The sequence below is a fragment of the Prionailurus viverrinus genome, unplaced genomic scaffold (assembly GCF_022837055.1).
Source record: "Prionailurus viverrinus isolate Anna unplaced genomic scaffold, UM_Priviv_1.0 scaffold_49, whole genome shotgun sequence".
In the NCBI taxonomy this organism is placed as follows: domain Eukaryota; kingdom Metazoa; phylum Chordata; class Mammalia; order Carnivora; family Felidae; genus Prionailurus; species Prionailurus viverrinus.
This window is the reverse complement of record NW_025927612.1, coordinates 2,219,414-2,363,592: the sequence shown is the minus strand read 5'-3', so window position 1 is coordinate 2,363,592 and position 144,179 is coordinate 2,219,414. Positions and strand designations below refer to the sequence as shown.

At 39.1% G+C, this 144,179-nt stretch overlaps 5 protein-coding genes and 1 pseudogene across 15 annotated transcripts in view; 2 read left to right on the top strand and 4 right to left on the bottom strand.

Moving 5' to 3' along the window:
- VBP1 (VHL binding protein 1) overlaps positions 1-6,566 on the bottom strand; it is a 20,858-nt gene extending 14,292 nt beyond the window's left edge. The window contains exons 1-2 of the mRNA XM_047847643.1: positions 6,434-6,566; positions 2,786-2,910 (exon numbers count right to left, since the gene is read on the bottom strand). Of these exons, the coding sequence (XP_047703599.1) occupies positions 2,786-2,910; positions 6,434-6,526 (218 nt within the window). The 5' untranslated portion in view covers positions 6,527-6,566. The remainder of the gene's footprint in view (positions 1-2,785; positions 2,911-6,433) is intronic.
- Positions 6,567-25,698: 19,132 nt separating this feature from the next.
- Positions 25,699-58,171, bottom strand: LOC125159411 (phosphatidylinositol-binding clathrin assembly protein-like). Its single transcript, XM_047847746.1, has 12 exons — positions 58,093-58,171; positions 55,573-55,715; positions 53,772-53,847; positions 53,208-53,310; positions 52,954-53,047; positions 52,722-52,833; positions 51,755-51,861; positions 50,949-50,990; positions 39,759-39,838; positions 38,852-38,928; positions 34,390-34,473; positions 25,699-25,826 (listed from the first exon to the last, which is right to left on the bottom strand). Exons 1-12 carry the CDS (start codon positions 58,169-58,171, stop codon positions 25,699-25,701), a joined length of 1,125 nt encoding a protein of 374 aa, XP_047703702.1.
- Positions 58,172-59,999: 1,828 nt separating this feature from the next.
- LOC125159410 (small nuclear ribonucleoprotein-associated protein B-like) lies at positions 60,000-60,879 on the bottom strand (annotated as a pseudogene).
- Positions 60,880-70,220: 9,341 nt separating this feature from the next.
- On the bottom strand, positions 70,221-133,167 carry BRCC3 (BRCA1/BRCA2-containing complex subunit 3). 6 transcript variants are annotated; one of them, XM_047847506.1, is made up of 12 exons: positions 132,975-133,165; positions 132,302-132,318; positions 131,457-131,511; positions 127,647-127,766; positions 123,572-123,659; positions 120,528-120,616; positions 118,961-119,016; positions 95,455-95,529; positions 76,341-76,472; positions 75,872-75,915; positions 73,153-73,321; positions 70,221-71,760 (listed from the first exon to the last, which is right to left on the bottom strand). In XM_047847506.1, exons 1-11 carry the CDS (start codon positions 133,095-133,097, stop codon positions 73,170-73,172), a joined length of 951 nt encoding a protein of 316 aa, XP_047703462.1. In that variant the 5' UTR covers positions 133,098-133,165; the 3' UTR covers positions 70,221-71,760; positions 73,153-73,169. The 6 variants fall into 6 exon arrangements, with proteins under 6 accessions (XP_047703462.1, XP_047703464.1, XP_047703463.1 ...); XM_047847508.1 differs by having other exon boundaries at positions 133,038-133,131; XM_047847507.1 differs by lacking the exon at positions 131,457-131,511 and having other exon boundaries at positions 123,572-123,657; positions 132,975-133,167.
- Positions 133,168-133,714: 547 nt separating this feature from the next.
- CMC4 (C-X9-C motif containing 4) lies at positions 133,715-143,069 on the top strand. Of its 4 annotated transcripts, none has more exons than XM_047847709.1 (3): positions 133,715-133,854; positions 140,331-140,398; positions 142,702-143,069. In XM_047847709.1, exons 2-3 carry the CDS (start codon positions 140,341-140,343, stop codon positions 142,848-142,850), a joined length of 207 nt encoding a protein of 68 aa, XP_047703665.1. In that variant the 5' UTR covers positions 133,715-133,854; positions 140,331-140,340; the 3' UTR covers positions 142,851-143,069. The 4 variants fall into 4 exon arrangements, with proteins under 4 accessions (XP_047703665.1, XP_047703667.1, XP_047703666.1 ...); XM_047847711.1 differs by lacking the exon at positions 133,715-133,854 and adding an exon at positions 139,190-139,327; XM_047847710.1 differs by lacking the exon at positions 133,715-133,854 and adding an exon at positions 139,296-139,428.
- MTCP1 (mature T cell proliferation 1) lies at positions 133,718-139,122 on the top strand. 3 transcript variants are annotated; one of them, XM_047847705.1, is made up of 5 exons: positions 133,718-133,854; positions 133,947-138,476; positions 138,594-138,764; positions 138,846-138,897; positions 138,983-139,122. In XM_047847705.1, the coding sequence occupies exons 2-4, from the start codon at positions 138,372-138,374 to the stop codon at positions 138,891-138,893; spliced, it is 324 nt and encodes a 107-aa protein (XP_047703661.1). In that variant the 5' UTR covers positions 133,718-133,854; positions 133,947-138,371; the 3' UTR covers positions 138,894-138,897; positions 138,983-139,122. The 3 variants fall into 3 exon arrangements, with proteins under 3 accessions (XP_047703661.1, XP_047703662.1, XP_047703660.1); XM_047847706.1 differs by having other exon boundaries at positions 133,738-133,854; positions 138,325-138,476; XM_047847704.1 differs by lacking the exon at positions 133,718-133,854 and having other exon boundaries at positions 133,862-138,476.
- Positions 143,070-144,179: the final 1,110 nt, after the last annotated feature.

The following is a 144,179-nucleotide window of genomic DNA, read 5'->3' as shown; positions in this document are numbered from 1 at the left end:
ATATTTGTGTACATACACAATTTTTTTCCAAAATGAGAGCATACCATAGTGTTTTCTATCCTGCCTTTTTCTGCTAACATTCTCTATCTGTTCATGTCAATAACTTCTCATCTTATTTAATACACAGCCCATATTCAAATTACCCTGTCACCAAAATCAAATGAGAAAATATGTCTAAAGAAACTTTTGCACTTTAACATAAATGGCACCTTATGCCCAGGTGACCCTCCTTCCTTTAGTCTGCCTCCAAAACTCATACCCAGCCTTCAGAATTCTACAGAGCCGTATGCTCTTCTTGGAAGCTTCCCCTGAACCTCCTTGCCCCCCTCCAGATCACACCTCTCCTTTGCTAACTCATTCCTTTGCACCGAAGTATCTTGACTGTTATACTTTATGTACTTATCTTATTTACATATCTATCATGCCACTAGACTGTGTCCCTGTTGAGAGCAGATACTGGACCTGATTTCACCCAAACAGGATCTGGCACCTAGTCGGAATTCCATAAATATTTAACTGACAGAAGAATGCTGCGTTTGTGCACAGCAGATATCCGCAAATATTTACTACAGTGAACTGACTTTATAAGCTACTATAAAAATACAGGGAAATAAACAAGTAAAAGCAAGGATCCATTTGTCCTATGCCTATTAGTTATGAAATTTCAGGAAAATCATAACCTCTATGCATCTCTCATCTCATCAGCAAAATAAGGATGAACTAGAGATTTAAGATGTTATGACCCTAGGTGCTTTGGAATAAGGTCTTCAATATTCATTCTATTATGTTTTCAAAACCATCTTTAGACTAATAACACCAAGTACTGGCAAGGATGTGAAACAATTGGAACTCCCATACATTGCTGGTGGGAGTGAAATGTGGTATAGCCACCTTGGAGAACTTTTGGCAGTTTCCTCACAAAATTGAACATTATACTTACAGGTCAGCAATTCTAACCTTAGGTAATTACTCAGAAGAAGAAAACATACACATGCACAAAGACTTCAAACGCAATGGGGAAACAACCTAAATGTCCATTGGCAGGCAAATAGATAAAAATAGATACAAACTGGATGGAACTAGAGGGTATCATGCTAAGCTAAATTAGTCAGAGAAAGACAAATATCATATGACTTCACTCATATGAGGATTTTACGATACAAAACACATTAACATAAGGGACTCTTAAATATGGAGAACAAACTGAGGGTTGCTGGAGGGGCTGTGGGTTGGGGGTGGGCTAAATGGGCAAGGGGCATGAAGGAAGACCCTTGGGATGAGCACTGGGTGTTATACATAGGGGATGAATCACTGGAATGTACTTCTGAAATCATTATTGCACTATATGCTAACTAACTTGGATGTAAACTTAAAAGATAGATAGATAAATAGATAGATAGATAGATAGATAGATACATACATACATACATACATACATACAACTCAGGCAACAACAGATGTTGGTGAGGATGCAGAGAAAGAGCATCTCTTTTGCAATGCTGGTGGGAATGCAAACTGGTACAGCCCCTCTGGAAACAGTATGGAGGTTCCTCAAACAATTAAAAATAGAACTACCCTACAACCCAGCAACTGTACTACTAGGTATTTATCCAAGGGATCCAAGTATGCTGTTTTGAAGGGACACATGCACCCCCATGTTTATAGCAGCACTATGAACAATAGCCAAAGTATGGAAAGAGCCCAAATGTCCATTGATGGATGAATGGATAAAGAACATGTGGTATATAGATACAATGGAGTATTACTCAGCCATCAAAAAGAATGGAATCTTGCCATTTGCAACTACGTGGATGGAACTGGAGGGTATGATGCTAAGTGAAATTAGAGAAAGACAAATATCATATGACTTCACTCATATGAGGACTTTAAGATACAAAACAGATGAACATAAGGGACGAGAAGCAAATTTAACATAAAAACAGGGAGGAGGGCAAAGCATAAGAGACTCTTAAATATGGAGAATAAACAGAGGGTTGCCTGAGGGGCTGCGGGGGGGATGGGCTAAATGGGTAAGGGCCATTAAGGAATCTACTCCTGAAATCACTGTTGCACTATATACTAACTTGGATATAAATTAAAAAATAAATAGCACATCACATAGAAAAAAAATAGATAAAAATTGTGGTACATACATACAATGGAACAAGATTCAGCAGTAAAAAGAAATTAACCCACTGACACACACAAAACCATGGATGACTCTTAAAAGCATTATACGAAGTGTAAAAATCCTGACATAAAATAGTAGTTACTACATGCTTTCGTTTATATGAAGCTCACAAACAGACAAAACAAATTTATGGTGAAAACAATCAGAACAGTGGTCAGCTCTGGGAGTGGGCAGGACTGGCCAGAAAGGGGCAGGAGGGAACTTCCTACAGTGATAGGAATGTTCTACATATTGATCTGGGCAATGGTTACAGAAGTGGATCCATCTGTGAAAATTCATCAAACTAAAATTCAAGATCTGACCTTTTTTTTGGAGAGAGAGAGGGAGAGCGCGCGCGCATGTGAGCAGTAGAGGGAGAAAGAGAAAATCTTGAGCAGGCTCCACACCCAGTGCGGAGCCCGAGTGGGGCTTGATCTCACAACCTAAGATCATGACCTGAGCTGAAATCAAGAGTCAGATGCTTAACTGACTGAGCCATCCAGGCACCCCTGGACATTTCATTATGTGTAAATTATGCCTTAATTCTTAAAAAGTTTAAGCCATACAAGATTAACCAAAAAGAAAAAAAAACCTCTTGTAAATTTTTACACTTACCTCCTTTTCTTTTGAGCAAGATTGAGCTCCATAAACTTATACTTCTGGTACTGTTCATCCAGCTTCTTCAGTACTATATCTGCAGTCTCATTCCCAGGCTGTTTCATGAAGGAATCCACATCTTCCTTTATTATCAAAAATAACACATGACAAATTTTAGAATTTATACCTCCTAGCTGATTTTTGAGTGCTTCAACTTTATCTTTAAAACAGAAAAGAAAAGAAGCTTGTATTTCCTTTCTCCAAAGGCTTGTTTTTAACTAAAAAGTAGTTATAAAAAGCATTTCAGACATTGCACATACATTATGTATCCAATGTATTCTTCCTCCGCCTTCCTCTTTTTATTTATATATAGGGAAAGAAAGATGACCTTACCTGCTTTATGCACCCCCAGGTGGCCCTAGTAATGAAATGAAAATGGTAATGAAAATTACCAACAAACACATTGCCTAGTCACATGCCCCAGCCACAAAACAACTCAGATTGTATGCCAAAATTATCGACTAAGTTTTTTTTTAATGTAGGCTCCATGTCCAACATGGGGCTTGAACTCATGACCCTGAGACCAAGACTCACATGCTCTACCAGCTGAGCCAGCCAGGTGCCCCTCGACTAAAATTTTTAATTCAACAAGTTCTGCCACTGAAATCATGTTAAATATGGTCATTTGGTTCCCAAGGCAAGCCACAAACACCTCCTTAAGTATCAACTGGTCAAAATAAAATAAACCTGAAAGGCAAACGGAACAATCTTTTGTAACAGGAATAATTACGCAAAAAAAAGTAGTCAAACTGAATAGCATTTTTTAAAACGTATACTACATCCTGGTCCTTAAAGAAAAGCTAGTTAATTAAATAAGGATCAAGAACTAGATGAAAATATATGGAAGCTTTAAGCCAATCCTACTGGAGCTTTCCAGCACTTAAAAGAACGTTTTTCCTTCACTGTACGTTAAATTCAACTACCTTATGGTTTCTGCAATCTCTAGATCATTACTCTTATCCATGCTTACTAGCTATAAGGGAATATTTCAGCTAAAGCAAGACAAGAAGCAAATGAAAAAGAAACACAGCAAGGGAGTGAACCATGAGGCCATCAAAATTATCGGTCTAACACAGCAAAAGAAACTGAAAAGGTGAGGCTGGGGGCAATGGCTGAACTGTGCATGTAAAATGGAGACACATCTTCCTAGAAGGGTCACTGCAGGAAAGAGATCTAAATTAAAGTTTCTAGCACATGGTAAACGTTACTAGGAGCTTAGAGTCTAGCAAGGAGAATTAACTGTAGCAGCACAGCATTGTGGCTACAACACAGGGCCTGCCTGGTTTGAATCCTGGCTTCACCACACACTAGATGTGTTCACTTCGGGGAAGCTACTGAACCTCTCTCTTTGCCTCAACTTTCTCATCTGTAAAATGAGAATACCTTTTCCTCACAGGGGATTAAATGAGTTAGCATATGTCAAATGCTTAGAAGAATACATGACAGGTAATAAGTGCTCAACAAACATTAGCTATGTGTATAATACAATCAGCTGAGGGAACTGATGAAAGTGCCAAGCATTCTGTCTTGGGGTAGTGGTAGTGCTCAAGCAAAACTACAGAGAGGTCCTATCTGAACTAGATGTTGAGAGATTAAGAGGTCAGCCACTAGGCAAAGGGGAAAGAGACAATTCCAGCAAAGAAAACAAACTACTGCACCAGTGGGAATGGAGAAAAGGATGAGGTCTTTTAACCAATACAGTATACTACCTCCTATCATCAAAGAAACTAATACATATTCAGCATCTACTTGGAATACTGAAAGTACATATTGCTTCCCACGGCAACTAAGCATTGTTATCCCTATTACACTTAAAGCCACTGGGGCTCAAAGCGGTAAAATAATATGCTCAACATGAGGCAGTAATTGGGAAGTCCAGGCAGGATTCAAACCCTGGTCTGTTTAGAAGCCAATGTTCTTTCTACAGTACATGTTATTCAAATAATACATAAAAATTAGGCTGCTTATATATTATATTAGATTGCATATATATTATGTCATACTGGTAGAAAGTTAAAGGTCTAGAAAAAATAACCCATAGCAGTTTTAGGGGGAAATGGCATTTTAAGATAAGACTTTATAAAGTGTCAGATAAAGTGTATCCTCTGGAATTAGATTTTTGAAGTCACCTCTCGCTGAGGACCAAGAATGCAGTGTTCAAGGCACTGTGGAAATTGAATTCAACGTCTAGTTATGAGATTATACTACGTGTCAGGCTCTGTGCTAGGACTAGGAGAAATGACACTGAGCCAAGATGACCACCTCACTTTCCTCCCACTGGCAGAGCAGAATGTATAAATAGTGGCTCTGGTGCTCCACAGACTGCCCAAGTTCAAATCCTCAGTCACCTGCTTACGCACTATGACTTGGGGCAAGTTACTTAAGTACCCCAGTTTCATCATCTACAAAATGGAAATGATAATCATACTCGCCCCCCCAGAGTTCTGTAAAAGCATCAGGAAAGCGCCTGGCAGTCAACAAATTTTGTCTCTTGTCACCATTAGTTGGGAAATGAATGGAAAGAAATAAATGGTACAAAATAATAACAAAAGAAAACAACTACAAAATTGAATCACCAAATGCAACTATGCAATAGAGTGTATATAAAAGTGGTCTAAATAAAGAATAAATTGGGTCCATCGAACGATGTACGATATCATTAACAAAGAGGTGGAGATACGGCAATATAGGTACAACCCAAAAGGTCGAGAACACTTCATTAAGACTTTACAGCAGCTCAGTCAGAAGTGAGTGAGGAAAGACGGAGGATACTGGGCTGAAGGCCAGTCGGGTTCTCTCTCACTCAGTTTTCAAAAACCATTTCTAGAGCAGCCTGATGGAAGAACAGTGTTGAAAGCATCTAGTTGCTTCTCTCTGGTTGGACTTCCGTTGAACTCCCTGTTCTGTGAAGCCTCCAAATTGCATTCCCTGCCTCCTCTCTCAACTCCACACCGTTAATTCTCTTCCAGCGTTAGAATGACGTACCTAAAACCAAATATGACCACATCGTGCCTTTCCGTAGACACTTTCTAACGACAGCCCGGTGCCTACTGCACACAGCCTCGATTCCTTAGGACACACGAGGCCTTCGCACTCGGCCTCCACGCTACTTTCCCATCGGTGTCTCCTTCCACTCCGGCCAGGCGGCAGGCCACTGCGCCCCTTCAACGCACCGGTAAATTTCCTACTGTCACACCTGGGCACCAGCTGTTCTGCCTACTCATTGTACCCTAAGTCACCAAAACCGCCGGTCGCTCCAGCCTGCAGGCTGAGTCTCTCTCCGGCTTCTCGCCGCCTCCCCCTTTCCCTTTCCCAGCAGCAGAGGGTGAACACCGGCACCCGGGGGGGGGCGGCCCCTCAGACCGCCCCGCCCCGCCCCACAGGCCTCACGCCCGGCGCCCCCTTCCCTTCACCGACCGCGTTTCCCCGGGCGGGTCCCGGCACAGTTCAGCGCGTCTAGGCGCCGAGGGGACAGCGGACGAAGGGCTCCCCCAGGTCCATCACCTCCACTCCTCCCCCCGTAGTCAAAGCCGGACTGGAGGCGAGAAAGGAAGGGGTTGCCCGCGGGGCCTACGCCAAGATCCTGAGGACCAGCGTGCCTCTTACCACAAACACGGCCTCAGGAATCCCCAGGTGGAGCCGCCGGCCGTTCCCTGCGGCCACTTCTCCTAATCCACAACCGTCCTTAGCGGCCGCCATCTTGGGAAAGCGAGCGCGCGACTAGCCGCCTCTCAAGCCGCCAACCGCCGGTGGCCCCTGATTGGCTCGCTCACAGCTGCAGGCCCGCCCCACTCTTGTGAATCTGCGCGTTCATAGGCGCGCAGGAAGTAGCTCCGCCTTCTCTCGGAGGAGGAGGTGCCCAACCTATGGGTACCGATTGGCTGCGAGCAGGTGAGTGACAAGTGACGAAGTGTCGCGAGGGCGATGCCGGCTTTGCGGGAAGAACCAATGCGGACTCCGGGAAAGAGGGGTACAGGGGATTTTTGTGGGTGGGAGGACTCGAGGGCCCTTGGAATCAGAGGTCCAACTGGAACGCCAGTACCGCGCCAAAACGGGCAGCACCCTCCAGAATGGTCTTTGAAGCGACTCGATCCCCCTCTCAGCTTCAAGGTGAACCAGGGACTAGACGCCATCGGGGAGCCTTGGTCTCGGTGACTTTCTGGTCCCACCATCCCAGCGAGCTTCCTGGCCCTCAGAGGGGACTGGTTTTGTGCCTGCTTCGGTATGGAGCCGTTGGCCCGCTTTTAATAAATACCCAGCCCATTGCACCAACCTTTCCCAAAAGCCACCTTTGATCACAATCTTGCCACCCCAACTCAAACGTTTTCAAAACTTCATGTTCTACATACAAAATCCTAAACTCTTCCGAGGCTTCCAGTCCTAAGGCCTTCCCCAATGTCGTCCGCCACTACAACCCTTTGAAAGCAAGTGCGCTATACAGACCTAAGTAATTATTCTTTGGTCTCCTTTCTAACAACTAACCACCCTGCTCCTTCCTGCCTTTGCTTACATCGGAGTGCTTTCCAGTGAAGCGATGCTCCATCCATTCACACAAACCCTACCATGAGCCAGCTCGTTGACGAATAAAGGATGTTAGTTTCTCTTACTCAGTGGGGATACATATGTAATGATAATACTGATTAACATTTATCAAAGGCTAATTATGTGCCAGTCACTGAGTATGTGATTTAATCACAGCAAGACCAGTGTGACAGGGAATATTTTCACCCACAGTTTACAGACAAACTAAAGAACCTTAAAAATGAACTGATAAAGCTTTGGGGTGATTGTGGGGTGGTCTGGAGCTGACAGCCAAGAAAGAATTCTTGAAGATGTCTTTGGTGCAAAAAGGTGATTTTATTAAAGCATGGGGACAGGACCTGTGGGCAGGAAGAGGTGCACTGGGGTCGTGATGGGTAACTGTTTATATACCCACAGGTTGGGGGGGGGGGGACTTAGGGACAGGGTAAGTCTCTAAGGAATCTTGGAAGCAAGGTTTCCAGGACCTTGGGGAACTATCTGTTGCTAGGAAAATGCCATTTATTACCATTTAGTAAAACCTCAGTCATGAGACCCTTCAGATGTATATTAGGGAGCCGTAAGCTTGAAGTATGATTGCCAGCATATATCCTGGGGCAGTTGAGATAAGGAAGTTTCCAAAAAGTTTTATACATTAAAGTAGACTTACAGGTTCCTGGGGGGTGGGTCAGGATAATGTTAAGCCAAGATTCTCTTTTGCCCCCAGCAAAGTGTCATCATAGAGGCAGCTGAGCTCCTAGAGGGACGTCACTCTGCTGGTTTCAAGGACTTGTCAATAAGCGGCTGTAGGCAGTAAGGGAACTTAATTTTTCATTTGCCTTAGTTTCCCACATCACCATGGCATGCACTTAAACCCCTTTCCTTTGTTTTTGGGTAGCCAGGAGTGTCTAAGGAATGTCACACATACCCCACCTGGGGGTGGGGTGCTGTTAGCCTGTACTTTGCCCTCAGCTTGCCCCACGCTCCCTCATCATGGGGTGAGGGATGGCTCATTTGTGGATGGATCATTTGTGGGGTGCCTGGATGGCTCAGTTGGTTAACCATCCAACTTTGGCTCAGGTAACGATCTCGTGTTCATGGGTTAGAGCCCAAGTGGGGCTCTGTGCTGACACCTCAGAGCCTGGAGCCTGCTTTGGGTTCTGTGTGTGTGTGTGTGTGTGTGTGTGTCTCTCTCAAAAACAAATAAACAAAAAAAATTTTTTTTAATGTTGACAGCAGTAATTTCTGGCTACAATTTGAAGTCCCTGGGTTTCTCCATACATTGGCAGCAGGAAGAAGTGGAACAGTTGTTTTTGGAAAACTTTTGGCAGTTTTGGGGCACCTGGGTGGCTCAGTCAGTTGAGCATCCAACTTTGGCTCAGATCATGATCTCATGGCTCGTGAGTTTGAGCCTCACATCGGGCTCTGTGCTGACAGCTCAGAGCCTGGAGCCTGCTTCAGATTTTGTGTATGTCTCTCTCCCTCTCTCTGCCCCTCCTCACTTGCACTCTGTCTCTCTCAAAAATAAAATAAACATTAAAAATTAAAAAAAAAAAACCTTTTGGCAGTTTTAATTTTAGACAAACACCTATTCTATGACTCACCCATTCCACTCCTATATATTTACCCAGGAGATATATCCATGTTTGCAAAAAGATTCATACAAGCATGCTTGTAGAACTTGTATGTGTACATTAGTTTAAAATTTGGCTTAGGGGAGCACCTGCGCGGCTCCGTCGGTTAAGGGTCTGACACTTGGTTTTGGCTCAGGTCATGACCTCACAGTTCATAAGATCAAGCCCTGCATCAGAATCTGCGCTGACAGCACGGGGCCTGCTTGAAAGTCTCTCTCTCTCCCTCTCTCTTCCCCTCCCCCATGCTCTGTCTCTCTCTCAAAATAAATAAATAAACATTTAAAGATATTTTTTAAAATACAATTTTGTTTAGGGGCACCTGGGTACCTCAGTTGGTTAAGCATCCGACACTTGGCTTGGCCTCAGGTCATGATCTCACGGTTCGTGGGATTGAGCCCCACCTGTGCAGAACCTGCTTGGGATTCTCTTTCTCCCTCTCCCTCTCCCTCTGCCCCTCCCTTGCTTGCACTCTCTTTCTCTGTCTCTCTCAAAATAAATAAATATACTTAAAAATAATGAAATTTAGTTTAAAAACAATGAGTAAGAAGAAAGATTTTCAGATAAACAAAACTGAGTTTATCACAAGCATAACTAAACTAAATGAACTTCTAAAAGATGTACTTCAAAAAAATGAAAATAATTACAATAATTACAAGAAAGAATAGCGAACAAAGAATTTGTAAACACATGGCTAAATCTAAGCAAAAACTGTTTCTGTAAATACTAATCCCTTTTTTTTAAATTATGCTCAACATAGGGCTCAAATTCATGACCCCAAGATCGAGTTGCGTGTACTACCAGCTGAGCCAGCCAGATGCCTCATATAAATACAAATACTTTTTATCTGGGGGGCTAACAAAACGGGACAGGTCTAAAATATTGGACCACCATAGTATGTAAGTTGGGAGGAAATGGCCTTACAGTTTAAAAGTGTTCTATGGTCCTTGTGTTATTAGGGAGGGAAAATTAAGATATTAACTTTAGTTTTTGATAATTTTGCAGGATACAGTTTCAAGAATAACTATTAAAACAAGAGAAGTAGAGTGCGTCAGCTCTAAAACATTGAATTGAGTCTCAAAAGTACTGATGGTTCAAATGAATGTTTACTTTACTTGGCAGATGTGGATGGTTCAGTTCAGGCTTTAGAGAGATCATCACCTTTTTTTTCACCTCTGAATATGAATCTTTGTGCTTTGATGCTTCTACATGGATTGTGTCTGCATGAAAGAAAGATAGATATGTAAGTCTTTTATCATTTCTACATATTTTTCCCTGTGGTTATAAAATAAATTACAAATTTTTTACACCAACCTCTGGTCCATCTTAGTATCTAATACTCGAAGGTTTGTCAGGCCTCCTAAGACAAATATTCAGGAACTAGGGGACCCAATACATCACCTAAAGACTGAAGGAAGAAAATTCTAGAAAATAATACTCTGAAGCAATGACAGTCTCCCATATGCTTCAGCTACATGCATCCACATTTCCACACTTGCATGCACTTCTATGCTGAAGCTGTTTTCTCTAGCTGTGATACAAAACTTATATTATCTATACATCTACTAGTTGAAATCCTCCCTGTCATTTGATACTCATTACCCTGGAACATTTGATCCCTGACTGAATCATCCCCTCCTTTGATTTCCCATGGTGCTTTGTGCTTTCCTATCTGTTTATCTGTTTATCTGGAATATCCTTTCCCCACTCCCTTGACAGGCTATCTATTTTTAAATCTTAGCAATCAACTTAGAGAACACTTCTCTGGGAAGTTGTTCCTGAAATCTCCAGGCTGAGTTATTTATCCACCTGTCCAGGACTGATCCAGTTGGTCTTACTGAATGAAAGAATAAAAGGACTGCTGGGTAAGTATCAGAACCCAGCTGAGGTTTAACAACACAAGTTTGTAGAGGACGAGGTCTGCACAGTTTGGTGTCTTTTTATAATGCTGAAAATGTTAGAATTCATTTTTCTTCTATGAGACAAACAGTACACAAAAGATGTGTAGATTGTAAAACTCGCTTCTGACACTGGCCAAGCCTCCAGTGATTGTACATCTCTGCCAAGGCCCTAAGCAACAACAGTTCAAACATACATTATTTCTTGTGGATGGAGTAGAAGGGTTACTTGCTGGTCTCTGAGCCTGGTTGCGTATAACTCGTGGGTTGAGGTACCATTTGGTAAGGAGCTCCCACTGGAGTTTGAACCTATGAATTTAAATGGAAAAGAAAACAAAAAATGAAAACTTAATTACCATTTAATTGCTCTCCCAATACGATAGTACCAGGAGCACAAGTAGCCCCTCCAGAGTAAATACGACACTTAATGAACATCAACTGAAAGGAATGCTAACTGCCAGAGAGAAAAGTAGATGTGAAGGAACTGCTGGTGAGATGGTGTGAAGGAATAAGACCTCAAGAATAGTTCTAGAAAAGGAGGCATGAATGAACTACCGATAAGGCCTACAGAGGACTCTTTATGAGAATAAGATCTCCTACATTGCAGGGCCAATAATCCTCATGGGAAAGAGAAGGGAAATCTGTAAGGTGGACATGGGACATGTTAGATATACAACAATATGTATGGATCTTTGATGAAATACTTTAGTACAGGCATGTGATTTGATTTGATGATTTCAAGGTCAAACGTGAAGGATATGTAGAACTTTTCCTGGTGAAAGGAATGAGGGAAGAACAGGCAGGCACACCAGGTAATGGCGGTGAGTGGAGCTAGGTAGGCATTCGGGGCTAAGAATTGATAGCACATCAGTTGTTTTGACATCTCTCTAGTTTGTGTTACCTTTCTGGTGACCTGATAAGCTCAGATTTTTTCCCCCAGCTTTGTTGAGGTATAACTGACAAATAAAGTTGTATATATTTAAAATGTACAACATTATGATTTGGCATTTGTATACAGATTTTAAAATATATTCAAAAGATGAAAGAAGGACATTTAATGAAAGACAAATATGAGGAGGTTTCACAGGCCCATTAAGATAAGACTCTGGCCATTTTCCTTCCCTGTTTAAACCTCTTAAATGGATCCTCACTAACTACAGATAGTGTGAAACTCTTCAGCAAGTCTTTCCAAGCCTACTGCTTCTCTATCTTTATCTATTGCACTTTTTCCTCACAAGTTGAGGCAATGTGGGCTGTAGTTAAGGACAACTGGGTAAATTAGAGACTTGAAATGACTAATATCTAAAGACTAATGATTAATGTGTTGACCTGCTGAGAGGTTTCTGGTGATATGCACAGGACTGTGTCCTTGGTCTTCCAGATTATCTGTATCTAAGGTATCAATGAAAATGTAGATGCCATGCTCATTGAACATGTGGATAGCATATATACTGGAAGGGATAATAAACATATTAAATAGACTCAGAAACATTAGTGTACTTTCCAAGCTAGAGATAGGATCCCAAATGAATAAGCTGAAGTTTAACAGAGAAAATTGTGAAGTTTTGCTCTTGGATCTTAAAAAATCCCCAGGGGGATATTGGGAGAAGTGAATAGGGGAGAAGTAAAAATGACTAATAGAATTTTAGTTGGTAATAAGGTTAAGTTTTAAGGTTACGGTTAAGTTTTCCTGTCTTTCTTGTTGTCTTAACCCCATGGCAGCAATTGAGAAGCAGCCCCCACCTCTCTGCAGGGTACAGGGCTGTCGCCTCTGCAGGACCAAACAGAGGGCTTGCTATGACTTCCCGTCTTACAAACAGTGCTGCTTAGAAATCATCAAGATTGCTCTTGCTCAAGGACTGAGACCTTGGTCCACTTCCATGATTCTATCAGATATTGCACCCTGGAATAGCCCCATGCAGTGACCAGATGGGGCACCTAATCCTTCTAGGGAACCTAGGTGTGTATGCCTCCTTCAGTTCACCTGGGTCTGTAGTTACTCATGCCTGAGGGGTGAGATCCCCATTCCACAGTCCAGCCAATGCTAGGGACAGCTTTGTACTCATTCACGCAAACTCCCTAGGAAATGGGCCCTATTATGTTCACTTTTGGGGGGAAAAATTTTGTGATCTAACCTGGCTCTTTTTGTAGCCTTTTAGTTTTTACTTTGCGATCCACACATTTTGCTTCAGTCTCTGTTATACACTAACAACACATGCCATCTGGTTACCGATTCCTAACCTGGAGTCTACCTTTTAGTGGTTGGACCCTAACTGCCTATCCTTTCCTGTGGAGTATCCCAGCTCTACCCCCATTCCCTTATATTCCTATTAAGTCTACTTTCTCCAGGCTTGGGCCCATACTTACTTCTAGCATATATAGACATACCTAGCATCATATGATACTCCTCTAATCCTCTTTTGGAGCTTAACTGGCAAATATAGTGAATTATAGAAGTTGCACAGAGAAGTCCAAATGAAGACTTAAAAGAGCTGTGAAGTCAGCAAAGGAAAGCATTAACAAAACAAAATGACAACCAACTGAATGCGAGAAGATATTTGTAAATGACATATCTGATAAGGGGTTAATATTCAAAATATACAAAGAACTTATAAATGTCAACACCAAAAAACCCCGAACAATCCAATTAAAAAATGAGAAGACCTGCAAAAGACATTTTTCCAAGGGAGACATCCAGGTGGCCAACAGACACATGAAAAGATGCTCAACACCACTCACCATCAGGGAAGTGCAAATCAAAACCACAATGTGATATCACCTCACAGCTGTCAGAATGGCTAAAATAAAAAACACAAGAAACAACAAGTGTTGGCAAGGATGCAGAGGAAAAGGAACGCTCGTGCACTGTTGGTGGGAATGCAAACTGGTGCAGCCACTGTGGAAAACAGTGTGGAGATTCCTCAAAAAGTTAAATATAGAACCAGAATATGATTCAGTAATTCCACTACTGGGTATTTACCCAGATAAAATGAAAACACTAATTCAAACAGATAGATGCACCCCTGTGTCTACTGCAGCATTATTGACAATAACCAGGATGTGAAAGCAGCCCACGTGTCCATCGATAGACAAGCAGAGAAGGAAGATTGAATATTATGCAATCATAAAAAAAAAAAAGATGAGACTGTGCCATTTGCAACGACATGAATGGACCTAGAGGGCATTATGCTAAGTGAAATAGGTCAGACAGAGAAAGACGAATACCATGTGATTTCACTCATATGTGGAATCTAAAACAAAACAAAACAACAAATAAAAAGCAGAATCAGATCTGCAAATACAGAAAACAAACTGACAGTTGCCATAGGGGAGGGGGGGAGGGAGGGACAGAATGGGTGAAGGGGAATGGGAGATAGAGGCTTCTAGCAATGGAATGAATAAGTCATGGGAATAAAAGGTCGACATAAAAGTGCACAGAGAATATAGTCAATGATATTGTAATAGTGTTGTGTGATGACAGATGGCAGCATAACGTATACACTTGTCAGATCACTAAGTTGTACACCTGAAACTAAAGTAACATTGTGTGTCAACTGTACTCAAATAAAAACAATATTTTAAGAACCTAGAATTAAAAGAAAAGAAAACAGGTATGAGGTAGGAGGAAAACTAAGAGAGTATGGTGTTTCCAAATCTAAGAGTGTTTCAAGAAGCATTCCTCTTCCCTCACTGGCCACCCCTTTTTTTTGAAAATGTTTTTAATGTTTATTTTATTGTTAACAGAGACAGAGAGAGAGACAGAGTGTGAGTGTGGGAGGGGCAGAGAGAGAGAGGGAGACACAGAATCTGAAGCAGTTTCCAGGCTCTGAGCTGTCACCACAGAGCCCAACGTGGGGCTCAAACTCACGAACCGTGAGATCATGACCTGAGCTGAAGTCAGATGCTTCACCAACTGAGACACCCAGGCGCCCACAGCCACTCCTTTTCTACCTCCTTTGCAAGTTCCTCTGCATCTCCCTGCTCCGTGAATGACAGGCCATCCCAGGGCTCACTGTTTGGATCTGTGTTACTAAAGATCTACACTGACTCCTAGGTGATCTTATCTACTCTCTCATGACACTCTTCAGGGCTTTTGCACCGACGATTCCCTCTCCCTGGAATTGATCTTCCATGTGGCCTATTCCCTCTGCTCTTTCAGTTTTCTACTCAAGACTGAGTCATACTCTCAATAAAGTGTTCGCTGACCAGCCTATTTAAAATGGAAACCTACCCCAATACTCTTACTCTTCCCTGCTTTAAATTTCTTCATAGAATGTGAAGAAACTCACCTTATTTATTTATTGTGTGTACTCCCTTCCATTAGAATGTACATACCACAAGGACATGGATTTTTGTTCCTTTTGATTATTGCTATATCCCCTTTCCTAAAACAGTACCTAGAACATAGTAGATGCTTAATGAGTACATGCTGGCTGAGTGATAGAAGTGTTGAGTAAGATAAGGACAGAAAAGTAACTCATTGGGTAATAGTGGGGTGCTATTTATATAGGGTAGTCAAGAATGGACTCATTTGGTCAGATCCCTGAAGGAAGTAAGGTAGTGGGCAAAATGAGTATCTAGGAAAATAGTGCTGTGAGCACTTTTTTGCATAAAAAGTTGCAAATACCCTGAGCTGGGAGGGTGCCTGGTGTGCTCCAAGAATAGCAGGGAAGTCCTGTGCCTAGAATGAACTAAGCAAGGCAAAAGTGCCAGGATATGAAGACAGAGAGACCATGGGGAACCGTGGCTTTTACTCCCAGGGAAACGGGAGCAGGGGCAGTTGCACCTGAGTGGCTTGATCTAACTTATTCTGTAAGCCAATCATTTATGGAGCAAAAGAAAGAAAGGCATCAAGGAGGACTCCAACGTGTTTGGCCTGAGCACCTAGAAAGACAAAGTTGCCATCAGCTATGATTAGGGTGGCTGTGAGTAGAACAGCTTTGGGGAGATCAGGAGTTCAGTGTTGCATCTGTACAGTTTGAGATGCCAATTGCACATCCAGGTGAAGGTGTCAATTAAGCAGTTGGATATATACATTGGTAACAGGGAAGAGCTCTACACTGGTGATACAAGTTTGGGAATCATCAGCGTATGAATGTACGTCTAAAGTCATGATGTAGATGGGGTCACCGAGGGAATGAATGTTGATAGAGAAGGTGCTCAGAGATTGACTCTGGGGCACTCAAGTATTCGGTGATGGGAAAGACAAAACTGAAAAGGAACAATGGGTTGAGAGTATGATGTCCTAGAAGTCAAGTGAAAAGAGCAGTTCGAGGAGTGGGGAGTGGTCAGCTGTATCAAATACCACTGGTAAGACATGATGTGGACTGAAACATAGCCATGGTTATGGTAATACTGAGGTCACACATGACTGAAAGAAGAACGATGGGGGCAGGCAGAGTCCTTACTGTAATAAGTTCAAGAGAGAATGAGAGGAAAAGAAGTAGTAACATAGCATATACAGAATTCTTTTGAGAAAATTTTCGGTGGGGCACCTGGGTGGCTCAGTCGGTTAAGCATCTGACTTCGGCTCAGGTCATGAACTCACATATCGTGAGTTCAAGCCCCATGTCAGGCTCTGTGCTGACAGCTCAGAGCCTGGAGCCTGCTTTGGATCCTGCGTCTCCTTCTCTCTCTGTTGCTCCCTTGCTTTCTCTCTCTCATAAAGATTAAAAACAAAATTTATGGGAATGCAAGCTGGTGCAGCTACTCTGGAAAACAGTATGGAGGTTTCTCAAAAAATTAAAAATAGAACTAGCCTACGACCCAGCAATTGCACTACCAGGCATTTATCCACGGGATACAGGTGTGCTGTTTCAAAGGGACACATGCACCCCCATGTTTATAGCAGCACTATCAGCAATAGCCAAAGTATGGAAAGAGCCCAAATGTCCCTCGATGGATGAATGGATAAAGAAGATGTGGTATATAGAGACAATGGAGTATTACTCGGCAATCAAAAAGAATGAAATCTTGCCATTTGCAACTACATGGATGGAACTGGAGGGTATTATGCTAAGTGAAATTAGTCAGTCAGAGAAAGACAAAAATCATATGACTTCACTCATATGAGGTCTTTTTTTTTTTTTCAACGTTTATTTATTTTTGGGACAGAGAGAGACAGAGCATGAATGGGGGAGGGGCAGAGAGAGAGGGAGACACAGAATCGGAAACAGGCTCCAAGCTCTGAGCCATCAGCCCAGAGCCCGACGCGGGGCTCGAACTCACGGACCGCGAGATCGTGACCTGGCTGAAGTCGGACGCTTAACCGACTGCGCCACCCAGGCGCCCCATCATATGAGGTCTTTAAGAGACAAAACACATGAACATAAGGGAAGGGAAGCAAAAATAATACAAAAACAGGGAGGGGGACAAAACAGAAGAGACTCATAAATATGGAGAACAAATGGAAGGTTGCTGGAGGGGTTGGGGGAGGGGGGATGGGACAAATGGGTAAGGGGCACTAAGGAATCTACTCCTGAAATCATTGTTGCACTATATGCTAACTAATTTGGATATAAATTTTAAAAAATTCAATTAAAAAAATTTTTTTAAAAGCAAAAAGAAAAAAAATTTCGGTAATAAGTACAAAATGATACTGATCATAATCAATTTTTAAAAATCATATAAAATAATAGTATATATTTTTCCATAGCAAAAGAATGGAAATGTTCTGGAAGGCCACACATAAAATTCATCACAGTCATTGTCTCTGGAGGGGTGGAAGGTGACTAGCACTGGAGGTGTGCCAAGATTATTTTGCTGTTATTTGTAAAATAACATCATTATCATTAAAAATTATCTGAAAAAATTATGACAAAATACTAACATTTAGTAATTCAGGACTTTGAGGTATGGATGGCTATTATCTTATGTACTTTCCTGTATTTTTAATGTTTTTCCAAATTAACACCACCAACAAAAAAACATGAGTTAATTGGTGGTGAGGCTATGTAGACTGAATGACCTCACAGTTTCAATTAACTGTATTATATCACATGACATTTATGGAGTGCACTGAAGCTATAAAAAGGGGAACTGCTGATTGCAAACAATTTTTAACCAAGTAAAGAAAAAATTTAAATCATGAAAACATTGCCAAATAGGCAGAACAGAAATAATGGACTAAAATGAGTTAGAAACAGGTTGGATGAAAAACCTGAAATCAGAAAATCTCCAGACATTCTGCTCATCTTAACAATTTCTCCCATTGCAAGTCTTGAACAACAACAACAAATTCAGCCTTATTACATTTCACTTTTCTTTTACCTGCTTAATGAAGAGTGGAAATGATCCCAGAGAGCAAAATGGCAAATAAAACAAAACAAAATGAAATAACAACAAAAATCCCTGCTGTAAAGGAGAAAAACCAGCAGCAAACAGTAGCTCATAACTCAAACCAAGAATGTAAAGTAAGTTATACTTATATCTCCATTATGTGCATATTGATTATTCCTATTTTGGATTATCTATTAATTCTGGAACAGCTTTCTCTAAATTATTGCACTGCCACAAATCCCATCTCTTCCCCATTTCTAGGGTTCCTTTCTCATAAAGCCTTTGCGATATCATATCTCAAAGGGCTGCCATTTCTTTTTCCAATGCAAGGAAAGGATGTGGATCAATTACCTTCCATTTTTAATTATCTGTATCATGTTTTTTTTTCTGTTAGTGCAAGCCATGGAGAATTTTAAATATATTTCCCACTCTTGGGCACCTGGGTGGCTCAGTCGGTTGGGCATCTGACTTCGGCTCAAGTCATGATCTCACAGTTTGTGGGTTCAAGTCCCACACTGGGCTCTGTGCTGACAGCTCAGAGCCTGGAGCCTGCTTCGGATTCTGTGTCACCCTCTCTCTCTGCCCCTCTCCCACTCACATTCTGTCTCTCTCTCTCTCTCTCTCTCTCTCTCTCAAGAATAAACATTTTTAAAAGTTGTTTAAATATATCTCCCACTCTTGATATCCTAAAAGGGTTTTTTCTTACCATTCTATATAGGCACTTGCTGTGAAGTCACTGGATAGGCCCCTGGAGGTAGTACTTTGAAGAAAAGTGTCAGTTACTACATAGTATGTTTTCTACTAATATTTAATAAGAAATATTATACAGAAGAAATTCTGCTACATATTTAATATTGAGAGCAAATATAGTAAACCATTTATACCCAGGGCAATGATCTTTCTTTGAACATGAAAAATTTAGGACTAGACAGGCATATAAACCAATGAAATAGGAGACAGTACAGAAAAAACCCTCACATATCTAGTCAATTGATTTTTGACAAGGGTTCCAAGACCATTCAATAAGGAAAGGACAGTCTTCGACAGATACTGCAGAGACAACTGGATAGTCACATGAAAAACAGTAAGTTTGGACCTTGACCTCACAGTATATACAAAAATTAACTCCAAATTGATCAAACACCTAAACTTACGAGGTAAAACTATAAAAAATCTTTGAAGAAAGCATAGGGAGTAACTTTCATACCATCAGATTTGGCAATGAAATCTTCAACATGACACCAAAAGTCCAAGCAACAAAAGAAAAAAATAGATAAATTGGACCTCATGAAAACTAAAAATTTTGTACATTTAAGGACACTATCAAGGGAATGAAAAGAATGGGAGAAAATATTTGCTATTCATATATCTCATATATCTATATAAGAACACCTACAACTTAACAACAACAAAGCAAATAACCAAATTCAAAAATGGCAAAAGGTTGGGGCACCTGGGTGGCTCAGTCTGTTAAGCATAGGACTCTTGATTTAGGCTCAGGTCATGATCTCACGGTTCGGGGGTTTGGTGGGTTCGGTCCTTGTATCAGGCTCTGCACTGGCAGTGTGGAGCCTGCTTGGGATTCTCTCTCTTCCTCTCTCCCTGCCCCTCCCTCACTTGTGCTCTCTCTTTCTCTCAAAATAAATAAATAAACTTTTTAAAAAATGGCAAAAAGTTTTGAATAGACATTTCTCCAAAGAAAATATACAGAAGGCAAAAAAGCACATGAAAAGATGCTCAACATCACTAATCATTCGGGAAATGAAAATCAAAATTACAATGAGATATTAGTTCACACCCATTAGGATGGCTATAATATATATTTTTTTAATCCAGAAAACAAGTGTTGGTGAGTTAGTTGGGAAGTTGAACACTCATGCACTGCTGGGGGAATAGAAAGTGGTTTAGCCACTGGGGTAAATGGTATGACAATTCCTCAAAAAATTAAGCATAGAATTATCATATGATCCAGCAATCCTACGTCTGGGTATATACCCAAAGAACTGAAAGCAGAAACTCAAATAGATACTTACACACCAATGTTCACTGCAGCATTATTCATAATAACCAAAAGATGGAAACAACCAATGTGTCCATCAATGGATGAATGAACAAAGAAAATGTAAATATATACAATGGAAAATTATTTAGCCTTAAAAGAGAATGAAATTCTGAGACATGCTACAATATGGATGAATCTTTTTTTTCAGTATGGGTGAATCTTGAAGACATTACACTAAGTGAAATAAGACACACACAAAAGGACAAATAATGTATGACTCCACTTAGAATGAAGTACCTAGAATAGTCAACTTGATAGGCACAGAAAACAGAAAAGTAGTCACCACTCAACATTCTGAATGCATTTAATGCCACTGAATTGTACAGTTAAAATTGTTAGGATGGTAAATTTTATGTTATATGTATCTTACCACAATAAAAAAGTTTTTTTTTTTTAATTTAAAAAAAAATTTTTTTTCCACGTTTTTATTTATTTTTGGGACAGAGAGAGACAGAGCATGAACGGGGGAGGGGCAGAGAGAGAGGGAGACACAGAATCGGAAACAGGCTCCAGGCTCCGAGCCATCAGCCCAGAGCCCGACGCGGGGCTCGAACTCACGGAGCGCGAGATCGTGACCTGGCTGAAGTCGGACGCTTAACCGACTGCGCCACCCAGGCGCCCCCACAATAAAAAAGTTTTAAGAAGATAATAGTAAAATACCTTACAAAAATAACATATTAAGTCAGCAGGGAGTATGATCAAAATTCAAGTTTCCTAAGTCCTTATGTCGTTTCAGAAGAAATTACTAACTTTAGACTTCCATAGTTTAACTATGCATGCTGTAGTCTCTAGGGAAACAGAAGGATAGCAGAATAGTGTATAACTTCAGAAGTTGACAGGGGAAAAAGTGAAAGGAGGAAAAAAAGAATGTAATTATTGCAAAAGAAGGCCAAAACTGAGGGGGGGGGGAAACAAAAATAGGAGGGAAGATATCCTATAATAGGAATATCCAAATATACCCATAGTTACATAAAATATACTTACTAAACTCAAGGTAAAAGCCAAGGATTGGGCTTTAGTTGCAGTTAAAATCTAGTCAGCACAGGCAACCTGCCTTTCCTACTGAGCACCTAAGTATAAAAGCTGGGTCGCATGCCTGAGCAGCTATTAGAACACTGGAAAGTAAGTATCAGCAGGTGGATCAGGAAAAAAAAATCCCAAATCAGAAGTACCACTGAACTGGCAGTGGATTCATCATTTTTCCCTTCCACTATCCCCACACTGGACTCAAAGCAGCCTAAAACCTGGAAGATATCACTGTTGTACAGATGAGAGGAAACTCCAGAAGTCTAGCTCCGGTCTGCGTGAGAACTTCTAAAGCTCAGAGAAAGTCAGAAAGTCCCCCATACTGTATTCTCTCACACCCCAGATCCCAGGCAATCCTACTTGCTATCTTGGCAGCAAAAGTGGCTTGCAGGGAAAACTGGAAGAGCCAAATATCTGAGGGAGAGAAATGTTCTTCTCCATTAGGGGGAGCTGTGGCTCTGTGAGGGGAGGGATAAAAACTTTTTTTTTTTTTTTTTAATTCTGTCCTACCACCACCACTTGGAACCCTGACTTGTCTCAGTCACAGAAGTGAGGGGTTTTGGGGCCAGAGGAAAAAGAATGAGAGTCCCAGGAAACTGGAAAATACTGGAGAGAGAGCAGAGATACAAAAGCACAGGGAAGCTGTTTATGAACTACTGGGGTCATGGTCCGCTTCTCCTCACCCCTGCAGGGGTAGATCTGATCTTTATTTATTAAGTTTTTTTTTTTTAATCTTAATTCCAGTATAGTTAACATACAATGTAATACTAGTTTAAGGAGTAGAATTCAAAGATTCATCACTTACATACAACACCCAGTGCTCATCACAACATGTGCCCTTCTTAATACCCATCACCCCTCCAGCCCATGTCCCACCCACTTCCCCTCTAATGACCATCAGTTTGTTTTCTATCAGTAAGAGTCTGTTTCTTGGTTTGCCTCTCTTTTTTCCCCTTTGCTTGTTTATTTTCTTTCTTAAACTCAACATATGAGTGAGGTATATGGTATGGTATTTGTTTTTCTCTTACTTATTTTGATTAGAATAATACTCTCTAGCTCCATCCATGTTGGTGCAAGGGCAAGATTTCATTCTTTTTTATAGCTGAGTAATATGGATCTTTTCTTTCCTCATATTTTGGAGTAGGGTTCAGAAGAGGAATAAGGGATAGGGCTAGGGTAAGGGCTGGAGTGAGGGTATGGGCCTATTGTCCCTCAGTTCAGAAACCTCTCCAGAGGGATAAGTAAGGCGAGAGTCACGGTCAGGGTGAGGGCTTAGGGTTAGTGGTTAGGGGCTAGGGGTTAGGGTTTGGGTTAAGATGACATGACAAGATTTCCTTCTTCTTTATGGCTGAATAATATTTCGTTGTATATACACATCAAATGTTTTATTTTTTCAGATCATGGGTTTAGTTTATGCCTGGAATAAGAGTCAGGGATAGGGCCATGGTGGTGGTATGGGCCTACTGTCCTGCAGTTCAAAGACCTCTACAGAAGGATGAGTTTAGGTAGAGGGTTATGGCCAAGGTGAGAGCTTAGGGTTAAGGGTTATTGGTTAGCAGTTAGGGATTAGAGTAAGGGTCTGATTTAGGATTAGGTTTTCAATTAGAATACTCTCTAACTCATCCATGTCACTGCAAGCGGGAAGACTTCATTCTTTTCATGGCTGAATAATATTCCATGGTAGATATATACCACATCTTCTTTATCCATTTGTATAGAGGGACACTTGGGCTGCTTCCATAATTTGCATATTGTAAATAATGCTGTAATATACCTAGTAGTGCATGTATCCCTTTGCATTAGTGTTTTTGTATTTTGGGGGTAAATAACTAGTAGTGCGATTGCTGGATCATAGGGAAGCTCTATTTTAACTTTTTGAGAACTCTCCACACTGTTTTCCAGACTAGCTGTACCACTTTGCATTCCCATGAACAGTGTAAGAGGGTTCCCCTTTCTCTACATCCTAGCCAACATCTGTTATTTCCTGTGTTGCTAATTTTAGCCATTCTGACAGTTGTGAGGTGATATCTCATTGTAGTTTTGATTATGCATTTCCCTGATTGTGAGTGATGATGAACATCTTTTCATCTGTTGGCCAGCTGTATGTCTTCTTAGAGAAGTGTGTGTTCATGTCTTCTGGCCATTTTTTAACTGAATTATTCAGTTTTAGGTGTTGATTTTTATAACTTCTTTATAGATTTTGGATACTAGCCCTTTATTGGATCTGTCATTTGCAAATATCTTTTCCCATTCTGTAGGTTGCTGATTACTTTGTTGATTGTTTTCTTTACTGTGCAGAAGCTTTTTATTTTGATGTAGTCCCAATAGTTTATTTTTGCTTTTATTTCCCTTGCCTCAAGAAAGTAATGTCAAAAGGAAGTCAGGGTAGCTATACTTACATCATACAAAATTGACTTTAAAACAAAGACTGTAATAAGAAACAAAAAAAGAAATTATATAATCATAAAGGGGATGATCCAAGAAGATATAACAATTGTAAATATTTATGCATACAACATGGGAGCACCCAAATATATAAAATGGTTAATAACAAACATAAAGAAACTGAGTGATAGTAATACAAATAATATTAGAGAATTTTAACATCTCACTTACATCAATGGAAAGATCATCCAAACAGAAGATCAACAAGGAAACAGTGGCTTTGAATGACACTTTGGAACAGATTTTTGGTTTTTTTAGAGGAAGAGTGTGTCTAAGCAGGGGAGAGTGGCAGAGGGAGGGAGGGAGAGAGAGAGAGAGAGAGACAGAGGGAGGGAGGGAGGGAGAGAGAGAGAGAGAGAGAGAGAGAGAGAGAGAGAGAATCCCAAGTAGGCTCCACGCTCAGTGTGGAGCCAACGTGGTGCCCAATACCATGACCCTGGGATCATGACTCGAGCTGAAATCAAGAGTCAGACGCTCAACCAACTGAGCCACCCAGGAACCCTGGAACAGATGGATTTAACAGATATATTCAGAACATTCCACCCCAAAAGAAACATTCTTTTCAAGGGCACATGGGAACATTCTCCAGAATAGATATTAGTTCTCAAAAGAGGTCTCAACAAATTCAAAAAGATTGAAGTCATAAAATGCAACTCTTCTGACGACAACACTATGAAAGTAGAAGTCAACCACAAGAAAAAGTCTGGAAAGCCCACAAATACATAGAGGTTAAATAACATGCTACTAAACAATGAATAGGTCAAAGAAGAAATCAAAGAAGAAATAAAAACTTACTACATCTTACTCGACACGTCTCTGAAGGCAAAGGAAATAAAAGTAAAATTGAACTACTGGGACTCATCAAGATAAAAAGCTTCTGCACTACAAAGGAAACAATCAACAAAACTAAAAGGTAACCTATGGAATGGAAGAAGACATTTGCAAATGATATATCAGATAAAGGGTTAGTATCCAAAATCTATAAAGAACTTACCAAACTCAACACCCAAGAAACAAATAATCAAGTTAAGAAATGGGCAGAAGACATGAATAGATACTTTTTCCAAAGAAGACATCCAGATGGCCAACAGACACATGAAGAGATGTTCAACATCACTCATCATCAGGGAAATACAAATCAAAACCACAGTGAGATACCACTTCACACTGGTCAGAATGGCTAAAATTAACAACTCAGGAAACAACAGATGTTGGCCAGGATGTGGAGAAATGGGCATCCTCCTGGGCTGTTGGTGGGAATGGAAACTGGTGCAGCTGCTCTGGAAAACAGTGTGGAGGTTCCTCAAAAAATTAAAAATAGAACTACCCTATGACCCAGCAATAGCACTGCTAGGAATTTATCCAAATGATATAGGAGTGCTAATTCATAGGGGCACCTATACTCCAATATTTATAGCAGCGCTTTCAACAATAGCCAAATCATGGAAAGAGCCTGAATGTCCATCAGCTGATGAATGGATAAAGAAGATGTGGTTTATATATACAATGGAATACTACTTGGCAATGAGAAAGAATAAAATCTTGCCATTTGCAACAACATGGATGGAACTGGAGGTGTTATGCTGAGTTATATAAGTCAGTCAGAGAAAGACAGATATCATGTGTTTTCACTCCTATGTGGAACCTGAGAAACTTAACAAAAGACCATGGGGGAAGGGAAGGGGAAAAATAGTTTCAAAAGAGGGAGGCAAACCCATAAGAGACTCTTGAATACAGAGAACAAACTGAGAGTTGATGGGGAGTGGGGGAGAGGGGAAAGTGGATAATGGGCATTGAGGAGGGCAGTTCTTGGGATGAACACTGGGTGTTGTATGTAAGCAATGAATCATGGGAATCTACCCCCGAAAACAAGAGCACACTATATACACTGTATGTTAGCTAACTTGACAATAAATTATACTAAAACATTTTTTTAAATAAAGTTTTGGTTAAGAATATAAAAAAAATTACATGCAAACAAATGAAAGTTAAAACACACTGGTAGATCTGATCTCAATGAGCATACCGAAGAATGATCACAGGGGAGAGACCAACACCCAGATCCCAGGCTGACTGTTGGGCGGTGCACATGCAGGAAGGGCCAGAACAGTAGCGCAAAGGCTGTGGAAAGTGGGCTGACCCTGGAAGCACAGGCCAGAGAAGGAGGCAGAATGTGCAGCTTATGCCTGACCAGGTCATATGCCTGCTACAACACAAGTATTAACATTCTTCGTAAAACTTAACAAGACCTGGAGTCAAAGTCATAGGCAAAATGTCCAGGATGCAATGCAAAATTACTTGGTACGTGAAGAAAACCATGAATGTGTCAATTTGCATGACAAAAAGGTAATCAACATACACTAATGATAAGATGACACAGATGGCGAAATTACCTGACAAAGACTTTAAAGTGGCTATTATATGAGAAAGAATGAAATATGGCCCTTTGTAGCAATGTGGATGGAACTGGAGCATGTGATGCTAAGTGAAATAAGCCATACAGAGAAAGACAGATACCATATGTTTTCACTCTTATGTGGATCCTGAGAAACTTAACAGAAACCCATGGGGGAGGGGAAGGAAAAAAAAATGAGGTCAGAGTGGGAGAGAGCCAAAGCATAAGAGACTCTTAAAAACTGAGAACAAACTGAGGGTTGATGGGGGGTGGGAGGGAGGGGAGGGTGGGTGATGGGTATTGAGGAGGGCACCTTTTGGGATGAGCACTGGGTGTTGTATGGAAACCAATTTGACAATAAATTTCATATATTAAAAAAAAAAACAGAACAAACTGAGGGTTGATGGGGGGGTGGGAGGGAGGGAAGGGTAGGTGATGGGCATTGAAGAGGGCATCTTTTGGGATGAGCACTGGGTGTTGTATGGAAACCAATTTGACAATAAATTTCATATATTAAAAAAATAAATAAAGTGGCTATTATAAAAATATCTGACAAAGACTTTAAAGTGGCTATTATAAAAATGCTTGAATGAGTAATCATGAACACCCCTGAAATAAAAGTTAAAATACAAAGCATCAGCAAAGAGACAGAAGAAACAGGAAAAAGCCAAATGGAAACTTCAGAACTGAAAAATGCAATAATTGATATAAAAATGCCCAATCAACGGACTCAATATCAGAATGCAGATGACAGAAGAAAGATTCACTGAACTTGAAGACAGACCAATAGAATTATTCATTCTGGAGAACGGAAAAAAAAGACTCAAAAGAACCAAAAAGAGCCTCAGGGACTAGTGGAACAACCATCTAAAGGTCTAATATTTGTGTTCTTAGAGTCTCAGAAGGGGAAGAGAACGACTGGAGTGCTGAAAAGATATACAAATGCATATTTAAGAAGCTGTACAAACTAGAACAGAACAAATCCCCCAAATCCATGCCATCACATTAAAACTTCTGAAAATGAAAGACAAAATATATTGAAAGAAAAATTTTACAATATCTATAGGGGAACAAATGATTCAGATGACTGTGGAGTTTTCATCAGAAACCATGGGGCCAGAAGGAAGTGGCCCATTTTTTCAAATGCTGAAAGAAAAGAACTGTTACTCCAGAATTATGTATCCAGTAAAAGCTGTTTTAGTAATAAAGGTGAAATGAAGCCATTCTCAAATGAAGGAAAAATAAGAGAACTCATAGCCAGAATTGCCAGAATTGCTAATCGATGTTCTTCATATAAAAGGGAAATTATACTAGCAGGAAACTTGGAATATCAGGAATGAGGGAAGAGCAACGGAAATGGCAAATATATGAGTAGATATTATATAGGCTATCCTCCCATTCTTGAGTTCTACAAAAGGTGTAAGATTGATCGGTCTTCTGAGTGTAACGTATGTACAGACAACTCTAACGTAAAAAAGAGGAAGGTAAGGGACCTATATGGTGCTAATGTTTCTACATTCCAATTGAAATGGTAAAATTTTGAATCTAATGGACTGTGAAAAGTATGTGTTTTGTACCTGCTAGAGCAAACACTAAAAAACCATACAGAGAGATATAGTCCAAATCACAACATATAAATTAAAATGAAATACTATTCTAAAATATATTCAAAGAACCCAAAAGAAGGCAAGAAAGAAGAAACAGTGGAACAACAACAATGACAATGAATAGGGGGAACAAACAGAAAATAAAAATGTCAAACCTAAATATAAACACATCAGGATCTAACTGACATTTATAGAACATTCCACCTAACAACAGTAGAATACACATCATCAAGTGTTCATGGAGTGTCACTAAGATAGACCATATCCTGTGTTATAAATCAAAAGTTAATAAATTTAAAAGAATTTAAAGCATACAACATACTTTCTCTGACCATAAAGGAATTAAACTAGAACTCAATACTAAAAGCATAACAAGAGAATCTTCCAACACTTAGAAATTAAACAACATACCTGTAAGTAATCTATGAGTCAAAGAGAAATTAAAAATATATTGAACTGGAAAAAAATGAAAGTAAAACATCTAAATCGGGGCCTAGCAGGAGTTTTATACCATTAAACAATATATTACAAGGAAGAAAGGTATTAATCAATAATCTAAACTTCTATCTTAAGAAACTCAGAGAGGGGCGCCTGGGTGGCGCAGTCGGTTAAGCGTCCGACTTCAGCCAGGTCACGATCTCACGGTCCGTGAGCTCGAGCCCCGCGTCAGGCTCTGGGCTGATGGCTCGGAGCCTGGAGCCTGCTTCCGATTCTGTGTCTCCCTCTCTCTCTGCCCCTCCCCCGTTCATGCTCTGTCTCTCTCTGTCCCAAAAATAAATAAACGTTGAAAAAAAAATTAAAAAAAAAAAAGAAACTCAGAGGAGAAGAGCAAAATAAGCTCAAATCAAACAGAAAGAAGGAAATAACAAATATAAAAGCAGAAATCAGGAGGCGTCTGGGTGGCTCAGTCGGTTAAGCATCCAACTCAATTTTGGCTCAGGTCATGCACGATCTCACAATTCAGGAGTTCGAGCCTTGCATCGGGTTCTGTGCTGAGTGTGAAGTCTACTTGGGATTCTCTCCCTCCCTCCCTGTCTGCCCCTCCCCCAGTAGCACACACATGCATGCACACTCTCTCTAAAAAATAAAAAATAAATTTAGAAAGCAGAAATCAATACAATTAAAAAGAGAAAACCAGTAGAGAAAATGCAATGAAACTGAAAGTTGGTTGTTTGATATAAGTGTAACAAGCTTGATGAAACAGAAGATACAACTCACCAATATCAAGAATGAATGGAAATCACCAGACTTTGTAGCCATTTAAAGGAAAATAAGGGAATACTATTAATAGCTTTATGAACCTAAAGTTGACCCAAACTGTTAATGTTTCTTCATTTTTTCCTTATTAATCCGAGCCCAAAACCTCCTTGCTGTGACCTTTCTAGGTCCTTAGCCATCTGTGTCCTCCAGGAAGCAGTGCAGCCACGCCTTTCCTCAGCACATTTTGAAATTACTTCTTCCTGTTTCCCCAAACCTCTCAAAATTCTCACTCCTAGAACACACCTCAGCTGCATATTAGGAAAACCGAAGTCACTAGGTGCTCAAGAGTTAACATACAGTTTGTTATATCATTGGACCAATATTAAAGCAAAATCATATAAAAATAGCATAGGTCCACATCCTTAAGCCCTTGGGGCCAAATGTGCTTTGGAATTCAAAATGTTTTCTAATTTTTGGAAAAATAATTTAGAAATTACACAAAGACCATACTGGTAACACCCTGGGGGTTGGGGGGCTGGAATAGTACCCTGTACCACATTAATATTTCTGCAGCAAAATCCAAATGCAAAATTTAGGTGTGAATATCTATACTTCCATAAATAATGATGACAGCCTCTTTGTGGTTCAGGTAAAGTTTTGCAGCCAAAAGAGTTTGTTGCGAACTTAACAACAACAACTAAAAACTTGCTTTCTGGAGCTTTTTGAATTTTAGAATTGCAGATAATTTATTGGGGACCCATATTTCAACTTTGAATCTATTAGCGACCTTCTCTCAAATCTCTCTGTCTCTCAAATCTTTGGATCTACTACCACCATTCTAGCATTCTAGGTAATAATACGTAAGAAACGTTACCATGTGATGTACCAGAGGAATGGAAACATGGTTCCAGATGGTTGATGTGCACGTGTAGGTATTCAGCTGCCACTTCATTCCACCAGTAATTTCCTTGTCTGAAGTCTGAGGCCACTTCATGTCAGATCTAAGATGGGATTTATAAATCAGCCCACTCTGAAGAATGACAAATCTACCATTTAAACATGAAGTCACAAAACAAAGCCAAAAGAAGCCCATTGGCTGTTTTGTAGATGAAATTAAGTTATCATTACAAAACTAAATGTTTCTGCTGGGTTTTGAGTTCACGAAAAGAATTCAATGGTAGCAGTTATGCATAAAAAAGTGACTTGAGTGAATACATTTTATTCTAAGCTATTTTAATAGTTTATCTAGAGAAAAAACTAGTATTCTCCCAGGGTGGTAGGTCGAAGTGGCACTAAGGTAAGAGGCAGAAGTGTTGAGTTCTGAGCCCCACGAGGCTATTCACTAGCTGTGTAACCTTCATTAAGGAACTTCTTTTCTTACTTGTAAAATGGGATTTACCTATCTTCTTTATGAATTAAAGTTATTAGGAGAATAAATAATACTAGATAGAGAATATTTTATATAAATATGATAATAAATAGAAAGAAAAGGAAACAAATGCTTATGTTCTTGTCCTAAAAGCTCCTGTTTATTCCATATTTGTCATTTGACTTATATAAGTTTAATTTTTATCTAAGTGATACACAGTTTAAAAAGTCAAATAATACAAAAAGATCTAAAACCAGAAACATCAGTCACCACTTCCCCTTCCCAAAGGTAGCCACTCTTTTCTTCATGGTATTTAAATCCATAATTCTAAAAAAGAATGTCTATACTACTATATCTTAATTGATAAGTTTAATTTAGAAGTTAGACACTATTGATTTCCTTTGGAAGATTTGTCATTCACACCATACCCTACTTCCCCTCCCACCTTTCCACATCTACATCTTTGAAACCTAGTATATATATATATATATATATATATATATAGAGAGAGAGAGAGAGAGAGAGAGAGAGAGAGATGTGTGTGTGTGTGTACACCTTATATATGTAAATATAAAAACACTACAGAGGTTAATAGCCCTGACGCTAGAGCAAGACTGCCTGGGTTCAAATCCCACTTCAGCCACTTTCTAACTGTGTAAGGTTGGGCAAGTTACAGAATTTCTGTATCTCAATTTGCTCATATGTGAAGTGTGGATTCATTGCATTCATTCAACAAATATCCATTAAATATCTACTAGGTGCCAGACAGTATTCTCAGTGCTTAGGATACATAAAACAGATGAAAACATCTGCCTCCATAGAGCTTATGATCTAGTGGAAATAATAACTATCTCAAGTTGAAAGATTTTTTTTCCTGAAGACATCTCTCTTGGAGCTCTATATCCTTCTGTTCCAATCTAACCTGCTCTCTAGGCCAATTGTACAAATATCACCCTGGGATTTCCATTGTTGCTATATTGGGAATTCCTTCCACCTCTCACTTCAGTAGGACTCTGTTTCCCTGAATCCCATGTGTTCCTCTTTCTTAGTTTTCTGTTTTCTTGCAGCACACCTTGTAGGAGACTCCTGAGCAAAGGTGCATGGTAAGTCCTTTTTTTTTTTTTGCATTTTTTGAGTTTTAAAAATGTCTATTTAACTGTTGCATTTGGTTGGGAGCTTGTCTGAGTACAAACTTCTAGACTAGAAATAAATTTCACTAAAATTTTTAACAGGGTGAAGTATTTTCTTCTAGCTTCCAGTGTTATTATTTTAAGGTCCAATGTTACACTTATTTCTGATCCATTGTTTGTGCTTCATTTTCCTCAATTCTTGACACTTTAACCTTTCAGTTAAATCCCTATAATATTATGATGTTTCAAAGTTCACTTCTGGACCTACCATTATCCTCTTTACTCTCTACCAAGATGAAGAAATCAAGCCTTATGACTTTAACCACCACAGTGTTTAGGGGCGCCTGGCTGGCTCGGTGGGAAGAGCATGTGCCTCTTGATCTCAGAGTTGTCAGTTCGAGCCTCACACTGGGTGTAGAGATTACTTAAAAATACTTTTTAAAAATCTTAAAAAAAATAACTACCGCAGTTTTTAGCTCTAGCTCTAATATCCAGACTTCTATGTCTACCTCTTAGATGTCTCATACATAATTGAAACATAACATGTCAAAAGAGAACGCTTGATTCAACTTGCCTACTCCAACTGTTTCTCCTTCAATCTCTCCCATCACAATACATGACTTTACTATCCATGCAGCAGCTCAAACCAAAAACTTAAGCAGCATCCCTAATCCTTCTTATTCTGTCAACTCTACCTTCGAAACATGTCTCAGATGCATCCACTTTTCATTACATCGCCTCTACCACTACCATCCCACAGTAGGTGTTTCAGACAGCACACTCCAAGAAAAAAAGGAGGAGTCTATGTAGGTAGCGTAATTTTTAAATATATTCCTAGATTTTATTTGTGAATCCAACCAGGAACCCATGATGCATCGGCAGATCTGTAATTCCTTTTTTAAAAATTTATGTGGTGTTTGCTCCATGCATGTTTCCGCTTCTTGGATGAATTTGTTTATATTTTGCTTGGAAATCAATTTACTCCAAATTTCAAATGTGCTGTTGCCACAGCGCTGCATAAAATATTCGCTTTTACTTATTTTAATCTCGCCTACATCTGTGGTCATGTCAGCCCTCTCAATTTCATGTTGTTACACTTTTACATTTTCTTTTCTGTTTAGTCATGGGACCTTATTTTATTAGACTTTAAAAAGAAATAATTTTTGCATTTATTTTTGTTTGCAATTTTACTAATTTGAGCTTTTATCTTTATAAATTTTATCTAATATATTTTTTATAATTTTATATAAATTTTCTTAAGACAAAAACTAAATGTTTATTAATTTCTCTTTTTTGGCAATGATGAAATTTTCCTCTGAGTTTAGCTTTCAACAGTTTGATAACTTTCCTTTGGCCTTCCTCTTTGGCAAAGTTATGGGCTATTTATTTGTTTATTTATTTAAATTAAAGTTAGTTAACACACAGCATAGTATTGGCTTCAGGAGTAGAGCCCGGTGATTCATCACTTACCTATGACACCAACTGCTCATCCCAACAACTGCCCTCCTGAGTGCCCATCACCCCTTTAGCCCAACCCTCCACCCACCTCCCCTCCAGCAACCCTCAGTTTGTTTTCTATACTTCAGAGTCTCTTATGGTTTGCCTCCCTGCCTGTTTTTATCTTCTTTTTCCTTCCCTTCCCCTATGTTCATCCATTGTTTCTTAAATTCCACATGAGTGAAGTTATGATACTTGTCTTTCTCTGAGTTATTTCATTTAGTATAATACACTCTAATTCCTTCCATGTTGTTGCAGATGGCAAGATTTCATTCTTTTTGATCGCCAAGTAGTACTCCATTGGATATATGTACCACACCTTCTTTATCCATTCATCAGTCAGTGGACATTTGGACTATGTTTTTAAACTTATAAATAGTTAAGATCCATGGTCAACTTTTTATTAAAGAGTTATGATTTCATTAGATTATGACAGAATATAGCCTGTAAAATTCTGTAGTTTTTTGCCAAGGTGTGATTGCTTTGAAGAAAATGAACATTCCGTGTGTGTGTGTGTGCGTGCGCACACTCAGGTTTATTATTTATTATGCATTATTCAAATTCCTCTATGTCCTTACTCACGTTTTGCTTACTAGATCTATCCAATAATGAAAGAGGTGGTTTGAAATCACTGCTTATAATTGTATTTTTCTTAAATTCTCCATGTATTTCTAATAATTTTTGTTTCATGTATTTAACTTTGTGTATACACAAAATAGTGCCTCCATAGTGTCTTTTATCATTGTAATGGTATCCCTCCTAATCTGTGTAGTGTTTTTAAACTTACATCCCACAGTATTTGTTGTTAATATTATCACTTCTGCCTTCCTTTGGTTTTCATTTGCCTGCTTTTGGAAGTTTTTTTGGCTGAAAATGTAGGGATTCACTCACTGAAGTAACACTGATTATCTTAAGATGCCAAGAAGTTCCAACTGGTGGTTTTACAGCCTTTGTTTAATAAAATAAAAAATAAGTATTAGTCACTTGAGTCTATATAATAAAGAAAAGAACCAAGAGTACAAAACCACGAGGAATGTCAATGTTTAAGACATGCTTAGAAAAACAGATCCTCCAGATAAACCATTGAAGGGATTGTCAGAGGGGTAGGAGGAGAACTGTGTAATATATAATATGGTACACTTTCACCAAGAACATCGCCTACGAAAATTGGGATAGTATATAACAAATTCTCTATATTAATTATTGAAGGAAAAAATTCTCATATTATAGAGTTTTTTAACAAATGATTTCTATATCGAATCTAAAATAATTACTTTTTTGGTTGTTATTCTCATGAGTCTCTTCCTCTAACATGTATGTTATTATTGGCTGTACTTTTTAAATACTAAAATCTTACTTGTTGACTGGACTTTCTCCGAAGTTAAGATCTGTTTCATAAAACAAACAAATTTCACATTATTTTTGTATACTTTTTCTTAAAATAAATTTAAATATGAATATATATACATATATATATAAAATATTAATTTAAAAATAGATGCTTACTTCCTGCAAGGCTAGCAGGCAAGCCATCCAGATTGTTTGCAATGGTTTTTCCACCTTGCCGTTTGGCTCCAATATGTTTGCGGACTTGTGAATATAATGTTTGTTATAATATATCATATAGGGAAAATAATCTGAAAATAAGAAACAGAATTAGATGAAAACCTAAAGCAAATTTATATCAACACAGTAATGATATATATGTACCTCCCATTACAAAATAATAGCACATAAAATTATTAGGTTAATGACTATAAATAAAGTCATGTTAAGTTACTCATTAAATACATTTTAATTGAGCACTTCCTAGATACCATACTCAGTGCTGAAGATACAGTGAAGAAATAAGAAAAAACTCCCTGCCTTCATGCAGCATATATTCCATTGGAGACAAAATAACCAAGGTAAATGAAGCATATGTTAGCTTGTGGTAAGTGCTAAGGGAAAAATATCAGAGAGAAAGGTATGATATGTCGGTAGGGGAGGGGTATTTAAATTTTAGATAGGAAAAGTTCACTGAGAAGGGGACTTTTAAGTAAAGACCTAAAGTATATGAAAGTAAACCATGTGCATCCAGCAGAAAGAACAGCATGAACAAAGGCCCTCAGGAATAATAATGAGGCAAATGTGTCTGAAGTTAGAGTAATCAAAGGGGTCAGAAAGGCAACTGAGGTCCTTGTAAAGAATTGTAAGGACTTTGCATTTTACTCTGAGGCCACCATCTTAGGCCAACTTCCCTGAGATGGGGAAGCCACTGGAGAGATTTGAACAGAGGAGAGACATGATCTGGTTTTTGGTAATGTTTGTTTATTTATTTATTTATTTATTTAATTTATTTATTTTGAGAGAGAGAGGGTGAGTAGGGAAGGAGCAGAGAGAGAGGGAGAGAGAGAATCCAAAGCCAGTTCTGCACTGTCAGCACAGAGCCCAACAAGGGGCTCAATCCCATGAACCATGAGATCATGACCTGAGCCAAAATCAAGAGTTGGATCCCTAACCGACTGAGCCACCCAGGCACCCCTATCTGGTATTTTAATGAGATCACCCTGTTATGTAAAGAAGGACTGCAGGGCAAGGGAAGAAGCAGGGAGGTGGTCTGAAAGCCCTTGTGGTGGTACAGGTCAGAGATGATGGTAACGTTAACTAGGGTGGTAGCACTGGAGATAGTGAGAAGTGGTCAACATTTAGATATATTTTGAAGGTAAAACCAACAGGTTTGCGGTAGAGTATCAGAAGCTTAGTTTTAGACATATTGAGTTTTAGAACCCTACTAGACAATTCAAGTGAAATCACCGAATAGACACTTGGATACCAATTCTGAAGTCCAAGAGAAATGGCTGTAGCTAGAGATACTAATTTGGGGGTCCTTATCACGTAAACAGTGTTTAAGGCCTTGAGCCTGGATGAGGTCATCTAGGAATGAGTAAGTATATGTAAAGAAGAGAAATGAGGATAAATCAGTAAAAAAAAAAAAAAAAGTCTAAAAAGGAGCCAAGAGTTACATAAGAAGAAAACCAATAGGTAAACTTAAGAAAGTGTATCAAAGAGGTGGGAGTGATGAACTGAGGGGACCCAACAAGATGAAGCCTGAGTAATCACCATCAGATCTTGCAATGTGGAGGTGACTGATGACTTTAATAAGACTCATTTAGTGGTGTACGAGCTAAAAATAGTGCTTAATGTGGTTTATGAGGAAATAAGGGAAATGTTCACACATGATTCTTAGGAACTGTATGAACAAGTGGACAAAATAATCAATGAAGATACAGAGGATCTGAAAAAAAACACAATTAACAACTTCAGCCTAACGGACATACACAGAATACTGTATCTACCAACAAAAGGATGCGGTTTTCCAGTGCACATAAAACTTCTACCAAAAAGAAAAATGATTACATGCTGGGCCATGAAGGAAGTATCAACAAATTCCAAAGGACTGAAATTACAGCGAAGGTTCTCTGACATAATGCAACCAGGCTACAATTTAGTAGCAAAAAAAGATCATTAGAAGATCCCCATATGTCCAAAAGATACATGGAAAGATGCTAAACACCACTCATCATCAGGGAAATACAGATCAAAACCACTATGAGACACCACCTCACACCTGTCAGAATTGCTAAAATTAACAACTCAGGAAACAACAGGTGTTGGTGAGGATGTGGAGAAAGGGGAACCCTCTTGCACTGCTCATGGGATTGCAAACTGGTGCACTCTGGAAAACAGTACCAATGTTCCTGAAAACATTAAAGATAGTACTACCCTATGATCCAGTAATCACACCACTGGATATTTTCACAAAGAATACAAAAACACTAATGCAAAGGGATATATGTACCCGTATGCTTACAGAAGCACTATCTACAATAACCAAGCTATGGAAGCAGCCCAAGTGTCCAGTGATAGATGAATGGATAAGGAAGGTGTGGTTTATCTATACAATGGAATGTTATTTGACCATAAAAATAGAATAAAGTCTTGCCATTTGCAATGACACAGATGGAGGTAGTGAGTATTATGCTAAGTGAAATAAGTCAGTCAGAAAAAGACAAATACCTTATGATTTCATCATATGTGGAATTTGAGAAACAGAACAAACAAAGGACAAGGAGAGACAAACCAAGAAATAGACTCTTAACTCTAGAGAACAGACTGATTGATGGTCACCAGAGGGGAGGTGGGAAGGACGAATGGGTAAAATAGGTGATGGGGATTAAGGAGGGCACTTGTGATGGGCACCGGGTGTTGTATGGAAGCGTAGAATCACTATATTGTACACTTGGAACTAATATAACACTGCATGTTAACTATACTGAAATTAAAATGAAAAACTGAATTAAAAAGATCCCCATTCCCCATATACATGAAATTTTGAAATGCACTTCTAAGTAACACATGGGTCAAGCCCTGTTCTAAGCATTCTACAGGTATTGATTCATTTATCCTGAGAGCAACCGTATGAGGATCAGGAAGCTGAGGTACAGAGAGGTTAAGTAGTCTGCCCTAAGTCACACAGTCTATGAATGCTAGAGTGAAATTTGAACCCAAGCACTCTGGTTTCATGGCAGGTACCTTTAAACCATTGATTTGAGAGAAAAAGTGGTTTAAGCTGCTCATAGGGTTGTCAGTAGAATCGGTTCAAGCAATGAGGGTCAGGCAACCCATAGGCCTTTGTAATAGCATAGTAGTAGTTCCCCATTCTCCCTACCCTTGACTTGGAATTCACATTCACATCAGACTGAATCCACAGCTTGTCAAATACTATATTTAACTGTCTTGTAACATCTGTCATAAGTGCTCATGACTCCCGTAGGGACTCAGCAAAGTAGTCATTCTTTTGGAGTATACTATACAAAAATGTATACTCTTTTGGAGTATACTATACAAAAATGTGCCACTTTTGCTATAATATGGTTTCATTCAAAGGACTTATTATGTTCCTCATAGTTTTGGTCACACTTACCCATTCAAAGTGCAGAAGGTTTGTCCATTAAGAATATATGTACAAAAGAAAAGCAAAAACATTTAAAATGGATACAGTTTAAGTCTTCAAGTTAAATTAAGAACTTTAATTCGAACACATATAAACCCTATGATAATATAGCTCATTATTACTGGATTTGTGACTAGAGGATTAAGTAACATCATTGAAACACAATCACCCATTAAAAAAACAGAATATGGCTGATTATGAACTGTCATGTGCCAGTAAATGTGTAACAACCAGCTCTCCAAGAAAAACAAAAGGCCTGTTTTGTAGTGTTTGTCCATTTCTGTCGTGTAAATACTTCCATCATGGCCAATTTCAAGTTACCAATGTGACATCAACCAGCTTGCAAAATTCCTGAAAATTCAGCAAACTACCTAAGTATGAGGCAAACTAACCTTAAGAGGTTACAAAGGACTTCCATGTTAAGCGTAACAAGGTATCACACTGTATGTGTTTCTTTGTTAAATTTATCTTTTAATTAGTAATTGTTTACATGTACAAAATTCAAGTTACAAAATTGTGTACAATGAGGACTCTCCCACCCATCCTTTCCATGAACCACCAAGTTCTTGGAGGCAGTGCATTTTATTCATTTCTTGTATATCTTTCCAGAAGTATTCTTTAAGAAATTTACAAACATATATATCCTTTTTTCTGTTTTAAAAACAAAGATAGGAGTATACTATACTTTGTGTCACACCTTGCTCATTTTTTATTTAACAATATATCTTGGAAATATTTCTATTTCAATACATAAAAACAAGCCTCTTATTGTATTGGATATCCCTGTTCATATATCATTTCACAATCCTGAATATATGCATTGAATAAATTCCTACAAATGAAACCACTTGGTCAGAGACTGCTTCAGGAGGAGGCAGCACACATAGTAGGTGGTTAAGCAGCAGAATAATTAAAGACTCTAATCCTGTTCTCAGTGATTACTGACATAATCATATTATCGAGTTAGGTTACCTGAGAACCAAGCTCTGCTTGTTGAAGTTTTCACAACTGGATTATTTGGGATGGGGGGAACCAATGCGCGCTGAAGACTTAAAAGATTACAAGAAAAATGAGGCATACTGGAAAATAAATAGAATCATATATATCCCACCCAGCTGAGCATACATTTCCTTAATTTAACCATCTATCCATCCATTAATCTATCCATCCAACTATATACTAATTATACATCTGTGATAAAGAGAATAGTCAACAGACTTGTTGTCTAATACAATGTGATAATATAAGTCAATTATAATCAACATAACCTAATAAGTGGAATGAATGAATAATACATGATCTTTATAGAAATTCTGAAAAATACTGAAAAGTAAAAAGAAAAAAGAAAAAATTGAAATCAACCATAATTTTTCCAATCAGAAATAGCTAACAAACATTTGAAGCATTATACCTCAAAATGTGTATTATTTAATTTGTGTATATACACACATATACAGAAGAGTGCAGGTCTGTGTGTATGTGCATATATGTGTGTATACACACACACGTCTTGAATGTTACTATGCACGCTGTTTTGTGGATAAGCATTAAATCATTGTCTACAACAGTTATTCTCACTAGGGAAGCCTCTAAGGGAGGAAAACAAATTCTGCAAAAGAGGGTTTGTTCCAGTCCCAACTTCTGAGTTTGAGACTCACTCAACATAATAAAAGCTGTTCCCTTGGGAAGCATGTCAGACTTGTGGAGAGTATGGAATCCCATAAAAGACTGAAAACCTCTATTCCATTTAAAACTGCTACATAGTGTTCCAGCAGGTTCAAAGCCCATGATTTACTTAGTCACTTCCATGTTGTTAAAAGGAAGGAAATTATTTACATAGAAACAAAATTAATTTATATTAAGGCATTTATTAACTTACCTGTAAGGAGGAAAACTGTCATTTTTCTCTTCCAAAGAAGCTAAATGCTGTTTTAGGGCTTCAAGTAAACTGTAGGGTGCCTGAAGATCAAGTTTTTGTGGAAGACTTATTTTCTGATAGTTCTTAGCAAATCCATACTCTCCTACATCATAAAAAGGTTCTGAACAAAAACTAAGACACCTATATAGCAAAGGTATTAAAGGTAAATACAGATGACCTTTGAACAATGTGGGGGTTAGGTACACAGACCCTTGTGCAGTTGAAAATCCATGTATAACGTTTGACTCTCCAAAAAGTTAGCCACTGATAGCCTACTATTGATTGGAAGCCTCACCAACAATATAAACAGTTGGTTAATGTAAATTTTGTGTGTTATACATATTATATGTTCTATTCTTACAATAATACCTAACTTTCCTTAATTTTTTCAGTATTTCTAGGTGATGAAGTTCATCCATGAGTTTTTTCAAATTGCTGCAAATCTCCAAAAATTTTTCCAATCTATTTATTGAAAAAACTCCACATATAAGTGGACCTGCATAGTTCAAACCCATGTTCAATTGCTACAAGTAAATTCATTATGAAAAGCAGCATCTTGGTGGCAAATAAGATTTTCAAACTATGCTTTTATGTACATTTTTTTAAAAAAACGACAAAAGGACTGGTAAAAACATCTCTCTCTTTTGGGGAAGACATCAGACTTGCAATCATTCATTATTTTTGGTTCCTTCATGAGTCACCAAGTCACTACATAAATTTAAGTAAAACATTAAGCCTAATGGAGAAGAGGGAGAAAGGGAGAGAAGGAAACAGAGAGAGAAAGAAAAAAAAGGGAGAATCTCACTCATATTAGCACATTCAATCATGGTTTTTGGTCTCTGCTGAAATGTCACCTCCTCACCGATATAAAATAGTAGCTACCAATAGTCTCTTTACCCTCACTATGTTTTACTTTTCTTCACATCACTTACCTTCACTGAAACTATAGGTTTCTTTCTCTTTTTTACATTTTATTTATTTTTGAGACCAAGAGAGACAGAGCACAAGTGGGTGAGGGGCAGAAAGAGAGAGAGAGAGGGAGACACAGAATCCAAAGCAGGCTCCAGGCTCTGAGCTGTCAGCACAGAGCCCGACATGGGGCTCAAACTCACAGACCGTGAGATCCTGACCTGAGTCGAAGTCAGACGCTTAACCGACGGAGCCACCCAGGCGCCCCTAGGTTTCTTTCTATGTATGTTTATTGTCTGCTCTCTTGCAATAGAATATGAGGGTTTGGCACATAGTAAGTGCTTAATTAATATTTGCTAAATGAATGTGGATACATCTTTTCATTCCCAATCCCCATTAAAAATGGAAAAAGTGTGCTTCTTATATAAGATCTGTTCCCAAAGGAGTTTTACATAACCCACCATTTCTCTCCTGATCCAATCACTCACTCTGAAGTAAGTTTACTGATAAACTACTACAATACATTAGACCCTAGGGATACAGCCAAGAATCTGGTCCCAGGCTTCATGACCTGGGAAGCTCCAGTCTACAGATATAGGGGAGGAGAACTATCAAAGAATCACACGAATAAATGTAAAATCAAAGTTGTTAAAAGTACTATGAAAGAAGGGTACATGATATTCAGCTAGCGTTTAAGTTGCGGAATCTGATCACGTCAAGGAGGTCAGAGAAGCAAGTCCTCCTGAAGAAAGCAACAGGTGAGTTGAGATCTGAAGGATCTCCAGAAGATAAGTAGGGTAGTAGGAGAAGAATGAGAATCGCAGGTAGAACATGTGCAAAGACCCTGGGAAGGTCACATAGCACAGACCGAGAATAACCATGCACCATGTTGCTAGAGCAGAGAGCAAAGGGAAATGTGGGGGAGATGAACCTGGAGAGTAGGTAAGGATTCAACAATGGTGACCACTGGAGGACTTTTTTTTTTAATTTCTTTTTTTTTTTTAATTTGAGTATAGTTGATACAGGATGTTACATTAGTTTCAGACATACAACATAGTGATTCACAAGTGCACATGTTCTGCTATGCTCACAGTTGTAGCTAGTATCTACCACCATGAAATGCTAGCACAATACAACTGACTATATTCCTGTGTTGTAGATTTTATTCTTGTCACTTATTCACTTCATAATTGGAAGCCTGTATCTCCCACTCTCCTTCACCCATTTTGCCCCTACTCCTACCACCCTCTCCTCTGGCCATAATCTGTTCTGTGTATTTACAGGCCTTTTCTGCTCTTTGTTTATTTACATGCTGCCTGATTCCAAAATATATTACAAAGATATAATTAAAACAGCGTGGTATTAAGTTCAGACACATGGAAGAATAGGACAGAATAGAATCCTTGAAAAAAAATACATATATATATTCTGCAAGCTCATACATGCAGACAACAAATTAGTGGTCCCCAGAGGTGGCATTGGAGTGAGGGTCAGAGAAATGGGTAATTTTTAACATTTAAATAAATTAAGAAGAAAAAAGAAATTACTCAATTTACCTAACTATATACCAATGTTTGTTCTGTTTCTTCTTATTTTTTAATGTTTATTTTATTTTTTTTCAATATATGAAGTCTATTGTCAAATTGGTTTCCATACAACACCCAGTACTCATCCCAAAAGGTGCCCTCCTCAATACCCATCACCCACCCTCCCCTCCCTCCCACCCCCCATCAACCCTCAGTTTGTTCTCAGTTTTTAACAGTCTCTTATGCATTGGCTCTCTTCCACTCTAACCTCTTTTTTTTTTCCTTCCCCTCCCCCATGGTCTTCTGGTAAGTTTCTCAGGATCCACATAAGAGTGAAGCCATATGGTATCTGTCTTTCTCTGTATGGCTTATTTCACTTAGCATCACACTCTCCAGTTCCATCCACGTTGCTACAAAGGGCCATATTTCATTCGTTCTCATTGCCATGTAATATTCCATTGTGTATATAAACCACAATTTCTTTATCCATTCATCAGTTGATGGACATTTAGGCTCTTTCCATAATTTGGCTATTGTTGAGAGTGCTGCTATAAACATTGGGGTACAATGTCCCCTATGCATCAGTACTCCCGTATCCCTTGGGTAAATTCCTAGCAGTGCTATTGCTGGGTCATAGGGTAGGTCTATTTTTAATTTTCTGAGGAACCTCCACACTGTTTTCCAGAGTGGCTGCACCAATTTGCATTCCCACCAACAGTGCAAGAGGGTTCCCGTTTCTCCACATCCTCTCCAGCATCTATAGTCTCCTGATTTGTTCATTTTGGCCACTCTGACTGGCATGAGGTGATATCTGAGTGTGGTTTTGATTTGTATTTCCCTGATAAGGAGTGACGCTGAACATCTTTTCATGTGCCTGTTGGCCATCCGGATGTCTTCTTTAGAGAAGTGTCTATTCATGTTTTCTGCCCATTTCTTCACTGGGTTATTTGTTTTTCGGGTGTGGAGTTTGGTGAGCTCTTTATAGATTTTGGATACTAGCCCTTTGTCCGATATGTCATTTGCAAATATCTTTTCCCATTCCGTTGGTTGCCTTTTAGTTTTGTTGGTTGTTTCCTTTGCTGTGAAGAAGTTTTTATCTTCATAAAGGTCCCAGTAGTTCATTTTTGCTTTTAATTCCCTTGCCTTTGGGGATGTGTCGAGTAAGAGATTGCTACGGCTGAGGTCAGAGAGGTCTTTTCCTGCTTTCTCCTCTAGGGTTTTGATGGTTTCCTGTCTCACATTCAGGTCCTTTATCCATTTTGAGTTTATCTTTGTGAATGGTGTGAGAAAGTGGTCTAGTGTCAATCTTCTGCATGTTGCTGTCCAGCTCTCCCAGCACCATTTGTTAAAGAGACTGTCTTTTTTCCATTGGATATTCTTTCCTGCTTTGTCAAAGATTAGTTGGCCATACGTTTGTGGGTCTAGTTCTGGGGTTTCTATTCTATTCCATTGGTCTATGTGTCTGTTTTTGTGCCAATACCATGCTGTCTTGATGACGACAGCTTTGTAGTAGAGGCTAAAGTCTGGGATTGTGATGCCTCCTGCTTTGGTCTCCTTCCTCAAAATTACTTTGGCTATTCGGGGCCTTTTGTGGTTCCATATGAATTTTAGGATTGCTTGTTCTAGCTTCGAGAAGAATGCTGGTGCAATTTTGATTGGGATTGCATTGAATGTGTAGATAGCTTTGGGTAGTATTGACATTTTGACAATATTTATTCTTCCAATCCATGAGCATGGAATGTTTTTCCATTTCTTTATATCTTCTTCAATTTCCTTCATAAGCCTTCTATAGTTTTCAACATACAGATCTTTTACATCTTTGGTTAGATTTATTCCTAGGTATTTTATGCTTCTTGGTGCAGTTGTGAATGGGATCAGTTTCTTTATTTGTCTTTCTGTCGCTTCATTATTAGTGTATAAGAATGCGACTGATTTCTGCACATTGATTTTGTATCCTGCAACTTTGTTGAATTCATGTATCAGTTCTAGCAGACTTTTGGTGGAGTCTATTGGATTTTCCATGTATAATATCATGTCATCTGCAAAAAGTGAAAGCTTAACTTAAACTTTGCCAATTTTGATGCCTTTGATTTCCTTTTGTTGTCTGATTGCTGATGCTAGAATTTCTAACACTATGTTAAACAACAGCAGTGAGAGTGGGCATCCCTGTCGTGTTCCTGATCTCAGGGGAAAAGCTCTCAGTTGTTCCCCAGTGAGGATGATGTTAGCTGTGGGCTTTTCATAAATGGCTTTTATGATCTTTAAGTATGTTCCTTCTATCCCGACTTTCTCAAGGGTTTTTATTAAGAAACGTTACTGAATTTTGTCAAAGGCCTTTTCTGCTTCGATTGACAGGATCATATGGTTAATCTTTTCTTTTATTAATGTGATGTATCACATTGATTGATTTGCGAATGTTGAACCAGCCCTGCATCCCAGGAATGAATCCCACTTGATCATGGTGAATAATTCTTTTTATAAGCTGTTGAATTCGATTTGCTAGTATCTTATTGAGAATTTTTGCATCCATATTCATCAGGGATATTGGCCTGTAGTTCTCTTGTTTTAGTGGGTCTCTGTCTGGTTTAGGAATCAAAGTAATACTGGCTTCATAGAATGAGTCTGGAAGTTTTCCTTCTCTTTCTATCTTGGAATAGCTTGAGAAGGATAGGTATTATCTCTGCTTTAAACGTCTGGTAGCACTCCCCTGGGGAGCCATCTGGTCCTGGACTCTTATTTGTTGGGAGATTTTTGATGACTGAATCCATTTCTTCGCTGGTTATGGGTCTGTTCAAGCTTTCTATTTCCTCCTGATTGAGTTTTGGAAGCATGTGGGTGTTTAGGAATTTGTCCATTTCTCCCAGGTTGTCCAATTTGCTGGCATATAATTTTTCATAGTATTCCCTGATAATTGTTTGTATCTCTGAGGGATTGGTTGTAATAATTCCATTTTCATTCATGATTTTATCTATTTGGGTCCCCTCCCTTTTCTTTTTGAGAAGCCTGGCTAGAGGTTTGTCAATTTTGTTTATTTTTTCAAAAAACCAACTCTTGGTTTCGTTGACCTGCTCTACAGTTTTTTTAGATTCTATATTGTTTATTTCTGCTCTGATCTTTATTATTTCTCTTCTGCTGCTGGATTTAGGCTGTCTTTGCTGTTCTGCTTCTATTTCCTTTAGGTGTGCTGTTAGATTTTGTATTTGGGATTTTTCTTGTTTCTTGAGATAGGCCTGGATTGCAATGTATTTTCCTCTCAGGACTGCCTTCGCTGCGTCCCAAAGCGTTCGGATTGTTGTATTTTCATTTCCGTTTGTTTCCATATATTTTTTAATTTCTTCTCTAATTGCCTGGTTGACCCATTCATTCTTTAGTAGGGTGTTCTTTAACCTCCATGCTTTTGGAGGTTTTCCAGACTTTTTCCTGTGGTTGATTTCAAGCTTCATAGCATTGTGGTCTGAAAGTATGCATGGTATGATTTCAATTTTTGTATACTCATGAAGGGCTGTTTTGTGACCCAGTATGTGATCTATCTTGGAGAATGTTCCGTGTGCACTCGAGAAGAAAGTATATTCTGTTGCTTTGGGATGCAGAGTTCTAAATATATCTGTCAAGTCCATCTGATCCAATGCATCATTCAGGGCCCTTGTTTCTTTATTAACCGTGTGTCTAGATGAGCTATCCATTTCTGTAAGTGGAGTGTTAAAGTCCCCTGCAATTACCACATTCTTTTTTTTTTTAATTTTTTTTTCAACGTTTATTTATTTTTGGGACAGAGAGAGACAGAGCATGAACGGGGGAGGGGCAGAGAGAGAGGGAGACAACAGAATCAGAAACAGGCTCCAGGCTCTGAGCCATCAGCCCAGAGCCCGACGCGGGGCTCGAACTCACGGACCGCAAGATCGTGACCTGGCTGAAGTCGGACGCTTAACCGACTGCGCCACCCAGGCGCCCCTACCACATTCTTATCAATAAGGTTGCTTATGTTTGTGAGTAATTGTTTTATATATTTGGGGGCTCCGGTGTTCGGCGCATAGACATTTATAATTGTTAGATCTTCCTGATGGATAGACCCTGTGATTATTATATAATGCCCTTCTTCATCTTTTGTTACAGCCTTTAATTTAAAGTCTAGTTTGTCTGATATAAGTATGGCTACTCCACTGGAGGACTTTTAAGCAAGGGGTGAAGTGATCACGTTTGTATTTTGCAAGTTACCAGATCAGCATTCTGGTTGCATTGTGCCAAACAAACAGCATGGGGCAGAGTCTATGGTGGCAGAGGGGTTGGAAGTGAGTGATGATGGAAGTTTAAGCTAGGTTGATGGATGATGGTGTGGTGGCAGGTGGGTGTAGATGGCCACTGACATGGCAGTTGGAGGAGGGTTTAATGAAGGAACTGTTTGCAGAGATGTAGGCAGGGGAAGGAACAATTCTGCAAAGAAAGGGGAGTGCTATCATTGATTATAATGGTACAACAGATATAAAGAAGGGCAACAAACACATGGACCTGAAAATAGAGGAGCTGACAGAATGAGGCCACCAAGCAGAAATCTGCTCAGAGGGATTCTCCCGTTGGGCCAAAGGTGGGGACCAGTTCCTCTCCTGAGTACAGAAGAAAAAGAGAATCTTCCCTTGATGGAGCCTACAGGCACTTCAGCAGTGGGAAAACCAGGAAGTCTGGGGCTTAGGGTGAACCTCAAAGGTTCGAATATACGAGATGGGCAAGAAGGGACAATGGGACACCCAAAAATGAACAGAGCACTGCCATTTTCATTAGGGCAAACACACAGTGGCCAATGAGACAGTGTTTCTGGTTCATTCAGTCAGTCATCCACTGAATATATAACAAAATAACTAACAAAGAATACATAAAATAACAAAATAACAACAGTTATCACTACATTTGAACAACATTTTTTTGGAAGGACTCGTTTTCATCTGAGTTGTTTTCAGACAATTCACTGTGAGCTGTAAATCTGTGGAAATGCCGCTGCCCAAGGTGACAGATATAAGTAGCAGAACATTGCTCAGAACTACTGAAAACTTAACAGGCACCAAGGTGCTTTACAGTGAAAGGGCAGGTATGAATCTGTAAGACGTCTTTTGTGAGGCACGCAGTTACCCCCCACCCCCCAACGGCACAGAAACACTGTGGCGAAGGCAGGAGGAGAGAGCATCCAGGTACACGTGAGAGTGGAACCAGCCGGTCGGTGTTCGAGTTTGTGTCCCTGGAGCTCTGATGAGGGATGTGGCCCAGAGATGTATGTTTGAACGAGGCTGGTGTGAACTAAAAACGCAGACAGCGCAGACCTCGCACGTGAGTTTCCGGGAGTCACCCCGAGCAGCAACGGCGCAGAATGGGTGAAAGAGGAGGGCCACACACAGACACAGCAGCCGGCCGCTCACAGGAGGAGGCTCTGTGAGCCCCAGACGATGTCAAAATCAAGACAGAAAGGATTCGCTGAGCAAACGAGCGAGATCTCCTTTTCAGAAGACACAAGGGTTTCAGTGAGCCCGCACCTAATAGGTTGGCATCCGTTCACATGAAGTAAAGACTGATGGAGGCACGAGGAGAAGCTGGCCAACCTACAGTCACAAAGGAACACCTGAGGACCTCCGAGGGATCCAGGGACACACTGGCTAAAAACGCCCCTTGAAACCGTGTGTTGTTTGGAGTAGACCTGTCTCAAGGAGACCAACTGCGGTGGGGCCGAGGTGAGACTGACTTAATGCTCACCTCCCTAGCCTCCCTCCCCCCCCCCTCCCTTCCCAAGGAGCGCTGCATTTCACTGCACTCCAGGGTTTCCAGGACACCCAAGACAGCACGACGTCATGGGAGCAGCTCTGCCAACTCAGGGCCATGACAAATGACTTTCTGTACTGGCTGAGGGCCAGGGGCCAGGGTACTGATAAGGAAGCTCTCCCAGAAAAAGGAGCTGATTTAAGGAGGAAGGAATGAAGATCTGCAAGAAAGTTTACTAACAAAGACCTTCACCTGCCTTCTGCAGCCACTCCCATAGCCATGCACTTTGTTTTTGATTTGGGGGTCCTGAGAACCAGAAGTGAGGTAAGGAGGAGAGACTGGTTAGTCCAATGGGAAATGTGGACCTCTATCCTAGGGCTCCTTCTGTCTGATATTCCCCTTGGAGCTCTGACCACAGGTGGTGAGCACTGAAGGAGGCCAAGGCCAAGAGGCCAAGTCCAGGCCAGTTAATGCTTCTCTGTGCCCTCATGACGGCCAAGCTGCAGCTCTCAGCAAAGATCCCTTCTCACCTCCACCACCTCCCTGAAGGAACTGAGGTTAATGTAGACAAAAATCAGAGGACTGCATTTTGGGAGATATCTAGTCATGCTTCTGTAGTCTTCTCCAGGAACTCAGGAGTTGGCACTGTGTCTCACTCATTATGGCTCCTTCTTCCTTACAGGGGTCAAGCATGTGTTTTTGAGTGAATGTTGATTGATATCCACCAGTTATGGTGACTTTGGGCAATGATATCCCATCTTCTCCCCTACTCACCCAGACATTGTCACTTTTTATCTGTTCTGGCTATCTGACTTCTCATTCAGGAAGCTGTGACTTATTTCATCCCACAGTGGGGTTCAATGTCTGTGCACCAATCCCCTTTGTACTTATCTGTACAGGAAGGAGTGCTTATGCTGTGTATACATTAGAAGACGCTTTTCTTTCCTTTAAAGGTTTATGAGAAGACATAAGACAGAAACTCCCTCCTTCTCTGCCACCAAACCTAACATTTATTTGTATCTGCAACCATCCTATCCTTGCCTCTTCCATCCTCTTACTGGAGGCCACAGGTGTGTCCACAGTGTTCTGGATCCAGTCTCCTCTCATCCCCTTGAGGACTTCAATCTACTACCCCTCTCGCCCCCTACATCTTCACCCTCTCTCTCTTCACATGCCTACTACCTGTGCCGGGCACTGTCTGAGTACTTCACCTTCCTTTAGTCCCCACGAAGGCAGGTCTACCACACCAAGGTCAGGGACCCCGTTGGGAAAAAGTAAGAGCCCTAACTTATGGGATAGGGAGAGCTGGGTGGATGGCCATGAAAGTAGTTAAAGGCCTAGAGGCCAGGAATGGGGTGGGGGAAGATCGTGATGGGGCATGTAATTTGTGGAGGGGAGGTCTTTGTGTCAGAAATGGCCTCCACCTGCCTTCCAGGCAAAATAGTGAATAAAAAACACAATCACCTCCCAGGGTGGCAGAAAGTAGTGCCAATCTTAAAAAGGATGCAGGGGTGATGAGTACTCCATGACTACTCCATGTAGTTCACCATTATGGCCCCCAAAACCAGTCAGGCCCTGGAGAATGACAAACTAAAGCATAATCAATCAAGTAGTAATCCAATTGTAGCCACAGTTCCAGCCACAACAGTTCTTCTGCTAGAGGTGGATTAATGTAGTCTCAGATACATGGTGCGACACTATAAATCTGGTGAATGTTCTCCTACCTATTGTCGTCAAAAGCATTGATCAGAAAGAGTTTGTAGGCATGGAACGGACAACAGCATACTTTTGCAGTTTTGACCTAGGCTGTGTTAGCCCTCAACAGTCTGTCATAATATGGTCAGAAGAATTCTAGATCATCTGGTTGCCCCTCAGAAAATCATACTGATCCACTTATATCCATGATGTCATGCTAACTGGATCAGATGAGCAGGAAGAGGCCAGTACAGTGGATAACCCCAAACACTACATGCCCTGCAGAGGGTAGGAGATAAAGCTTACAAAGATTCACGGGCCTTCTACTTTAGTAAATTTTGAGTTCTGGAGACAGCATGTTCCAACACCAGGGAAGAATGCTCTGGCCCAGATCCCAGGTGACCTGGCCACATTAGTTTGGGGTCCAGAGCAGGAAAAAGTTCCGTTGCAGGTCCAGGCTAGGCCAGCAGCCCTACTGCTCGAGTCCTATGGTACACACGGGACAGAGCACAGGCAAAAGGCACATGCAGGCTGCTCGAGCAGGTGGCCAGACCCTTGTTTCACCCACACTTGCTCCATTGCCACCTCTATCTCACATCCCACCTGTTGCCGTGTGACAGATTCCTGATGATCAGTGTCTAGGAAAGGAAAAAGCCTGAGTCCGTTTAATTCTCATGATACTGCTACAAGAAAGACAGTAGGATTATACCCATTTTGCAGTTGCATAAATGAGGCATGGAGAATGGAAATGAGTTGCTTAAGATTCCAAATATTCCAAATATTCTGCTGTTTCCACTGCCCATTTAAAAAGCAAAGTCGGTTAAGTGTCCCAACTCCTGATTTTGGCTCAGATCACGATCTCACAGTTCATGAGTTTGAGGCCTGTGCCTACATTGGGCCTGTGCTGACAACGCGGGGCCTGCTTGGGATTCTCTCTCTCTCTCCTTCTCTCTCTCTCCCTCTGCCACTCCCCCACTCAAGCTTTCATGCATTCTCTCTCAAAATAAATAAATACACTTAAAAATTTTTTTAATTAAAAAAAAAAACCGTGGTCTAGCTGTTATGAGTCACCATTTAGCACTCAGCAGGGAATGGCCTGTTCAGAAAACACATGTCTATGTATGTATGCATGTATGTGTGCATGGAAGTCATGCGGGAGTGAAAATACACACGTTAAGTTTATGGCAAAGGATGGAGTCTCAGATGATGATTGATACAATAAACACACAAACATAAGGACAAAAAAGGTCATTTAAACCCACAGAAAAGATACACTGACCTGTGTAAGATATGGAATATCTTTCTGGTCAACTCCGACTTCCTGAATTCACAAACGTAAACATTAAAACCGGGAGAGGCAACAAAGAAAAGTAAGTATCAGACCAATGTGCACACAAAAGAGAAAATACCGCTAGAGCATGAATGCCTTGCTGGGCTAGTGCCTAGTTGATCAAGCAAACCATGTCAAGCTAAAGTATGCCTTATATTCATCCTAAGGATAAACCTATAAAAGAAAAGACTTGCCAGATAGTGAATTTTTGCTCTTCTGGAAAGAGCCAGATTGCATTTTGGGTATTATACACATGTGTTCTCATTTGTCAAGTACTCAGAGATCAGCTGCTATGCATATTGTTGTGGTTTTGGCTTTGGGTTTTTTTTTTTTCCCCTGCTTTGGTTTTCAGAAGTTCAACTAGTTATCCTGCGTGGGTTCTGAATGTCAGGGCAAACGTGGGGGTCACCTCCTATGTTTGCTTCTTCAGCTCATCACTGACCTGTGCTACCTACTGTCCACTGCCTGGAAAGATGTCTATCACGTGAATTTGGCCCAGTGTTGGAGTTGTTTCCGGTGGGAGGATAAGCTTGGTAACACTTATCCTCATGGCTACAAACAAAAATCCTTGAACTACCTAATTTTAGTGTATAGTTTTACTGTTTACAAAATAGTTAAAATTCTACCAACTTCTGTGTGTGTGCGTGTGCGTGTGCATGTGCGTGTGTAGTGGGGAGGGGGGGTCCCATTATACCAGATACTAAACTGATACAGAAACCAGCAGAAAAGCCATGGATAGGAACAGATTTCTGTACCTCTGCTACTTTCAGGAACTCTGCCAACCTGGTTGTTCTTGCAAGGAACTTGGTGCAAATATCCAAGCTTTCCTTGCACTGGCTTTTCCTCATATCAAAATACTTGTCTAAAAACGAAAAACAAATTTATCACGAAAGAGCCGATATCACAGCCAATTTCCAGTTACACTCCACTCTGATCATTCTTTCTTAAGCTGAATCTGTATATGATTTTAACTTGTTCAAAAACAATTCTAGTTTTAACCCAGTTATTTTCTGTCTTGGCCAGCAGCAACACTGGTCGATCCATATAAGCAACAGATTTTTATGAAGTAAGTACCACATGCCAAACACTAATGCTGGGAAGATACAGATAGTTTAGTTTAATTTCTCTAACTTTCAGTCTGTAATCTTATTTACTAACATCACAATCGGAAGCTTTCTGAGGGAAGGGGCTGTGTTTCCTATTCTTTTATAACTGTACAAATGTACTGGATACTTCTTCACTGTAAGAAAAATCTCAAATTCTCATCAATGAAACTTGGAGAACACTTCGTATGAAATAGATCATTCATTAGGACTAAATTAGGGCAGAAACTTCTTGGAAAGCATAAGAAGTATATGCTTGTATATAATAATAACAATTGTTATAGGCTATATCTTCCTAGTAAAGTCAAAATGGTGTGATATGACCTTGGTGGAGTGGGCCTTAATGTGTAATGTATAAATATGGCAATCCATGTTGATTCCCTGGTAAATTTCCCAGAAATATCAATTAGCACTTATATAACAACTATAAAGTTCTGTGGCTAATTAGTCAAGTAATTTTTATCCAAAAAAAGCAATATAATGTCTCATTATTTAAAACTATATATGACCTTGAAAGGATCTTCTATTTTGAATCTAAAACAAATATGAGTCTAAATGTAGACATAAAAGGTTTTTAACAGTTTATATATTTTTAAGCAATGTTTATTCCTTAGCCTACCTAGCAGATTAAGGATCCCCTCATTATAGGCTGCAAAGAGGCGAAGAGAATCCTTAAAGAGAAGCATGAAAGCAGCATGGATTATACCATTCGTTAACTGGTCAGGATTTGCCTGGAAATTAAATCAAAGACTAATCAGTTACCACCACAGTTTAAAATAATTCCTTCTCCCACCTACTGGTAAACAATGCCATTTACCAATATGTTCAAAAAGGATTTATAAAGCTCTTACATTAAAATTAAGAAGAGCATCAAACTGAATTTGAATAACTGGAAGAGTGTTTAGCAGCTGTTTTGTATCCATAGTTCTCATCATACCATCCATCCTGTAAAAGAGAAGAGAGATTCATAATATCAATTATTAAGAGTTTGAGAAGCACAGTGACATCAGCATCGCAAAATAAAGCTGTGTTTTTAGCCAACTACATATCAGAACACTTACGTATTTCAGTATTTCTTGCTTACAAACGAATGATATTTACTGACCCTCTCCTGGCTTTGGTGATGTCAGATGTGATCAGTCTATATGCGAGTGACTTCTCATTCAAGTACCTGCTATATCGCCTGATGAAGGTTGACATAGCATAGCCTAAAAATGAAATATTTTATCATTTCCAGTGTAATCAACATTAACCATTTACAATGTATGTCAATAAATGCCGAGACTTCTCATTCCACATTCATCCATATACCTCTATGATGTCTTTGAAGCACAAAAGCTAGAATGGACCTTATTAATGATCTAGTCCAATATTCCTCACACTTTCTGCTAAAGGTTATTTCTTATTTCCTCAAAGCCTTGAAATCACCTCAGGATGTAGTGTTGATAGTGACATTTCTGAATCGAGGAAGTAATTGAACTTTATCAGGTTTTTTTTTTTTCACATTTCTACACAACCATTGGAAATTCTTAGCATTTTCCTGAAACTCCCCATCCCATTGTCACCATCTGTCCCCAGCCCTGCCCATGTTTTAACCAGGCATAGTTTTCAAAACAGAGCTCCCCCCGTCTTGCCACATGGAAATATTTCCATCAAAAAATCATCTTACCTTCTAGCGCGCTTTTATCCAGGAAGTTGTGTAAAGTGAACAAAGAGCTTCTAGATGCAAGATGCTGGATAAAACGCTGTCAAATGTACCAAATTATAAAATTAGCTTCTGTCCACAAGTAGAGCTCTTTAACGAGTTTATCATTGTGGATGCATCTTTAACACAATTCTATCATATAGCTTCTATCTATTTCAGGAGCGCTGATTAAGGTGAACGTGGTCACATCCTGGGCTGCGCAGCCTAAGAATATGCAGTGCTGCCAACTCTCCCAACGAAACAAGGGCTTAGACGTTGCAGCTCATGCGAATACACGCTCTTTTCCACCAGGACTTTCTATCTAGCCATTCCCTCCTTTCTGAGTTTGAGAAGTTTTACTTAATTCCAGAATGATTTTAATAGTGAATATTAAACTTTTTAATAACTTAATTTTCAGAAAAATATAATCTGATACATCTGTGGACCTCACTACCCAGAGATGATAACTGCTAACTTTTTCACAGAACTGCCTCAAGTCTATTTCAAAAATAAGAAGAAGTATATTATAAAGTAAAAAGTGCCCTTTGCCCATCCCCAAGTTCCATTTCCTTTTCCTCCCTGGAAGTAACGAGTATCATAGTTTTAATCTTTATAGTCTATTTTCTTTATAATTTCAGATATATTTGTCCCAAGGGTAAATATTAAGTATTTTGAAATTTGCATAAATAATATTATATTTAAATATCATTCTGCAACCTACTTCCTCTCTGAGCATGGTTTTTCAGATCTAGCCTTGTTGGTATACATCCACTTAATTTTATAAACACCTCATTTTAGTTATCTGTGCCGTACTGATAGAAATTTACCTAATTTCTACTTTTCAATTATTATAAATATGCTACGAAAAGTGGATTTGCTGGGTCACTGGACTTGGCATTTTCAATTTTACTAAACACGTCTCAATGCTCTCCTCCCCACAGTCACAAACTGTAGCAACTAATATTTATATATCATCCACTGATGCTGTCACACGTTTAAAATGTTGCTTATCTGAGCATGTTCTCAGATGGTCATCAGCCATTCTGATTTCCTTTTCTATGAACCCTCTGTTCATTTGTCTTGGGAACTATTCCACTGTAGTGCCTTTTTCTTACTGATAATGTATTCTGATTATTAATCTTTTGTCTGTAATGTATATGTTGGAAATACCTGAGTCCAACTTTATGGCATCTTCCCTGCTCAAATGTCATAAACATATTCTTCCACATTTTCTTTAATTTTAAATGTTAGTTTTTTGCATGCATAGACATTTCATTCATGTGGAATGTATTTTCGTATATTAGGGTAAGATAGAGATCTCGTTCTATTTTTTCCATAGGTTGTTATTTCTACCAAAAGGCTTTATTTTAAATTCTATACTTTCCCCCACATTTTTAGTGCCACCAAGCTCTGATAGAAGTATATGGTTCTACTTCCAAGCTCTTTATTATGTTCCATGTAGATATGTTCCTTTTTTATCAATACCACACTGTATAATTAGTCACTTTATAGTGTTTCAAGATCCAGTCAATCTGTAAATCCTAACTTTTTAACGCAAAGCTTACTGAGACAAAATGTTAAAGTAGAATAAGTAATTTCACGTTAAAGAACAATGTCAGTTCTGTAAAATACAAAGAGTGTTTGTATGTGGGGAGAGGTGGACCGGTGTTGCAAAGTAAAAGATAGCAAGCCTTGACAAACCAAGAATATTTTGCCATTGGGTACTGACAGTCCTTTGAGCTAACAGGAAGGAAATGATTACCCACTGAATACACAGCACGCTCACCTCATTTCCATGAACCATGAGGTGATGCACAGTGACCAGGGCTTTAAACACTACCACCCAGCTGCTGCTCCTGGCCTTCTCAGAAAGAACATCAGCCAGATGTTTAACACTCATATTTGTTTCGTTTACGTATTGTATTAGATCTGAATTAAAAGACAGTGACAAGCATTAAAACGCGGACTGAGAAATACCTTTTGAAACCAAAATTGGTAACTTTAACTTAAATACAGATGCAATCAAATCTCAGAAATCACAACGGGAATAATCCAAAACATTTTCTTCATTACAGGTATTGCAATTTGTACTGATACGTGTTACGTGATAGTTAATGCCTGTCTACTCTCTTGTTCTGTATACTTGATGAGGGTAGGGACTGTGTCCATTTTGGTCACCAGACCTTCCCAAGACCCAGCACAGTAGTTGGCATACATACAATGGGTTATGGTAAATACTCATTAAGTGAATGAATAGGACTCAAGAAGGTAACATACCAGATGTCATACAGGCAGTCAAGTGGCAGGGCTGGTATTTGAAATCACATTTGTTTGACCAAGATGCTAACTATTACATCATACTGCCTTTTTTGAGAAAAGCGACATTATGTGAAGGTTCAGTCAGGAGCTCTCCTTGTAGTGTCACCCCGTGTTAACCCTCTTGTTTGCATGCTATAACCTTTTATTGCTCATTCTCTTTAAAGAAATTTTTAAAGTAAACTCTACCTCCAACATGGGCCTCAAACTCATGACCCCGAGATCAAGAGTCACATGCTCCACTGACTGAGCAAGCCAGGTGCCCTTATTTCTTGTTCTTGAGTCCACTTCCACATAAATTTATCCCTACTTTACTAAAACAACTTCCCAATTTCCTGCTCTGGGTTGTAAGCATTCATACAACCCCTCAAAAGCTAATTTTCATCACTTCATTTTTCCATTCAGCAACAGGCAAAGATTCCCTACTTTCTGTCAGTTCAAAATCGTCTTTGGGGCGCCTGGGTAACTCAGTCGGTTAGGAGTCTGACTCTTAATCTAAGCTCAGGTCATGATCTCATGGTTTGTGGGATCAGGCCCCGCATTGGGTTCTGTGCTGAAAGCATGGATCCTGCTTCGGATACTGCCTCTCTGCCCTTCCCCTGCTGGTTATCTCTGTGTCTCTCTCTGTTTCTCTCTCTCTCTCAATATAAATAAACTTAAAAAAATCCTCTTTCATTTCAAAACTGTCTATAAACTATCATTATAAAACAATTTCATCTCTAGCACTTAATCATTAAGCAGCACGGTAACAGGCATAGCACCAGGATCCATACTGAGAAGGGTGCTTAACAAATACGCTAGGTGAGCAACAGGCTGACCTTAACTGTAGACCCAGCCAGATTCATTTATTCAAGAATATACACTACATTCCAGTGGCTATGCCATGTTTAAGGTTATGAAGAATGAGCTTCTCTCACATTGTTCTCTAAGTCTGCTCCATTCCTCTTTCTGTGAAGTTTCCTCTGCAAGGTTTTTGTTTCTCCTTCCCCATGATTTCAGCCTTTGGACTGAACCTTCAGGATATCATGGTACTGACTCAAGTGCCCCCTTTGGTTCCATGCATCTTTCACATAGATAACCATTATTCATCCTTTAGGTCTTGAGAAGCAAATTTTGGCACATATGCATCAACATCCAGGGATGTATTATATATTTTGCTCCAGAATCTCCTATGGGGCCTGCCCAGAATACTATTAAGCTATTAAGCATGTATGTGTGTGTGTGTGTGTGTGTGTGTACATGTAAATAATCTGTTTCACTTAGTGAAGTGTCAGTTGCTGTAATACATGCAGATTATCATGATGGTAAGTTAAAAATTCAGAAAGCAAATACATACTAAATCAATGGAGAGTTTTTAAAGCAAAACAGCAAAATAAAGAGGTGATCAAAAGAGTGAGCTGGCTATGACGTTCTCAAAAGCAGCGGGATTTATGTATACTCGCAATAGCATGCATTGTTTATGAAGTCAGTGCTCAATGTGAACTCAAACAGTAGCGGGTAGGGCTAGCCTGGGAGTCTATTCTGTCTCTAAGCAACAGATTCTGTCACCTGGAAACATTCATGGGAGCACAAAAAATGTTGCAGTGGACATTGTAAAGCCTATCCATTGACCTTGGGTCAGGACTGCTCACGGGATGATCTGCTCTGCAAACTTTCCCTCCTTTATTTCAGAAGCCTTTGCTGAAAGTAATGATTTATAAGGGGGCCTGGGCGGACTTTGGAAGTGAGACCCTTTTCCTAAGCCTGGCTTTTATTATGCCACCGCTTTGTGTGTCCTAAGTTATTGGAGTAACTTGTAAATAGTTCAGAGTTTGGAGTTAAAAAGGCCAGTGGCTCCCTTCTAGGCTCACTCCAAGATGACTAGGGGTGAGAATTCCATCTCCTCCCAAACCTCCCGCAGGAAAAGGGGGCTGGTAGGAGGGGAGTGGGGTGCCCATGACGTTAGAGGCACCTGGGCCTCCGGGCCGTCTGCGCCAGGACTGCAACTCACCTGCCAGGTGTTTCGGCTCGGGTTCTGTGGGCTTGTCGGTGGTAGCCCCGAGGGCAGCCTTGGACGCAAAAGACCCCATGGTGCGTCACGGACCGCCGGCCACGAGGGTGATGGGTGCGGTGTCCGGTCCCTCCTCTTCCGGGCCAGCGGACTGAGCCAGGACCGGCACTGCAAGCAAAGGGCGGAGCACCTGAGGTGACGGAAGAAAGGCCCGGCTGTGCGGCTAGCCTTCACTTGGTAACCTTTCCTCTTTGCAGCCTGACGCACACCTGCAGCATCATGAGGTGGGGTTTGAAGCTGCGAGGCACCGGTCACATGACAATACTTTGGAAACCCTTGATGTGGCATTCTTAGGGAGGCTCCAGTCACATATTTTGGAGGCTGCTTCCCACCTGAGGACATGTCCTCCGCCCCTTCGCCCAGCATCAGACATATAAGTCCGTAGGGTTGTTCGTACTGTCCCTTCATTACACTTTTCAAATGTACGGAATCCGTACTGATGTTGCCACTGTCCTGCCTTATATTGGTAAGTCTTCTCTGTTCTTTTTCTTCATGGTTCTGGGCAGAGAGCTATCAACTTTCATGATCTCGAAGACCCAACTTGTGGTAGGGTAGATAACCTATTTCAGATTCCTCTTTATAATATTAGCAGTTAGGCTTAAGTACTGCCTTTCTTCTCAAAGAACACATTTCTTGATTTCAATCTTTTAAACTTTGTTGACATTTGATTTATGAAACAGAATATGCTCTCCCAAGATCAGTGTTCTCTATACTATCAGTGTTCTCTATTGGGTGCAATGTTCCAGTCAAATGTGTAACATAGTTCCTGATACTGTATCACAAGTGATTGGAGACATCTCCTTCCCTGACCATGCTTCAAATGGGAGACTTTCTCTTCATGTCTCTTCAAGTTCAATAACCTTTTCTTCTTTCTTCTGCATTCTAATCTTCTGCTAATCTCATCCAGGACAGGCTGCATTTCGAATATTGTATTTTTCATCCCTGGAAATTCCATTTGGTTCTTTTTATATCATCCATTGCTCTCCTCATTAGGATCACATTGTCCTTTAAACCCTTGAGGATATTCATAATAGTTATATTGGTTATTTTAAGATGCTTGTCTGCTAGTTCTTTCATCTTTCATAATTCTAGCTGTTTCTGTTGACTTTTTTTCCTTGTGCATGAGTCACATTTTTCTGCTTCTCCCTATGCCTAGCAATTTTGTATGAATGCCAGACACTGTTACTTTTACTTTGTTGAGTCCTCTATTTTGATGTATTCCATTAAAGAATGTTGAGGTTTGTTTAGATCAATCGGTCATATGTTAATTCTGTGTTGAACTTTTTGTGAGAAATTGCCAAACTATTTTCCACAGTGGCTGAACAATTTCACAACCCCATGAGCAATGTATGAGGGCTCTAATTTCTCCACATTTGTTTGATTTCAGCCATCCTACTGTGTGGGAAGTGGTAACTCTTTCAGGTTTCATTTGCATTTCCCTGATGACTAATGATTTAGAGAATTTCTTTCATGTACTTTACCGGGAATTTGTGTATCTCCTTTGGGGAAATGTCTATTCAGATCCTTTGCCCATTTTTAAATTGAGTTATTTATCTTTTTTAAGTTTTATTGAGGTCTGATTAACAAAAATTATGTATATATTTAGGTTGTACAATGTCATGTTTTCTTTTAAGGTGTATAACATGAGGATTTATTTATTACATTTATATTATTCTTAAGAGTTTATTATAAACTAGTTTCACAGGCCACAAAGAAGAAAAAGGACTAGTACAGCCTTACAGGAAACAGGCAGGGGGTTGAGGAGGGCCAGTGTGGGTCTAGGGCCTTGGTGGGTGCATTCTGGGGGGAGAGGGCCCTGAAAGGGAAACCAGACAATCCCGTGAGACTCAGAGAACAACGGCATAACAAACAGATCTGTGGCAATGTGGCCCTGGAGCACTGGGCCCATGCCTATGTGGAGCAATTTCCATAACTCTGTGGCCAAGGGTCAAAGAAGGCCTCAAACCCCTGGAAGAAGGGGGCTGCATCCCTGATGGGAGCATGCCAATTGGAGTTCCTCGTCCAGAAGGGGATCCCCATTGGGGAACCCATGGGAGGCCTCATGACAGGTGGTGGGCCCATCGTGCCTGCAGGGGGTGCCCTCAGCCCATAGGTGTGAAGGACCCCCACAGCCAGGTAGATATTGGGTTGGGGCCCCTCCAGTTCTGACTGTGGCAGTAGCTGCAGCGGCTGCCACAGTGCCTCTTCCTTGCCGGGTCGTCACTTGTTGGGATGGCCCTCAGACTGGCCCAGCAAGTCCTACCGGAGTGTAGGGCATCAGAACACCAGTGGGAATTCCTCTGCCCAGAGCTCTCCCTATCCCTGGGTCCCTGGCAGCTCCAGCAAGTGATAGTCGTGCAATGCCAGTATCTTTGGGAGTAGACCCGTCTACTGTCATTGACACTAGCTTCTCTCCCCAAAGTAGCACCAGACCGAGGACTCACTTCTCTTCTCTTTCTGCTTGTTTTGAGTTCTTTGGCTAGATCTTCCTGAATTCTTCACAGTCACAGAAGATCAAATTCATAAGCTGGCCGAAAGCCTTGAAGTCTTGAACGTGCTAATGAAGATATGGCCATCTTGCGGGATGTACCTCACCCTGTAGTCAGTGTGCTGCAGTTGTGATAGCTCCAATTCCGGCTCAATTCCCTCAGCACAGCCCAGATCACACCACTGCTCCTGCAAGTGTGGCCATGGATAAAATGGGATCTGGTAAAAGCTACTTTCCATCCTGGCGCTGGGCTCTTGAGTTCCACGTGAGGATTTAATATATGTATACACCGTGAAATGATTACCACAATCAAGTTACACATCCATCACCTCACATACTTACAGTTTTTCTGTGTGTATGGCAAGAACACTTAAGATCTACTCTTTCGGCAAATTTCAAGTGTACTATAAAATTTTATCAACTATGGTCACCATGACGTACGTTAACTAATCTCTCTCATAACTGAAAGTTTGTACCCTTTAACCAACTTCTTCCCATTTTCCCCCCTCCTCAGCCCCTAGCAACTGCCATCATTCTACTCTCTGGTTATATGAGTTCAGCGTTTTCAGGTTCCACATATAAATGAGATCATGCATTAGTTGGATTTCTGTGTATGGCTTATTTCACTTAGCATAATGTTCTCCAGGTTCATCCATTTTGTCACAAATGGCATCATTTCCTTCTTTCTTATGGCTAACTAATATTCCATTGTATATACACCACATTTTCTTGATCGATTCATCCATCAATAGACACTTATATTGTTTCCACATCTTGGCTATTAGTAATAATGCTGCAATAAACATGGGAATGCATACATCTCTTTGAGATCCTGATTGCATTTTCTATGGATATATACCCAAAAGTGGGATTGCTGCTGAATCATTCAGTAGTCTATTCTTAATTTTTTGAAGAATCTCCATACTGTTTTCCATAATGGCTATATCAATTTATATTCCCATTAACAGTGTGCAGGTGTTCTCTTTTATCCACACCCTCACCAATACTTGTTACCTCTTGTCTTTTAAAGATTTTTTTAAGTTTAAATGCTACACCCAGAACCCAACGTGGGGCTCAAATTCATGACCCCAAGACCAAGAGTCACATGCTCCACCAACTGAGCCAGCCAGGTGCCCCATCTCTTGTCTTTTTACCTCACAAGTGTGAGGTGATATTTTGTGGTTTTGGTTTGCATTGTCTGGCTTTTCATACACATGTTGACAATTGTATGTCTTCTCTGGAAAAATATTCATTCAAGTCCTTTGCCCATTTTTAATGCTTTTATTTTATTTATTTTTTTTTAAATTTACTTATTTATTTTTTAATTTACATCCAAGTTAGCATATAGTGCTATAATGATTTTAGGAGTAGACGCCAATGATTCATCCCGTATGTATAACACCCAGTGCTCATCCCAACAAGTGTCTTCCTTAATGCCCCTTGCCCATTTAGCCCATCCCCCCACCAAGCCTCCTCCAGCAACCCTCAGTTTGTTCTCTGTATTTAAGAGTCTCTTATGGTTTGCCCCCCCTCCCTGTTTTTATATTATTTTGGCTTCCCTTCCCTTATGTTCATCTGTTTTGTATCTTAAATTCCTCATATGAGTGCAGTCATATGATATTTGTCTTTGGCTTAATTTCCCTTAGCATAATACCCTCTAGGTCCATCCATGTAATTCCAAATGGCAAGATTTCATTCTTTTTGACTGCCGGGTAATATTCCAATGTATATACATACCACGTCTTCTTTATCCATTCATCCATCGATGGACATTTGTCCTTTGCCCATTTTTTAACAGATTATTTGTTTTGGTTTGTTTTGTTTGCTACTGTTTTATTAGTTCCTTATATATTTTGGATACTAACTTCCTATCAGATATATGATTTGCAAATAGTTTCTTACATTCTATTGGTTGAATTTTCATTTTGATGGTTTCCACTGCTGTACAGAAGCTTTTTAGCTTGATATAGTCCCACTTGTTTATTTTTGCTGTTTTTTCTGTGCTTTTGCTATCATATCCAACAAATCATTACCAAGACCAATGTAAAGGAACTTTTTCCCTGTGTTTTCTCTTAGGAGTTTCAGGTCTTATTTTTAAGTCTTTACTCCATTTCAACTTAATTTCTTTTTTTTAATGTTTACTTTTTGAGAGAGAGAGAGCACGTGCATGTGCATGTGCATGAGTGGGGGAGGGGCAGAGAGGGAGAAAGAGAATCTGAAGACTTCACACTCAGCGAAAAGTCCGATGTGGGGCTCCACCTCACAACTGTGAGATCATGACCTGAGCCGTAATCAGGAGTCGGACACTCAACGGAGTGAGCTCTCCAGGCGCTCCTCCATTTCAAGTTAGTTTCTGTGTATTGTGCAATATAAGGGTCTATTTTCACTCTTTAGCTTATGTATATCCAGTTTTCCCAACACCATTTATTTAAAAGCCTATCATTTCCCAAATGTGTATTTTTGGTGCCCTTGTCAAAGATTAGTTGACCCTGTATGTACAGGTTTACTCCTGTGTTCTTTATTCTATTCTATTGGTCTATGTGTCTGTTTTTATGCCAGTACCATAGTGTTTTGATTGCTACAGTTTTGTAATATCATTTGAGCAAAGCCTCCAGCTTTGTTCTTCTTGCTCAGGACTGCTTTGGCAATCCCAAATAGGGAATCTTTTGTGGTTCCTTAGGAGTTTTAGGATTTTTTTTTCTTTTTTTGTGTGAAAAATACTGTAAGAATTTTGATACGGATTGCATTGAATCTGTAGATCACTTTAGGTCGTACAGACATTTTAATGATATTAATTCTTCCAGTCTGTGAACACAGGATATGTTTCCATTTATTTGTATCTTCTTCAAATTCTTTGATCAGTGTCTTGCCATTTTCAGTGTACAGATCTTTCACTTCCTTGGTTAAATTTATTCCTAAATATTTTTGATGCTATTGTATATGGGAACGTTTTTAATTTTTTTTTTCAGATAGTTCATTGCTAATATATAGAAACACAACTTATTTTGTATGTTGGTTTTGTATCCTGCAACTTTACAGAATTTGTTTATTTAAAATTTTTTTTGGTGAAGTCTTTAGGTTTTTCTACATATAAGACCATGTCATCTGCAAACAGAGTTAATTTGACTTCTTTTTTTACAATTTGGATGCCTTTCTTTTTCTTGCCTAATTGCTCTCTCTAGGACTACCAGTGTTATCTTAAATAAAAGTGGTGAGAGTGGGCACCCTTCTTTTATTTCTGATCTTTGAGAAAAAGCTTTAAGCTTTTCACCATTGAGGATGATGTTAGATATGGGCTTGTGGAATATGGCTTTTATTATGTTGAGTTACATTTCTTCCATACTAATTTGTTGAGTTTTTATCATGAAAATATGTTGGATTTTGCAAAATGCTTTTAATGCACTTATTGAGGTGATCATATGATTTGTGTCCTTCATTTTGTTAATGTGGAATATCACAGTGGTTGGTTTGTGGATGTTAAACCATCCTTGCATCCCTGGGATATATCCCGTTTGATCATGGTATACGATCCTTTTATGGTGCTGTTGAATTGGATTTGCTGGTATTTTGTTGAGAAATTTTACATCTTTTTCATCACGGATATTGGCCTATAATTTCCTTTTATTGTGTGTTCTTATCTGGCTTTGGTATGAAGGTAATGCTGGCCTTATTAAATGAATTTGGATGTGGTCCCTCCTCTTCAATTTTTTGGAAAAGTTTGAGAAAGACTGCTACAAATTCTTCATTAAATGTTTTGTAGAATTCACCCATGCACAGTTTTAAGCCATTTGGGTGGGGGGTGGGGTGCACAACTGTAGCAGCCCAGTACTGGAAACTATCATTAGATGACTGAGGCTCGGGCCCAGTGCCGTACAGACATAAGGCAGGGAATTTGGTTTGTAAATGTGTTGATTCCCTGGAAAGGTACTTCCCATTGAAAGAAAGTGTTTAATTTTGAGTTTGGGAGGGGGTGAGAGACCCAGCCTGGCCTTAAGTGAGCTGATCCATCTTTGGACTAGGCCCAGGCATCTTCAGGAACCTCAGTGTACCGAAGGCCTCAAGGAAAGGGAAGCGGTACTAATGAAAAAGAACTTGTAGAAACAGGAGTGCTTCAGGCTGTAGACTGCATGCTGAGTAGCTTCCTTAATGGCTCCTGTTTCTATCAGCTCCTCCATCAAGACAGTGATCTCCCATTTCTCTTGCCCTGGCATCCTACACTGCTTCCATTTTTCCACACCACTGTGGGCACTCACCCCACCACCGCTGTTCTGATTGTGGAACCTCCCTCACAACCTGAAGAGGTGTGAAACATTCTCAAAACACCTAGTCCCATGGCACATTCAGCAGTATCAGCCATAAACACAGAGTATCAAGAAGGTCCATCAACTAAAACAGAATAGGAATTAGCTTCAAGGACCTCAGTGGTGTGACCACAGTCAGCTGACTGCACTGAAATAACAACACTGTAACCCATAAAGGTCTTCCCAGTAGCCCAAGAAGGGATCAAAAGTCTGATGCTTTACCATAGAACAAATGGGCCAGTTTTTGGCAGGAGTTCCAGGGTTGGTTTTTTTTCCTTTCTTTCTTTTAAATCAGGGTCATAAAGTTCTTTACCTTGTGAAACACAGCTGTTTTTCTCGGACTGACAGAAAGACTAAAGACTGCGAATTCACCCCACTGTTTCAAGAAATGCTCCCTAACAGGCAGGCATCTGGAGTTTGTTGGGGCCACAGTCATTGAAATTGAGACTTCCAACTTGCCACAGCCAAGACATTATTTCTACCGCTTTATAAATGTGTATAGTTTACACATATATAGTTTAGACATATTTCAACACCAATTACACATTTTTACAATACGTACAATTAACTCACCCAAGCCTCTTTCCCATCACAAAGTTACTTTAAAGTTTTTTTCTCTTCACTGCAAGTTTTACCCAAACTCTAAGAACAATGTTTTTCTTTTCTGTTGGTGTTGTAACAAAAAGAGATACTACACCGTTATCTCCCCAGCTGGGAGCTTCCAGTGCAGGGTGGAGAGGAAGAGGCCAGCCTGCAGGGTTGTCTGGAGCTGCAGGGAAGTGTCTTCTCTTTTTCTCATTTTTTATAAACAGCTTTATTGAGACATAGTTTACGGACCATACAAACCACTGAAAGTGATCAATTCAATGGTTTTTAATATAGTCACAGGGTTGTGCCACCACTGCCATAATTAACTTTAGAATATTTTTGTTACCTCAAAAAGAAAGCCAATACCTTTAGCTATCACCCCTCTGTTCTCCCTCCTTCCAGTTTCTGGCAGCCGCTAATCTGCTGTCTCTACAGATTTCCCAATTGTGGACATTCCAGAGGAACAGAATCATAAAATATGTATCCTTTTGTGTATGCCTTCTTTTATTTAGCATGTGTTCAAGGTTCATCTATGTTGTAGCAAGTGCCAGTAATTCAGTAGTTTTAATTACCAAATAATATTCCACTGGATGGATAGACCACATTTCGTTTATCCATTCCAGTTTGTGGACATTTGGGTTGTTTCCACCTCTTGGCTATTTTGAATAGCTCTGACATACACATCCGTGCATAACTTGTTTGAATACCTACTTTCAGTTCTGTGGGATGTATACCCAGGAGTGGAGTCACTGGATCATATGGTAATATTCTATGTTTACATTTGGGAGGAACCACTATTGTTCATTTCACATTCGTACCAGTCATGTACAAGGTTTCCAATTTCTCCACATCCTCACCAACACTTGTAATTGTCATACTTTTTTATTCTAGCAGGTGTGAAGTGGTATCTCATGGTTTTCATTTGCATTTTCCTGATTACTAATGATGTCAAGCATGTTTTCATGTGCTTATGGACAATTTATTTATCCATGGAGAAATACTATTTATATCCATTGCCCATTTAAAAATATTTTTGTGAGTTGTCAAAGTTCTTTACATATTCTGGATGCTTTCTTATTTATATCATTTGCAAATATTTTTTCTCCCACTCTCTGGGTTTTTTCACTCATATTTAGACCTCATATTTAGGTCTCTGATACATTTACACTCGATATTTGAATATGGTGTGGGGTAGGTGTCCACCTTCATTCTATTGCATGTGTTTAACAGCTGTTAAAAAGATTATTCTTTCCCCCCATTCAATAGTCTTGGTATCCTCCTTGACAATAAGTTGACCACAGATGTGTAGGTTTACTTCTGGACACCCAGTTCTACTCCAGTGATCTGTACATCTATCCTTGCGACACTACCAAGCTGTCTTGATTGTCATTGCTTCCTATGAGTTAGTGTGCTCCTTCTTTGTTCCTCTTTTTCAAGATTGTTCTGGCTATTCACTGAGTCTACAAATTGGCTTTCACCACAATCTCTACCACTCGTACAAGTGCCCTTAGGCTTCAACTTTTCCACATTCTGTTACAAATAAAGTCGGTTCCTCTGGGAAGAGATTAGGAGTGTCTGTTTTATGGACTGCCTCTCCCCCCTAGGCAAAATCTCTGAGCCAGGGCTCTGTGGCTGAGGATAGGGACAAGGGCAAACTTCTCTCTGAATGACACCTCTGCCCTAGGAGTTAAAAGGTCATTTGGGGGTGGGGGTTGCAGTAGCCTGAGATCCTTTCAGCTTGCCTTTCCAGGCATGGAACCACGACCTCATGAGCTAGGGCAAGGGTGATCAGGGGCCCAGTACTCTCAGTGCACCATGCCCAAATTAGAGCCTCCATCCAATGAGTGGGGGCTGAATGGGAGAAAGGAGCCCTCACCTCTCAACTGCACTTACCTGGGGCTTACTCTCAGCAACAGAAAGTGGGGAGCAGGATGAGAAACACTGAAGTCCTGGTCCTCCTGGGAGGAAAGCCCTCCAACTGGGAGTTGGGAGGAAGGGAACCCTGTGTTCTTGGCTGCACCAGTCTGAAGTGGAGTCTCCTTGCTGAGCTGGGAGAGGGGAAGGAGGGAGCTGATCTCAGTTCAAAAATTAGAGATTCTTAACACATTTTTGTAGATTTTCTTGAATAGACATTTCTTGACTTGTTTACCCTTAGGACCATTTCCAGACACTTTAATTTTTTCAAAGGGGCGCCTGGGTGGCTCAGCCAGTTAAGCGTCTGACTTTGGCTCAGGTCATGATCTCGCAGTTTTTGAGTTCGAGTCCCACCTCGGCCTCCCTGCTGACAGCTCAGAGCCTGGAGCCTGCTTCAGATTCTGTGTCTCCCCCTCTCTCTACTCCTCCCCTGCTCAAATTCTGTCTCTTTCAAAAATAAACATTAAAAAAAATAAAAATAAAATAATTTTCACCGGTTTCACTGGGGAGTGAATCTGTAGACCTCCTCACACTGTCATGGTGGAAGTTTATGGAGGTTTCAAAGCAGCTTCAAGTAGGGTAAAGGAGGGAGGGATTTGGGGAGGTTGCAAAACTACCAATACCACTTTGAATTTACTTTTGGTTTTAAGTGGCCTTTTGTTAGCTGCAACCAATGAACTTTTAACGACAGCTAAGGCACTGATCAGGTGGCTTATTTCAGTCCTACTTTCTGCTGCTTAACTTCCAGATGTAGATCAACAGGCCGCATATGCCACTGCACCCTAGGGAGCCCTGTTAGGTCCTCTAACCCAGACCACACAGCCCCTGAACGCGTAGGACAGCGGGAGGGCTCTTACTCTCTCTGCTTTCACTGAACAGTTATGTGAGAGTTGTGCTACCAAATCCTGGAGAGTCTATCTTATCCCGTAACCTGGCCCTGCTTGTCTTTAAAGAGGGCATTTTAACTTTACCAGCCTCATGTTGAGCCCCAAGACCGAGGCTAACAGATTTGGTGGCTTAAGCCACACAGGCCCTTTTTAGATTCAGATAGTTTATTACTTACATCATCAGCAGAAGGAAGAGACATCAAAGGTACTGGCAGTTCTTTGCAATCTTTGTCCCACGCGCCCAAACGGATGGAAGCAAGTTGAAAGGGGCTGGATGGCTTCAGTGTGAGCTGTGAGCCACCCCACTTTTGCCAGGAGGCAAAAAGTAACTTTCAGGACAGCCTCCCAGAAGTTCTATACAGGCCTCTATCCTTTCATGTAATGGGAAGATCTCAAGATGTTCTGCCAAGACCCAGATTAGCTCCAGCTCAGAGCCTGGAGCCTGCTTTGGATTCTGTGTCTCCCTCTCTCTCTGGCCCTCCCCACTAATGCGCTCTCTCTCTCTCTCTCTCTCTCTCTCTCAAAAATGAATAAACATTTAAAAAAAAAAGATGTCGGGGCGCCTGGGTGGCTCAGTCGGTTGAGCATCCGACTTCAGCTCAGGTCATGATCTCGCAGTCCGTGAGTTCGAGCCCCGCGTCGGGCTCTGTGCTGACCGCTCAGAGCCTGGAGCCTGTTTCAGATTCTGTGTCTCCCTCTCTCTCTGACCCTCCCCCGTTCATGCTCTGTCTCTCTCTGTGTCAAAAATAAATAAACGTTAGGGGCGCCTGGGTGGCGCAGTCGGTTAAGCGTCCGACTTCAGCCAGGTCACGATCTCGCGGTCCGGGAGTTCGAGCCCCGCGTCGGGCTCTGGGCTGATGGCTCGGAGCCCAGAGCCTGTTTCCGATTCTGTGTCTCCCTCTCTCTCTGCCCCTCCCCCGTTCATGCTCTGTCTCTCTCTGTCCCAAAAATAAATAAACGTTGAAAAAAATATATAAAAAAATATAAAAAAATAAATAAACGTTAAAAAAATTAAAAAAAAAAGATGTCTATTCAGTTTCTGCTTTATGCAAAACGTTGTTCTGTTCACTGAGGTAAGAAACAAAGGAATATGGTTGAGATTGAAAACCAGGAGTCCAGATTTAGATATATTAAGAGATCCAGTGGAAATGGATTGAAGGCAGGTGGAAATGGAGATTTAGAGTTCACACAGAGGTCTGGATGGACACACGGATTTGTCTGTCAACTCCATATAGGTAAGCAACAATAGACAAGCCTATGAATGAACTTGAGAAGGAACAGCTAGAGGAGAGAAAAACAGAAAATAGCAGAAGCCAAGAGAGGTAGATTTCAAAGAAAAGTAGCTGTGTCAAGACTGGTAGGTTCATTAAGGGTATGGAAAGCATCTGCTGTCACTATGTGGAGGTCATTGGATAACTTCAGCAAGAGTGGTTTGAACGGAATGATATGGGCAGAGGTCATAACGCAATGAGCTGATGAATGAAGATGAGAAAACAGAGAGAGGAAGTGTCCATATTGTTCCCATCAGAATTTTGGCTGTGATTGAAAATAGATGATCTACTAACCAGAAGGGGATACAGAGTTGCAAAGTGAATGCAATATTTGGTGGAAAGTAAGCCCAATTAGTGAGAAAGTAATGATACACCATCTTTATATCACTGTTCCTTGTGCTGCTGAACACTTTTAAAGACTGAGCACTAACCTCAAGGAACGTTGGTGGTCATCTACTCCAACTTTATAAAATGAAAAAACTGAAACCCAGTAAAGGAAAGGGACATGTGCTCAACCTTGGCCTGTGAAAACATTCAAATCATTTTATTCCTCTTGGGTTTTCTTTTTATCACTCTTATCTTATTTCATAAATTAAGTACCATTCATCCTAGTTCCTTATTTAATACTTCTAACTTTTTATTTTGTAATAACTATAGATTTACAGGAAATTGTAAAAATAGTACAGTGCATCCCATGTACCCTTCACCCAGTTTCCTCCAGTGGTTAAGATCTTACATGATTAGTACAACTTCAAAACAAGCATTATTGATGATGGTACAATACTGCTAACGAAACTATAGACCTTATTTGGTTTCATCAGAGTTTACATGCATTCATTTGTGGGTCTATGTAGTTTTAGCACGAATAATGTAATCAACACCATAATTAAGATACAGAATTATTTCATCGGCACAAAGGAACTCCCTATGTTGATCCCTTTACAGTCGCACGTATCTCATACTTCCTCCAGTCCCTACCCTGGCAAACGTGAATCTGTTCCTCATTTCTATAGTTTTGTCATTTCAAGAATGCAGCCACAGAGTATGTGACATTTTCAAACTGGCTTCTTCATTCATCGTAATACCCTTGAGGTCCACCCAAGTTGTGTAGATCAATAGTCGTCTGTTTTTCTTCAATTGCAGGGCAGTATTCCATGGTACAGGTGCTTGCTTTAATCACTCACTCAGTTGCAAGACAGCTGGGTTGTCTCCAGTTTTTAGCTGTTAAATAAAGCTGCTAAGAACATTGGTGTACGAGTTTTTGTGCCAACACAGGGTCTCACTTCTGGGGGATGAATGTCCAGGAGTGCAATTGCTGGGCTGTATGACACATGTGTGTTTAACTTTGTTAGAAATTTCCAAACTCTTTTCTAGGGAAGCTGTACCATTTAACATTCCTACAAGTACTGTATGAGATATCTGGTTTGTATGCTCAACAGCATCTGGTATTTTTACTATTTCTTCTTCAGCCATTCTGATAAATGTGTAATTGTAATTCATTGTGGTTTTAATTTGCATTCCCTCATGACTAATGAAGTTGAAGATCTCTTCGTGTGCTTACCTGCCACCCACGTGTCCTCTTTAGTGAAATGTCTATTCGTGTCTTTTGCTCACTTTCTAAATGGATGGTTTTTTATTGTTGATTTTATATAGTCTAGATTGATTAGATATATTGTTTGCAAATAATTTCCTTCAATAATTTCCGCCTCTTAAATTTTTTACAGAGCAAAAGTGTTTCATTTTGATGAAGTCCAGTGTAGCAGTTCTTTCCTTTTAGGACTGTGCTTTTGTGGTGGAGGCCAAGAACTCATGATTTTTCTCTGATTGTTTTTTCCCTAAAAGATTTCTAGTTCTACATCTTTTATCTAAATCCATGATATTTTTTGAATTAATTTCTGTCTAAGGTGTGCAGCTTAGGTCAAAGTTCATTTTTTTGCCTATGGGTGTAAATCGCTCCAGCATAGCTTGTTGAAAAGACTATTTATCCTCACTCCATTGAATTGCTTTTACACGTTTGTCGAAATCAGTTGCACATATACCACACTGTCTTGATTACTGTAGCTTTATAGTAAGTCTGCAAGTCAGGTAATGTGAGTCTTCCAACTTCTTCAAAACTGATTTAGCTTAATTAATTTTATACCTGGATAATTTCATTTTTCCTACAAGGAAAGAAAAAAATAGAGAACTGTGGCTGTGGGAAATTACAGAAAATACGGCATTTACACTCCCTGTGCCCTACAGTAGTGGTTTTTAAACTTTAGTATGCCTTAGAATCAGCTGGGGCATTCACAGAGATTTCTAGGTTCCACCCCGAGAGATGAAGGCTGACCTCCAAGTGATTCACGTGCAGGTGGACTAAACCTTGAAATCTGAAACACAATAAGCTAGGGAGAAGCAAGAAGAAAAATAAAAAAACAAAAACCAACCCTTTGCCACTATTGTTGAGATTGTTTTCTTTCTTCCCACTTCCTCCAATTCTCACTTTAATTTCAAGTATACAATAGGCTTGACTCTTTTCTGAAGACACGCTTATCATTTGTAGTTATACATAGAAAGAATAATGCAACAGAACTTGTTAAAACATGATTTTTGTTACATCATAAGTCCTGAGTGTTTCTGGAAAAACCTATTTATATCATAATGGCAGTTCCTAGGTAAATAGGATCTCTTCAGTAGGAATTTGCTTCAGAGTCAAATATGCTAGAACTCATCTATTTGGTTAGAACGGCACCCACATAGATTCAACCTTCGATAGGTATCTCAGAATGCCTAATATTCTAGAGATCAAGAAGGAAGACACAAGCCATATGGCTCTCAATGAAGGCTAAGAGTACAGGTAGGGCGCTAATGAGACACCTTCACTTCCCTCCATTAACTATAGTATATTCAGGGGCGCCTGGGTGGCTCAGTCGGTTGAGCGTCCGACTTGGGCTCAGGTCATGGTCTCGCAGTCTATGAGTTCGAGCCCTGCATTGGGCTCTATGCTGACAGCTTGGAGCTTGGAGCTTGGAGCCTGGAGCCTGCTTCGGATTCTGTGTCTCCCCCTCTCTCTGTCCCTCCCCCGCTCATGCTGTGTCTCTCTCTCTCTATCAAAATTAAATAAACATTAAAAAAAAGATTTTAAAAAAACTGTAGTATAGTCATTTACTTGTCCAACATGAGCATAACTCTCATAACTACAAGATTGAAACACAAAATGCTCTTCTGCCTTTAACTTATTCTAGGGATTGTGTCTAAAAATGAAAATAAAGACTTCAAAGCTAAGCAAGGGAAAAGTAAACATTTGAAATATACTTGGATATTTCCTTCCAAGATGTCCATGCCAATGTACCTTCCATAGCCTTAAAAAAAAACTTTACTACTGAAATCATCTTCGTATGCACTTTGTAGGCCAGTTACAGTGAAACTTTCAGGAAGACATCTTGTACTCAGTGCATTATTAACACCCTTCCACTGGGCTACAATAGGGGCTGCGCCACTGTCTGTCTACACACGAGGTGGGTTAATTTTCAGACCATGCTTAATATACAAATTGAAAAAACAAAATTTACCCCATTGGTCTCCTGGTTTATTCTAGAGAAGACAGTTCTTGCAAAAGCTCTTCCTTTTCTTGTTGCAACTCCTGCAAATGCTGTTGGTTTTGCTCCAGTCTGTCCTCCAGCCACTGCAGGAGAGGCCCACTGACTGCAGACATCTGGCTGCACAGGTTCTTGGTGAACACTTCAATGCAAGAAACGCACAGATGAGGGAACACTCTGCCACTAGGAGCCCCCCAACCACGAGCACACAAAGAAGGAGCTGGAGAAGGAAGTGGGACTAGCAGATGATCTCGGACACCTTCCTGAGTATGCCTGGATCCATAAGGTGGAGGGAAGCCTGGCCATGCAGAGAGCAGAAACTGGCTCTTTCCTCCCTCCTGCAGAAGGGCTAAGAACTACAGGTCTCTTTCCCCAGCCCCGGGCATTGGCATGGTGCAAATGACCAGTGACCCCGACTCCCAGAGAGCAACAACTCTGCCTTCTGCCACTTATTTTTCCACAAGCCCAGTAGGAAAATGGCTCCAATGTTTCATATATTAAGAAATAAATACATTAATTCAACTCACCTCAGAGCTACTCTTTAATTTTTTTTATTTCTTTAATATAATCTATTGTCAAGTTAGCTAACATGCAGTGTATACAGTGTAGAGCCACTCTTTTAAAATGATGACAACAGAGAGATGAAGAGTCAGGGAGCTCCTGTCATTCATGTTCAGCTTGATGGGGAGACAAGGATTCTATAGTCCTCTTTTTGCAACAAATTCTGCCTAATGGAAATATCTTTTTCTCCCTCATTACATATGACTTCTTGAAAATGACCAGTGTAAGACTGTGGGATGCATCTTCCCAGATATATGTATATAGTTCCATATAAATGGAACTATAAAGTATGCAGTATTTTGTGCAATGCTTCCTTCACTTGGCATAATTCCCTTGAGATTCATCCAGGTGGTATATGTCTCAGCAGTTCTCTTTGTTGTTGAGCAGTACTCCACTGTCTGGATGGATCACACTTTGTCTACCCACTGACAGACACTCGGGTGTCTCCACCTTTTGGCCATTGTGAATAATGTTACTATGAATACTTCCGTACAGGTTTTTCTTTGAACACCTGTTTTCAACTCTTTGGGGTCTATGTAGAACTGGTGGGATATGTCATCATCGTAACTGCCAAGCCCTTTAGGGGTGCCTGGCCGGCTCAGCCAGAAGACCCTGCGGCTCTTGATCTCAGGGTCATGAGTTTGAGCCCCGTGATGGGTGCAGAGATTACTTAATAATACATAAATAAATGAACTCAAAACAATTTTTTTAAAAAGCTTAAATACATCTGGAATTTACTTTTGTGTAGGATTTTAGGTAGGACTCTATTTTCCTCCAAATGTTAATAGAAAAATAGAAGCCCATGAAGATTAAGAATGTCTCTTGGATATATATATATATATATATATATATATATATATATATATATATAATAAAAAATGTACAAGGGCACCTGGGTGGCTCAGTCGGTTAAGCATCCACTTCGGTCAGGTCATGATCTGTGTCTCCCTCTCTCTCTGCTCCTCCCCTGCTCATACTCTGTCTCTCTCTCTCTCTCTCAAAAATAAATAAACATTAAAAGATTACAAAAAAAGAATGTCTCTTCTGTTTGTCACTGAGCCCCAGTGCCTAGAACAGTGCCTAGCTGAAAGCAGGTGCTCATATGTTTCTTGAATGAACTAACAAACAAGTGAACTTGCCCAACACTATTTAGTAAATAATCCATCCTTTCTTACTGATTCGAAGTGATAGATTTATTAAACATAAATTTTTATATACACATGGGCCCAATTCTGGGCTCTATTCAGTTCTACTGATTTAATTGTTCATTTTTTATAAGTTTTAAATTACTGCAGCTTTAGAGTATGGCTACATATCATATATTGCCAACTTTTAGCTCTTTGTCATGTTTTACCTCCAGATAGAAATGATGGGACAGATATGCCGAGTCATCTCTTCTTTTCCTCTAAAAGTAACGGCCTCACCTTCTTCCCCACTGTTGACTTTGACAGTCGCTGGGGAAGACTACACAGAATGGCCTCAAAGACGAGGAATGGAAGGGTAGGAGCGTACGCTGGAGAAAAGTGATTTAGTACGTATATTGTACTGAGTTTCTGTTCCTTGGCCTTGTGTAGGAATTCCTTCTGTGTTCACTGACATAAAACGATTTCCTCTTTCATACCCTCCCTTCTATCTGTCTCTCCATCTCTTTCAACTCCCACCATAGGCTAGTAGTGGTATGCTGGAACCAGTTTAGATCAGCTCATGAGAGCCATCCATTGAAATTTCAGGAAGTCTGCAAGCTGGTTGAAGCCACATTAGTTATTTGAAATCAACCATGGTAGGGGTATTACACCATGGAAACTGGCAAACACAAAAACTCAGGGCCCTTCCCCCTCCCTGAGAGCTGGGGTTAAACATACACCAGCACACCACCTAGGAAAATGATCATAAAGCTTGTTCCAGTCTTTCTTCCAGCCTTATTCTAGTTGTATATATAGTAAACGGTCCACAGGGTCCTAAATAAAAATTGGGAGTAGGATTAAGGAACGGCAAAACTCTTGAAAAAGGAAATTCAAGGAGAACTTGTACCTATCACTTCAAGCACTTAACACTAAATTTGTCCTGTCAGCTGAGTATTTAGGGATCACTGTCTGTGTTCTAAAAAAACAAACAAACAAACAAGCCTTACCTGAGCCGTTATGGATCTTGGTTACTGAGTCCAGATGCGTAAGGCTAAAGGGATAAAATAGTTTAGGTCAGTAGCAAAGCAGCACTGAAAGGAAAACAAAGTGGTCATGGACAATATAACAAGTGATAAACTGCACCAGAACTTTGCCAGTTGGATTAGATGAATATGTATAATTTAAATCACATTACAGTTAAATTTTGCATTATTTGGGGATCTGGTTTTCTTCAGAACTTTAAGATAATTCAAAGAGATAATATTAAATTACTGTCTCTCACTTCATATAGTACACATTTATTGGGAAAGACCCAGTGCTTGGCAACAGAGCTACTAAAATGTTGCAGTTTATTTTTTTTAACAACCAAAAAGTGCCTTTGCCCTTGAAGGGTTCAAAGTGCAGCAGGAAAGCAACGAATGTTAAACAGATTGTTAACACACTTTCTCACAGATGACAGAGGAGGGAAGACTCTACCTGTGGATCCTCCTATATGCGTCCTGCTCCTCTTGGCACAGGATCTTGGGCAGCTCGACTGCTGATTCAAGGCATACTTTCCCAATGGTCACATGAGGCACAATATGGATTGGGATTTCAATCCTCTCATACCTGCAAGACAATCAGTTCAGGTCAGTTTTGTTTCCAGCTTTATTTTGGTGTAATTGACAAAAAGGAATTACATACATTGAAGGTGTAGAAATTGATATTTTGACATTGATAGTTTGAGTAAAATGATCACGACACTTAAGCTAATTAACATATCCATCACCTCACATAGTTACCATTCTTTTTGTGTGTATGTGGTAAGAATACTTAAGATCTACCTTCTTAGAAAATATCAAGTATACAACACAGTATTGTTAACTATACTCAGCATGTTGTGCATTCGATCTCCAGAACTCATTCATACTGAAACTTTGTACCCTTTGACCAACACTTCCTCATTTTCCCCTGCACCACTCCTGCCATAGCAACCACCATTGTACTCTCAACTCAATGAGTTTGGCTATTTTTATTTATTTCAATTCATCCATTGACAGAACTTAAGGTTGCTTATGTATCTGGTCTACTGTGAATAATACTGCAATGAATATTGGAGTGCAGATATCATTTTGAGACCCATATTTTATTTTCTTTGGATATATACCAAGAAGGGGGTTAATTTTTAATGCCGAGTTGTCATAATCAGTTTTCTATAGTCCTAATAGAAATTTTGGGATACGCTGTACTCAAAGATTAGACATTCTTGTCATTCATTTAGTAGCGCAACATCAAAGGGGACTGAGTTCTAACTGAGCTCATCTGGGGAGCAAATTAGAAGCACATTTGCAGAGTCAATATTCTCTATTCTCCTAGAAAACCTGGAGCCCTTTCATAAACTTAATGGAGGACTTGGGAGCACAAGGGGAAAAGGGGACTATCTAATTAATGCTGTTTTTTGTTGAGAAGTTGCCAGTGGGGTTGAACACCTTGATCACAAAGCCTGGGGAAAAGTAACTGCGGACTCTTCAATGATTCCATCAGATTCATTATGTAAATTGGATTACTCATATAAATGCTCATTTGTTCTAACTCAGTGTTCACCAGTGGCCCTCACTTCCCATTCTCTCCCCTGGGAGGGAAATAGGTAAGAAATTCATAAATACTTGTATTTTCATGCTAGAACAGGAGAAACAAACATGCTTGTTACTGAGGTCAACTAATCTACCTCTAACCTACTTCTCACCCCAAATACGCCTAAACTCCACCTAATGGTGGGTTCAGTGGAGCATCCGGGTTGAGGGCCGCTGGCACTGTGAGGCCTCACTGGCACATGGCAGAGCAGCAGCATAAGATCTAGCCCTCCTCTCTCTCTTTCGCATCCAGCAGGATGTGTCTGGGCTCTATACCATAATATAGGTAGGACCCAAATAATGGAGAATTACAAGCACCCCTCCTCACATCCAAGTAGCTGCTTTTGGTCTGCAGAAGGCCCTTTGCAGTAATACACATGACTATTTTTTTTTATAAGTATGTATGTATGTATGTATGTATGTATGTATTTTAATGTTTACTTCTTGAAAGAGAGAAACAGAGTGCAAGCTGGGGAGAGGCAGAGAGAGAGAGAGAGAGAGGGAGGGAGACACGGAATCCGAAGCAGGCCCCAGGCTCTGAGCTCTCCGCACAGAGCACGACATGGAGCTCAAACCCACAGACCGCAAGACTATGACCTGAGCTGAAGTCAGATGCTTAACTGACTGAGCCACCAGGTGCCCCTTTATTTATTTATTTTGAGAGAGACAGGGAGAGAGAGTGCAAGCAAGGGAGGGGCAGAGGGAGACGGATTGGGAGAATCCCAAGCAAGCTCCTCACTGTCAGGACAGGACCCGACACAAGGCTTCAACTCACGAACCGTGAGATCATGACCTGAGCCAAAATCAAGAGTCAGACACTTAACTGACTGAGCCACCCTGGCGCCCCACAGTGACTGTTACTACTGATGATTCCAAACACCTGGAAGAAGTCAGCCTCCTGTTGCCATAAGGCTATTTAGTAGGGTTTCCTACTGAGTTTGTCAGGACTAAGAGCAGAAATGGGACTGGACACACATTTCCATAAACTCCTATTGGAAATGGCTCGAGCCTCTGTCAGTTCACTCAAAACTACAACCCCACAACCTATGGAGGCAGAGATGCAAAGCTTAGGGCAGAGATCCTGCTTCTGCTAATGAACTGCAGTTGGCCATGGAACAGCAGGGGTCTAAGCTCCACAGGAAGTAGATTTTGTACAGTGCAGGACTGTGACTGTATTTTCTCTTCCTTATGATTTTCTCAATAACATTCTCTCTTCTGTAGCTTACTTTTTTGTAAGAACACAGTGTATAACACATATACCATACAAAACATGTGTTAATTAGTTTATGTTACTGTATTAAGGCTTCTGGTCAGTAGTGAGTTATTAGTAGTGAAGTTTGTGGACAGTCCAACAGTTCTATGTGGGTTTCTTACCACACAGGGAGTCGGCACCCCTAATCCTTCTGCTGTTTACGGGTCAACTGTAATAGCTGGAATAGTTATTCCCAGTATTCCTGTTGAGAGCAGCTACAAGAACTGGGCCAAATAAAATGGCACCTATCGCTATGTGTTGCAACTTCATAGGAACATTTACTTTGTGAAAATTCTTGGAACTGATCTGTGTCGCGGATGCATGGGTGTCTTCACTTTGTGAAAACTTATTGAGCTGGACATTAAAATTAGTGCACTTTTCTATATGCATTTCACTTCAACTGAAAAGCTAAAATCAACCAAGCAAATTAAGTTTCTGACAGGTCAGAACATATTAAAATACTAGTGTGGAAGTCTACTGCTGAAGGGATTGTTCAACAATTATTTTCTGAGCACCAGGCGTACAGTGACAAAAGGCAAGCCTTTGTTTCAAAGATCTTACAATGTTATTAGAGAGATTAAATACTAAAATAAAATGTTGTAAGTATTATGATAAAGGAAATATAGTGTCCTACTTAGTTCTGAGAAGGAATACTTAGCTTGGGTGGTACTAGCTAACATAATCAAGGAGGGAAAAGGAAAAAAACACAGATATACAAAATATGACAAGGAGGAGGTAACTATTAAAATAGGAGAGATGAGGGGCGCCTGGGTGGCGCAGTCGGTTAAGCGTCCGACTTCGGCCAGGTCACGATCTCGCGGTCCGTGAGTTCGAGCCCCGCGTCGGGCTCTGGGCTGATGGCTCAGAGCCTGGAGCCTGTTTCCGATTCTGTGTCTCCCTCTCTCTCTGCCCCTCCCCCGTTCATGCTCTGTCTCTCTCTGTCCCAAAAATAAATAAACGTTGAAAAAAAAAATTAAAATAAAATAAAATAAAATAGGAGAGATGTAAAATACCATAGGAGACTACCCAGCAGATCGATCTCTCTGCAAATAAATTTGAAAACAAGACAAAATGGATAGTTTCATGGGAAAATACAATTTACCAAAATTGACCTCACTAAGTAGTAAAAGGGGAACAGATTCTGCAGGCAGCATGGGCATAGATATGACCGGGAGAGACTCTAGCTAGGGAAACAGGCAAACCATGAACAGCTTCCAGTTTGGGGCTTTTTTTTCTGAGGGCATTAGGGAGCAGGACCATTTCAAATAGGCTACATCATAGATACCAGATTGGAGGGAAGGAAGACTGGAGCACAATGGGTGGGTGAAATGGAAACTAAAAGGAGTTTTTAAAAAATAATGAAAATGAAAATACTACTATCCCAGCATCTGTGGGATATATTTAAAGCAGAGATCAGTGGAAAATCATAGCCTTAAGCACTTATATATCAATGAAGGACCAAAAATATATTAATTAACCCCTAAACGCCAATTACTAAGATAAAACACAATAAAATAACTGAAGTAAAATATAAAGGAAGGGAAAAATGAAAGCTACAAGAAAAATTAATGCGATTGGGAGGAAAAAAACTAATATAAAGAATGATTGTTTTGAGAAAATTAACAAAATAGACACACTACTAGCTAACATAATCAAGGAGGGAAAAGGAAAAAAATACAAATATACAAAATATGAAATGACAAGGAGGAGGTAACTATTAAAATAGGAGAGATGTAAAATACCATAGGAGACTACCCGGCAGATCGATCTCTCTGCAAATAAATTTGAAAACAAGACAAAATGGATCGTTTCATGGGAAAATACAATTTACCAAAATTGACCTCATTAGGAAAGAAAACATAAACAGACCAATTCCCATAGCAAACAGAGAAATATACCAAGGGAATACCTACCACCCCCCAAATAAAAGACCCTGCTGCTTTCTTTGGGGAATATTCAAACAATACATTGTCCTCAATGCTACGTACATTGCACAAGAGCCTAAAAAAATGAAAGAAAAGTCCAAACAATTCTTGGGGAGCAAGTACAATATGGATGACTAAACCTGACTCAAGCAGTACCAAAAATTCAAAAAAGCTAAACTTATGATTACTTATGCAAACATACTAAGCAAAATATCAGTGAGCAAAGCCTGATATCACATTAAGGCAATTCAACAGGATATTTTTTCAGAAGCCAAGCTTGGTTCAATGGTAGGAAATCTATTAATACATCATATTAAGAGATCTGAAGAAAATATTAATTGCCTCCATAGATACTGAAAAAATTAACAAAATTCAACACTCAATCCTGATTACAACACAGAATAAAAGACAAAAGTAGGAATGTATCCTTTTTTTTTTGAGAGAGAGAGAGAGTGTGTGTGAGCAGGTGATAGGGGCAGAGGTAGAGAGAGCCCAATGTGGGGCTTGATCCCACGATCCTCGGATCATGACCTGAGGTGAAATCAAGAGTCAGGTGCTCAACTGACTGAGCCACTCAGGCACCCCAGGAATGTATACTTACTTACTATGAAAAAGTATGTTAACCTTAGGCCTGAATACCATCTTACTTAAGAGTGAGATGCCACAGGGATTTCCACAAGGATCAGAAACAAAGCACAAGTGCTTACTACTTCCACTACTATTTAAATGTTGTAAAGTAGATGTTAGTCAATACAGTTACACATAAGAAATCAATTACAAGTACAGAAATTGAAGAAGTGAAGCTATTTTTACTTACAGATGAAATATGATATTTATCTAGAAGTCTCCAAAAAACCAAAGGTAAAATTAACTCAAAGAATAAAGGAATTCAGGAAGGTAAAATTTACATACAGAAATAATAGTCGTCAAATATACAAACAATAAAAAGAGTGGCAATGGAAAAAACAAATGCAAAAAAAGAATCTCATGTATACCCAACTTCCTTCCCATCTCTGACCCTCCAACATGCTGTTTCCTCTACCTGGAGTTTCCCCCGCCTCCCCCGCCATTTTTACTTAGCTAACTTTTACTCATCCATCAGAAAACAGCTTAAGAATGCTTTCTTTAAACACCACACCATTTTACTTACATGTAGAACCTAAAAAACAAAATAAGTGAACAAAACTAATAGATGCAGAAAACAGAGTGGTAATTGCCAAAGAGGAAGGGGTAGGGGGATGGGCAAAATGAATGAAGGGGATCAAGAGGTACAGACCTCAAGTTATAAAATAAACAAGCCCTGGGGATGCAATGTACAGCATGGTGACTATAGTCAATAATACTGAATTGCATATTTGGAAGTTGCTAAGAGAGTTGATCTTGAAAGTTCTCATGACAAGAAAAATAATTTTTGTAACTGTGTGGTGAGGGTTGGTAACTAGACTTATTGTGGTGACCATATCACAGTGTATACAAATATTGAATCATTGTGTTGCATACCTGAAACTAACATAATGTTATATGTCAATTATATCTTAGTAAAGAATAAAAAGAATGCTTTCTTCAGCAAAAACTTCCTTGACTGTTCAGCAACAAATTAAGTATGTAATTGTCTTTTTTCTCTTTCCTTATTTTTCCAACTTTATTGAGATATAATTGATATATAATATTGTGTAAGTTTAAGGTATACGAGGCGTTGATTTGATACACTTATACACTGCAAAATAATTATCAACACAGAGTTAGCTAACACCTCCATTATATCACATAATTACCATTCCTCTTTTTTTGGTGAGAATGTTTAAGCTCTTTTACAAGTCCTGATGCCCAGGCATCATTCTTTACCTATGATACAGATCACAGTCTCTGGGGGAGGAACCCAGACATCCAGAGCAAGTGTGTGTGTGTGTGTGTGTGTGTGCGCGCGCGCACGCGTGCGCGCACAAAATTTTTTATAGCAGTTTTAGGTTCAGGGCAAAATGGAGAGGAAGGTGCAGAGATGTCCCCACACAGGCACAGCCTCCCCCATTAGCAACATCCTACACCAGAGTGGTACCTTTGTAATAACTGGTAAGCCTACAGTGACTTATCAATATCACACGAAGTCCACAGTTTACATTAGGACTCACTCTTGGTGTACATTCTGTGGGTTTTCACAAATGTATAATGGCATATACCCCATTATAATATCATACAGAATAATTTCGCTGCCCTAAAAGTCCTCTTTTCTCCCTAACCCCTGGCAATCTTTTTACTGTTTCTATAGCTTTTCCTCTTATAGCATGTCCTATAGTTGGAATTGTGTAGTATGTAGCCTTTTTGGATAGGCTCAGTGTATTTTTTAAACTACTTGGGTGATTCCAGTGCTCAGCCAAGTTTGGGAATGAGTGGTTTAACTCCTTTTTCTTTCTCCATACCTTCCAATCTACTCAGTCCAAATGTTCCTTAATTTTTGGTGACAAAGTATTCCTTAGAGTTGCAGAAGCCTATTAACTTTTCCTTAGAAAGGAAAAAAAAATAAGGTGAGGTACATGAGTTTTTTTGCTAACAATAAAAAAGCTAAAAGAGAAAAGCTGGTAAGCAAAGTGCTTTCTGGCTAGATATGAAACCTCAAAGGGACAATCAGTGAAATTAACGATACCTGGCATTCATATAAAATTACTAGGCATAGGAAAAAGCAGAAAAATGTGACCCATAAACAAGAAAAAATAAGTCAACAGAAACAGAGTTAAAAATATCAAAGATGAAATAATTAGCGGACAAGCATCTTAAAATAACCATTATAACTATATATATACATATTTATATGTATAACTATATATATGTATAACTGTATATATGTATATATGTCTGTATAACTATGTATATATACATATCTATATGTCTGTCTACATGACACTTTTTTAAATTTCTTGAAAAGATAATCAATTGTTTAAAGTAAAACGAAATAACAACATATTATGTTTTTATAACATACAAACAAGTAAAATCTATGTGTTGTGTACATTAGCACAAAAACCAGGACAGAAGTGGATGTATAGTGTTCCAAGGTTCTTAAAACTTCATGTGAACTACTATAATACCACTTGAAGGCAGACTGCGATAAGTAAAAATATGTAAACCAGCGGTTTTTCACCAGAGATGGTTTTCCCCTTCAGGAAACATCTGGCAATGTCTGGAAACATTTCTTATTGCTACAACTGAGGAGGTGCTCCTGGCATCTAGCAGGTAAAGGCCTGGGATGCTACTGCCCAACACCCTAAAATATACAGGAGTCCCACCACCACTACAGTTATCCCACCCAATATGTCAATGGTGATGATGTGCTATATTCCCTAAAGCAAGCACTGAAGTAACATAACAAAAAATTATAGCTAATAGACCTAAAAAGGGGATAAAATTAAATCATAAAAATTACTCAATCCAAAAGAAGGCAAAAGAGGAAAAGGTGAACATAAATCAGATAAGACAAATAAAAAACAAACAGCAAGATGGTAAGGAAGACCCAACTATATGCTAACTACAAGAATTACACTTTAAATTTAAAGACAAAAATAAGCTAAAAGTAAAAAGACAAAATGTGCTAACAATACTCAAAAGAGAGTAGGTATAGCTATATTAATATCAGACAAAGTTGATTTTGGAGCAAAGAATATTAACAGGGATGGAGAAGGTAATTTCATAATGACAAGAAGGTGAATTCATAAAAAATACATAACAGTCCTAAACATGTATACACCTAATGACAGAGCTTAAGAAGATATTAATAAAAAACTGATAGAACTATGATAACAGACTGATCCACAATTATAGCTGGAGGGTTCAAAAACCTTCTCTCAAAAATTGATAGAAGAGTAGACACAAATATCAGTAAGGATAAAGACTTGAAAAACACTATAAAACAACTTGATCTAATTGATATTTATAGGCACACTTCACCCAACAGTAGAACAACTTTTCAAATACACACAGAAAGTTTACCTATAGACCATATTCTGGGCCATAACACATTCTCAATAATTTTTAAAGGATTCAAGTCACATAAAGTATTTTCTTCTGAACACAGTGGAATTAAATTGGAAATCAACAACAGAAAGATATGGAAATACCAAAGTATTTAGAAGCTACATAACATACTTCTAAATAACCTCCGGATCCAGAGATAAAATACTTAAGAAAAAGGATCAAAAATGAAGAATGCAATAAATGAGATTTGAAACAGGCCTGATGCATTGTGCAGCAGTCTGGAAGAAGCAGAGTAACAGATTAGTGAGATAGAAGAGAAAATAATGGAAGATAATGAAGCTGAACAAAAGAGAGAAAGAATTATGGAACATGAGAATAGACTTAGGGACCTCAGTGACTCCATTGAATGTAATAACATTCATAATAAATTCATATTATAGAAATCCCAGAAGAAGAGATAGAAAAGGGGGCAGAACATTTATTTCAAGAAATAACAACAGAAAACTTCCCTAATCTGAGGAAGGAAACAAACATCCAGATCCAGAGGCACAGAGAACTCCCACCAAAATCAACAAAAGCAGGCCAATACCAAGACATATTGTAATTAAATTTGTAAAATATAATGATAATGAAAAAAACCCTTAAAAGCAGCAAGACAAAAGAAGTCCTTAACTTAAGGGAAAACCCATAATGGTAGCTGCAGATTTCTCAACAGAAAGTGGGCAAGCCAGAAGAGAGTGGCATGATACACTCAAAGTACTGAATGGGAAAAACCTGCAGCCAAAAATACTCTATCCAGCAAGGTGGTCATTCAGAATAGGAGAGATAGCTTCCCAGACAAACAAAAACTAAAGGAGTTCATGACAACTAAACCAACCCTATAAGAAATATTAAAGGGGATTCTTTGAGTTGAAATGAAAGACCAAAAGTGAGAGTATTAAAAGTAAAAAATAGAAAAGCTGTAACAATAAGTATTTCTCCAAAAATGGGAGTCATAAAATGAAAGTATTAAAATATGACACCATAAACCTAAAACATGGGGGGTACAGGAGTAACTTAAGCAACCATCAACTTAACATAGACTGTAACATTCAGAAGATGTTATATACAAACCTATTGGTAACCACAAGTCAAAAATCAGTAATAGCTATGCAAAGAATAAAGAGAAAGGAATCTAAGATATCACTAAAGAAAGCTAACAAAACATGAAAGGGAGCAAGAGAAGAAATGATCAGGGAAAAACTACAAAAACCACCACAAAACAAGTAAGAAAATGGCACCTAAATACATATCAAGAAAACCTTTGGAAAAGACCACAGATACATGGAGGCTAAATAACCTGCTATTAAACAATGAATGGCTCAACCAGAAAATCAGTCAATACAGGGCTACCTCAAGAAGTAAGGAAAATCTCAAACAAGCTAAGCTTACACCTAAAGGAGCTAGAAAAAGAACAACAAACGAAGCCTAAAGCCAGCAGAAGGAAGAAAATGATAAAGAATAGAACAGAAATAAATGAGACAGAAACTGAAAAAAAAATAGAAAAGATCAATGAAACCAGGAACTGTTTCTTTGAAAAAATTAATAACATTGATAAACCTCTAGCCAGACTTATCAAAAAGAAAGGAGAAAGGACCCAAATAAATAAGATCACAAATAAAAGAAGAGAAATAACAACGCACACCATACAAATATTAACAATTATAAGAGAATACTATGGAAAACTATATGCCAACAAATTGGACAACCTGAAAGAAATGGATAAATTCCTAGAAACCTATAAACTATCAAAACTGAAACAGGAGGAAATAGAAAACTTTAACAGACCCATAACCAGCAAAGAAATCGAATCAGTAATAACAAATCTCCCAAGACACAAAAGTCCAGGATCAGATACCTAGACAGGCGATTTCTACCAAAGATTTAAAGAAGAGTTAATACCTATTCTTCTCAAACTATTCCAAAAAATAGAAATGGAATAAAAGCTTCCAAATTCATTCTGTGAGGCCAGTATTACCCTAATACCAAAACCAGACAAAGATCCCATTAATGGAATACTACTCAGCCATGAGAAAGAATGAAATCCTACCATCTGCAACAATGTGGATGGAACTGGAGGGTATTATGCTAAGTGAAATGTCAGTCAGAGAAAAACAGATAGCATGTTTTCACTCACATGTGGAATCTGAGAAACTTAACAGAAGACCACGGGGGAAGGAGAGGGGGGAAAAAGTACAGAGAGAGAGAGGCAAACCATAAGAGACTATTAAATACACAGAACAAACTGAGTGTTGATGTGGGGGGGAGCAAGGGGAGAGGAACAAGAGGGGTTGGGCATTGGGGAGGGCACTTGTTGGGATAAGCACTGGGTGTTGTATGTAAGCAATGAATCATGGGAATCTACTCCCAAAGCCAAGAGCACACTGTATACACTGTATGATAGCTAATTTGACAATGAATTATATTTTAAAAAAAGAATGATAATGAATATAGATGCAAAACTTCTCAATAAAATATTAGCAAACCAAATCCAACACTACATTAAAAAATCATTCATCACGATCAAGTGGGATATATTCCTGGGCTGCAAGGGTGGTTCAATATTCACAAATCTATCAACATGATACACCACATTAGTAACAGAAAGGATAACAACCACATGATCATTTCAATAGATGCACAAAAAGCACCTGACAAAGTACAACATCCATTGATGATGAAAACCCTCAAAAAATTAGGTTTAGAGGAAACATACCTCAACATAATAAAGGCCATATAAGAAAAAACCCACATATAATATCATCCTCAATGGGAAAACCTGAGAGCTTTCTTCTATGGTCAGGAACAAGACAGGGATGTCCACCCTCACCACTGCTATTTAACATAGTACCAGAATTCCTAGCCATTGCACTAAAACAACACAAAGAAATAAAAGGCACCCAATTTGGCAAGGAAGAAATAAAACTTTCACTATTTGCAGACAACATGACACTCTATATAGAAAACCCGAAAGACTCCACCAGAAAAGCACTAGAACTGATATACGAATTCAGTGAAGTCACAGGATACAAAATCAACGTACAAAAATCTGTTACATTTCTATGCACCAATAATGAAGGAGCAGAAAGAGTAATTAAGGAATCAATCCTATCTATCTATCTATCTATCTATCTACCTATCTATCTATTTCTTAGAGAGAGGGGAGCACACAAGTGGTAAAAAGGAGCAGAGGGAGAGTGAAAGAGAATTCCAAGTAGGTTCCACGCTGAGCATGAAGCCCAATGCGGGACTTGATCCCACAACCCTGGGATCATGATCTGAGCCAAAATCAAGAGTTGAATGCTCAACCGACTGAGGCACCCAGGCACCCCAAAATCAATCCCATTTACAATTACACCAATAATAATAAGATACCTAGGAATAAGCCTAGCCTAATCAAAGAGGTGAAAGACCTGTACTCTGAAAACTATAAAACACTGATGAAAGAAACTGAAGATATCACAAAGACCTGAAAAGACATTCCACACTTATGGATAAGAAGAATACTGTTAAAATGTCTATAATACCCAAAGCAATCTACACATTTCATGCAATCTTTACCAAAATACCAATAGCATTTTTCACAGAGCTAGAACAAACCATCCTAAAATTTGTATGGAACCACAAAAGACCACAAATAACCAAAGCAACCTTGAAAAAGAAAAGCAAAGCTGGAGGCATCACAATTCCAGACTTCAAGTTATATCACAAAGCTGTAGTGATTAAGACAATAAGGTACTGGCAAAAAAATAGACACATAGATCAATATAACAGAACATAAAACCCAGATATGAACTGACAACTATATGGTCAATTAATCTTTGACAAAGCAAGAAAGAATATCCAATGGAAAAAAGACAGTCACTTCAACAACTGGTGTTGGGAAAATTGGGCAGCAACATGCAGAAGAATGAACCTGGACCACTTTCTCACACCATACACAAAAATAAATTCAAAATGGATGAAAGACCTAAATGTGAGACAGGAAACCATCAAAATCCTAGAGAACACAGGCAGTAACTTCTTTGACATCAGCCATAGCAACTTCTTACTAGATATGTCCCCTGAGGCAAGGGAGACTAAAGCAAAAATAAACTATTAGGACTTCATGAAACTAAAATACTTCTGCACAGCAAAGGAAACAATTAACAAAACTAAAAGGCGACCTATGGAATGGGAGAAGATATTTGCAAATGACATATGTGATAAAGGATTAGTATCTAAAATATAAAGAACTTATAAAACTCAACACCCAATAAATGAATAATCCAATTAAAAATGGGCAGAAGACATGAATACACATTTTCCAAAGAAGACATCCAGATGGCCAACAGACACGTGAAAAGATGCTCAACATCACTGATCATCAGGGAAATACAAATCGCAACTACAATGAGATATCATCTCACATCTGTCAGAAGGGCTAAAATCAACAACACAAGAAACAATAGGTGTTGGCGAGGATGTGGAGAAAGAGGAACCCTCTTGTACTGTTGGTGGGAATACAAACTGGTGCCTCCACTGTGGAAAGCAGTATGGAGGTTCCTCAAAAAGTTACAAATTAGAACTACTTTATTATCTACCAATTGCACTACTAAGTGTTCACCCAATGAATACAAACATACAAATACAAAGGGCGTCATGACTCCAATGTTTACAGCAGCATTATCTACAACAGCCAAAATATAGAAAGAGCCCAAGTGTCCATTAACTGATGAATGAAGAAGAAATGGTATGTGTGTGTGTGTGTGTGTTGTATGTGTATATGTGTGTATATATATGTATATACACACATACACACACACACATATACAAACAATGGAATATTACTTGACCATAAAAAAAGAATGAAATCTTGCCATGTGCAATGACATGGATGGAGCTAGAGAGTATAATGCTAAGCTAAATAAGTCAGTCAGAGAAAGACAAATACCATATGATTTCACTCATATGTGGAATTTAAGAAACAAATGAGGAAAGGGAAAAAAAGAGAGAAACCAAGAAACAGATTCTTAACTATAGAAAAGGAACTGATGGTCACCAGAAGAGATGGGTGGGGAATGGTAAAATAGGAGAAGGGGATCACGGGGTGCACTTGTGGTGATGAGCACCAGGTGTTGTACAGAAGTGTTGAATCACTGTATTGCACACCTGAAACTAATATTATACTGCATGTTAAATAACTGGAATTTAAATAAAAACTTGAAAAAATAAAATAAGGAAAAAAATCTCACTGAAAATATGCCAAAAAAAGAAAAAAAAGAGAAGAAATTGTGCAATAGTGGACTTCCTTGCCTTGGTCCTGCTCTGGCTATGACTGCAGCCCCGCCGTATTACTGTTCCCACATACCTTTAGTTTTAGCCTTCCTGAATCTTTGTATTTTGTTTGACTCTTGTTTGGCACATAGAGTTGGTTTTGACTTTAGTATCTAATTTTAAAACCATTTTCTTTAATAGACAAGTTCATCTAATTATGAGATAAATAAGTCCTGGGGATGTAATGTGGAACATGATGACTACAGTTAGCAATACTGTATCATAGGGGCACCTGGGTGGCTCAGTCAGTTGAGTGTCGGACTCTTGATTTTGGCTCAGGTCATGATCCCACAGTTCATTGGATCAAGCCCCACATCAGACTCTGCACTGACAGCTAGAGCCTGCTTGGGATTTTCCCTCTCTCCTCTCTCCCTCCGCCCCTCTTCCCCACTTGCTCGCTCTCTCTCTCTCTCTCTCTCTCTCTCTCTCTCTCGTTCTCTAAAACAAACAAAAACGATACTGTATTATATGTTTGAAAGTTACTAAGAGAGTACATCTTAAAAGTTCTCATCACACATACAAAAGAAACAATTTGTAACTATGCAAGGTGGCCAATGTTAACTGAACTTGTGCCAATTATTTTGCAATATTTACATGTATCAAATCATTATGCTCTATACCTGAAACTTATACAATGTTCTGCTGTTTATATCTCAATAAAACAGAAAACTACCTAAATAAATAACCTGTGGATTAATCAGGAAGTCAAAAAGGAAAAATACAAAATGTTTTTAACTGAATAAAAATGAAAACACAGTAAGATTTGTGGGATACAACTAAAGGAATACTTGGAAATTTACACAAATTTATATAGAAAAAAAGAAAATAGATCTCAAATAAACTCAGCTTCCATCCACCTTAAAAAAATAGAAAAAAGAACAAGTGAAGCTCAAAGTAAGTGAAAAGAAGGTGCCTGTGGCTCAGCTGGTTAAGCATCTAACTTCAGCTCAGGTCATGATCTTGCAGTATGTGTGTCCGAGTCCTGCATCAGGTGAGTTTGAGCCCTGCTTTGGGTGAACATGAGCTTCACTTTTCTTTCTCTCTCTCTCTCTGCCCCTCATGTGATTCTCTCCCTCTCCCTCTCTTACTCCACCCTCGCTTACTTGCACTTTCTCTCTCAATTTAAAAAAAAAAAAGTAAGCAAAAATAAGGAAATAACATATCAGAGTTGACATAAATGGAACAGTACACAGAAAAACAGAGAAAACCAATGAAACCAAAGGTTATTCTTTGACATATCCAGTAAAATTATTGCACTTCTAGCCAGATTTATCAGAAAAAAGAAACAAATTACCAATATAGTAATGAGAGAGACATTACTATGATTTTACAGATAATAACCAATAAAAGATATTATCATAACAACTTTATACCAATAAATTCAACCACTTAGATGAAATAAGTCCTTTGAAAGACACAAATTACCAAACCTTATTCAAGAAGAACTATATAATCTGAATAGCCCTATATCTATTAAATAAATCAAATTGGTAGTTAAAAATCTTCCCACAGTGAATACTCCAGGCCCAGAAGGTTTGACTGGTGAATTCTACTAAAAATGAAGAAAGAATATCAATTCTACAAAAACTCTTCCATTAAATTGAAAAGCAGGCAATACTGCTGAACTCTCCTTCTGAAGTCAGGATTTCTCTGCTGCCAAAGCCAGAGAAAGACTCTACAAGAAAACTACAAACTAATATCTCTCATGTATGTAAAATTGTGAACAAAATTTTAGCAAATCAAATCTAGCAGTACATAAAATGGATCATTCATCACGAATGATGGAGTTTTTCCCAGGAATGCGAAGTTGTTTTAGCAATCAAAACAATCAGTCAATGTAATTCATCAATATTAACAGACTAAAAAAGAAAACCACTATAGATACAAATAGGCATTGGATAAAATGCAACATTTATTACTGAAGAAAAAGAGAACTCTCAATAAACTAGGAATAGAAGGAAACCTCCTCAAATCAGTAAGGGAAAAAAACCTTCAGGTAACATCATACTTAATAGTAGAAGACTGAATGATTTCCCCAAAGATCAGGAACAGAGCTACCATGACTGCTCTCACCAGTTGTATTCAGCAGTTTATTAGAGGTTCCAATGAGTACAGTAAGGTAAGAAAAATAAACAGAAGGCATCTAGATTAGAAAGGAAGAAGTAAAAACTGCCTTTATTCACAGATGAAAATCTATGTGGGTAATCCAATGGACTGTTCAAATAGGGTACTAAAATTAACAAATAAGTTTAGCAAGGTAGGATATAAAGTCAATATACAAAATCAATTGTATTTTTATATAGTAGCAATGAAGAATAGGAAATTGAAATTAAAACAATAGTATTTACAATAGGATAAAGATATGAAATGTGTACGGATAAATCTGACAAAAGATATGCAAGACTTGTATGCTGAAACCTACAAAGCATTGTTGAGAAAATTAAAGACCTAAAATAAGCGGAGACATATGCCATGTTCATAGATTGGAACACTCAATATTATTAAGGTGTCAATTCTCCCCAAAATGATGATTATTCAATATAATCCCAGTCAAAAATATAAGCAGGTTGTTTTGGAAAATAGTCTAGCAATTTCTTAGAAAGTTAAATATGCATGTACCATATAATTCAGCCAGTGTGCTCCTAAGTATCTCCCTAAGGGAAGAGAAAGCACATATCCACACAAATACTTGTACACAGAAGTTCAAAGTAGCTTTATTTGTAGTAAACCAAGACTGCAATTAACTCAAATATCTATCAGCAAGCAAAGGGATAAACAAATTGTGCTACTATTTATATAATTTAATACTTTTCTGTAATAAAAGGTGTAAACTATTGATACATGCTATAACATGGATGAATCCTAAAATAATTCTGGTGTATGAAATGAGACAGACAAAAAAGAGTACATATTCTATGATTCTATACATATGTATATTTTCCCATAGAAAATGCAGACTACTCTATAGTGACCACAGATCAGGGTTTCCTGGGGTTGGAGGAGGGACAGGGAGTGATGAGAGGGAGGAATTACAAAGGGACCCGAAGAACATTTTGAGGGTGATGGATATTTTCATTATCTTGATTGTGGTGATGGTATAAACAAGTGTGCACATGTGAAAACTTATCAAATTATATACTTTTTTGCTTTTTTGATCTTTACATCATTTTATTTTTTAAATATAATTTATTGGCAAATTGGCAAATTATATACTTTAAATGTGTGTAGTTTATTGTATGTCAATTATACGTCAATAAAGCTGTTAAAAAATAAAAGGAACCCAGGCTCCTTGGAGGAATGCTGAATCCAGAGCTGAATCCGGGAAAGAACAAGAGGAAGGTGGAACATCTTCTTGTGCCAGAAAATCAAGTAGTACTCAAAGAATAAGAATATGGCAAAAGAACATGGGAGGAGCTTCCACTGGTTGATTCTGAAACAATGTGTGCCTCAAAACAGCTAATGATAATAATGGATTAGAACCCATTGAATAAAATAAAGAATACAGATACACACATGAATATAAATAAATAAATGAGGGACGCCTGGGTGGCTCAGCCGGCTAAGCGCCTGACTTCGGCTTAGGTCATGATCTCATGGTTTGTGAGTTTGAGCTCTGCATCGGGCTCTCTGCTGTCAGCGCAGAGCCCACTTTTCTGTCCACCTCTGTCTGCCTCTCCCCTGCTTGCACGCACATGCACATACTCTCCCTCTCTAAAATAAATAAGCCTTAAAAATTTTTTAATAAATAGGGGCGCCTGGGTGGCTCAGTCGGTTAAGCGTCCGACTTCAGCTCAGGTCACGATCTCGCGGTCCGTGAGTTCGAGCCCCGCGTCGGGCTCTGGGCTGACGGCTCAGAGCCTGGAGCCTGCTTCCGATTCTGTGTCTCCCTCTCTCTCTGCCCCCCCCCCCCCGTTCATGCTCTGTCTCTCTCTGTCTCAAAAATAAATAAACGTTAAAAAAAAAATTAAAAAACAAAAATTTTTTAATAAATAAATGATTAAATAAACAGATGGGCAGGGAAAGCCCTTCCTGAGAGTAGAATGCCATCTGGTAAATGTAAAAGGAATGATGGAATTAGAACATTGCTTTTGAGAACCATCTTAGTAATAATTTAGGAAAGAATCATTGATGAATGGTAAAAGTCCCCACAATATACTTACTCATTTCAAAGGGAAGAATAGTAACCTTATAGTGGAAAAGCCTCATAGACACTACCTTAGGCATCTGGTCAAAGTTGAAACCACCAATAATGGCACAAATTGATAGCATGTGCCTCTTGATACAAATCACTGAGAAGAAGACAACATCCCTTCTGTGGTGTTATTGCCAAAAGTGCTTAATCTGAAGTTTATTTTGATAAAATGTAAACAAACCCAAAATGAGGGACATTTTCCAAAATAACTGGCCTACAATCTTCAAAAATACAATGTTCACAGAAGGCAAAAGAATTGTTTCCGACCAAAGGAGACTCCAGGTCATGATAATTACATGCAGTGTGTGAAGCTGCATCTGGACCAAAATAAAGTGGTCTTTTCCTGCTATAAGGAATGTTATTAGGAAAACTGGTAAAATTTGAATACTATCTGTGGATTAGGTAATAGTATTGTATGAAGTTTAATGTCCTGAAACTATTTTATTTTTTTTTTATGTAAGAAAATGTACTGGTTCTTTAGGAAATGTCAATCATGTGTGTAACTTAGCTCTCACATGGTTCAGGAAAAACCACCCATAGGTATAAAGAAAAAAAATAATAATGAAATATGATAAAATTTTGATATTTGAGGAATCTGTGTAAAGGGTACACAGGAATCCTTTGTACTATTCTTGCAACTTTTCCGTAAATTTGAAATTATTTTAAAAAACGAATGTTAAAAAACATTAAGAGTAATAACTAAAAGAATCAAAGCAGTCAATACAACTTCTAAAACAGAAAAAACAGAAAACTCACTCAGTGTCACAAATGGTAGGAAACATAAAAAGAATTAAACAGAAAGCATGGCAAACAGAAGACAAAAATGTAATTGCAGGAACACTGCCACATGTATCAGCCACGATAATAAAGTGAATGCATTACACTCACCTATTAACAGACAGATGCTCTCATTGTTTAAAACCAAGTAACTCAAGATCTTGCTATATTCTATTTATAAGGAACATACCTGAAACAAAATAACTGAGGAAGGTTGACAATAAAAGTTATAAAAGGAAAATGCTAGTAACAAGAACTACAACATGCAACAGGCAGTGGCAGAGACTGCTGACTGACTAATCCAAAATGTCCAGTGTCACCTTCCTCCTTGGTAACAGAATGCCCATTTTTAGCCAAGGCAAAGTTACCTGATGGGCCTCCCTGGTAGCTTAGGTGTGACTGCTTCACTAAGTTCTGCCAATGAGAAGGAGATGGAATTGTTTTCTGGGACTTCTGAGGTCACTTATTAGAAATTGGCTGAGCTAGGATGGGCCCCTTTTTGCCCTCCTACCTTTCCTCTTCCTTCTGGCCCTCAATGGAGATGTGCTGGCTGGAACTCCAGAAGTCTCGTGGACCATGAGGGGACCTTAGGATGGAAACCATATACCAAGATGGTGAAGCAGAAGGTAGGAGCCTGGGTCCCTGATGACATCATAGAGCCCTGGAATACTTATGTCCAGACTTCTACTCAAGAAAGAAATAATCTTTCTTGTTTAAACTGTTATTTATTATTTCCCTAATAGATTTAGTTCAACCTAAACCTGACAGGAACAATAATATTCTCTAGAAAGCATGCATAAATAAATGCACAAATGGGCAAAGAAGGCTATTACATATTTTATGAAGGAAAACACAACAGGATCATATAATAGTTATGAACCTTTATATGCTCTTTATGCAATAACAACACAGCCTCAAAATACCTAAAGCTAACCCTGACTAAAATATACAAGTGGATGGGAAATTTATATACATCTGTCTCAGATATGTATAATCAAAAGCACAAACTATGAGAAAGGATATAAGGATCACTACAACATAACTTAACCAGCTTATTCTAACAAGGATATAAGGGACTGAGACCCAAAAGACAATACACGTATTTTTTGATCCCTATGACAAAGTCACAAAAATTGGCCATGTTTTAAGTTAGCAGTCCAGCAAACTTTTTATGACAAGTCCAGATAGTAAATGTTTTAAGCTGCATAGGCCACAGAGTCTCTATCCCAACCACTCAGCAGTGCAGTTGTAACCAGTAAACAAATGAGTGTAGCTGTGTTCCGATAAAACTTAATTTACAAAATAGGCACCAGGCCCATGTGGCCTACAGGCTGTCATCTGTGAACCTCTTTTCTAGGTAACAAAGGAAATATCACAAAATTTCCATAAAGCCAATATCACACAGGCCACAGTTATAATAATGTGTTAAAAATTAAAGTAATAGCAAAAAAAAAAAAAACAAAAAAACAAAAAACCTCCTAAACTGACAAATCTGGAAATTTTTAAATGCACTTCTAAATAACTCTTAGGTTGAAGAGAAAATAACGACTGGAAACACAAATCAGAAGTAAAAAAACCAACAAACAAAAGCCATTGTAACTACCACACATCAAAACCTCTGGAATGAGGCCACAGTGAGGAGGAATACGTATAGCCTTAGAAGTATTTATGAGAAAACAAGGGAGATAGAAAATGAGCCTACTTTTCACCTCATGAATTGAGGATAAAAATAATAAGAACAACACAGCAACAATACAATGTACATGAAATAGAAGGAAGAAATTAATGAAGAGAAAAGTGGAAGTTTTTTAAAAAGCTAAGAAACTGAATTGATCTAGAGAACATAAAGCTGGACCTTTGAAAAAAACCAACAAAATAGATAAGCCTCTGGCAACACAAGCAAGAAAAAAGAGAAAACACAAGTAAACAGCATCAGCGATGGAAAAGGGGACATACTTAAAGAAACAAATCACACAATCAACCACTCAAGAGAGAGTTACTGAATGGCTATGATGTGGCAGGCCCTGCTCTAAGCACTAGTGAACAACATGGACTAGATCCCCACAATTATGGAGATAACAGTGTAATGGAGGGAAGAGACTGTAAATAAATGAATGACTAATTTGTGTTAGGGATAAATGCTACAAAGAAAGTTAAACATATTTTTAAAAACAGTCAAACTCCTAGAAGCAGAGAATACAATAGTGGTTGCCAGGGGACGGGGGTAGGGATAAGGGGGGGGGGGGTTGTTATTCAAGGGGCATAAAGCTTCAGTTATGCTACATGAATAAGTTCTAAAGATTTGCCTGTAGTTAACAATAAGGTACAGTGCGCTTCAAACTCTGTTAAGAGGGTAGATCTCATGTTCTCTTCTTACCAGAAAAACAAAATTAAAATGAATCAAAAAAAAAAAAACCCCACAAAGGACACAAGGAAACTTTGGAGGTACTGGATGTGTCCATTACCTTGATTACAGTGATGGTATGACATCTATTTACATATGTCCAAACTCATCAAATTGTATTCATTAAATATGTACAGTTGTGTATATGTCAATTATGCCTTGAAAAAGCAGTTTTAAAAATGAACAATGAACAAACAAGCAAGAAAAAAAAATAGCACTGTGCAGCTAAAATAAGGTCTTAAAGATTAAGGTGGTTAAAAACCCCCAGAACACTCAATGGGCGCCATAATTTTCATTGTTCATTGGTGTCTCCGTTATTTTATGTGTGATGACATTCTAGCCCTAAACTTGATTTATATGTATGTTCTAGATCATTTGTAACCCAATAAAGTCAGAAGCAAAAATTTTAAAGGAGAGTAAGATAAGACAAGGATAAGGCTCAGGAATTCAAACAAAGGAAGAGAAGGATCATCTGCTTCTAGCCCAAACTTTACTTCTAGGGGTGCCTGGGGGGCTTAGTTGGCTAAGCGCCTGACTCTTGATTTCTGCTCAGGTCATGATCTCCCAGTTTGTGAGACTAAGCCCCTCATCTGCTGACAGCATGGAGCCTGCTCGGGATTCTCTCTCTCCCTCTGCTTCTCCCCTACTCTCGCTCACTTTCTCTCTCTCAAAATAAGTAAATAAACATTAAAAAGCCTGTTTCTATGAGTGCAGAAGCAGTGCTTCTATTGATGATTTTGATGACCTCATCAGTGCCTTCTTAATTTAGATAGATTTGGGCCTTGACATTCTCAGGAGACACAAGGGTAAGCTTTGGCCCTGCACTTGCCCAGCTGCATGGTCTTGGATAAGTCACTTTACTTCCACAGACTCAAATTTAAGAAAGACACTCAGTGATCTTTCAAAGCACTTTAGGCTCTAGTGACTGAGAATTCAATTCTTCTCTTTTTTCCCGTTATAGTAGCACTTCTCCTTTACAGGAGAAGCACCATTTACTGAGAACACAATGGCAAACACATTCTGAAACTGCTGGAACTAACATGGAGGATAATTTCCAGCTAAAAAGTTTTCCCTCCGACAATTTTTTTAGACCACTAATTTTCACCATCCTACAAAAATAAGTTTGTTCTTAATACTTAAAATGTTTCAAATTAAGTCATTCAGAAGTTCAGAGGAAAGCAGTGCTTTGTACTTCAATGAACAGTTTTATTGAGGTATCATTGTGAAAAAAATATATTAAATACATTAAATAAATAATTTTAAAAAGAGGTTCAATTGTGGGTGAGATGAGAACACAAGAGTTACTCTCTTACCAAATTTCACGTATATAATATTGTTAACTATAGTCACATTGCTGTACATTAGCTCTCCAGAATTTATCTTGCATAACTGAAACTTTGTACCCTTTTACCAACATCTCCCCATTTCCCCCACCTCTTAGCCCTGGCCACCACCATTCTACTCTGTACTCTCTGCTGCTAGGACTGGACTATTTTAGTTCCATATATGTGAGATGATTCAGTATCTATCTTCCTGTGTCTGGCTTATTTCCCTTAGCATAATGTCCTCCAGGTTCATTCATGTTGAAAATGTTAAGATTTTCCTTCTACATTAATGCTCAATCATAGTCATTGTATGTGTGTGTGTGTGTGTGTGTGTGTGTGTGTGTGTGTATACATCCTTGATAATATATATATATATATATATATATACTCTTGATAATTAGTGACATTGAGCACCTTTTCAAATTCCTGTTGGCCATTTGTAGGTCTTCTTTTGAGAAATGTCAAGTCCTTTGCATGTTTAATTGGGTCGAGTTGTTGTTATCAAGTTCCTTATATGTTTTAGTTATTAACCCCTAATCTCCCATTTCAGGCTTCCATTTCACTCTGTCGACTGTTTCCTTTACTGGGCAGAAACTTCCAGTTTGATGAAATCCCAGTTGTCTATTTTTGCTTTTGTTGCCATATCCAAAAAAATCATTACCAAGTTCTAACTCAAAAATCTTTTTTCCTAAATTTTATCCTAGTAGTTAATGTTTCTAGGTCTTGCGTTTAAGTCTTTAATCCATTTTGAGCTAATTTTTCTATATGGTATGAAGGTTCCAATTTCATTTTTCTACATGTGGATATCCAGTTTTTCAAAGATCATTTTTCATTTTATTGTGTATTCTTGGCACGCTTCTTGAAGATCAGCCAACCATAGATGTGTGGATTTATTTCTGGGCCTTCAATTCTGTTCCATTGGTCTAGAAGTCAATTTTTATATCAGTATCATACTTTTTGATTACAGTAACTTTGTAATGTATTTACAGATCACTAAGTGTGATGCCTCCACCTTCATTCTTGTTCAGGATTGCTTTAGCTATTTGGGGTCTTTTGTGATTCCATATGATTTTAGGCTGTTTTTTTTCTATTTCTGTAAAAAATCCCATTAGGATTTTAATAGAGAATGCACTGACTCTTTAGATCACTTTCAGTAGTATGGACATTTAACAATATTAATTCCTCCAATCCATGAACATGGCATGTCTTTCCATTTACCTGTGTCTTTAATTTCCTTCATTAATGTTTTTATAATTTTCAGTGTACTGAAATTGACTTTGGTTAAGCTTATCCCCAAGTATTTTATTCTTTTTGTTGGTATCATGAATGGGATTGTATTCTTTTGGGGGGGGGATTGTATTCTTAATTCCATTTTTGGATAGTTTGTGGTTTGTGTTTAGAAATTCAACTGATTTTTATATATTGGTTTTGTATTCTGCAACTTTATGGAGTTTATTATTCCTAATCAGTTTTTGTTGTTGTTGTTGAGTCTTTAGCATTTTCGACATATGTGATCATGTCATCTGTAATCCAAGATAAATTTTACTCCTGACTTGGATGCCTTTTCTTTCTCTTATATGATTGCTCCAACACATCCAGTACTATGTTGAATACAAGTGGCAAGAGTGGACATCTTTGCCTTTGCACTGAATCTTAGAGGTAAAGCTTTCAATTTTCCCCCCATTGATTATAATATCAGCTGTGGGCTTTTCATGTGTGGCCTTTATCGTATTAAGTTCCTTCTCTACCTATTTTGGTGATTTTTAATGCTTTTTCACCATCAATTGAGGTGGTCATGTGGTTTTAATCTTTCATTCTGTTAATATGTTATACCAAATTGATTTATTTGCATATGTTGAAACATCCTTATATCCTAGGGATAAATCACACTTGTACACTTGTTAATGGTGTATAACCCTTTTAATGTGCTGTTGAATTCAGTTTGATGGTATTTTATTAAAGAATTTTGCATCCCAGGGCACCTAGATAGCTCAGTCCATTAAGTGTCTGACTTGTGGTTTCGGCTCAGGTCATGATCTTACAGTTCGTGAGCTTGAACCTTGCATCAGGGTCTGCACTGGCAGTGTGGAGCCTGCCTGGGATTCTGTCTCCCTCTGTCTCTGTCCCTCCCCCACTTGCTATCTCTTTCTCAAAATAGATAAAAATAAGCTTAAAAAATATTTTTGTATCCCTGTTCATTAGGGATATTCACCTGTAGTATTCTTTTCTTGCAGTAGCTTCCCTCATGGATATATCACAAAGATGAATGGGTGTTGTTTTTAAGGTTATTTTTTCATTATCATGTTTCTGTATGGTGGGAGGTTGGCTTTATCTCTAGATATGCAATACCTATAGGCTTCAGGCATGTTGCATTTAGGGGAGGGAGGATCTGGTGTAACTGGGACATTTATAAGCCATTAATTAACGGCTTATAAGATCCTTAAGATAACTGGGGACATCCCACTTTTATTCCTTTTGAGAAAGATAGGAGTACAGATTTCAAAGAGGATGTGTTTTGTCTCTTTTAAAAAGGAATTCTTTTTTTAATATTTAGTTTTGGAGGTGGGGGGTGGCGGGGGGACAGACAGAATCCGAAGCAGGTGCCAGGCTCTGAGCTGTCAGCACAGAGCCCAACATGGGGCTCAAACTCACGAACCGCAAGATCATGACCTGAGCCGACATTGGACGCTTAACCGACTGAGCCACCCTGGTGCCACTCAAAAAGGATGTTTATTAATGCAAAGTATACAACTGATTACATATATGTGTGTGTGTGTGTATTTGAACTAAGCCCCCAAAGTGAAACCCATCATTATAAGCAATTAAACATTAAAGTAACTCCCTCACAGTATTGTGTAACTTTAAGCTGTTCTCAACTGAAAAAAGGGATGAACAGAATGTTCATTTATTCTTTCAATTATGTAGTCATTCATTCATTGAATGTTTATTCTGCTCCTGGGTTATATTTTCTCCATTTCTGTCTAGGTTGTCCTTTTCCTTTCATGAATTCCTACATCCCTGATATTTCCTATCACAATGTTTATTCCTTACAGTTTCTGGTTGAATTCTGCAGCAGTCTTTACTACTCAGTGCGTGTGAGAATCTATGTAGCAGCAGGGACTGCAGCTTTTACTTCTTGATTTGCCTCCAACACATCCTGTATAAAAGCAACTGCTCTAAATATCCTCTTTCTTAGTACACAAAAGGCCTCATTTACAAAAAAAAGTTATATGTACTACCTAGAAGATTCCTTAAAAAGAAGGGGATCTTTTTTAAAACTTCCTTCCATTTGATGTTTAGAGTATCATGGTAAGCCTGAAAGCTTATCATCCTTCTTGGGCTATTTGGAGACCCTGTAAAATGGAGCAACAAGACAGAAGATGCCTGTTGCCCCTAGTAACAACCATTTAGTGTCTATCTGTTTACTTCTGTGATGGAGAATTTAACTTTACTTAAGGTACTATTTTTGCAGTTTGTGCTTAGTTGCCAACCAAATGTAATTTTGACTGATACAACCTAATAAATTTTTATATACCCATTATGAACCTAAATAAAAACATTCTGATTGTTTGACTTTAATTTTGTGGCTATGAACATAGGGCTTAACCCAAGGAATCTATCCACATATAACTGAAGGACTGTATCCATGTATAAATGCTATAAAATGTGTGGAAAGGTTTTCAACTTTATTAGTGGTCAACAAAATGCAAACTAAAGCCACTACTAAAGCAACACTACTATGCACTCACCAGAATGGCAAAAATAAATAAGACACACAGTACCAACTATTGGCAGGGATGTGGAAAAAGCAACTCTCCAACATTGTTGTTGGGAGTGAGACTTTGGGAAACTGTTGGTGTTATTTGTTAAAGCTGAACATATACGTATATGTTCCACTCCTTAGTATGCACCCGACAGAAATGCCAATACATAGCAGTACAAATGGTAAGAGCCTTTTAAAAACTGCAACTCTCTCCCAATAACAGAATGAATACACTGTGATATACAATGGAATACTTACACAGCATTGCTTCATGTAACAACATGGATGAACCTCATAAGCAGCACTGGTTGAAAGAAACTAGACAGGGATGCCTGGGTGGCCCAGTCGATTGAGCGTCCAACTCTTGATTTCAGCTCAGGTCATGATCCTAGGGTCATGGGATTGAGCCCTACATTGGGTTCCATATCGAACGTGGAGCCTGCTTAAGATTCTCTCTCTCCCTCTGTCTCTGTCCCCTGCTTGCACACTCTCTCTCTCTAAAATAATAATTAAAAAGCTAGGCACAAAAGAGTACACATTGTATTATTCCATTTACAAACGATTCAAAAACAGGAGAAAATAACCTACCGTGTTAGAAGTCAAGATGGTAGAAGCTCAGGATTCCAACAAAAGCGTGTGGCCACAGAGCCATGTTCTTATTTATTATGCTATATTGTCTTTCCAGAAAAGGGAAAAAAATCAACTCATTTTATAAATTAATAAAATAATCCTGAAACCAAAACCAGACAAGAGAAATCCAAGACGAGAATACTTTAGGCTACTCTCATTTATGGACATAGATGTAACAGTTTAAGCCAAATATTAACAAACAGGATTTACTTTGTATCAAAAGAACAACACATCATGGTAAAGCGGGGCTTATAGTAGGAATGTGAAAACAGTTTGCTGTTTAAAAAGCTTTCAATGTAATTTTGCCTTTTTTGCATAATTGCTCTTTTGAGAAAAAAAAAAGCTTTCCATGTGAATCATTACCTTTACTAACTAAAGGGGAAAACAGCCTCATTGTCAATTGAGGACATGACAAGCAGGCATTTGATTAAACTAGAGACATTCATGATTAAAAATTCTCAGCAAACTAGAAATTTCCTTAAGTTAATGAAGGAATAGAGGATGTCTACCACAAAATCATAACATCCACAGTTGACAGAACATCAGAAGTATTCGTGCTAGAGTTCGAAAAAACAGGGATGTTTGCCACTCGAGTCTGCCATTCAACTTTCATACGTATGTCCATACCAATGAGAAAAGCAACAAAAATTATGGATTTAACGAGAACTACTATAGTATAGATTTGCTGGTTTTGCTGCCATGTATTGTCTCCTCCTTGTTCTGGAAATTGTACTGTGAAAACAGGATTCCCAAATCCTTTCTCCTTCAAGGTGAGGAAATGGCCTTAGATTAGGTTTTTAGTTCAGTTCCCCTTGAAACCTGAGAAAGCTTGACCATCAGGTGTGTGACTAAGTGGGCCTGGCTTCTGATAAAATGCCCGGGGTGGTTTCCTACACCTGGATTAGGAGGGTACAAGTCAGAGCCATGGCCGAAGCTCAAGTGTACACGCTTCTTGTTCCTGGGCCCTGTCCCTGGCACGGGGACAGAATGGAGGGGTCCCTAATTGTGGACACAGGACTTCTAAGCCACAGTGGCTCCCACTCTCCCATCCCCACTCCATAAGCTCTCATAGCTTCACATTATTTTCCCAAAGTCACACACCTAGTTAAAAGTGGCTTCAGGACTCAAACAAGGCTGGCTGGCTTAAGGCCACATGCCCTCAGCCACTGCCTGTTCCCCAGGTTACTTTGTGGTCACAAATCGGTGTCATGTGAGGACAACTAGAGATCTTACTACAAGAGGTTAACTAAGTTAAGTTCCAGATGAAACCAAAATGATAAAACAAAAAACTTAACCCTATATTTATGGTCTTGGGGAACCATAATAATGTCTCTCTTTTAAAGAAGAGAGACAAAAGGCATAAATAAAATAACAAAGTAGGTCTGGAGGTAAATATTTGCAACACACCTGACAGAGGATGAAATTTCCAAAACATATAAAGAAATCATGCAAATCAGCATGAAAAAAATGCAACAACTCTATAGAAAATGAAGCCAGGGATATGAATGGGCAACTCAGATGGGCACTCTATTTACTGTTAGGCTGTCAGATTGGCAAAAAATTAATGTGTGACATTTAGAATGGCCCTGTATGCCAGATTTGAGCAAGTCTCAGTCTCTGAACTCATTTCCTCATCAGTAAAAGGGGGCACATGGTTGTTGGGAAAATTAGATGAGAGGAGGCACATCAAGAACCTGACTTTTGTCAATGTCTTCCCAGTATCTATGGTTTTTCTCCCCTAATCTGTTGATATAATGAAGTACATTACATTTAGATTTCCTGAAGCTGAAGGAACCGTGTATTTCCAGATTAAACTGAACTTGCTCATTCTGTATTATTCCCTATGAACACTGTTATATTTGATTTGTTAATATTTTATTCTGAATTTTTACACCTATAAGTGATAGTGGTCAGTAGTTTCCTTTTTCTTCTTTTTGTTTTTAAATGTTTGTTTATTTTTGAGAGACAGCAAGAGAGAGAATGAGTGGGGGAGAGGCAGAGAGAGAGGGAGACACAGAATCTGAAGCAGGCTCCAGGCTCCGAGCTGTCAGCACAGAGCCCGATGTGGGGCTTGAACCCACGAACTGTGAGATCATGACCTGAGCTGAAGTTGGACGTTTATCTGACTGAGCCAGGCACCCAGTAGTTTCCTTTTTCTATGCTACCTCTAATCAGGTTTTGGTGTTAAAACTATTCTAGTTATTTAAAAAATTAGGGGGCGTTTAACCTTTCTGCATGGTCTGGAAAGATGTGTAAATTGAATTAGAACCATCAATCCTTCAAAGGTTACTCAGAATTCAGCTGTAAATCCACATAAACCTGATGCCTTTTAAAATCATAGATCCTTAATCACCATTTTTGGTCTCAGGTCTGATAATCGCAGGAAATATGTTTCCTATTTTGAAATGAACTTTGGTATATTTTCCTAAGAAATCACCCATTTCCTTTGGATTTTCAAATTATTTGTCACAAATGTACTAACGACTTACAACTTTTTTATTTCCTTTTGTCGTATAGTCAAAAGTGTAGGGAGTACAAAGAATTTTAACACATAGATTCCAGGAGCCACTTTAATGAGCATACATTTTCCATCAACCACCCTAAAAAACTCCCTCATGGTATCCCTTTATACTCGTATCCTGCCCGTATAGTATACCTATGCCTACTCGTATGCCTATGCCTATGTGATTTGCAAATATTTTCACTCATTCTGTACTCTTTTTATTCTCTTGAAAGTTTCTTTCACTCAGCAAGGTTTTTAACTTTGATGAAGTCTCATTTATCAAATTTTTCCTTTATGGAAAATACTTTTGGGTCCATGTATAAGTTGTTGGCAAACCGAACATGAGATTTTCTCTTTTCCTATAAAACTTTCATACTTCTATGTTTTCTATTTGGACCCATGATCCCTTTTTATATCAAGTTGGATAGAAGGTTTAGATTGACATTATTTTGTAGACAGTAGTCTAATTGTCTAATGCCACTTGTGGAAAATGCTATCCTTTCTCCACTGAATAGCTTTTTTGGTTTTGTATAACATCAATTGGCCATCCTTCTGTGGGCCTATTTCTGAACTGCATTCTGTTCCACTGATCTAGGTATTTATGCCTTAACCAGTACCAGTTATTGTAGCTTCATAGCAAGTCTTAAAATTGGGGAGTGCAATTACTCCAACTTTATTCTTCCATTTCAAAATTGTTTAAGTTATGTAAGTTCCTTTGCTTTTCCATATAAATTTTAGAGTCAATTTGTCTTTAAAGAAAAAAACATCTTGCTGAAATTTTGATTACTATTGTTCTTAATCTATAGGTTAACTTGAGAAATGAAATCTTTATTATGTTGAGTCTTCCAATCCATAAAGATGGTATGTATTTACATTTAATTAGGTTTTCTTTCATTTCCATTGTCAATGTTTTATGGTTTTCAGCATAAGCATTTGATACATGTTTTGATAAATTTATACATAACTATTTCATTTTTGGAAATATTATAAATGGTACCATTAAAATTTTATTTCTAATTTTACATTACTAGCATATACAAACATGATTGATTTTATCCATTCACACTGTATTCTGTGACATCATTCACTTATTAGTTCTAGGAATTTCTTTGATTCCTTGGGGTTTTCTATGTAAACAACCATGACCTATGCAAATAGGGATTAATTTATTTATTCCTTTCCAGTCTATGCCTTGTATTTGTTGCATTATTGCACTGGTTAAGATTTCCAGTACAGAGAGTGGACTTTTCTCAGCACCATATTATTTCTACTCTACTTCTGTGACTACAATGACATGGCTCTGTTCTTTGTTTTAATTGAGGTAAAATTCAGAAAACATAAAATTCATCACTTTAACCATTTTTAAATGTGTGACTCAGTGACTTTTTGTACATTCACGATGTTGTTGCAACCATAATTCATCACCCCAAAAAGAAAGCCCATACCTATCAAGCAGTCACTTCCTGTTATGGTCTAAATTGTGCCCCTGCCCTCCTCCTATGTTGAAGCCCTAATGACCAGGACCACAGAATGTGGCTATATTAGGAGAGAGACCTTTAAATGGTGATTAAAGTAACCATGGCCATTAAGTCATGCCCTAATCCTGTCTGACCAGTACCCTGATAAGAAGGGGAAATTTGGGCACACAAAATGACACCAAGAGTGTGTACACATAGAGGAAAGGTCAGGTGAGGACACAGTGAGAAGGCAGCCAGCCATCTGCAAGCCAAGGAGAAAATCAAACCTGCCAACATCTCTTGGACTTCTAGACTCCAGAACTGTAAGAAAATACATTTCTGTTGTTTAATGCACCCAGCCTGTGATTTTTTTACGGCAGGGATAATGAACAAATATATTCTCTATTTGTCTCTCTTCTCTAATCTACTTTTCGTCTCTACAGATTTGCCTATTCTGCATATTTCGTACTATGTGGCTTTTTGTGTCAGGCTTCTTTCACTTAGCATGTATTCAGGGTTCATCCATATTACAGCACTTATCAGTACTTCATTCCTTTTTATAACCGAAATTTCCCATTGTGTGGATACACTACACTTTCTCTATCCATTTATCAGTTGATGGATGTGTGGGCTGTTTCTAATTTTTATTATGAAAACTGCTGCTATTCAGTATTCAAGTACAAGTTTTTTGTTTGAACACTTGTTTTCAATTCTTCAGTAAAAACCTAAGAGTAGATTGCTAGGTCATATGTTAATTCTATATGTAAATTGTTGAGGAATCACCAAACTTTTCCACAACAATGCATCAGGGTTCCACTTTCTCCACAGTCCTGGTGACATGTTATTTTCCATTTAAAAAGTTATAGCTGACCTACTGGGTAGGAAATAGTATGTAATCATTATGGTTTTTATTTGTATTTCCCTAAAGACTGATGACATTGGGCAGCTTTTTATGTGTTTACTGGCCGTTCATATATCTTCCTTGGAAAAATGTCTACTCAAGTCCTTTGCCCATTTTAAAAAATTGACATGAAATTCATAGAACATAAAATTAACCATTTTAAAGTGAACAATTCAGGACTTAGTACATTCACAATTTTGTGTGACCACAACCCCTAACTAGCTCCAAAACATGTCATCGCCCCAAAATAAAACACCATATTCATTAAATACCTGCTCCCCAGTCTTCCCTCCCTTCGGCACATGCCAACCACCAATTTTCTGTCTCTATGGATTTAGCTATTCTGAATACTTCATATAAATAAATAATAGGTAACCTTTTGTGTTTCACTTCTTTCACTTAGCATAATGTTTTCAAGATTCTTCCATGCTGTAACATGTTTCAGCACTTCATTCCTTTTCTATGGATGAGTAATATTCCATTGAATCTATCCATTCCTTTCAATGGATATACAGTTGACCCTTAAACAACATGGGTTTGAACTGTGTTGATATACTTATATAAGGATTTTTTTCTTATAAAAACACTACAGTATTATAAATGTATTTTCTCTTATGATTTTATTAACAATTTCTTTTCCATAGCTTACTTTACTGTAAGAATACAGTATATAATATATATATACATGTGTTAATTGACTTTATGTTATCAGTAAGATTTCTTGTCAATAGTAGGCTATTAGGAGTTAAGTTTTGGGGAATCAAAAGTTATACATGAATTTTTTACTGCACGGGGAGTTGGCACCCTTAATCCACATGCTGTTCAAGGGAAAACTGTACCATACTTAGCTTATTCATTCATCAGTTGATGAACATTTGGGTTGTTTCCATCTCATAGCTATTGTGAATACTGCTGCTACGAATATTCATGTCGATGCATATATTTGAGTGTATGCTTTTAATTCCTTTAGGTATGTACCTAGGAATACAATTACTTGGTCATAAGATAATTCTATTTTTAACTTTTTGAAAAACAACCAAACTGTTTTCCACAGTGGCCATATTTTATATTCTGACCAGAAACATCTGAAGGTTCCAATTTCTCCACACCTTTGCCAACTTATTTTCCATTTAAAAAATTATGCTCAACTTAGCCAAATGTGAGATGCTATCCCATTTTAGTCTTGATTTGCATTTTCCAAATGACTAATGATGTTGAGAATTTTATCATGTACTTGCTAGCCATTTGTACACCCTCTTCAGAAAGGTCTTTTCAAATCTTTTGCCCATTTTTAAGTTCAGTTGTTTGTCATTTTGATGTTGAGTTGTAAGACTTCCTTACATACTCTGAATGCTAGAGCCATAATAGATACGACTTGCAAATATTTTCTCCTATTCTGTAGCTTGTCTTTTCACTTTCTTGATAATGTCTTTTGAGGCACAAGAGTTTTTAATTTTTTTAAATCCACTTGATGTTTCCTTTTGTTACTCATGCCTTTGGTGTCATATCTAAGATTCCATCTAAAATCTAATGTATTGATTTACCCCTATGTTTTATTTAAGTGTTTTATGGTTTCAGCTCTTCTATTTAGGTCATTGATCTATTTTAAGTTATTTTTTGTTTATACTAGATATGGATATCCAGTTGCCTCAGCACCACTTGAACAGACTATTCTTTCCTCATCAAATGACATTGGCACCCTTATTGAAAATCAATTGGCCATAGGTATACAGGCTTACTTCTGGACTCCACTCTATTCCACTGATTTATAGGTCTATACTTATGTCAGATCTACAGTGTTTTGGTTACTGAAGCTTTGTAGCAAGTTTTGAAATCTGAAGTGTGATTCCTCCAACTCTGTTCTTTTTCACTATTATATAAATTTTAGGATCATCTCTTCCAATTTATGTAAAAAGGCCCATTAGAATTTTAATAGGTATTGTATTGAATATGTTGGTCTCTTTGGGAAGTATTGTCACCTTAATGATATTGAATCTTCCAGTCTATGAACATTGGGATGCTTTTTGATTTATTCAGGTGTTCCTTAATTTCTTTCAGCAGTGTATTCTATTTTTAACTTTACAAGTCTCCCTCTTCCTCGGTTAAATTTTGTCCTGAGTATTTTATTATTTTGGATGCTACTGTAAACGGAATTTTTTCCTTAATTTCCTATTTGGATTGTTGCTTGCTGGTGTACAGAAATACAACTGATTTTTGTATATTGATTTTGAACACTACAGCTTTCCTGAATTTTTTTATTATCTCTAATAGCTTTGGGGGACTTGTATGGGATTGATTATATATATTGATTATATATATATACGTATATATATATATATACACACATATATATATATATGTATATATATATATATCAAGTCATCTTCAAATACAGATAGTTTTACTTCTTATTTCAACTTGGATGCCTTTTATTTCTTTTGTTTAATTGTCTTGGCTAGCACTACCAGTACAGTGGTGAATAGCAGTGGTGAAAATGGGCAACTTTTCTTGTTCCTGATCTTAGAAAGTTTTCGCTCTTTCACTACTGAGTAAAATGTTAGCTGTAGGCTTTTTGTTTTCTGAGAGAGAGAGAGAGAGAGAGAGAGAGAGAGAGAGAGAATCTTAAGCAGGTTCCATGCACAGTACGGAGCCCAAGGCAGGGTTGAGCTCACCACCATGAGATCATGACCTGAGCTGAAATCAAGAATCAGACATTCAACCGAATGAGCCACCCAATCACCCCTAGCTGTGAGTCTTCTTAAATGTCCATAAATATTGAGGAGTATCCTCTAAATCCCTAGTTTTTTGAGTGTTTTTATTATGAAACTGTGTTGGAATCTGTCAAATACCTTTTCTGCACCAACTGAGATAATCATGTGGGGTTTTTTCCTTCATATATATTAATTGACTTTATGTTAAAAATTGCTTGTAGGATACCTGGGTGGCTCAGTCAGTTAAGCAACTAACATTGGCTCAGGTCATGACCTCACGGTTCGTGGGTTCAAGCCCCACATTGGGCTCTCTACTGACAGTGCAGAGCCCACTTCAGATCCTCTGTCTCCCTCCCTCTGCCCCTCCCCTGCTTGTGCACATCCTTTCTCTTCTCTCTCAAAAATAAACATTAAAAAAAACTTGCTTGTATGTCTGGGATAAACCCCACTTGGTCATGGTATATAATCCTTCTAATCTGCTGTTAGATTCAGTTTGCTAATACTTCCCTGAAAATTTTTGTATCTGTATTCAGAAGGAATATTGCTTTATAATTTTTTTCTTTTTATTGTGCTACCTTTGTCTGGCTTTGGTATCAGGGTAATGCTGGACTCAAAGAATGAGTGAGAGTACTCTCTCCTATTTTTTGGAAGACTTTGAGAAGGATTAGTGTTCATTCTTTTTCAGTGTGTGGCAGAATTAACCAGTGTAGTCATCTGGTCTTGGGAGTTTTCTTTGTCAGGAGGTTTTTGACTACTGATTCAATCTATTTTTTATAAGTCTGCTCTAGTTTTCTTTCTTTTTGAGCCAGTTTTGGCAATTTGTGTATTTCTAGGAATGTGTCCATTTTATTTAGGCTATCTAATTTGTTGGCATGCAATTGTTCAGTTTTACCTTATAATCCTTTTTATTTCTGGAAGGTCAGTAGTGGTAGCCTGCTTTTATTTCAGATTTTAGTTATTTGTGTTTTCTCTCATTTTTATTTTTCAATCTAGCTAAAGATACGTCAATTTTGTTGATCTTTTCAAAGAACTTTTGGTTTATTTTATTTTATCTACTGTTTTTCTATTCCTTATCTTGTCTTCAACTTTAACATTTATGATTTCCTTCCTTCTAATTGCTTTGTATTTAGGTTACACTTTTTCCTTAAAGTGTAAAGTGAGGTTAATGACTTGAGGTATTTATTATTGTTTTAATTTTAATTTAATTTTATTTTTTAAGTAATCTCTACACCTAAAATGGAGCTCAAACTCACAACCCCAAGATCAAGACTCACATGCTCTACTGACTGAGCCAGCCAGGAATTCCTGGCTGATTTCTTTTTTATTATACAGCTATAAATTTCCTTCTCAGTACTGCTTTTTGTGCATCTCATACATTTTGGTATGCTGTGATTTTCTTTTCAAAGTATTTTCTAATTTCTTTGTAATGTTTTCTTTATCCCATTGGTTGCTTAAGAATATTTAATTTCCTAATATATGTGAAATTTCCACATTTCCTTATGTAGCTGATTTCAGATTTCATTCTATTTTTGTAGAAGATGTTTTGTATGATTTCAATCTTTTACAATGTATTGAGACTTGCTTTGTGGACTAACATTCAGTTTAACTGTGGAGAGCATCCCATGTGTACTTGAAAAGAATGTGTTTTCAGCTACTATTTGGTGGAGTATTCCACATAGGTCTGTCAGGTGTAGTTGGTTGATAGTGTTGTTCAAGTGTTCTGTTTCATTATTTTTTTTTCTGGTTGTTCTATTGCTGAGCCATCTACTTCTCCCTTTAGTTCTGTCAATGTTTACATGATATATTTTGGGACCCTTTTGTCAGGTGTATATACATTTATAATTGTTTTATCTTCTTGTTGGACTGACACTTTTATTGTTATGTAATGTCCTCCTTTGTCTCATAACAATTTTTATCTTAAAGTCTACTTTGTCTGATATTAGCAAAGGTACTCCAGCTCTCTTTGATTACTACTATTTGCATGTATCGTTTCCCATTCTTTTACTTTCAAACTACTTTTGCCTTTGGATCTAAAGTGAGTCATCTGTAGATAGTTATTTTTCTTTTATCCATTCTGACAACTGTTGTCTTTCAATTGGAGAGTTTATTTATATTTATACTTAACATAATTATTAAGAGTTCTGCCATTTTGCTATTTGTTTTCTATATGTCATGTATTTTTTTGCTCCTCAATACCTCCATTACTGCCTTCTTTTGTATTAGAAAGACATTTCCTCAATGGTTGCCCTGGAAATTACAATTAACCTATTTTCTGACAACCTAATTGAAATCAATACCAACTTAGTTTCAATCATATACACATTGCTCTTATCTAGCTCCATTCCCATCCTTTTATGTTATTATTAAAAATTATTAAAAATTCTTTATACATATTGTCTATCAACTGATTAGTAAATGTTGCTTTATGTAATTGCCTTTTAAATCCTATAGGGATAAAAACAGAAGTTTCAAAGTGAAAATTAATACATTAATACTGATGTTTATATCAAACTATGTAGTTATCTTTCTGCTATTCTTTATTTCTTTGTGTGGATTCAAGTTACTGTCAAGTGTCCTTTCATTTTACTTTATTTTACTGTTTAATTTAAATCCAAGTTAGTTAACCTTTAAGTGTTCTTTTATTTTAGCCTGAAGGCCTCACTTGAGCAATTCCTATAAGGCAGACCTACTAGTAAAAATACTCTGTCTTTGTTTACCTGAGAATGTCAATTTCTCTTTCACTTTAAGAGGATAATTTTGCCAGATACAGAATTCTTACTTGGTAGTGTTGTTGTTCTTTTTTTTTCTATCAGCATATTAGACTATGTCATCCCACTACCTTCTGGCCTCCCTGGTTTCTGATGATAAATTGCCTCTCAATATTATTAAGAATCCCTTGTATGGGGCACCTGGGTGGCTCAGTCAGTTATGTATCCAACTTCAGCTCAGGTCATGATCTCAGGGTTTATGGGTTTGAGCCCCATGTCGGGCTCTGTGCTGATGGCTCGGAACCTGGAGCCTGCTTCGGATTCTGTGTCTCCCTCTCTCTCTTTGCCCCTCCCTTGCTCATGCTCTGTCTCTCTCTCTGTCTCAAAAAATAAACATTAACATTTTTTTTAAGAAAAAGAATCCCTTGTATGTAAGAGTCACTTCTCTTGCTTTCCAGATTCTCTCTTTGCCTTTGGCTTCCAACACTTTGATTATAATATGTCTCAATGTCAATCTCCTTGAGTTTTTCCTGTTTGGAATCCTTTGAGACTCTTAAGTGTGTAGATTCATGCTTTTTATTAAATTTGGGAAGTTTTTGACCATTATTCCTTCATATATATTTTCTGCTCCTTTCTCTCATCTTGTTCTGAGACTCCTATTTGAGTATATTGATAATGTTTTAAGGTGTCCCGTGGGTCTCTTAGGCTCTGTTCAATTTTCTTCATTCTTTTTACTTTCTGCTCCTCAGACAGTAATCTCAATTGATTCTTTCTTTTTGTCTTCTCAAATCTGCTATTGAACCTATTGAATTTTTCATTTCAGTTATTGTACTTCTCATTCCAGAATTCCTATTTGGTTCCTCTTTATAATTTATCTCATCATCAATATTCTGTTTGATATCCTCTGACATTCTCATGGTTTCCTTTAGTTCTTTGTACATGGTTTCCTTTTAGCTTTTTGACGATATTTTAAACAGTTGATTAAAAATCTTTTTGTCTAGTAAATCTAATGTCTGGGTTTCCTTCAGGAATGTTTTTATTAATTCCTTTTTTCCTGTTTATGGCCCAAAATTTGTTTCTTTGAATGCCTTTTTTGTTTTTAAAACTGGACGTTTTGAATATTATAATGTGGTAACTGTGGAAATCAGATTCTACACCCTCCCCAGGGTTTATTGTTGCTGCTTATTTTAACTTATTTTGTGTGTTTAATAACTTTCTTGAAGTAATTTTACACGATCTTTGTTATGTGTAGCCACTGAGACTTCTGTCCTGTTAGCTTAGTGGACATCGAGTGACTCAACAGAGATTTCCTTAAATGTGAGACTGTGATGTTTCTCCTAAGCATTTGCCTGGTTCCTATAAAGCTTTGATTAGTTTCTACAGTTCCAATAAAGTTGATTCTGACAGCTTTGGCCAGATTATTTGCTGCTTTCGTGGAGAACATTTGAAGTTTCCTACTCTGCCATTTTTGTTGATATCATTCTCTCTATTCACTTTAGTCAATTATCTTTTTCTTCTCTTATTCAGATTGGATAGTTTCTACCGATCTATCATCAATGTTTACTCTTTCCTCTATCATCTCCATTGTGCTATCAAGTGCATCCAGTGAGTCTTCTTTTTCAGTGACTGCTTGCTTCTTTAGGTCTTGCATTTGTTTGCTGAGACTTTCTACTTAAACATTTGTTGCAGAAGTTGTGATTTTCAAAAACATTTTTATACTAGTTGCTTTCAAGTGTTTACCAGATCAATCCTACATCACTGTCATCTCAGTGCTGACATCTGTTGATTATCATTTTCCATGCAAGTTGAGGCTTTTGTGGTTCTTCACATGCCAAATAATTCTGAATTGCATCCTGCGTATTTTGAATATTTTTTAAATGATACACTGGGAATTGTTTATAGTCTACAGAGAATGTTGTCTTTGTTTTAGCAGGGCACCTGCCTAGTTAAGTTCGGGTTGAAATTTCCACAGTGGGCTGTGGTTCCAATGTCAGTTCAATTTTCAGAGCCTTTCTAGTGCTCTTCAGGTCTTTCCTGCATGTTTGCCACCCAGTGGTTAGCATGGGACCAATGTGGTGGTCTACCAGTTAATCCAGTTTTCATTTATGCTAATTAAGATCAGGTCCATGCACACATGGCTCACGAGTGGACCCAGAAATTTATAAACAACTTTATGAAGTTGGCTTTAACATACTCCTACCTTTGTGTAATTTCCTGGAAGCTACCCTTTTGGTCTTCCTGCCAGAAATTTGGGACTCTAGTTACTCCCCTTTTGTGCTCTTCCACAATTGGGACTCAGTATACACAAAATACCTAGTAAGTAGGCTTCCATTCTTAAGCCAAAATCATCATCATCATCATTAGCAGCAATAGCAGCAGCAGCAGCAGCAGCAGCAGCAGCAAGAATTCTCCTAATAGAAGAAACTGTCTGGGATTGTGGTAATTGTTAAAATTGATATCCCAGAGCAAGATACCTAAAAGTGATCCACCAGAAAAATGGCTGGCTCTGAACCCACTCACCCTAAAATGAAGCTTCCTGTTGACAAGCTAAGGCCACAAATAATGAGCTATCACTCATGTTATGTTGCCTTGTTATTAAAAGAGGATGAAAAGCAAGATATAAAAATATAAATCATAAAATGTTTATAGAATATATCAAATATAATAAAAAATAAACAGAAACTGAAAAAACAAAAAAAAACAGAAGAAAATTTAACATTTCAATATATCAATAAAGCAAGAATAGGATACTGTGAAATAGGAATAACCACTAAAGAAAAATCGCTCAGAAGTTAAAAATATTAAATTGCTAAAATGCAAGGGTTGGAAGATAAAATCGCAAATATACCTGAGAAATCAGAACAACAAAAAAAGAGACAGAAAATAGGAGTTAAAAGAGTTCTTTTGACAATCTAGGAGCTTTAATATCTGACTAATAGGGGAAGGAATTATCAAAGAATAGAGAGAGGAAGTCACAGGAGAGGAAGCTGTTAAGGTATCTCCTTATGTTGGGGCTTCAAGTCCATGAGAGAGGAGGAATACATTGCATAAATGAAGGTGAACATTAATCATGAATAGAAGGACTCATGCCCTGATTCCCAAAACCAGTATGAGACCAGGAAGTCTCCTTTCCCTATAGCATAAGTGCATTTACTTCTCTTTCCCAATACTTCAAATGCCATCTAGAGTCAAAATGGAGAGAAAGAGAAGTAACTGAAAGAATGAGAAATTATCCCCCCAAGACTGATTTACACTTGAAGAAATTTTAAATTATGGGATGGCACTGAATTGTAAATAATATTTTCTCCTCCCAGGAACTGGGTATACATGGTTATATCTGGGGATACAAAAGAAAACAATAGCAGAGAACCTCCCCTACTGGCAGGACAAGTATTGTCTGACTGACAGTGTCCAACAGTTTGAATCACAGAATATCCACACTCTGGATATATCACAGAAAATTCCACAACATCAAGAATACAGAAGCTCCTAAAAGCTGTCAGAGAAAAAAAAAGTCCCCTGTAAAACAACAAGCATTACACTGGTAAAAGACTCAAATGCATACCTTTCTTAGAAAGAGTGAACCAAGAAAGATGACATGAAATCCAGACAACAATGGATCTCACCAAGGAGAATAATGAACAAAAGTCCCAGGATAAGCCTTGGCTAAGGTAGGAAGATGGAGGGCTTCAGGGAATAATCCTAGCAAAAGCAGGGATTCCAAAGATTTTTATATTAGTCCTAACAAATTGGAACTCAGTGAGGTGTTAAAGGCAGAAAAATTAGGAGGGAAGCCGTTCAAAAATCCATGAAAAAGCAAAAAACTATACAAGAAAGGAAATGGAATCATACTGCTTTGCATTGCTTGGTTGTACATGGAAGAATATTTACATAATCATAATAATATAGACACTTTATTTTATTTATTTTTTTTTTTAATTTTTTTTTTCAACGTTTATTTATTTTTGGGACAGAGAGAGACAGAGCATGAATGGGGGAGGGGCAGAGAGAGAGGGAGACACAGAATCGGAAACAGGCTCCAGGCTCTGAGCCATCAGCCCAGAGCCTGACGCGGGGCTAGAACTCACGGACCGCGAGATCGTGACCTGGCCGAAGTCGGACGCTTTAACCGACTGCGCCACCCAGGCGCCCCTAGACACTTTATTTTATACTCTTAGAGTCAACAGTAGAGAAAGCACAGAAAATGCAATTATGGTTACAACACAGAACATAGATGTTTGCAACTGTGAAAATACAAAGGTTTATGGTAAAACTACAAGTAACAATAGGGAGCCAAAAGATATTGTCTATTGTTGACAGAATAAATAAAGGGACAAAGTTCATGATTAGAAAAGTAACCAACAGAACAAAAAGTAGTAATATGACTACATTGGGAAAATGGAAATGGGGCTAAGTCCTCACTTGTGACTGCAAGATAACTTAATAAGAACAGATAATAGCTAATAGTAATAAATCAAGAAAGAGTATGAAAAGCATATTATTTAGATATATCAAAGCAAACATCAAGACTAAAAACAAAATTAGGAGACAGTGGCTCCTTCTGAGGAGGGAGACTATTATGTTCTTCCGTACCATTTGATATTTTTATGCATATGCATCTATTACTTTGATAAAAAAATTGTAATTAAATTTTCTTGACTAAGTAACACTTCTGTATGCTAACTGAAGGGTCCAATGAAGTCTCCTTCATTCCCACTTCCTCTTTGCTGAGGTGACTGACATGTTTCCTTCCAGATATCTGATATATTTACAAGCAAGTGCGCTGGTGTATATATACTCCTCTCCCATACCCTTACACAAATAGTGGCAGGCTCTCCATGCTATTCTTGTACCTTATCTTTTTTATTTAACAATGTATATTGCAGATATTTCTGTATTACTCCTGACCTTCCTCATATTTGTTAATGGCTTATTATTCCATTATTTAGATGCATCATAATTTATTTCCTTGGTTCCGTACTTACATCTACTTTTTCCAATTCTTTGCTCTTTCAAACAATGCTATAACGACACATTGACAAATATAAGAAAAAAATGTAAGACTGTCTACTTCTGTCTCCCAATTAGATGATGAACTTGGCTATCATCTCTGCATCCTCAGTCTGTACCATGGTCCTTGGCATATAGTACATATTGTATTAAGATTTGCTAATTCAGGCTGAATTGAATTGAAATGAGGAACTAACCTATGCAAGCATTTAAATAAAATACTGTAATTCTGGAAGCAAGTTTATGGCACAGCAAAGACAAGAAATCTATAATAGTTTGCATACTCAGTCTTTGTTTTACAATTTACAAGAGGAAGGAAAAGTAGTAACTCATTTTCGAATAACTTCAGGAAAGGAAAAGTGGGACAGGGCTCTCATGATGTAATTGCAATGAACAGACTTTTTATATGATCCTAGCATTCTAGATCCCTAAAATCCAAGATGCTAAAGAGATTCTAACACCTCACAGAGATGTTAAAGGGTATAAGTAGATTTATAGAATTATTAGTGTCTTATTAGTGAGAGAAATAAAATTAAACTAAACAATCAATTCCCTGGAATGAAAATGAACCCACCAATACATACATACATGTTTGTCATACTTACTCTGAGCTCTTTTGGGCCTGTATGGATTGAAAGCAAGTGTAGAGTACCCGGCCAGTCTAAAAACAAAAGAAAAAGGAAGAGAAAGAAACAGAAAGATCACACAGAAAAGGATTAATATTGAAACAGGTATAGCAATTTAGTAGATTCAAACCTAAAACTCCTATCCTTACATGAGCAGTATCTACAGACCCTCAGAAGAGGAGCGTTAAACGGCTTTCCAAAGATGGAATATGCCATCGATCAATTTCTATACAGGATCATGTACTCAGTCAACATGAACATGAACATGCATTCATGTGACAGCAGAGAACTACTTATAAACATGAGAACCAAGAAACGGAAAACTAGAGCACTCAAACTGCTTTGTTGGAAGCTGACAAACTTATTCAACTATTTATATTCAACAAATAAATTTATGATGACAAAGCCAAAGTCATTTCATATGAAGTATAAAGTTCAAGTTACTTTAATGTTTCTGGAAAAGAGTGATTTTATGAAGAATATTCATTATTAATACAGATTCTGACAATGTAATTATATACTAAAGGACACAACACATTTGATAGTCTTGGCAAAATTCATTCCTACAATATTAAATAGTAATTTTCTTTTTGTTTGAACTGACACATGGTCAAGCCTACAAATCTAAAATTCAAAAAGAAACACTCTAGACAGACTAGCAAGACTAGCCACTGACTGAGCTTCTCTGAGCTTGGCTCATCCATACACATAATAATAGTCCTCACAGACCTATTGTCAAGGTTAGAGCATGTTTATGTAAAACACCTAATAAGCAGGCACCATACAATAGGTGATAAATGGCAACATTTGTTACTATTACTAGCCATGGAAATGTTTGCAGAATCTGGCTCTTTCTCATTACCTCCACTCCTACCCCATGGGCAAACCTCCATCACCTCTTGCCTAGACTACTACAGCATCTTCCTACCTGGTCTCATGGACATCATGGATTCCACTCCCTCCCTCCCCGTGCACCGCCCGCACCCACCGTCCAGTCAACTATCAACACAGTAGCCAGAGAGATCCCATTACAACATAAAGTCACCCCCTAGTGGCTTCCCAAATCAGAGTGAAATCAAAGGCCTCTTAAGATCTGGCCCCGTTATCTTTCAGACTTCATTGCAGAATGACCAAATGAGTCACTATCCAAACCAGGACACTTCCAAGAAGGAAAGGTGTGAACTAAATAGGAGACTGGGATCGTGGGGTAAAACTGGGACTGACAGAGGCAAACTGGAACATATGGTCACGGTCTTCCTCACTCTGCTGCAGCCACACTGACTTCCTTGATGTCCCCTGAACATGCCGCACTCACCTCAGGGTCTTTGCACTGGCTATTTCCTCTGCCTGGAACGCTCTTCCCCCAAGAAATCCACAAGACTTGCTCCCTCACTTTCTTCAGGTCCTGACTCAATGACCCTTCTCATTGAAACCTTCCCTGGCCACCCTATTGAAATTGCAAAAAGATTTTTCTCTATTCTGTGTGTGTGTGTGTTTTTACACACACACTTGCACACACACACACACACACACACACACACAATACCTTTGTGTTTTTATCTTCTATGAAGCAGGAAAAAATAAGTCCTACAAAGCCTTGATCCATCATCTGGTACATAGCTTGTGTGCGAACATCTGCGAATAAACATAAAAATCTGCTGTCAATAAGCTGTATCTCACAAATATGAAGATTTAAAGATAATGGTAGCACACAGTCCTCTCAAGATTCAGAACACTTTACTAGGTGAGTGAAGAGTACTCTAGGAAGTTTGCAATTAAATAAGAGAAATTAGATTAATGACTCTTCAATTAGCCCCCTAAAAGTTGATAATCTCTTCCAGGGGACTCAGAGAGAAAGAAAAGCCCCGGAAAAAGGCAAAGTCTCCTGCAATAATCCTTTTGATGGACATCTTCTAGGGAAGTGAATGTATTAGACTTGACAATAAAGAATGGAAGTGTAGAACTATTCTGGAGGAAATTCTTACAGGCATAATTCTTATGAAGGATACAAAACATTAGGTATTGGGGCATCTGGGTGGCTCAGTCGGTTAACTGTCCAACTTTGGCTCAGTTCATAATCTCATGGTTTGTGAGATTGAGCCCCACGTCAGGCTGTGCGCTGATAGCTCAGAGCCTGCTTAGGACTCTCTCTCTGCCCCTTTCCTGCTCTCTCTCTCAAAATAAATAAACATTTTTAAAACTTTGCTGGTACAAATGTTCTATATTTCTTCTTTATTGTTGTTACTCTTTGTTTCCCCTTTAGTACTTTAACTGTTTTTTCCCCACAAAATCATAAGGCCCAAACCAGCAGAAACTGTCACTATATTGTTCCATTCAGGTATCCTATAAATTTGTTGAATAATCATTAATGTAATAACCATTCTAACCTACTGGAACTTTAATTATACTACCTTATCATAAAACACATTAAAATTCTTCATACACACACACACACATTGTCACCTCCCTCTCTCTACCTCTTAACGAAAAAATATTTTCATTTCACTCCTTCTCACTTGTCATTCTTGAATGTAGCTTGGAATATTTTTCCCACTAAACATACTTACTATACATACTTTAAATCATCACTCATTTTTTTCCAGGACTTGCTAACACAGGACACCTGCTTGACTTAATTCTTGAACAACCATTTGGAGATGACCTATACATCTTTGTATCTACACAATTCCTTAGGCTCTGGAATTACACAACAATCTAGTCATTGTGAACACCAGTTTAGTTGGGAGATGATTTTTTTCTTTAATTTTACCTATAGTTTTGTGACCTCAATGTTCTTGTTAATCCTTCCAATGGTGTCTGCCATTCAACTTTAAATATTTACTCATGCTCTCTCCATGTTGAGTTCTATGGATAAATGCTTTGGTATCTTTGTTATTGTGCTGAGCATGGGACAGAATGACTTATACATGATTTCATATACTACTCTGATAACATGTTCACCTTTTCTGTAGTGACGAAAGTGTGGCACAGGGAAGATCTCTTAACTAGTCTCTCAACTAGTGACTGAAATGAGAGTCTAACAGACCTGCCCCCTAACAGAATCCAAAGCTGCTGTTCCCAACTCTCCTGGTGTGATAACTCTCTGACCTTCCCATCTGCAGTTTAGAAAGAAAATTAACACTCTTAAAAGCAACGTTGAGCATAGACTTTATTCCATTTTGTTATTTATTCCTTTTTCTTACCCAGTTAGATATTATTTTCAAGATAAGATCTCAATGCTCTAGTCTCCAAATTTACTTTGTGTTAAATTCTTTTCATTTGGTTCCTTAGTCATTTTCACTATTTAGCTGATTCTTTTGTTCAATTACATTCTGCAATACCCTTGTTTTCCTAACTGCCTTTTGTAAAGATGTCACTTGCCCTACTGCTCTTACTGCTACATTGCAAATGCCTCCCTAGGTTCTTGTTTAACAGCTTGGATCTGTTGCCCCTGAGGGGAAAACTCAATCAGTCTCTGAATGGGTGTTCCAGTTCAGAGACTGATAGTTTTTTTCCTAAGCTCTTAGAGTTTCTTTTTTTACCAGAAAATTTTCCATTCTAACTTATTACCATAGTGACAATATTGTTCAGGAATATATACTCTCTAACCTTTCCTTCATTAATGGTTGGTACTTCTTCCTTTCTGGCTGATGGTACTACCATGGGAGAAATTAGAAGCAAATCTGATTTTAGTGTTAATGGGTGGCAGGAAAATAGCAATTATTTTTGAGTAGAAGTTAGATAAAATCAAACACTGAATTTATTCAGTGATATTACGGTTTTACAGGACTACATTTATAGCTATGAAAACAACCTTTGGGGCACCTGGGTTGCTTAGTCGGTTCACTGTCCAGCTCTTGATTTTGGCTCAGGTCATGATCTCATGGTTTGTGGGCTCGAGCCCCATGTCAGGCTCTGATCTGACAGTGTGGAGCCTGCTTGGGATTCATATTTCTCTCTCTCTCTCTCTCTCTCTCTCTCTCTCTCTCTCTCCCTCTGCCTCTCCTTCCTCCCACCTCAAAATAAATAAATAAAACCTTAAAAAAAAGAGTCAGGTAGACACCAAAAATCACCATGACTCAGGAAAAGCAGTAAAAAAAAGAGATAAGAATTTTGTTACATTACACTGATTAGAGGGATGAGGAGGTAGGTTGAGAGCCCCAACAGCTAGGATGGAATATGTGTTAAACCTCAATTTTGTAGCTTTCACACCTGACACCTTTGAGTATTCCAAATGGGAGGGTACTGGACAGTGGTATTCAGCAATCAGCAATTTTCAGTTACAATTTAAACTTTTTGAAGTATCAGCCAATTGTCAGGTTTTAGTTAGTTGTGGTTTCATGAATACAGTCAAAATGGAGTACTGAAATTTTAGCTCTACTAAAAACAATATGACAGGGTGCCTGGGTGGCTCAGTCAGTTGAGCATCTGACTCTTGATTTGGGCTCACGTTATGATCCGAGGGTCATGGACAAGGGCAGCTGTTTAAGGATAAAGTATGGTTTAAAATAACTGTAGTTCATGTAATGGAGAAGGAAAGATGATACTGATTGCTAAAGATAATAAACATTGCAAGCCCATAATACTTACCAACATGTGAAGGCCAAACAGTTATATGAGGATGGGAATGATACCAGCCCACAACTCTCATGGGGCGACCTGTTAGTTCAGCCAACCTGTGTGTCTGTCAAGGTATTTTCAACTTGTGGGAACAAAATTTGTGATGCTTATGGGCTCAGAAAGCATTCTGAGGTTTAAAATAAACCTAGTCCAATTTAGTATCAATAAAAGAATGAAATAAGGTCAATGCCCAGAATTTCCCAGACCTCCCGTTTAAAGCCAAAAGTATTTTTTTTTTTTTAATAGAATCAGGGGGCACCTGGCTGGCTCCATTGGTTGACTGTCCGACTCTTGATTTTGGCTCAGGTCATCACCTCACGGTTTGGGAGTTTGAGCCCTGCGTTGGGCTCTACACCAACAGCGGGGAGCCTACTTGGGATTCTCTCTATCCCTCTCTCTTGGCCCCTCCTGCGCTCTCACTCAAAATAAATAAATAAACTTAAAAAAAATAGAATTGGGGCACCTAGGTAGTTCAGTTAAGCATCCAACTCTTGATTTTGGCTCAGGTCATGGTCTCACAGTTTGTGAGTTCAAGCCCTGCATTGGGCTCTGGACTGACAGCGTGGATGGAGCCTGCTTGGGATTCTCTCTCTCCCTGTCTTTGCCCCTCCCCTGCACCCTCACTCTCCCTCTCTCAAAAATAAATAAATAAATTTTAAAAATAGAATCAATTTGGGGCACCTGGCTGGCTCAGTCCCTAGAGCACACAACTCTTGATCTCAGGGTTGTGAGTTCAAGCCCCAAGTCAAGTGTACAGATTACTTTAAAAAGAAGTACATAAGGGGCACCTGGGTGGCTCAGTCGGTTGAGCATCCGACTTTGGCTCAGGTCATGATCTCACAGTCTGTGAGTTCGAGCCCGGCATTGGGCTCTGTGCTGACAGCTCAGAGCCTGGAGCCTGCTTCAGATTCTGTGACTCCCTCTCTCTCTGCCATTCCCGTCTCGAGCTCTGTCTCTTGCTCTCTCTCAAAAAAATAAACATTTTAAAAAATTGTTAAAAAAAATAAGTACATAAAGGGGCGCCTGGGTGGCTCAGTCGGTTGAGCATCCGACTTCGGCTCAGGTCATGATCTTGCAGTCTGAGTTCAAGCCCTGCATTGGGCTCTGTGCTGACAGCTCAGAACCTGGAACCTGCTTCGGATTCTGTGTCTCCCTCTGTCTCTGCCCCTCCCCTGCTTGTGCTCTGTCTCTGTCTCCCAAAAAATGAATAAACATTAAAAAATTTTTAATAAATAAATAAAGTAAATAAATAAGGAGCACCTGGGTGGCTCAGTTGGTTAAGTTCCGACTCTTGATTTTGGCTCAGGTCATGACCTTGCTGACAGCGTGGAACCTGCTTGGGAAACTCTCTCTCCCTCCCTGTGCCCTTCCCAAATTTGCGTGCATGCACTATCTCTCCCAAAAATAAATAAACCTTAAAGATATAAATAAATAAATAAATAAATAAAACTAGACTCTATTTGGCTTCCATTACTGTAAATAGTTACATCCTCTTAATCCAACTTACTAATGTTTGATTACTCAAATACTTATCACTGCGCTATCTGAAAAGTAGCTTATCTAAATCTTTGGAACTCATATTATCAAGGTGAGTAAATCTTCAATCCTCTCTCTAGCTCCATCATACTCACATTTTTGAAAAAGAAATACAAGGTTTTAAAAACTCATTTGATTTGTCTCTGGCAGCCTGCCAGTATCAACAATAGCAATTAGGGTGGTTTCAGAGACCAAATGAACAAAGACCCCTACTTTGGTCTCCTCATGTGTCAAGAAATATACTGCAAGAGAATATTTTCCTCCTTTGTCCTAGAGACAAAAATTTCCCATAACTCTATCTGGTGCTCTAATTTGATACAAGAACTCAACTTAGAAATAAGACACTGTCCCTTTCTGCTGCTGCTTTGCTATCTTACAAAATGCTGATTTGTTTTCCTGCAAATCACTATGTTAAAACAAAATAATCCTTTCTATACAACAAAAATCTGAGAAAGAATACTTTTTAAATATATATATTTTTATTTTTAGATGCAAAAAGAGGTTACTTAACTTCTCTAAACCCATTTTTTTCAACTGCACATTGAGGGAATTCCGCCTCCAACAGCAGTGAAGAGCACACAAGATGTTTAGTAAATTCTTAACAGAGAGTCATTGTAATGTCAATTACATTGTAATTACATTGTAATGTCAATGCATGCAGTAACATGCAACAGTGTATCCAGTCACCGCCCCCCCCATCTTGGGAGTGTATCTCAAACTTATAATATATAAGCACAATTATAAACACTTTTATACACTTGTGTTCTGGGAGATGGAGAACAGGAGTTGGAGCCAAAGCTTGACGGGGTGAGCATGACTTATACACAGGGAGCATGAGACAAATCTATATGGTGATGGAACAAGTCGGCATTTTGACTACTGTGGTGGTCACATATATTTACACACGTGACAAAATGGCATAGAATGACACCCATTGTATCAATGTCAGTTTTCTGGTTTCCATGTTGTATTATCAATGATTTAAGATGTAGCATTTGGAGGAAACTGGGTGAAGGGTACAAAGACCTTTCTATACTATTTTTGCAACCTACCACGAATCTATAATTATTTCAAAATAGAGTTTAAAAAAAGATTGCAAAACGTATGTAAGAGATTGATACATCTGATTATATAAAAAGGCAAAAACAATTTGATTGGAGAAATATACATACATCATGAATAAGCTGAGAAAAATCAGTATCCTTACCACAAAGAGCTAATTTCCTTAACACAAGTACTGTGCCCTGGCAGCACAAAAACAAAAAGCTCTGATAACCCACAGTGTTTGTGAAGGTTCAGGGAAACAGGCACTCTCGCACACTGCTAGAGGGGAAACCCTCTAGGACTCCATCATACATGTACATGTGCATGTCTGTGAAATGCAGTGTGTGCAAGGTTACAGTGCTGCCCAGCAGGTTACAGAGAGCCTAAACGTGTGTGAGGCCAGAAAAGTCACCCGGGGCTACAATTTGCACACAACGGAATGAGGTATCTCTATATAGTGATGTAAATGATTGTCTAGATATGCTGTTATGCAATGTCATGAGCTATCATATATATATATAATATACATATGATATATCATTATGTTACCATTTATAGATAGTATATAATATATATAATATATAACATTTATTATATATAATTATATATATGTGTGTGTGTTAAATAGTTTTTTTTAAAAAAAGAAAATATTCATGTATGTTTCTGTATGCTCAGAATTTACCTGTAAGGATACATGAAAACCTGATAACCCTGGTTATGTCCAGGGACAGACCATGAGGGTACTGGGACATAGACATTGGAGAGAAATATTTACTTTTCACACGTTTTTGTACCTTTGAAAGTTTATCCTATGCATATGAACCACCTAGTTTTAAAAGTTACTTTTTAATTGACAACATAAACTTAATAAAAAAAACCCCAATGAATTACTAAAAGCCATTGATGCAAATTTAAGTTGCTATAGCGGACATATGAAGTCCTGATCATAGGAAGAAAATTTCCCATTTGATTACTTTTGGTTATATTTAGCATGGAATATTGCATTCAGTTTTCAGCAATGCATTTTTTTTTTGAGAGGCAGCCTCAACTCCAATGAATAGAGACTAAGATAGTCAAGGGCCTGGAAATTAAATCATGGAAAACTTGGGGTGAGGGGAGGTGGGCAGAGCAGACTGGAGAGGGGCAATGGGGGAATGAAAGGAAGGAGGAGGGAACTGCCCCACAGAGATCACTGTCACAATACTTGACACTGGGATCGTCTGGCATTTAAGAGCATGAACATTAGAAATTTCTAATTTTTCCAATAAAAGCCACTCAAAAGGAAAAATGGAAAGAAATTCTGATGAAGCAAACAATTTGCTCTCACAGGTAAATATGCGAACTGGGAGAGAGTCACCAGGAAGAAAACCTGTGAAATCTCCTTAGGCAGGAGACGGAGGAGCCTGGCCTGGAAGTCCCAGCACCTGTAAAAGCACGAAAGCTTCTTAATGACCAGTAAGGATATCTCTGCCTCTGTTGAGGCTGCAGACAGCTGCTCTGGAGAAATTTCCACTCGATCCTTCCTCTTATCAGAACGTCGCAAGATGATGACAGAATGAATGTGAACAATTCTGACGGTGTCAACCTGGAGGAAAATCCATAGAAATATTTACTTCTGTCTCTGCAGTAACATGTTTCCCTGCAATTATACAATTGCATTGAATTACACGATTAGGTTAGAAATTCTATTTAGAAAACTGCAAATTTTTATAAGTAAGAGAATATGTCAAATAAAAGACATCCAACCTTGATATATGCATTTCAAAACAAAATATAAAGGCTAATATTTGAATGAAGGAAGAGCTTTATGAATGATCCAGTAATAATCATTTGATTTACAACGATGTGTGAGTTACTCTCACAGAAAAGGATACAGTCAGAGTGCAGACAATCCAAGTGTTCAAAATGCTAACAATTTGGTTAAGCAGCAAGTATCATACCAGAAACTATAATGAAGTAATGTAGTAAATCAATACAAGAGCAGAGGAATGGAGTCACTTAGATTAGAAAAAAGTCTTCACAGGCTGACAAGTGTACAATTTCCCAACTGCTCTGAGTGTAGTGTGCGTGTGTGTGCATGTGTGTGTGTGTGTATGTGCATGCATGCATATATGTGTGCGTGGGTGTGTACAGAACTTCTCTAGATGCCAAATGGATATGAGTGAGATGTTTGGGAGACAAGTTGGCCAACTGGTTTAAACAGAGAACTTGAGGTGGAATGATAGTAAGGCTAAGAAAAGTTAGAGTAAAACTATACAGGGCCTCAGATACCATGATCTGCAAGATGAGCCAGAAGAATATTGTTTCAAAGAGTCTGAATGTGGGATAATGATAAAATACTGGGCTAAGTACATAGCAGATATGGAAGAAACAGATTTGAGATTCATTAAGAAGGAAGAATCCACAAGATTTGTTAGCTTATTGGCCCATGGATGGCAGAGGAAAGGAAGTTGTCAAGTTTAACTCTAAAATTTCAAGGTTGAAACTCAGTGGAACACAGAAAGCAGATCTAAGTTTAGAAAGGATCATGAAGGAAGGAAGGAAGATAAGCTGATGTAGCAGGGGAGGACGTAAACAAAGGCAAGGAACAGTGTGGGCAGAGGGAGCAGAGGAGTGAAAAGCAGAAGAATGAAATGGTTCAAGAGTTTCATGGGAAAAGATGGGTGTGACACTTGCAGATGTTGCAGGGATAAGAGTGAAATCGGAAAGGAGGTTCTTTATTTTAATGTTTATTTATTCTTTGAGGGAGAGACAGAGCATGAGCGGGGGGGGGGGTGGGGGTGGGGGTGGGGGGGGGCAGAGAGAGAGGGTGATGCAGAATCTGAAGCAGGCTCCGGGCTCTGAGCTGTCAGTACAGAGCTTGACATGGGGCTCGAACCCACAAACTGTGAGATGATAACCTGAGCTGAAGTTGGACCCTTAACCAAGTGAGCCACCCAAGCGCCCCAAGAAACACACTTTACATGTCAGTACACAAAAAGACCAAAAATAAAAGGATGGAAAAAGATATGCCATGCCAACATCTACTAAAAAGATAAGGTCACTGAACTCATGAAGCTTAACATCTATTTGGCCAGTACAAATTGACACAGAATTCCAGATGAGGACATGGACTCTTGAAAAATAAAATTACACCATTAAGATTAGGAATGTATTTTAGTAGGAGTTGAGTCACAGGGTGACTTTTTTCTGTCTCTATAGGCTGAGAGGGTTTCAGTGCCTAGAGGAATGAGCAAATGAAGTTCAGGATGGCAAGACCAGCCAGCCCAGGAACAGATGAAAAACAAAATAAGCATAAATAAAGGCAACTAAGGTCTGATAGATGTCCCTGAAAGCCACAGGTAGCTTAAGGGCTTGAGGAATCCTGTTACAGTGACAGTCACATAAGAAATAAGATATTCTAGCTTAGCTAGACTGGCCTCTATACCTTTTCAGTCTCAAAAGTTCCTTTTGCTCCTCTATCTTCATATAGAACAAAGGCCAGCAAAATATGGCTTGCCCAGCCTTCCTTGGGGAAAATCTGGCAAGGAGACTGTGGAGAGGCTAGCAAATATTCAAGAAAGGAAGCAATAAGGACCTCCAGTAAGGTAGAAATAGCTGGGATGAAGCATTGGAAACAATATAAGGGCAATTTACGGTTCTGAATGGCAACAAGGTTTCCAAACATGGCTGCACATTAGAATCACCTGGGGAGTTTTTTCAAACTCCTGCTGCCTATGTCTCACCCCCAGACCAAGGAAGTTGGCATCAGGATTTTGTAAAGGTTACAGGGTAATTCCAAGGTGCCCCCAGGCTTAGGAACTACTGTGGCATGACAAATGTTGGAGGAGTGGGATTGAAGAAGACGAAGGTTCAGTTTTGAACATGTTAATTTAACATGCCTGTGTTGACCTAAACTTGAAATAAGCAGTAGGGTTCATGTATCACCGGGGGAATTATTAAGTTAATAAATGGAAAGCTAGGACTGGATATTAACAACAGCAATCAGAATGGCACAATATTTCCATGTGTCTGGGACTTGGAAAAATGCTTTCCATTTATTAACTTAATAATTCCCCCAGTGATACATGCACCCTGATGTTTACAGCAGCATTATCAACAATAGCCAAATTATGGAAAGAGCCCAAATGTCCACTGACTGACAAGTGGATAAAGAACATGTGGTGTGTACATGTATACAATGAAATATTAGTCAGTCATCAGAAGGAATGAAATCTTGCCATTTACAATGGAGAAAGATGAAGATAAGCCTCAAGATGTCATCACCTGATATAGTAGCAATGGTGAGGTGGCTGGCGAGACAGAATTGGAAACCAGACCTTGGTGTGTGTGACTGGAGAAAGTAAAGAAATAATTATGATTATAGTCTACCCTTTTAAGAAGTCTGACTATTCAGAGAAGGATATAAGAGTAGTGACTACAGGAATATGTGGGATTAAAAAGTTATTTTTCTGTTGTTTCTGAAAATGAGAGTAATTTAAGCACATTCGTATCCAAAGGGTAAAAAGCCAGATGACAGGAAAAGGTTGAAGACTCAGAAGAGAGGGTATTTGATAAGCAAGGTCTGTGAAGAATCTGTAAGAAAGGAGGCAGAGTGGTCAACATAGAAAAGTTTGGATATAGGGGTAATAAGTAGATGGAGTTGTTGCCTGATGGTCTTTATCATGTCTGTCATGTGCTTGGTAGGAAGGCATAATTGATTTTTATTGTATTTTTCAAAGGCGTTGGTTTGCAACATACTGGAAAATGAATGAAATGGCCCTATATCAGAATTAGCTTGAGAAGCATTATACCAGATTGTGAAAGCTAGGACATGTCAGAAAAGGTGAGGCGGAATTGTAGACAGGAGAAGAGTCAAGGTAGACTATCAATTATGAACTATGGATAATTTGCTTGTAAGAGAGGGGCTGCCCGAGTAGGTACTGGGATCTGGGATAAGGAGATTACAACAGTGATGTGAACCAGATCTCAAGGCAGTGTACCAGTGAGATGTCTCAAGGAGGGTGGGAGAGGGGCCAGAAAACAGGCAGACAGATGACAGCCAGGAGGAGAGCTGAGAGTGAGTACTCATCTGAATTTGCTACAAGGAGTAGAAAATTAGGTCCATTCTTAGTGAGTAGACTCTTCAGCTGATTTTACTAGAGAGAACAGTGTACCCAGCCAAAAATGTGGGCCTGCACAAACCAGATTAATCCCTGGCTGAGATCATCCATGTGAGGACAGAAATCCCTTCCCAATGGCAAGTTTCCATCATGCAAAATTCTAGCACACATACCTTTTCAGGAACTGTGCGCAATTCAGTTCCGGTATATGTAAATTTGGAGTCACTCCTTTTGGGAATAAATTAGAAAAAAAAGGGGAACTGAGGTTTGTAATATAAAAAGGTATTAAAGCAAAGTAACAGGTTTAGCAGTTTTTGCAATGAAAACTTGATCAGAGACAAAGGAAGAGTGGCTAAGTGTATAGTGTGTTCACTGGCAAAGCCAAACGCATAGAATCCTGGGGATTGAGGAGGTGGGCTTGCTACTGTTTGAAACTGAAATAAAGGTAACCCAAAGCTTTTGCCAAGTGACGCATTCAAGCCACTGGGCATTTCTGAGATCACTGAAGGGTGCTGTAAGGAGAAGCAGAAAGCCATTGACCATTTAAGGGAAGGAATGGGTTAATAAGGGAAAATGTCTTTTAATATTGCATATCACATGCCAGAAAGAAAATTACCTGTATTTCATTATTGTTTCAGGGGGCAGAGAATGTAAAATATATCAATCAAGGAAAAAGAAGGTAGGAGCACCGTATCAGTGAACAATTGTAAGAGTTTTCACAGGTTCAGTTATCATGTTGGTATTCCCACCCACATTTTTCACATAAGGTCATATGTATATCAACGGACAGTACTCGTACTAGGAAGTAAGGTGGAAACCAACATTCAGGGTTGGAGTGAAATTCAAAGTTATCAGTACGGGGGCTCCAGACTCATAATGGCAAGTTAAAATACAAATCGCATATGATATTGCGAAACTTGTCTTAATACAAATCGTATACAATATTGCAAAACTTGTAATGTTTCAGTTAAGAATAACATATAGGTCAAAAGGTATCAGTAAAGAAATATAATCTTACCTTGTGTCATCATTCAACTAGAGTGGGGAGAAAGCAGAAAACATTATTGATCACTAGTTTGATGTACATGGATGCAGATTATATGAAAATTGGGTCACGTGTTTCTGTAGGGAGGCATGAACAACTGGACAATTCTTATTTTTGGATTGTGAACAACTAAGCTGTATTTCCTCATCCTCTTTAGTCCCTGTGCAACACTTAACCCAGCGGAAACCTTCGCGTCTTTGCAACCGTCTTCTCCCTGTGGTTGTCTAATACAGTTAGAAGGCTTTCCAGAAAGAAGACTGGATGCGAGAGAAGGGGTACTGATCGTGGTTGGTTGCTTTGTAATACGGTGCTGTCCTCGTTATGCTCTAATGTCTTTATGGCCTGACTTGCGGTTTTGGTCAATGGGGTGGTAAATCCAGATGTAAAGAAAAGCACAGACTAGAAGGGAAACTGCAAGGCCCACCCGGAGGCTTATGCAGGTCGCTGGGGGGTTGCGGGAAGCCAAAGAAGCGTGAAGACACAAAGGAAACGGAGTCCTCACTCCGGGACCATCCGGAGGATCAGTCCAAGGATCTGGGTCCGGGGTGCCTGTGGCCCCCGCAGTCCCGGGCGCTGCCGGCACCCACCCCGGGGCCGCACTGGGACTGCTCAGCAGGGTTCCGGCCAGGCTAACTACGCTACTCACCTCCCCTATGCACAGCCCCATCACCTCCTCCTTCTCTGTGCTCAGAGCATGGTTGAGACAAACCAGGAAAGCATCCGACTCCAGATGAACCGCCTGCACCGCCTGTACCACCTGCACCGCCATCTTGGTCCGGCCGCGCTCACGTCCGCCTCGGGCCCACTCGGGCCTGGCCAACCGGGTGCTCCGGAGCGCGGGTTCCGCGGGGGCGGGGCTTGAGGAGCGCGGGCGGGGCGGGGCGGGGCGGGGTGGTGGGGGCGGGGCGCGAGGCGGGCGCGCGGAGGCGGGGCTCGGGGCGCGGGGGCCGGGCGGGGCCGGCCCGGCGGCACCTGGGAGACGCCCGCGCCGGTCGGGGCGGGCGTGGCCGTCGGGCGGAGGGCGGTAGCCGGCCGCGGTCGGGGCGTCAGGCCGGGTGGCGGGGTCGGCAGGGAGGCGGCGCTCGAGGGCCGCGGGCGGACGTGGTCTGTGAGCGGCGCCCGGGCGGCCGGGCCGGCGCCTGTCGAGCGCCCGCGCCCATTTTGCCCGCCCGCCGAAGAGAGCCGTACGCGGCCTACACGCTCCGGGGACAGCCCTTTAAGGCGGCCTCGCCGCGCGCGCCGGCCTCCTGAGTCCGGGGGACGCTCGGTTGAAATTGGGTCCTAAGACAGTTCAGGTTTTATTTTATTTCGGTTTGCTTCCAAGTTACGGCCCCGAATCTCGTACAACTCTCCCCGGAGCACTTCCGGTTGCCGGCCCTCGCCTCCTAACTTCGGTTCGGGTGACCTCGGCCCGCCCCAGGCTCACGTCCCGATCCTGCCTTGAGTGGCCCAGGGCGGGGGACCTGGAAGTTTTAGCCTCGCGGCTCCTGAGGCGGATTAAGTAGCCCAAGAAACATTATATTCATGTGAGTAACCTCTTCCAGAAACAGTGCTATACTGTATCGGAAAAAGTATCACTCTGAAGCTTGGCTTTTAGGTACCTGCTTGTTTGATACAGGGACGGGAATGGGGGACGTGAGCTTTCACCGAAGGTCGGATGTATCGCAGCCCATATCCACACTACAAGTGTCCTCAGCTCTCTCCTTGTCCTGATGATATCAGATATGGTGAAACTGTACGTAAAAGTCCTTTTCTTTTCAGGAATGGCAAGCGTGCCACGGGTAAAAGTACAGATCTTTCCACTCCCAAGCTTAGGAATGACACGTGGATGTGAGGAACCATCCTAAAGCAAAGGAAAATCTATGCCTTGCCGCCTCCACAGCCCATCAGTGTTTATGTTTCTTTGATCTGCTTCTCGATTCCCTGTGTAGTGTTGAAGCCAGGCAGACATGGCAGTACTGGAAAGGGAACATTCCCAACGTTCCACTTGAAGAGGTGTTGATGCTTTGCTCTTTTCTCCGAAGTCAGTTCCAACCCAACTCTCCCCACCACAGATAGGGCCCACATCCACTGGGATTATCTGTCACATATATGCCACCAACCTCCATTTTGACCTAATGCTTAAGGTTCACATGGCACCTGTGTCCATGATTCATTCTGATACTCATGAATATGGGACAAAACTTCAAGTGTGCGATTACATTGAACCGATCTACATTTTTTCTCTAAAGTGTCAAATTTGCACCATATATTATTTCCAGATACTGTTCATGGCGAATATGCCCTGCTGTAATAGGACAAGGATGGCCATTCTTCTCATTATTATGTCCAGCAATGGAATATTCTGACTTTATAAAGTACCTTTAGATACCTTCAAGACAAAAAACACCCCTTTGTCGTTGCTCTCAGTTACTCTCAAATTCGAGAATGATATTCTCTGACTTTCATAATACTCGCCGCTGCATTGCACATTTTTAAATCTTTAATTGCAGTAGAAAAAAAACTTAACATTTACAGCAAACTTATGTCCTAGACACTCTACTAAGCCTCGATATACCTTTATATGGAAACTGCCCCAATTAGAATCAGAGTCCACAACTTCCTATATATACATTATATATATATATATATAATATATATATAATATGTATATATATATACATATAAAACATACAAAAAGTGGTAAATAACTGCTGACGATGATGATCAATACATTCTTTGTTTCTCATTTTACACCTCAAAAAACCGAACTCTAGACAGGTTAATTTGTCTAGTCACAAAGCTAGTCACTGATAAAATCAGGATTCATACCCAGGCCAGACTAACTCTAGTGAACACATTCTGAGTAACTGCACCCATTGTAATTAAATCAGGTGATTAATTCACTTCAAGTAAAGTGTCTTCAAGTAATTAATACTTAAAAATTGTCCAAACACCTGTAAATTGAATTATACTCCTTACAAAAGCCCTCCTATATTATATATCATCCATTCAAAACATATGAAATGCCATACTAGTAAATAGTCCATGTAGGCCACTATGGTCTCTGACCATAATACAACGTGACCCCCATGGGGACGATCTGTATTAGTACCTCAAAAGATGATAAACCTAATATAAGCACTGTTTGAATCCATTTCAGTTTGCACATGGTAGTATTCCTTGGAGTTGAGGGAAACAAGTTTATGTTCTGTGTATTACATTGCACTGTGTACCTCAGTTTATCTTGAGTATTTAAGAGATTCATAGTAGTTTAAGGAGTTCTGAAGTTTGTGAACAAGGTTCATGTGCAGAAAAATGTTCTCTAGTCAAATAAATTCGGGAAATGGTAAACAGAATAAAGCCACCTTACTGTGTAACTTGCCACGGCTTTTACGACTATAGATTCCCAAACTTATTTGACCAAAGAGACAGGTAGGGACAAGTGTTCCAGGAATGATATTTTAGAGAAATGGTGCTCAATTCCTACAAACTGGTATTTTGTGGTCTTTGATCTCACGCTTTCCCAGGCACTTTCTGCTTCGGTAAGGATGTTGTGCTTTGAGCTCACATGGCAGCTTCTCAGTCCCTTGGCCACTGCCCTTGCCTTTCACTGGGCCTTCATGCTGTGTCTAAGTGGTAGCACACACAAGTCCAGGGTCATGTGCTGGGGTTTGTTCCCAGGCTCATGCTGCTGATGCCCAGCATGTTGGTCTTTAGGTCACAGCAGCACATCACACTGCCTTTCTTCTGAGAATATTTTGTAGTGACTCATGGGCCTCTTTGTAGTGATTCATAGTAACTCACACTATCATCTCCAATTTGTTTGCCCTCTATACCACTGGAATCATTCCCTTTTAATGTCAGCATAACCACTAAGATTTCACTTTTCATCCAAGACAAATTTAAATGTCAGGATATTGATGGTTGTCTGTGAGTCAATCTGTGAACTTGAAACGATACTGAAACCCTTAACACTTGGTTTCTATTTTTTATTAAATGGCCACACTTCTTTTGTACTCAAAATCCAGACATTAATATACTTTATTTTAACATTCGTATTTACTTGGTTTTTGTTTATATCTCTCTTTTCCAAAAGCCCTTGGGAAGAGGAGAGGGAGAATGATTGTGTCTACTAAATGGAAAAAAAAATAGCTTTCAAAAAATATGTAGTCATATAGTACACCTAGAGAATCAATCTCTACTCTTGTATGTGATATTTATCCATTTCCCTTGTCAGCGTATATGTCCATCTACTCACAAGGACACTGACTAGTATTTGAGACTTGGGGTGCTCAGTAGTGTATCATTCCTGTGAATCAAAGAGCTTATAATATGGTCTTTGAAGGGAGACAGGACTTGTGAAATAAGCAAAGCAAATGTGCAAGGCAATTTAAATTAGAGGCCAAAATATGAGTAAGAGCTTAGACATAAATGCTGCAGTGGTCCCAAAAGGCATACAGAAAATGGCCTGTGGAAGCATTTTAGGCAAGGAGAAAGCAAGAGCAAACCTTTGGAGCTAGTAATGAGCCTAGTATTTAGGGGAAAATTAGTCTCAAATACAGTGGTAGTGGTGCTTCCTAGAATTGGTGACAGATAGGATGTAGCAACTGAACAAGATGAAGTCCAAGATAACTGAGAGAAACTGGGATTTGGCGAAGGGGAAGGGGTTCCACTTTAGGTGAGTTTGGAAGGAGAGAGGCCTAGAAGGTTAGGATGGGCTCAGAGTCACCTCCATTCAGGATACAATGGCTGAAGCAACCATAATGCTCTGAAATTAACCACCGAGATAAGACCATTTCCTAACTCTATAAAAGATATTTTCTACTTTTAGGGATGGTGAACTAACAGTTGTTAAGGGGGGGAAAAATCAGACTCAGATTGTTGTCCTTGAAAAGAGGATTTGGTTTAGTTCAGTTAGTTCTTTCTAGCTTTTTCCTGGGCTGCATCATCCTCTGTTCTGGCATCTCATTTGCTGTGGACAGTCTCAGTTTAATGGCTTAACAACCTCCAAAGGTGTGTGGCAGCTCCTCTTCTACCTAAAGGCCACCCAAGGGGAACAGGAGGCCTTTGTTTTGTGGGGGCAGATCCCCCAATGCTGTATCTGTGCTGTCAGAGGTAGAAATACAGTGAAATTGTGCCGTGACAGTAGAAGCCAGGTACAAAGAGATCCTTATGGGGTTAGAGCCTAATCTGTGTGATGGAAGGATTTTGCCCAGTACCTTTGCTTCCTTTACACCAAAGAGCAGAGGGGTTTTTCTGGCCCTCTGACTTGGGAAATCAGAATTTAAACGCACACCTCTATGGAGAAATGGGCTCCTGTGACATCCTGAAGCATTATTAAAATGAAACAAGGACCTAGATGGATAACTATCATTTGCTCTCAGCCTCAAATCACCATGATCGCCAAGGTGTTTTGCAGCTTTAGAATTCCATGAAACTATCTTAAATATTTTCCCTAACATGAAAACCCCCTTCTGGAAATGCCCAACTGGCATAAGTAACCTTTCTAAGTAAGCTGACAAATAGGTCGTTTGTCTTAAAAAAAACTTTTAATTTCAATTTAGCAACGCACATAATTCAGCCTTCACAATCTTTTAAAAATGGAGCTGTTTGGAAGGGACTTTTACCTGGGAGATACGGCACACCCAGGTCCGTTGTTATACTGCTTTCTTGCCCAATTGAGTGCCCTTAGCACCCTGCTGTGCACACTCCGTTGCTAACCACACTTGGTCAGATGCTGCTTTGTAAATGCAAAGATTGGGAGACCACTGCCTGGCTTCCTGAGGAGCTGCGTGCTTTGCAGTCAACAGTTAGCATTACCCAAGACACTGCTGAGCGTCACTTCAGTGTCCTGCAGGCAGCTTCAGATGGCCTCGGCTCTGTTTAGGCTGTGCAAGTAGACGTGTATGAGTTTTGGTTCTGGTTGGTGTTGCTAGTACCGGGTCACCTTGCTCACTGGCGAGTTCATTCAAACCCAAAAAGTCACACCTGTGTCCTGTGCGCGGGTGCTGCAGGCTTAGGTGGAGAAAAGCAGGGCTAGAATTGGAACCCAAAGCCCAGAATGGCAGGAGAGGATGCAGGGGCTCCACCCGATCACCTCTGGGTTCACCAAGAGGGTATCTACCGCGACGAATACCAGCGCACGTGGGTGGCCGTCGTGGAAGAGGTAAGTGTTTGTATTTTGCTTATTTTTTATCGATTTTGCTTTGAAGCAACTTGGTTTCTAGCCAGTCTCAGTATCCTGAAACCTTTGCTTTTATTTTTGATCATTTTTTTCCATTAGGAGACGAGTTTCCTAAGGGCACGAGTCCAGCAAGTTCAGGTTCCCTTAGGTGACGCAGCTAGGCCGAGTCACCTTCTTACCTCCCAGCTACCTCTCATGTGGCAACTCTACCCTGAGGAGCGCTACATGGATAACAACTCTCGCTTGTGGCAGATCCAGCATCATTTAATGGTACCCATGTTGCTTAATCATTTTCCATTGTACTGGGGCTCTTACAACGGAGTACTCTATAAACTTTTCTTTTTCTGACAGGTCAGGGGAGTACAGGAGCTGTTGCTTAAGCTTTTGCCTGATGATTAACCTGGTATGTATTTCTATTTATCCCCCGTTCTCCCTTCTTTTTCACTCTCTTTGGCTGTGGTGATTTTAATGATCTATTTTTTTTCCAGGTGCTGGGATTCTAGGAAGATATGCTCCTCTGTTCTGTTCAGTACATGGCAATCACTTCATCCACCACTGCAGTGCACCCACCTGTGGGCCTGGGGGGAGGGAGTGGGTTGAACAACTGCTCAAGAACGCAGAAGCGTAGGAAGGGTCATGACCAACAGCACAAGTGGAACTGCAGAGAGGGGGTTACACAGGCAGAAAGCAAGTCAACAAAAGCACTTAGTCAGGACACGTAACTTGAAGTCGACTCCTTTGGAAATTGCCATGGAACCTTTCATGGACATCATCAGCTGGAACTGGGATCTGATGAGTCCCACAAAAGTCAGCACCTGACCGCCAAGGACTTGGTACTGATTTAGAGAGAAGAGAGCAGCTGCTAGCAGCATCAACATCTATTTGTCGCTTATTTGCCCTGCAGCAATTCACCTGCCTTTCCTTCTCCCGTCCTGTAAATATCCGAGGTTTTGCTCCGGTGTTTCCCATCCCAGTACTGACCTAACTTGGATCTACTGAGAATTTAGGGGGCTCTGAAACAAAAGGAGGTCGTTTCAATTAATGAAATTAGCTACCAAGGCTCCTGGGCCTTTTTCCTTTCTGCAGTTGTGCCTTCAAATTATTAGAAGTTGCCGATCAAAATCATGGGCACTTAAATTTGTTCTCTGGTTATAGATATTTTAAATAAGTTGGTTTCTGTAAGAGCTCCAAAAAATATTTTAGCTGCTTACCTAGCACCTTTCTCAGGAAGTAATAATAGCACCAAATATTGCCGATTCCTAGGAAAGCATTTACTACCTGATAATTTCCTGAGTTAAAGTAGTCATAACTGTTTATGTACATTAAAAGTAAGGTTTTTACTTTTTACATCTTGGGAATCACGGCTACCATGTATTGAGTCCTTACTGCCTTCCTTCCAGGCACTATTGTGTGTACTTTATGTATTTTATCACACTTAGTCCTTCCATTAATGCTTGGAGTTGGGTAGGAATGGTCCCCAATTTACACATGAATTATACGGAAAAATTGCAAGGAGTTTAATGACTTACCAAGAGTGGTTCTGTGAATGATAGATCTGAGCAGTGGGCTCCTCTAGCCCAACATTGGTTTACAGTATTCAAGATGAGTTGATTGAATTCAAGGGTTCTTTTTTCATGTAAAGCTACTCATAGCTTCCAAATTGAATGAAATGGATATTATAAAAATACACTTGATTCATCCTATGAATGGGAAGAGTATTTTTTAGTGCAAATGTTTTCTAGCATACCTAGTTGTCTCAGAAGAAAATTCCATCTATAAGGGCTTTAAAGTCTTTATGGATAAAAGACAAAATAAAAATCATTTTTCTTATTTTAGTTTTCTGGATATGCCGCAGAAGGATCCGTGCCAGAAACAAGCCTGTGAAATACAGAAATGTTTACAAGGTAGTATGTGAAATGCTTTTTTATATTTTTCCACTTTACCTGTGAATTAACTACAAGAGACCAATTTTTCTTTTTATTAGCAGACAATATTAACTCCTCTCAAATGTAATATTTCTGTAATTATCCTGAAGATTTTCCTCATTGTATCATCAAAGATGCAGAAAATAAAAAGTGATGTGATATAAGCTTGCTGTTTGCAATCCTGGTTGTACATTAGAATCACCTGAAGAGCTTTAAAAACTTGCCTAGAACAATTAAATCGAACTTCCTGAGGATGGGTTCTGGGCAGGAATCAGTCTAAAAAGCTAACCAGGTTATTTTAATGTACAGCCAGAGTTGAGAGTTACTAAGCTGAGCAAAGTCCTTTTTTTATGTTTGTTTGTTTATTTTGAGAGAAAGAGCGAGCATAAGCTGGGGGAGGGTCAGAGAGAATCCCAAGCAGGCTCCGTGCTGTCAGTGCAGAGCCCGACACAGGGGCTTGAACTCATGAACCACGAGATCATGACGTGAGCCAGAATCAAGAGTCAGACGCTTAACCAACTGAGCAACCCAGGTTCCTCAAGCAAAGTCCTTTTTTAAAAAGACTAGTTGTAAATGTGTTGGTTATACTTCATTGTGGCTGACAACTCACTTTTTAAAAGCAATCAGGTTGGAAGTGGGGGTTGAAAAAAACAACTGGAATTTAGGCTGCTGAAGTTAGCAACTAAGTCTTAAAGGTAAAAGCAAATTTCAAGTAAAGCATATTTGATGTGATTTGTCCACTTGGTTTTCTCCCCCAACCTGGTTTTAATTTGGCCAAAAAGTTTGGCCAAATGCTATAAGATTTTTTTTTTTAATCAGCAAATGATTATTGGCAGAAGAACAGATAGAAAAAGCTACAAGGTTTTTTGAATTTCAAAACTGACACTTTTGATAATTTTTCCCATTATTTAACTAATGGAGATGGATGCCTATGAAAATATAGAAGGGTCAGAAGGAAACATGTTACAAATTTACCCAGAGATTCACCACTAAAGAAAACTCTTGTTTGTTTATTTCCTTTGACTCTTACCTTTCATTCTTGGACTCTTCGTTTTATGATGTAAGCAATATTTCATAAATCTTTTTAATGTTTATTTACTTTTGAGAGAGGGTCAGAGAGAGAGAGGGGGACACAGAATCCGAAGCAGGCTGCAGGCTCTGAGCTGTCAGCACAGAGCCCGACACAGGGCTCAAATCCATGAACTGCGAAATCATGACCTGAGCCGAAGTAGGGTGCTCAAATGACGGAGCCACCCAGGCGCCCCCATAAATATCTTTTAATCTAAAATATTAATGTATAATGATAATGCTACTTTATTCATTCTCTTCACTTCCTCCAAACTTAAGAAAAGTAAAAACTGGTTTTCACAATACCTTCTCCCAAATAAATTCTTACCTTATTTGAATTAGCAACCTATGGCTAAGAACAAGAATCAAGGTAAAGACACTCCCTTGCTACAGTGTAGGAGGAGTGAGGGTGGAAGGGCTAAGAGTTAGCATTAAGCACAGCCATAAGGATTTTAAACATATTAAGTCATTTAATCCTTTCATCCATGAGGTAGATGCTATTATTGACCCCCATTTTATAGATGGGGAAATTGACACAGAAGTTATATAACTTGTCCAGGGTCACACTACTATAAGGGGCACAGTGAGGATTTGAACCTCTTTGGTCTGGCTCTAAGCCTGGACTCAACCACTCAGCATGAATTGTTTTCTTTTTTTAATCCTGGACTAACTCCCATGCACCCCATTTTAGCAGCAGAGGATTCAGATCAAGTGCAGCTGACCTAGAACCTTTAGGTCAAGTTCTCCTTGACTTAGGGTCTACGTATAGTAGGGGTCTTCACATATTTTCTGTAAAGGGCCAAACAGTAAATATTTTAGGCTTTGCAGGCCAGAAGGTCTTTGTTGTATAGGGTGTGGGTGGGTACGTGGGGTGGGTTTACAACCCTTGAAAAGCGTAAGAACCATTCTGAGCTTGCGGAGATTCTGCAGCTGCCCGTGTTCTAGAAGAGGGCACATAGACTATTAAATCAATTTTAAAGAAAAGGAAATGATATATAAAGTTCCTTCAACCACTTTGTAAATCGTGCTTTTATTTGTAATTAGCCTGTTGATTGGTCTCTACATCAGAAAGAATTAAGTGGACCTGGGTACATCCTCTTTCTTCCACGTCTGGAGATACAAGAAAGTTAAAAGGAGTGGGAGGCACTGATCTGAACCTCCCCGGGCCTTAGCTCTGTGAGATCATGACTAGGGTCTGCGTGTCTGTTTTGCAGCCAACAACTACATGGAATCTAAGTGTCAGGCTGTCATCCAAGAACTGCGGAAGTGTTGTGCTCGATATCCTAAGGGAAGATCTCTCGTCTGTTCGGGATTTGAAAACGAGGAGGAAGAAAAGCTGACACTGAAGCCTACAGCAAAGTAGAGTTCTGCTGACAAGTGAAATGCTGCACCATGTTTCCACCAAGCGAGTTGTATTTGTCTTCCTGATTCTTCAGGTAGCAGCAAATACCAAATGAAAAAGTCAACTATAAAAGTTAATGAATATGCCATCTATGCAGAATGGATAGAAATATAAATATATTAAATACGTAGAATGTAATAAAACCGAGCTGCTAAAATAAACCTGTGAAGTGAAAAAGTGTGATTTAGTACTTGTGATATTGTGACTTATAAGAAATATATATTTGGTCTTTGTCTCCTTTCCTGGCACAGAGCTCCTAAAACCCTTGGAATTTCCTAAGTGATAAGAGTGATAAAGGTGTCTTGTCACATTAATGAGGTCACTTTTGGAAAGCCCCTGAGTAACCTATGGATGGGGTCTGGTGGCCAGGGGAACCAACTGTGTGATTCAAGGGTTGGAACTCTCAACCCCCCAGTCCCCCCACCTTTCGGGAGGGGAGAGGGGCTGCAGGTTGAATCAATCGCCAATGGCCTATGTAATGAAGCCTCTTTAAAAACCCCAAGGGACTGGGTTTGGACAGGCACTCCTCTGCATGGGACCCTGCCCTATGTACCTCGCCATCTGGCTGTTCATCTGTATCCTTTATAATAAGCTGGTAAATGTTTAAGTAAATGTTTTTTTCCGAGTTCTGTGAGCTACTCTAGCAAATGAATCAAACCCAAGGCGAGTGTCATTGGGAAGCTGACATTTATAGCCAGTGAGTGAGAAGCACAGGTGACAATCTGCACTTGACAGGTGTCTGAATTGGGGGCACTCTTGTTGGACTGAGCCCTTAACCTGTGGGATCTGACACTGATTCCAGGTAGATAGGGTCATAACTGAATCTGTAGGCTATCTAGTCAGTGTCTGCTGAGAATTGGAGAATCGTTTGGTGGTGTTGGAAGAAACACGTAAGAGTACTAAATGTATTAAGGCTATAAACATAGGTGTTAATGCATTCTCTTTAGCATTTTTCAGACTACTGGTTCCATTCCTAAAATTAGTCCTGTGCTAGGTGGGAAGACGCCCCTGCCGTGCCACAATTGTGATACCTTCCACACAATGCAGGCGAAATTCAAAGATGTCTCTAACCCAACTCCGTACCTGCTGCATTTCCAGTAATTCCGAGCAAAGTACCCTTTAGCATGCCAGTAAGAGCATTTCCTTCCACTTTTACATCGCCACCACAGGGCCTAGCAAGAAGACACTTAATATTTGTTCAGTGACTGGTAGGAAAGGCCTAGAAATGACTCTTATAATGGTTAATGACCCCTAACTTATCATGAGAAAACGGGAACAAATGCTTCATTG

What these genes read in the sequence shown, in the direction of transcription:
- MTCP1 (XM_047847705.1), top strand. Translation starts at nt 138,372, where the DNA reads ATGGCAGGAGAGGATGCAGGGGCTCCACCCGATCACCTCTGGGTTCAC. An exon ending in GGGTGGCCGTCGTGGAAGAG is followed by an intron (nt 138,477 to 138,593) that starts GTAAGTGTTTGT and finishes TTTTTCCATTAG; the next exon opens with GAGACGAGTTTCCTAAGGGC. An exon ending in AGATCCAGCATCATTTAATG is followed by an intron (nt 138,765 to 138,845) that starts GTACCCATGTTG and finishes TTTTTCTGACAG; the next exon opens with GTCAGGGGAGTACAGGAGCT.
- CMC4 (XM_047847708.1), top strand. Translation starts at nt 140,290, where the DNA reads ATGGATAAAAGACAAAATAAAAATCATTTTTCTTATTTTAGTTTTCTG. An exon ending in AATACAGAAATGTTTACAAG is followed by an intron (nt 140,399 to 142,701) that starts GTAGTATGTGAA and finishes TCTGTTTTGCAG; the next exon opens with CCAACAACTACATGGAATCT.
- BRCC3 (XM_047847506.1), bottom strand. Translation starts at nt 133,097, where the DNA reads ATGGCGGTGCAGGTGGTACAGGCGGTGCAGGCGGTTCATCTGGAGTCG. An exon ending in TAGAAGATAAAAACACAAAG is followed by an intron (nt 119,017 to 120,527) that starts GTATTGTGTGTG and finishes TTTTGTTTTTAG; the next exon opens with ACTGGCCGGGTACTCTACAC. An exon ending in CAAGATCCATAACGGCTCAG is followed by an intron (nt 73,322 to 75,871) that starts GTAAGGCTTGTT and finishes CTTGCATTGAAG; the next exon opens with TGTTCACCAAGAACCTGTGC.
- LOC125159411 (XM_047847746.1), bottom strand. Translation starts at nt 58,171, where the DNA reads ATGGGGTCTTTTGCGTCCAAGGCTGCCCTCGGGGCTACCACCGACAAG. An exon ending in ATGCTCTTCTTAATTTTAAT is followed by an intron (nt 52,834 to 52,953) that starts GTAAGAGCTTTA and finishes TTTAATTTCCAG; the next exon opens with GCAAATCCTGACCAGTTAAC. An exon ending in GCCTGCTAGCCTTGCAGGAA is followed by an intron (nt 25,827 to 34,389) that starts GTAAGCATCTAT and finishes CTGTGCTTCCAG; the next exon opens with GGTCAGCCCACTTTCCACAG.